Source organism: Myxocyprinus asiaticus, chromosome 13 (genome assembly GCF_019703515.2).
Source record: "Myxocyprinus asiaticus isolate MX2 ecotype Aquarium Trade chromosome 13, UBuf_Myxa_2, whole genome shotgun sequence".
NCBI classification, from domain to species: domain Eukaryota; kingdom Metazoa; phylum Chordata; class Actinopteri; order Cypriniformes; family Catostomidae; genus Myxocyprinus; species Myxocyprinus asiaticus.
In genome coordinates this window covers 44,275,925-44,414,833 of record NC_059356.1, presented here as the reverse complement: position 1 = coordinate 44,414,833, position 138,909 = coordinate 44,275,925, and the positions used below count along the sequence as shown (strand labels likewise).

Sequence of the window (138,909 nt, the reverse complement as noted above, 5' to 3'; positions counted from 1 at the left end):
AAACTTAATGTTAAGAGTCTTTAAAAAGAAAAAAAATCATTATTGAATTCTTGATTTTTTTCATACATCTATTTATTTATTGTAGAGATAAATATTGGAGAGTAAAAATAAGAACAGTATGTTAAACCTTTATCATTAGTAGAATAATTAATATAGACTGTAATTAATCATAGACTAATAGCTGATAAAGAGTCTTTAAAAAAATCTTTATTAGTACTTGGATTTAACTAATGTGTTTATTTATCGTTTATTTTTTTATTTTTTTTCATATATTTATTGCCTTTTTATTTTCAGCCAAATATTTATGCTTAAAAAATCAAAATAAATTTATATGCCTAGTGTTTAATAATGTGAAAATTGGGCCTGGGTAGTGTTGTGGAGTGTGGAAAATGTTTCTTCCCCTCTCTGTAAGAAAACTCTCAAAGTCAGGAGTTCCAGGTGTCAAATGTTAGAGTTTATTGAACATACCAGCAAACCTGAGATGTCAGCTGAGATCTGACTCTCTCCGTCAAAACCCTTAGTTCTTGTACAGTTTGTTATCTAGCATTACCTCATGCCTATGCCATGTTAATATCTTTTGTATCCAATGGATTCTGTTTCCCACCATTATTTCACAGAGCCTCTAACCTCTTTTCTATGGTGGGAACCTGGCTTTTAATTCAGAAATAACATTTTAAATTAATTTATCATGAAAGTATACATTCGGTTACTTTGATTATTGGTTGTGATACTTTTTAAATTTGCTGTACTTTCCCAGAGTTTTCTCATGACTCAGTACTATTGTTATGTGCTTACAGCTGAGGACACAAGAGTATTTCTTGCAACATTTCTGCTACAGCTTAGTGCACTGAGCGTTTCTTGTAACATCAGCACTTGTAGTCCTCATATTCCCTCTCCTGGGTCACACAAAGTCCACACTGCTAGTAACCTCATATGCCATCTCCTAAGTCACACACAAAGCTATTCTATATTAGTATTTTTCTACATTTTATATATAAAAATCTACTATATATTCCCTCCTTTGAGACTTATAAAAAGTCTCACCTTCTATCGCCATTTTCCCAGAGTGCAACCTCATAAGACAAGCTCCATAATTTCTTTCAAGTGACTAATATAAGTCACACATTCCTCTAACAATGCCTATACTTATAGAACCGCACTCCGGAGAAGCAACGAGACCAAACGTCTCCCTCCACATTTGGCTAGAAGGAAGTAAAAGATCTCTTCGCTCCCTAGCTAAGTTCTTTTCTGGAGGGTAACAGTAATCAAACTCTTGTATAAGCATGTATATGCAAAAGGTAGCCTTGCGTTATGTAGAGTACATCAGTGATTAGACTTATTTCAGTAGGTTAATAGATTACAGTGATTAGACAATAGTAGTAGATCAGCATCTGATATGTCCCATGGTGCCAGAGGAACTCACAGACAATTGGCTGGATTTATTGTTGTACATCGTTTTATGGTAATGTCTGGGTAAGTTAACAATGTTGAATATGTCAAACACCTGGCTTGCGTTAAAACAAATCTACCTTGCTCTAATAACTCTGTTACTTTGTGATGTGTATAAATTATCACTGGATAGCCCATTGTCACAGTGGAAGCTTTGTCATATGCAAAATACACTGCTGCAAGTCCTTGATAGCATGGCGGGTAGCCTTGTGCTACATTGTCCAACTTGGTATTATAATAAGCTAGTGGTTGCTTTTTTCTTCCACTACAGGTCTCCTGCATTAAGACTGCTGATGCATATCCATCTCTTCTATCTGCTACATATAAAAGGAATGGTTTATTATAGTCTGGGGTTGCTAACGCTGGAGCTGTCTGAAGTTCTTTCTTTAATGATTCGAAGGCTATCAATGCATCCATATCCCATGTTATTCGAGTTTGGAGCTTTTGATGCCCTCTCTGTTTCATCAGTGTTCTTAAGGGAGCATAGTCTTAATAGCATAGTTTTCTATCCAATCAGCACTAAAACCTGTCATGCCCAAAAAGGTCATCATTTGTCCCACTGTTTGTGGTTGGGGTGCTTTGCTTATACCTTCCAACTGGCTTGGTGATATAGCTTTAGTCTGATGTGCAATGCTTCGTCCTAAGTATTCAACCTGTGGTAGACAGTATTGAAGTTTCTTCTTTGAGACCTTATGGCCTCCTTCAGCTAATTTAGTGAGCACTTTAATTAAGTCTTGGTGGCATTGCTCTAATGTTGTTGAACAAATCAACAGATCATCTACATATTGTATCAATGTGCTATCCAATCTTAGATCTTCCAAATCAGCTTTCAAAACCTGATTGAACACATGTGGTGAATGTTTAAATCCCTGGGGTATTCTGGTGTATGTATATTGTTTACCTTGATAGGTAAATGCAAAAAGGTGCCTGCTTTCCTCTGCTAAAGGGATGCTGAAAAAAGCAGAGCACACGTCAATAATGGTAAAATAATTGGCAGCAGGAGGAACATTAATCAACAGCGTATGTGGATTTGGAACTTCTGCTGGCCAGTCTTCCGTTACCTCATTAACTGCTCTCAAATCATGCACTAAGCGCCATTTTGATTTATCTGTCTTAGCAACTGGCAATATGGGCGTGTTGCAATGACTTGCTGTTTCAATTAACACCCCTGCCTTATTCAATCCCTCAATTGTTTTTTCAATTCCTTCTACAGCTTCCTGTTTTAACGGATATTGTTGTTTTCTTGGTAGTTTTACTCCTGGTTTAAGTTTAATTCTAATTGGATTAGCAGATTTTACTAAGCCTACGTCTATATCATCTTGAGACCACAGTTCAGCAGGCACATGTTTTTTCCATTTCTAACATTAGTTCAACTGTTTTTGCATCTAATTTTTCTTTTTCTTTAGTAGTCACCACCACCCTTGGAATGCCTCCCATAGCAGTGTAAAACAGAATTCATAGGTATGTTTTATCTGCTGATTCAAAGATTAAAGGATTTTCTGTGGCTTCCCACTTTTTCTTTTCCACTCTTTTCATCATTGGTCCTAGATCTTTTGCCTGACTTCCCTTACTCATGTATAAGGTCATAGGGAGGTGATCTCTCTGTTTTTTCACTTTTATCATCTACTGGTCTTTTTGCCTGTCTCTCAGCTTTTATTAATTTTACTCCATGATTTTAAACAACTGCAATACTTCTTGTTCTTTTTCTTTCTTATCTTCCCTTTTTTGCTCTTGTTTTTTGGCTTTGTGATTTTTTATCAATGCTTCCATTTCTCTACACATAGCCACATCAAATGCTCCCTCTGCTTGCCATTTTGTGTTTAAGCTCTTTGTTCTTTTTTCCTATTTTTTAGACAGCTCCCTTATTGTGTCTCTACATATTGGATACATTGAGCACATCTGTTCTACTGGTGTTGATGTCATGGTTACTTGGTTTTATTATCACAGTATATTATATATTTTACTGTACCTCTCTAACCCCAGCTCGTATCTATTCTTAACTAGTCTTCACCAGGCTAGTCAGACGAGGATCACTAAAAGTATCTGACCCCTGACTTCCCCTGGGCTTTTGCTGGGTTGAGGACTTGTCACAGTTCCTAAAGTATTTTATTGGTCTTTCTCAGATATTTCAGAATAGCATTTATTTGTTTTCTGTTTAATGGTTTTACAGGCACCTCCTCTGCTTCTAACCAATGTGAATTGTTCTGCATCCAGATAATGTCTCCTCCTGTTTCCCAAGGTTTCTCACTGTCTGTGTCATATCAACTAATTTTCCCTTGACACAGAAAGGCCTTACACAGAGAGAAACTGCAAGCTAAGCTGTTTTCCATAGTTTCAGACTGCATCAGAGTAAATCAGAGTATTAAATCTATAAAAGAATGCTTAAATATGTAACACATCATTCATCTCCTCATACATATCTTTAGTGGAGGAATCATTTTCCTCCCAATTTGGTCTTTCTGTCCATCCAGGGTAATTGTCATTGTATTGCATTAGACCATTCACATTGAACAGTGTCATCTGTTTTGTTATAGCTTGGATCAAGAATGATTTGATCAATGGTACACACACAACAGAATAGTAGTATTCCTCTCACAAGAATTGTTGTTTCAATCATTATACCAATTTTAGCCAACGGTGCACCCTTATTTTTTAAACAATTCAATTTAAATGGTTATAAACAAACAAGACAAGCAATCTTAATCTTTAGTCACCACCATGTTTTTTTCCATTCTTCATTACTATTAAAATGTACATGAGTTCAATAAAAGTATAAGTAATAAATCATCTTCCAATCTAAATTAATTATCATACAAACATTGCCAGGTTTGTTTCATACATCTTTAATAAATCAGGCACTCCCTTGTCTGCAACGGCTCTCAAAACTTTACCCCAAAAACCCAATCTATAAATAATCTTCTACACAGGGTATGATCCCCTGATGGCACAGTGACAGAATGCTTGGTATTTAACACTGTGATAAGTTGTTTTCGTAAAGCGGTTATTAAAATAGAGTCGGGCTGAGTTGATCTCACAATTTTTCGGGCAGGTCTCTTCTAGACCTCCCTTTTGAAGCTTCTGACCTAAAAGCATTCATCCACTTCCTTAAACCCATATCAAACCTTTTTGGGCTGGTTTCCAGGGCAGTGATGTCCTGCCTTAAGTTGTCACCCTTTTTGCCATTGGAGAGTCTTACCTGTCATTGGGTCATCACCTCTTGCCACTGGTCTCAATACCACTCAGTCCTATTGGCCAATCCTTAATAATTTGGTATCAGTAAGTAGATATTTTCTTTTCAGAGAGTATCACCTGAGAACCGTCACAGCCAATGGAACCATCTACAACTGCTTAAATATGGAGACAGTTCAAAACATGGTTAAATTCACAAAGCATTATTCAAAATTCAACAATCTATTAAAATTGTCCAAATTAAAAGTGAAATAACAATGCTAAAATTGAACTCATTACAGATCACTAAATTCCATTCTGGTTGTATTTCTGCTACTTTAGCAAATGTCAAAAAAGATGGTGTGGTCATGGTGGGGACTAACATCAAAACAAAACAAAATAAAGGGTAGCCTCTGTCAAACTATTATAAAAAATTATACTTTCATGGATTAACTATGGCAAATAAAAAATAGTAGTAATAGAAAAAGACAAAGTGAGGATACTCTCTGGAAAATTTGGGGGAGTAACCAATCCAATAGGTGACTCTAACTTTGCCATCAGATTTGTAATATTTACTCTTCAACTCAATGAATCAGTGGTTAGATGCTGGATTTAAATTTAGACCCTCAGAACAATTTAGACATGGGTTTTGAACCCATTGATGGCAGTCTGGTTAGTCATATAAGACTGAAATCAACTTATCCAGAGAAATTTTAATCCACATTAGAAATGGCAAATCAGCAATGATTACCAGCAGTAATGAGAGCAGGAGGACCAAACAGATAATAGCCCACATCATTTTCAGTCTTCTTTTTCTCCGGATTTTCACCTGCAGTATTAGTAACTTCAATAAATCATCTGGCCCAGCCATCTGCAATGGTGAGAGACTAGTTCCAGAATGAGTCAGTGAAACAACATACACATAATGATGACAAAAGAAAGGGTAAAACAGTTAGTATCAAAAACACACACAGAATAGACTCATGAATATAAAGTTATTAACATTCATAATTGAGGAAGTTATGATGTTCAATTTAATCTTAATGTTTCTCCATGGGTTCCACTCGCCCCCAATGATAAATTTTTCCTTAGCATTATCAATCATTTTTTACAATCATATACATCAAAGATATTTCTTAATTCTTAAAATCAAAACTTCTAGCACAAATAACATTTTCCATTATATGCACTTTCAAAAGAAGAAAACTTCCGTTTTATTAGATATCAGAGCATCTGAGCAAAACTGTTTACAATGTTTGCTTAAGTCTTCCTCCTTATTGGAGGTTGAAACTTTATTTTCCACTTTATCTGGCATGATTGGTCACAGATCAAACCCAAGGAAAAAGCATCACAATGTTGGCAAGGCTGCCACACATAAAAAATCAGAAAACCAGGTATTAAGAGCACAACCTCAGTGGGTTGGAACTGCAGAGAACATGAAATGATCCAAATCATTTTTAAATTACCTTTCCTTTAATTTTAGTCTCAAAGGCAGCTTCTCAGTATACCCATGACAAACCACTGCCTACACTGTGCATATAAAACAAGAAAATATCTAATCTTAACTAAAAGAATGTACTATCTATTTTTTCTAAATTCGGGGCTCCCCTGTCCAAGTGGAGACATCAAGAGGGACGAGCTTTCCCATTCAAAGTCTGCAAACAATCATTTGCAGTACGGAGTATAACCCCTCCCGCTCAGTCTGCCTACAGAGCAGCATCTCACTCAGTCTCTCCATCAGACAGTCCCTAACAAAATAATAAACTCTATCTATCTTATTTTTGTTGGTTGATCAAGTTTACACCGACAAAGCTGCTACTCACATATAAATTTGCTCTCCAGATATACTCAAACACATTTCCACTGGAGTGTTTGCCATAATTATACCTTATTGTAATGTGACTACACTTATCTTCAATACAACTTTTGTTTAAAATCCAATTATTTAGTTGACTTTAGTTTAAAGTAATACACTGGACTCAAAACGAACTTTAATGTGATACGAACTTTAACTCTAAGCACAGATATACCACTTGCTCTTTCTCAGTTTAGTTAATCTTATATTATGCTGTCTTCATGGCATGAAAAGAACAGCCCAAGGCTGAATCTTATCCAGCCAGCTAAAAGACTTTTTGCTTTCACTCACACTTTTACAAACAGTCGCACTTCACAGTCACTTCACACACACTTTCAGACACAGACACAAACATTTCCACAAACACAGAAACTTTCACACTTTTTACAAACATAAGGCCTTTGTAAACACAGAGCTCTCAAAAATATAATAAAATCCTAAAACATAACTATGACTTTGTTCAGCCCCTACTTTCGCTCTCCTTCTCTCAGTCACATACACTCAATCCTGTACTCATTTACTCCCACTGTGGAAGAGAGAAACAGGTGCTTTTTCTTAACTTTATTTTAGTTTCTTTATTAATAATTGTGTTTCTTTATCTGGATCACACCGACTACAATTTGGATGATGTCCAAATAGTCGGCAAAGCACATATCTTGGAACGTTTGTAGTTCTTGGAATGATTTTTCTAACTTCTTTTCACAATTTTTCTCATTCATTTTATAACTATCAAATACTAGGCCTAATATCTCTGTTTCTCTACAGCACATTTCTCATGAGAAAAACAATTACATGGACACATATCAGTACATTCAACCATACATGCACAGCCTGATCTCACACACACACATACAGCATAACACATGGCAGCCAGCACAAGCACATCACAAATAATTTAAACACAGCACAGTCAACACAACCGTCATACAAAAGCAATGCACTCAATTCCACATCCAACTCAACACCACCAACAAATATACATTAATTCCACAGATAACACAGAACAGACAAGATGAACAACACAAAACTAACAGACCCCTCTTGGGTTTTCACGCATGAACACGCCTCTTGCGTGTCTGCCAATTCAGCCCTAAATGCAGCGCTATTTTGAGAACAAGGCCAACCATCCTTGTGGGCTCCCCGTTTCTCAGTCAGGTCAAAGGCCAACCATTCATGTGGGCTCCTTATCATTTACTGGTGTCACTGCATTCAGCATTATTCGCAGAATTCAAAACACACCTGCCCATGCATCCCACCCCTACCTAAGAGTGCAGTATCGCAGGACCTGCCCAAGCAGTCCACCCCTACCTAGGAGTGCGGTATCGCAGGATTTTCAAACTCGCACATTCAGACCTCTCAGTGGTGCTATATTGACAAGCAGTGCCAACCATCAAATTGTGGGCTTACGGCCTGTCTACCAGCTCAGGGGCCACTATCTATGCAGGCTCCCCCTCTTCACTGGCGCTCCCCTGAGAGCGGTATCTGCAGAGTTTGTGTGCACTTCAACTTATTTACAAGACATATTCACATTTGCATGCATAACTTTGAAACCTGGAACTCGGTTCGAGACCGGAAAGGTTTTGTTTAGAGTTACCACCCGGACCAAACCTTGCAACAGACCTCACAAAAACACCATTTAAGCAAAATTTGCTTACCTCAGGTGGCGCCAGTGAGTTTGTGCAATCAGTGCAAGTAAGTCCACAGTGGCTCCCCTTGGCCCTTGTGCCAGTCCCTTCGTGGATCGCCAGTTTTATGTTGTGGAGCGTGGAAAACGTTTCTTCCCCTCTCTGTAAGAAAACTCTCAAAGTCAGGAGTTCCAGGTGTCAAATGTTAGAGTTTATTGAACATACCAACAAACCCGAGATGTCAGCTGAGATCTGACTCTCTCTGTCAAAATCTTTGTTTTATTTCTGTATTGCCACATGTTTCTCTGTCTTTAGTCATACCCCGCCTCCTTATAGGCTTATTATTAGTTCATTTGCCTCACCTGTCCCCTGTTAGCCTCCTCGTGTGTGCTGTCCAGTACCAGTTTGTCTTGTGTGCTTGTGTATCCAGTTGGTCTTTAATGTTCCAGTTGGTCAAGTCTTGTTGGTCTGTTGGTCCTGTTTTTATCCCATCCCTACCTTGGTCCGGTTGGTCCTGTTTCCTGTTTCCCCTGCCCCAGCCTAGATTATATTTCCTTTGGGTTTTTTTCCCCCTTTCGGGGTAGTTTACATTTATTGTGTTTTCGTATAAAAAAAATTCCTTTATTTTTACTCTGAGCGTGGGTCCTGAGCCTCTCATTCTCTGCACATCCTGACATTAACAGCACACTACATCAGATCGTGGACGGAATCTAATCGCAAGTGATCCTCCCAATGCCCTACTCACTCCGAGGTGCAGAGCACTTAAAGTGGGTACTCTGAAAGGAACACGGCATTATTGTATGAATATGCCCTTCGTCTTGTGGAAGGGCCCATTCATTTTGTCACTTTCGTTTGGAACGAGCTTTCGAGTGGCATCCCCTCCCGCAGCAGTGCCCTTTGAGGGAGCAAAAATGTCATTTTGAATTCGCCCCGGAGCATCGAAGTGGCGTCACGGAGCATCAGCACTTTTTTTCAACCCAATCTCATGAAAAGTCATACATCATTTACGAGTTGTCTGTTTCGTATGGTCTCGCACGATGTTGTTCGCATAAACTCGTACAACTTCATCACGTGCAAATTCCCAGATGTCTAATGCGGAAGTCAGCATGAGTTCCGCGCACGAGGCGTTAAGGACATACTTATTAATATTATGCCCTTACCCAAACCCCTTATCTAAACCTAATCAATCAATCAGTAGAGTGTGTAAACATGATAGGAAGCTGTTGTGTGTGACAGAAGCAAGTAATTGTCACATCATTGGCTGTAGTGAAAGTCGTGGTGTGTGTGTGTTTCATGACTTTACAAGCTTTTTTCTCCAGGCCATTACTTGATATTAATTTAATATTTGAGTGAAATAATGTGTTGTTTTCTACTCATGAACTTTCCGATTTGCACAATGATTTGACCATATGTTTGAAAGTTTGTGTTGAGTAAATAATCATATTTCATAAGTCATGGAAACGGAAGACTTCTAAATCAAATCAAATCAAATCAAATCAAATCAAATCACTTTATTGTCACACAGCCATATACACAAGTGCAATGGTGTGTGAAATTCTTGGGTGCAGTTCCGATCAACATAGTAGTCGTGACAGTGATGAGACATATACCAATTTACAACAACATCAGATTAACACAGCACAATTTAAACATCTGATATACACATAATTACACTCAACTTAAAACATCAAATTAACACAAATTGTCAGCAAATTAAAAAGCACCTGGTAAGAGTTGGTTATATTGCTTGTATGCATTGTAAAGTTTTTCAAACGACACCAATTTTGTGTTATTGAGGCGAGTAGTTATTAATTATTTTGATGATTTCTTTATCATCACAGAACATCAAAAGTATGCCAAAATATGTTATTAAATAATATATTATTTAAGCGACTCAAGAGCATGCATACAGGCAACATGAATAATAAATAATATGTAACAAAATTTCGACACGTTTACATACTTTGAACTCATTTTTGATGCTACAATAATTTCATAAATACTTCAGAAAACAGATATTACATTGCATGCATTGCTTTTGTTTATTTATGAAACATATAATTTGCATTTTGGCTGTGTACTCACAGAACGACGCTGACACACCAATGCAGAACTATAAATGCAAACCAACACAGGTCAGATGAAAACACTGTCTGATTCAGGCAAAGCCAGTTTGGTTTTTTGTTTAAACTAATAGACTAATCACTATCAGAATACCAAGGTATTACAATTTTTGAACATGTGGGCTACCCATTCAAAATAATGGTGACGAGGTCAGAATGAAAGCAGCAGAGATAAATTGAGGGTGCAGAGTGATAAGACAATAAAAAGATTAGAGCCCTATAACAAAACAAAAAAGACACTGTGCTGTTACCAGGGTAATACCATAGTAATAAATGATATTCACATTTCATGATGCTGTCATAGTACTCCAAGATACTTCACAAATACCATGGTTTTACTATGACAAATGTCAAAAACATGAGATTATTACAGACCATGTCTGAAAAAAAAAAAAAAAAAAAAAAAAAAGTGTAAAATATGATGCTTTTTGTTAGAAATATAACAGAATAGGCTATTACAGTATTTGTCAAAAAGTAAATAATGGAAAAAATGATGTTTGTAATACAAGAAAAATGCTTAAATAATCAAAAAGCAAACAATTAGTCAAGTATATATGTGCTACTTTTTTAAAAAATAATTAAATAATAATAATAATAATAATAATAATAATAATAATAATAATAATAATATTTCCTTATTAATAGTGTCCCTGCTGAGGTCTGGTCACGCTGCTGATATATTCACATTACATTTATTTATTTATTTTTTGTTAAACATAAGCAGCTATACGAAAGGAAGCGCCACATAACGCTGAGATTTACAGCTATCGAAATGTGCTGAGAACACACTACTGCACATAACAGCGCAGTGAAATGCAAATGATATAATTTGATTACTGTGCCTACATTTGTCCTTTGTTTAGCAATTGTAAAAGCATTTATGACGGCTTTATCTGCATTGTGGATGCTGTATTGGTCATCTATATAAGGAATTGGGTGGATCAATCCATTACTATACTTTAAAGTAAAAACACTAATTCAGATCTTTTTGCATTGCAGTATTTTATTCCAGTTGTGTAGATTGCTGTATTGGAAACAATGGACAGCTATGAGGAATTCTGTGCTGATCTGAAGTACCTACAATTTAACATCATGACATCAAACTCCTCAATGTTCATAAAATTAACATTTAGCAGATACCCTCTTTTAACATTAACCATATTTTTCTTCTGGGAAAATGAACCAAAATATTGACTATTTCGAATATTGACTTTAATCAAACATTGAAGATTGAATCCTGATATCATAGGAATACCTTTTAAAGTAACTCAAATAACTTTTCACCCTGTAGTTCTTTAGAAAACCATCAAAAACCAACACACTGATCTGAAGATCCTATAATGAAACAACAAGAACTTTTCTCCAAAGAACTATATAGGCAACTTGTACATAACAAATGGCTCGTGATTTGAAGAGGGTGCTTTGCTGGACTTCAAAAACCATTGAAAAACCTTTAATAGGAGTAAGTGGAGAAAGCAAATGAGAAATGAGGTGGTGTGATTTAGTGGTGAAAGATTTGGGCTGGTAACTCAAAGTTTCTATGTTCAAACCCCAGAGAGAACCAATTCACAACCAATCAACAATGAGTCATCGAGTAAAGGGCGACTGTGCCAGTCAGATCTGCTGAAGAATTATCTAAAATAATACCAGGAATGTAGTAGCGGTTGAAAAATAGAAATAAGCAAGAAAGTAGTCAATTAGTAGACACTTTTATCCCACTTTTTTTGTTTAAGTTTAAGTGCCTTCCTCAAGGTACAGTAGTGATTTCCATTGGGAAACAGAGCCAACAACCTTCCGAATACCAGGTCTGAACTTGAACTACTACTACACCATCATTACATTGATCAGTTTTGGAGTTTTCATTGAGGAGAAAGTTTCCGCTCAGCTGTATGTGTCTATCCCTTAGATCAGACCTGGGCAACTTACGGACCGTGGGCCGGATCTGGCCCTCCACATGGCTTAATTTACGCAGCTCATTTATCCTAAAAGCGTTTTTTTTAATTTTCATTGGATATTTTAGTTATCTTGCATTGGGACCAAATGCGCCTCCACAAGCGTTTAACATGCTCAGAGTTGCCAGATAAGAAACGCAACACCCCCAATTTGAGATTTATACTTGCGCAAATTGAAATATATTCCACCTAATGTTATACTTATTTTGTGCAACCATGCACGTGATTGTGCTCTTTCTAGCTCTCGCTTTCCCCTTTGAAACAAACTTAGTGATCTTTAGTGCAATATTCTGCTCAAGGAAAAGTCTTGTACGGCCACTCTTTGTCCATTCTTGAGGCTGCTTGTGATGTTTGGTGCTACTAGTTTGTAGGTAAACCTTCTCAGTGATGAAATTAAATATAAAAGTAGATCTCGGCATCATTTTTTTCTCTCCTTTTCTCCCCAACTTGCAATGCTCAATTCCCAATGCGCTCTAGGTCCTCGTGGTGGCGTAGTGACTCACCTCAATCCGGGTGTTGGAGGACGAATCTCAGTTTCCTTCGCATCTGAGACTGTCAATCCACACATTTTAACACGTGGCTTGTTGAGCCCGTTACCACGGAAACATTATGCGTTTGGAGGCTCACGTTATTCTCCGCGGCAGCCACGCACAACTCACCACGCGCCCCACCGAGCGTGAGAACCACATTATAGCGACCACGAGGAGGTTAACCCAACGTGACTCTACCCACCCTAGCAACCAGGCCAATTGGTTGCTTAGGAGGCCTGACTGGAGTCACTCAGCATGCCCTGGATTCGAAATTGCGATTAGTCTGTGTTGAAATAAGTACTGTTTTAATTCATGTACCAGTACAGTATATGATTAATACCTTTTTTTGTCATGTGTCAGGGGTTTTCAAACTTATGGATGCCAGTGACCCCCAGAAATGATGATATCCATGCAAGGAACCCCCTTCCTAATATATAAGCAAAAATATTTCCTAAAATTTTTCAGTGTTAGAAAAATATGTGTTAAGTGTTCTTATGAAGATAACATGTTAGATTTAACATTGTCACTGTAGTAAAGCCAAAACAACTTAAAGGAAAAGTTCTGTTTCTCTCACACATCTATCATATCACTTCTGAAGACATGAATTAAACCCCTGGAAACATATGGATTACTTTTATGCTGCATTTATGTGATTTTTGGAGCTTCAAAGTTCTGGTCACCATTCACTTGCATTGTGAGGACCTACTAAGCTGAAATATTTTTCTAAAAACATTTTTTTGTGTTCTGCAGAAGAAAGAAAGTCATACACATCTAGGATGGCATGAGGGTGAGTAAATTATTCATTTTTGGGTGAACTATTCCTTTAAATTGAAATATTACCTGTAAAATATTATCTCCAAAAATATTTATTACATGTTAACAGTATATCTTTTTTCTTATCATCTTATTTTCACTATTAATGTATTTATACAGCGCTTTCACAACAAATATTGTTCAAAAGCAGCTTTACTCAGAATATGGCCTCGCAATCCCTAGTGAGAAAGCTAAAGGTGACAGCTAAAATATTTTTAGCTTTGGTTATATTATGGTTAAAAACTATATATACAGTATATATGAGATATATAGGTATAAATATATCTCATGGTTTCTAACCAGTTTATAAAGCACAATAATGTCAATTTTTTCCTTCTCATTTTTACACTTTTGCACTTTGCATTTACTGTTTTGTTTGTTTGTTTGTTTTTTGAACTGCCTTGTGGCCCTGTTTAAAAATAAATAAATAAATAAAATGCTGAATTGGCATAATATATACCAGGATGAATGACTGTATCCTTACTCTTTAAGATTTCCTTCTACCAGTTTGGATTTGCCCTCTCCCTCAATACAGGCTCCTGTTGTTTACATAAGAGGAAAAAATCAAAGCACAGGACAAACTTCTAGAAACAGGCAGAGCCAGGTAGTGTTTTATTTTAAATGCTTCATTTCATTGTGCTCTTGTCAGTGAATCTCTGTAGTGTAGTATGTGAACATCACTAAAGTTTACTCAGCTGTACAGGGACCAATGTAAAGAAAATATTGTTTAAATGTTACATTTATTTTCCTGTGCTCTTTCTGTTTGTAAATTGGTCCCTGTGGCATAATGTAAATGAGTTTTCTTCAGGTAATACAGAAGAGCAGCAGAGGGCACTGTGTCACCTCAGTGCGATCATTAAGGGTTTTCTGACCAGAAGACTGCTCAAAACTGACAAATGTTCCATATTCTCTGTCTCCATTTTTATTTTTTGCTTGGGAAAAGGGATCATTTGGTTTGTGTTTACAATTGCAGTCTTTTATTATTTCTCCTGTGGCATTTTTGAAAATGCAGTGGCTCTTCCCAATATTTTCCCCCTAAAGTAAATGTGTAGAAATGATTTTTGTTTCTACAAACTCTTCAAATTCAGACACTACTGTCCAATAGTGTTTCTATCCATTGTTTGTTTAATTGCAAACAAAATACATTTTGTGACATACAGGAAAAAGCTAAAAGCACGAAGGACAAGATGATTTTGTCTGCTGCCACCCAGAAATCTCTTGATAGAAAAAAAAAAACAGAGGTGAGTGGAGACATTTTAAGACATTAATAAATGAATGAATAAATAAATAGATGAAAAACTAACAAATGGATGAATGAACAAACAAATAAATGAAAAAAATACAAATGAATGAACGAATGAACAAACAAACGAATGAAAAAACAAATGAATAAACGAACAAACAAATGAATGATTGAACAAACAAATAAATTAACGAAAATAATGAGTGAATGAACAAAAAATCTATGAACGAATAAACATGAATGAATGAAAGAACCATCCACAAAATGAACGAACAAAAAAATGAACAAATAAATGAACAAACAAATGAATGAATGAATCAATGAAAAAACTAAAGAATGAATGAACAAGCAAATCAATAAATAAACTAACAAACAAAGGAATCAATGAACAAACAAACGAATGAACAAATTAAATAATTAATAATTGAAAGTACGAATGAATGAATGAACGAACAAATAAATGAATGAATCTAATGAATAAACAAATGAACATATGAATGAATGAACTAACAAATACGTGAGTGACTGAACAAACCAATAAAGAAATGAATGACTAAACAAACATATGAATTAATGAATTAAACAAACTAACAAAAAATGTAATGAATGAACGAACAAACACATGAATAAACAAATAAATAAATGAACAAACGAATGAATGAATAAATGAACAAAGTAATAAATAAATGAACAAAAAAATCAATGAATGTTTTAACAAAAAAATGAATGACTGAACAAACAAACAAATTAATGACTGAATTAACAAACATAAAAATATGAATGAACAAATAAAATAACAAAATATGAATAAATGAATGAACAAACACATGAATGAACACATAAATGAATGAACAAATGCATGAATGAACCTTCAAACAAATAAACAAACAATTGAATGAATAAACAAATTAATAAACGAACAAATTAATGAATGAACTAACAAATGAACGAACGTACAAATCAATGAATGAATGTATGAACATCATTGGTTCACTCACTGATCTGCTCCTCAATGTTCTTGTATCTCAGTAGACTAGGTGAATTTCCAGATCAGACCAGAAGACAAGAGTCCTCCTACAAAAAGGTGAAAATTATATACAAACGCTCAGAGACACAAGAAACTGCTTACAGAAAAACAGACTTTTTAATTCCTGCAGTTTCTACAATATGTACAGTACACATAGTGTATTTTATATTTGCTCAGATTTCCAGTATACTATGCAACAGACCTTAAGAACTGTATGTATTCTTATGTCTTGTGTTGAAGGATCCTGCAGCCCAGTCAGGGCCAGAACGCTCCAGTTTCACTCCAGAAGCTTCTGCGATGCGGGTCAGTACTTTACCTTTAACCGCTTTTGATCACACAATCTCCCCCTCCTACCATTTCCACTTTTCTTGTCTTGAAATTCAGTTCAATCTATGGTGGACACTAATTGCACTAAACAGTAATTGCAATAAAGCCTGCCAAAAGCGTCACCTGACATTTAAAATTGGATGACTTTATTTGTAAATGCATTTGGCAAGATCACATTTAGTCATTTTGTCACCTTAAGAGTTTTGGATCAAAATATCACTGTATTATATTGCGAAGAATTACTCTGTGCAAAAGAATCATTCCAACATGTTTTTAGCGATAATGCCGGCATCGCTATTACTATTATTGTTTATTTGAACAAATCCATAACCCAAAATATTAATGTTATATATACAATATATTAATATTTATTTATAAAGTTAGATTTTAAGTTGAATTTGAAGTATTGTGAAGTTAATTTAATAAGTTCTAAATGGAGTTAAAGGGACAGTTCACCCAAAAATTCTCTCATCATTTACTCACCCTCATGCCATCCCAGATGTGTATGACGTTCTTTCTTCTGCTGAACACAAATGAAGATTTTTTGAAGATTATTTCAGCTCCTGGTAACCAATTTGTTGAACCTTTAATGGTAACCAAAATGTTGAAGCTCCAAAAAGCACATAAAGGCAGCATAAAAGTAATACATACGACTCCATTGGTTAAATCCATGTCTTCCGTGAAACAGATCAATACTTAACTCCCTTTTTACTTTAAATTCTCCTCCTTGTCCAGTAGGTGGCAAAATGCTCGAATAATGTGAATCACCAAAAACACAAGAATGTGAAAGTGAAAGTAGAGATTTATAGTAAAAAAGACTTAAATATTGATCAGTTTCTCATATCATATCGCTTCTGAAGACAAGGATTGTACATCTGGATTACTTTTATGCTGCCTTTATATGCTTGGTGGAGCTTCAAAGTTTTGGTACCATTCACTTTCATTGTATGGACCTACAGAGCTGAGATACTCTTCTAAATATCTTCATTTGTGTTCAGCAGAAAACAAAAGATGGTGAGAAGGTTAATTTTAGGGGGAACTATCCCTTTAAATCAACTAAACTCATTTTTGATAACATCTAAAGTATTAATATTTCAGTGTGTGATGAACAATTTAAAAACGTGTTTCTTTCTATGTGTGCTCCATGAGTTACTCCAGAGGAGAGAGTTCAGCATTCTGAAAGACTGAAGAAACAGCATTCACTTGATTAACCTGACTGCAGTCATGAACTGAACGCTTCCAAGACAGAGCCCAACCGGAAACAAAACTATACTGTGAATCTTTGCCTAGTCACTAATTCAGAAACAGGGACATTGGGAAGTTCCTAACAGACAACACTGGATAAACATACTTTCCCTGGATGCCACTTCATGGAATCATAATCACAATATATTGATGATATCTGGTCCTACCTGTTGGAGGCTTCAAATTAGATTGATTAATTGTGCTCTTTGTATAATATTTGACTACATTTACATTTATGCATTTGGCAGACGCTTTTATCCAAAGCGTCTTGTAGTGCATTCAAGGTATACATTTTTTAAAAATCAGTTTGTGTGTTTTCTTAGAAATCGAACCCATGACCCTGGTGTTGCTAGCACCAGTTGAGCTTCAGGGACCCTTATATTTATAAATATACACTACCGGTCAAAAGTTTTAAAACACTTACTCATTCTTTATTATTTGTTTTTCACTTTTAGTATAATAGTAAAGTCATCAAAACTATGGAATAACATAAATGGAACTATGGGAATTATGTTGTGACTAAACAAAAAAAACTGTGTTATATTTGAGCATCTTCAAAGTAGTCACCCTTTGTCTAGAATTTGCAGACATGTACTCTTGACATTTTCTCAAACAACTTCTTGAGGTATCACCCTGGGATGCTTTTTAAACAGTACTGAAGGAGTTCCCATCTGTGTTGGGCACTTATTGGCTGCTTTTCTTTATTATTTGGTCCAAGTCATCCATTTCAAAAACTTGTTTTATTATTAAATTTTAGTTTTATAATGAAATAAATTAATACGGTGGCACAATTATATTTTTGCCTACAAAACTAATTTCAAACATTTAAGCATACGCCTTCAGATCAAAAGATTTATAAGATCATGAGAAACACTTCGGTCAAGTGTTTCAAAACTTTTGACTGGTAGTGTATGTCAAGATATAATTCTACAGTATGTGTAAACGTATAATTATTCCAAAAGATTCCTCAGAGGTTCTTGTATTGTAACAAATTCGGCATCACAGGTGTAAACTGTTCAATGATACCACTTTAAATCAGTCCTTCTATACTTCAAAAGTGTGCTTTGTAGATATTTCATAGATTTACTGTAGTTTTTTCAATGTGAAAATACTTTCTACTATCCCAGTTTAATGTGCAGAGACAACTACATGTAAGCCATTTGTAAATCAATTTCTGGCTCAACCAGTACTGTTGAGTTTGGGACGGGACTACCTGTTTGTACGAGCAATGGAAGATACAGATACAATGAAGTATCTGTATTCAGCCACAAAGAATAAAGGGATTGTTTTTGAATGACAACTGAATATGTACAGTACAGTGTTGTTTGTAATTAGAACCAGTGTGGCTTGACTCTTTCTACTGCTTATAACTAGCCAGGAACTAAAAACGCAATATTTTTCATTACTGTTCATTCTGAGCAGAAACTGTATTTTTTCGTTCTGGTTTCGGTGTTCCGCAGCCTCCTTTCCAAGTAGTAACTGGTTAGAATAAAATGAAAGAACGGTCAATAACGTTCTTTTCTACAATGACAGTACTCTGTGCTAAGGATGGGTGGTATACCAGTTGCAGTGTTACCAGATCTCTCAAGAAAAAGGAAAAACAAGCTCAAAATAACGCACTTGCCTCAACCAAAATAAGTGAAAATAAGCAATTCAGTTTTTTCCCCATGTGGGCGAATAATCAGCATAGAAATCATAACAAGCGAAGTATACTGCAGCTGATAGAAAATAACGTCTTTTCAGTAAGTGCATTCTTAATATTAAAGATATCCTCAAAAATATATATATAAAAAATAATAATTCAAAAATACATCTGGCCATATTAAATCAATTAATAGCCAAATTTGCTCTCTCCTACATGCATGCACATACTGCTTGGTTAGTTTGTTAGTTTAGTTTGACTAAACGGCATCTTATGCAGGCCGATTTATTTTATTATAAACATTTTATAATTATTTTATTATTTTAATGTAATCATTTGTTTTAATAACAGATCTGCTTCTCGGTCAGAACCCGGCAGCATCACATCTGTATTAATGCATCATATCTAACAATAATTCAGTGAAGACTTACTGACAGCTGAGAAATGTTCTTTTTTACCTCAACATTTTTCCTTTTATCTGCATTAACCGTGCTTGTATATGTAGTAATTATATTTGGTTGTCTAAAAGGTCTTCAGGATGTCACGGAAGGCTTCATCCACAACGTGCATTAAGCAATGTTGGGTGTAATGCATTACTAAGTATTTCATTACTGTAATTAAATTACTTTTTCATTGAAAAAATTAAAGTAGGGGATTACTCAATTTTTAAGTAATTTAATTACAGTTACTTCTGATGTAATTGTGTTAAATACCGTAAAGACTATAGAACAATTCTATATAAAACAAAAGTGAATTTAAAATCGAAATTTAACATCTAATGTTAAAATGTATGTTTTCTAATGTAACGCTGCCCCTTTAAATTCTTTGGCCAGTTCATGAATAATTCATTTGATTTTATGTGATTTATTTGAAAGGATTAAAAGAACAGTTTCATGTCTATCCTTGTATTTTTCATCTGGTCGAGGTTGATCAGGGTTTTAGATGGTAATTAGTAATAATAAGTAATGTGATTACTTCTCAGACAGAGTAATTAGTATAGTAATCTAATTACACTGTAGAAGATGTAATTAGTAGTTTGTAATTAATTACTTTTTTTTAGAGTAACTTACCCAACACTGATCATTTGTTTGACGTGAAACAAGATAAATACACAATCACTGCACGCCTAACACAACTTTTCTAAAGCCTGAGGAATATGGAATGTGAAAATATACAAGAAAATATACAAGAAATCATTCGCACATTCACAAAGAGACATTACACACCACGTCCCGTCAGATCTTTGATCTGTCCTAATATTAATCATCGCAGTTGTACTGTAGTTAAAATCAATTATAAAACACATTTTCAACTTCAGGGTCTGTGTGATGTCTTATGTGCCAACAGCAGCTGATGGGTAATCGGATCTTATTAGAGCATTAAATCCTGGCCGTTACCTGACCCACCACATTACCAATCTAATTGCCTACTAACTATTTCTCATTTTCAGCTCAATTTTAAGGCAGCGCTCATAGGAAACTCTTCTTTTCTGCTGTCTGAGGGGTGTCTAACTCAGTTCCTGGAGGGCCACAGCCCTGCAGAGTTTCGCTCCAGCCTTGCACTAACACGCCTTGTAATCTTCAAGCACTCCTAAAGACCTTAATTATCTGCTTCAGGTGTGTTTAATTAGGGTTAGAGCTAAACTCTGCTGGACTGTGGCCCTCCAGGAACAGAGTTTGACACCTTCATCTATTTTTGATTTGTCAGCGTATTTCCAGTTTTGACATCGTGAGTGCATGTGACGTCACAGCAAAGAGCGCATGCATGAGCCTGTGTGCAGTGCGCATGAGTGAGGCTGAGAGGAACAAGAGGGCATATATATATATATATATATATATATATATATATATATATATATATATATATATATATATACACACACACACACACACACACACACACACAAGGGCTAACAAGATGACGAGGAACACCTGTGGTACAATTATTAGGGCAATGGGAGGGAAAAATAGGAATGACGTCACAATTTTTGGGCAACAGGAAATGGTGTAATCCTGAATATTTACTGTGATAAACCATTTAGACTTTGGTTACATGAAAAAGAATTATCAGTACATAGATAACTGGTTACCAACATTTAAAAATACTGTTTTCACTCCGGAACAATTTAAAAGGACTTTTTGGTTGCATTCTGCAAATAATTTTGTTCGTTTTCGTTCCTTGGAACGTGTTTAGTCCATATAAATTGCACTAAAATGATATTAGTTATGTGAGGTTCTAGTATAACTTGACTTGTGTACTTTTTATTTAAACTAAGAAGCCTTTACCTCATTTTGTTGTTGTTGTTAAAAAGCATCAGCCAAGAACACTAATGTAAATGTGAAATAAAATAAGAAAAATAAATAAACAAAAACTACACTTTTGGTTGACATGTTGAAGCAAGTTTATTTCATAAACAATTGGGTATGAAATTAATTAAAATGTCAACTTCAAATTGAAAAGGCACATTTCAATCAATTATACTGAAGAAAAAAAAAACAGTATATATATATATATATATATATATATATATATGAAATATTATTTAATTATATAAAACTTCCCTTAAGTCAATGAGACAACTGATTAAATAAACTGCTAATTTGTCTGTTTGTATCTGCATAAAACATAGTAAACCAACAGTATTAAGTCTAACTTTCTCATAGTGTGAATTTTGAAGAGTCTCGTAATGAGTGAATGTGTTGGAGGAGCTTATTGCAGTACTCAGGGCTGCACTGTTTTTCTCTCACAGCCTCCGTTTGCTGTTTTAAGAGTTCACAATCAACTTCACAGGCCATTTTCAGAACCTCTGTGAGAGAGAAAGAGAGAGAGAGAGAGAGAGAGAGAGAGAGAGAGAAGAGAGAGAGAGAGAGAGAGAGAGAGAGAGAAAAGAGCTGTTTACATTTGGTCAATTGGTAAATATGTTGCAGTTTCATAATATAAAGTAGAGCATGATGGCAGATTTTTCATGAATATGTTTACAGACACTTAGTGAAGTACAACGAACTGGTCTTTTGTTGCACTTTTGTGATGTTCATTACTAAAAAAAGAATCAATAGTTTCACCTTTCCGAAAAAACTTTCAAAGTCACCATTAGAACAACTAAAAACCCCGCACAAAGCTCAGCTGTGTTCTTTCAGTGGTCGTGTCTTTGTGGGGATTTGGTGTTATCCCGATTTGTTTGGTTGGAGATTTACTTTTATCTTTTGCTTTATACGTTTGTAAGTGCACGAGAAAACAACGTTTTCTTTGTGTGGAGATATGAGTGAATTTCCTCAGTAATTTAAGCATAATGCTGTTATTACAAGCTTAACCCATGGAATGAGGGATTATGGAAAGTGTGGCATTATAATGGACATTAATCACATCTCACATCCGAGCAGAATGACAAATAAAGAAAGTCCAGAAGAGAAAAAGAGGAAAAAACTGAAGAATAGAAACACAGAGAGGTGTGTTGAATGGTGTGGTGGGCAAATTGTAAAGTTCCTTTTTTGGAGTGCAATCTGTTGAAGTTTGCAATCTAAATTGTATTTTAGGCACCCCGATCGCAGTTAGAAAATCTTAAAACTTAAAGACAACAACAACAAAAGCATCTGTTGCCACTAGGTGTCTGCGTACTTCAACAGAAAATTACTATAACACATTGACACATGACTATGAGGAGGTGTTGACAGCTCATGACCCCTCTGGCAGCAGGCCAGTAGCAGACGAGTGTGTGATGGATAGAGTGTAAAACCGCAGGATAAATGAGGCTCTTTGAAGTGAAGAACGGAGAGATCAGTGAAGTGAACTGTAGATGAGTGCTACATCATTAACAGACATCTGAATCACTTCCTTCTGCAGCAGGAAGAGATTTATCTTACATCACAACAGTGTCAACACACATATAACCGTCATGAGTCAAGATCCATGTCAAGATTAAAGGAATAGTTCACCCAAAAATCACAGTTCTGTCATTATTTACTTACCCTCATGTTGTTCCAAACCTATATGATGTTATTGTTTTTATTGTGGAATGCAAAAGGAGAAATTTTAAAGAATCTTTAAGCAGGTATTAACCATATAAAGTTAATACTAACATCTGTTTTTAAAGGAAGCTAAAACTCATACTTAGTTGCGTTATAAAGAATAACGATTTCTGTTTTTTTTCTCTAGGGAATTATTAAAGAGGAAAGTGCACCTCTTCAGGTTACACTTGTCAGCGAATTACTGTTTATAGCTCGCAAATGTATACTGAACACTTGGGTAAAGAATAAACCTCCTACGGTAGAATCATTGGTATAATGAGATTTCCAAAATTTTGCCATTTGGATGTCTAAGTGCAGCTATTCTTTCGTCTAAAGCCAAACAATAGGGTTGTGTGAGGAATAGATGGAAATTTAAACCGTTATTCAGTGAAAAGCTGTCAAATTTGATATTCTATTCTGTATTTTTGCATGCCTGTGTTCAGTTACAACATGCACAAGAGCCAATTGTGTTTGACGTCAATGGCCAAGGCATTTATTTTTATTTGAACATGGACACAAAAATTGGATTTGAGAGCTGGGATGATTATAAGTGAATATTGATTTAAATTTAATTTCACAGAAAAGATTACGAGCATACTGGTTTAAAATCTCTATGAATCGATACCTTACCATGGTAGAGGGGTTTGGGTGCCTCAATGAGCCCAGAAGCTATGTTGTCTGAGGCAATTGCCCCTGGTAGAGTCACCCAAGGCAAATTGGTCCTGGGTGAGAGGACAGACTAAGAGCGATTCAAAGGACACTATGAGTTTCAAAAACAAGGAACCAGAAACCTCGCTCGGAATAGGGAAACTGGGGCCCCGCCCTGGAACCAGGCCTGGGGAGGGAGCTCGTCAGTGAGCATCTGGTGGTCGGGCCTTCACCCATGAGGCCTGGCCAGGCACAGCCCAAAGGAGCAACGTTGGACCACCCAGCCATGGACCCACCACCCACGGCAGGAGACATAAGGGTCCGATGCAGTGTAGATCGGGCAGCAGTTAATGGCAGGGACCTTGGCGGTCCTAGGGATCCTAGGTTACCGAAGTTGGCTCTTGGAACATGGAACGTAACCTCACTGGTAGCGAAGTACCGACTAGATATAGTCGGGCTTTCCTCCACACACAGCTTGGGCTCTGGAACCAAACTCCAGGAGAGGGGCTGGACTCTTTCTTACTCTGGAGTTGCCCCAGGGGTGAGGCGTCAGGCAGGCGTGGGCTTTCTTATAGCCCCACAGCTTGGCGTTTGTATGCTGGGGCTCACCCCGGTGAACGAGCGGGTCGCCTCTATGAGGCTCCGTATTGAAGGTCGGACTGTGACTGTTGTTTGTGCTTATGCGCCAAACACCAGTTCAGAGTATCCGTCCTTCTTGGAATCCTTGGGTGGGGTGTTGGAAGGCACTCCGGTTGCAGACTATGTTGTTCTTCTGGGGGACTTCAACGCCCATGTGGTGGACACCAGTGGTAAAAGGGGCAGTCAAGCTGAAGGAGGAGGCCTTCCAAGCTTGGTTAGCTTGTGGAACTCCTGAGGCAGCTGACGGGTACAGGCAGGCCAGCGGTACACTGCTCGTCTAGTTGCTGAAACAAAAACTCGGGCATGGGAGGAGTTTGGAGAGGCCATGGAAAGAGACTTCCAGTCAGCCTCGAAGAGGTTCTGGCAAACCGTTACACGACCATGCTGCTGCTGACCTCAACTGGGGATATAGTTGGCCGATGGAAAGAACACTTCGAGGACCTCCTGAACCCCGCCGACACGCCTTCTGGGGAGGTAGCAGAGTCAGAGGACTCTGAGGAGGACTCGCCCATCACGGTTCTTGAGGTCACTGATGTAGTCAATGAACTCCTCGGTAGCAGGGCTCCAGGGGTGGATGAGATTCACCCAGAATATCTGAAGGCTCTGAATTTTGTTGGGCTGTCTTTGTTGACACACCTTTTCAGCATTGCGTGGAAGGGGGGTACGGTACCCTTGGATTGGCAAACTGGGGTGGTGGCCCCCATTTTTATGAAAGGGGACAGGAGGATGTGCTCCAACTTTAGGGGATCACACTCCTCAGCCTCCCTGGAAAGGAGGGTTCGGCTGGTGGTTGAACAATGCGGATTCCGTCCTGGGCGTGGAACACTGGACCAAGGCCCTGTCCCAATACCACCACTTGCGGTTTTGGTCTTGCCTACTTACCCACTTGTCTTACGTATTTCTGGTGTTTGGCCACTAGTGTGCAAGTAGACGTGAAGACTGTGAGTGTGTGGATGACTTTTGATTGCACGTTGGGACACTCGTAGACTTAAAGATGTTGGTGCTGGTTGCGACAGCTGTTTTTGTATTTTCACTCTGCTAAAGACTGATCTTTTTTGGAAGCGGTGACTGTTATAGCCTACTTAAAATAATAAATAACTGAAAATTTTACCCATCTTTTCATTTATTAATACACTACTGGTTGTTGGATTTGATTTGTGCTGTAGAAAAAATTAAGTAAAATATTTTATTATGTTTTTATTGTGTGAAAATAATTGTAAAAGTTAATTATTTTTACTCATTTTGATTTTCAATCTTTTGCACATTAAAAAATGTTTAACTGTAAAATTGCGTCATCCATAACTTCTGTAAAATATGAAATATAAGCAATTTCTTTCTACTTTGTTTCTCAATACACTGCATAAAACTTTATAAAAAAATAAAAACTTGTCATTTATATAAGACGACCAAAGACTGCTTTACACAACTTATCAGTATGTGGTTTCATACAACAAATAAAAAGCATTAAATCATATAGTTTAAATACATAAAGATGAGAAAGAAACCGTGGTAGTAGGTAATAATTTTTTAATTAAAAAAAAAACATTTACTAGACCGCATAGTGTATGCCACACTGGCTGATAAATGACCAAAATGACCAGCAGTATTAGGCAAGAACAAACAAAATAAGGTGATTACTGGATGAGAAGTATAACAAAGAGGTATATAAATATTCACATAAATAATATTTTGTAATTATGATGCTGATATTGTCATCCCAAACACATTATATAATGTTGAATACTTTCGTTTATACTAAAATAAATATATGCTTCACTATCTGATTATAATAAATAACTTATGTTGAAAAGCTTCCCTTGACGTCATCATGGCGAAAATAAACCAATCGCTCGGGAAGGCGTGGTGTGGCTCCTGATCGTGATGAACTCTGGGATACACTTAGCCTGAAAGACCTCTCCAAAGTTCTATTCGCGCTAGTGTGGATTTAGTGTGGGTTAAGTGCACTGAGCTTTGGCATGTTTTAGACATGGGACAGTCTTAACACCTACTTCCTGTCGTGTGCATGCGCACTCAAGTGGCCAAGACCGCAAGTGTGGTTATTGGGACAGGGCCCAAATTTTTACCCTCTCGAAAATACTGGAGGGATCATGGGAGTTTGCCAAACCAGTCTACATGTGTTTTGTGGACTTGGAAAAGGCATACGAACGTGTCCCGAATTCTGTGTGGGGTGCTTCGGGAGTATGAGGTATCGGGCTCGCTGCTACGAGCCATACAGTCCCTTTATGACCAGAGCAAGAGTTTGGTTTGCATTGCCAGCAGTAAGTCAAACTCGTTCCCAGTGAATGTTGGATTCCGCCAGGTTGCCCCTTTTCACCGGTTCTGTTCATAATTTTTATGGTCAGAATTTCTAGGCGCAGCCGAGGGGCGGAGGGCTGCATCCCTGCTTTTTGCAGACGATGTGGTCCTGTTGGCTTCATCTGGTAGTGCTCTCCAGTGTTTATTGGGACAGTTTGCAGCTGAGTGTGAAGCAGCGGGAATGAGGATCAGCACCTCCCAGTCCGAGTCCATGGTCCTCTGCTGGAAAAGAGTAGAGTGTCCTCTTCAGGTTGGAGATGAGTGGCTGCCCAAGGTGGAGGAGTTGAAGTATCTCGGGGTCTTATTCACGAGTGATGAGAGAATGGAGCGTGAGATCGACAGATGGATCGGTGAAGCGTCAGCAGTTATGCAGGCATTGTACCAGTCAGTCGTGGTGAAGAAAGAGCTGAGTCTGAAGGCAAGGCTATCGATTTACCAGTCAATCTACGTTCCTACCCTCACCTATGGTCATGAGCTTTGGGTAGTGACCGAAAGGATGAGATCGCGGATACAAGCGGCGGAAATGAGCTTCCTATCAAAACATTGCTCCGATTCTTTGACTGGCCCGTCCAGCCCAACAGCGCAACACTGACTCGACCAATGGCATTAGTTTGGGACTATTTCTTTGTACAACCAATGGAAATCTGTTTAAAAACAGCGATTATTTTTGCAATTACATTTAGTGAAACAAGTGCCGCAGAAATTACAAACTTCAGCATTAATGATTTTGCCATAGAGTTTATGTGTGTGCAATTACTCGCTCTGATGAAAAGTCGCCCCGTGCAGCAGTGCTAACAGACAGCTGAGAGCAGCGATCCTGACAGCCGTGGCAGAATGACCCGAGCGCTACACCAGATTAGGCAACAACAAATCCTGCAGAACCATCTCCATGTATTCACCAAATCTCCTACAGGGAGAGAAAGACAAAGACTTTAAAAAAGTGATTTCTTTGATTATTCAACCAAAAAATTTAAATTCTCTCATCATTTACTCACCATCATGTCATTCCAAACCTGTATGACTTTCTAATGTGCAACACAAAAGGAGATGTTTTAATGGATATTGCGGACTGTGTTTTCAATATTTTAAAGCTTAAAAAAGCACCAAAAAGTATCATAAAAGCAGTCTATGCAATTCAAGCGTCATATTCCAAGTCTTCTGAAGACACATGCTAGGTTTTGGCATGAAAAAACAAAACAAAACAAAACACGAAACGTAAGTGATATTTCAGTGATAATCTTGACATCAACTGCGCAATAATCACAGTGGCACGCGTGTTCATGTGAGAACTTGGGTTATCACTAAACGTTACATTTCGTATTTTTTCTCATTGTATGCCTTCAAAAGACTTGGAATATGATGCATAAAATGCATAGACTGCCTTTATGATAGTTTTGGGTCCTATCCTAACTATCAACAGCCACTGTATTCAAAAGGCGGACCACAATATTCTGTTGTGTTCAGCACAAGAAAGTCATTCATTTGTGTTGGAAACACCATGAAGCTTTTATGAAATAATAATTTTTTTTAGGTCATTTTTGGCAACTATTCCTTAAAGGGAAAATCTCTCATTATTTACATACCCTCATGCCATCCCAGAAGTGCATGCCTTTCTTTCCTTAGCAGAACACAAATGCAGGTTTTTAGAAGAATATCTCAGCTCTTTCAGAAGTTTCTCAGAAATTTCATTTTTGGGTGAACTATCCCTTTAAGGTTATGATTAGTCGGTAATAATCATATAGTATGCAATTACAAACAACTGAAGTATAGTGGTATGTCTTCATTTCAATAGCTAGTTAAACATGTGTGTGGCTTTGTCTGTTCTTTCTCTTATTCAATTTGCAAATCAAAGACCTACAGGTTTTTAAAGGTTTACAGTATGACATGCCACATTAAAAGAAGGGGATTTTTACTACACTCCTGTAAGGTACTACCTTGACAATTTACTATGCTCTCTTTGAAATACAGATACTTGAAGTATTTACAGTGGCATATCAGGCATCACAAAGGTTCTCCAAGTTCTAAGATCAACTGAAAATGCATTATTCATTATCTAAATCATTCTTATCGCCTTATCACTATGGTTCTTTGGAACAATAATAATTGCATGTGTGATGTACAGCTATATCAATTACTGTACACTGGCTATTTCCTATGTGCCGACAGTAACTCTAAAGGAGCAAATTGCACACATATCACATTGTTTGTGTAGTCAAAATGACCCACACAATAACAACATTGTGTTTATGGTATCTGTTAATATGATCAAGTGTGTGTGAAAAACTGACCCCTGTGAGTCAAGTGTGTTGCTGGAGTCCAGCAGTAGTTTAGACATCATGGTGAAGATGTGAAGCCTCAACTCAGGGTCTCGACTGGGTTCAACACAGAGGCATCAGGCCTGGCAGAAACTCGCCCTCCACTGGACCTGAAAGAAAACACTCACACAAATCAGATCAAATTAAGTGTTGAGATCACTTTCGGAAAAGCTACTTTGAAACCATAAGCCGCAAGCTACTCAAAATTTAAAGTACAGCACGCTACCCTTTAAAAAAAAAAAAAAAGTAAATTTTAACACTACCTTCTCCCAGAGCTTTCAAGCTACAGCCACCAAACTTGGCACAGACCTTCAGACTGTTCTGGAATATTGTACTATGTCTTTTCTAACTGATAGGACTTCAAAAACAATAGAAAATCGGGGGCCTGGGCAGCTCAGCGAGTAAAGACGCTAACTACCACCCCTGGAGTCGCGTGTTCGAATCCTGGGCTTGCTGAGTGACTCCAGCCAGGTCTCCTAAGCAACCAAATTGGCCCGGTTGCTAGGGAGGGTAGAGTCACATGGGGTAACCTCCTTGTGGTCGCTATAATGTGGTTCGCTCTCGGTGGGGCGCGTGGTGAGTTGTGCGTGGATGCCGCAGATAATAGAGTGAAGCCTCCACACGCACTATGTCTCTGCGTTAACGCGCTCAACAAGCCACATAATGAGATGCGTGGGTTGACGGTCACAGACGCGTTGGCAACTGGGATTCTTCCTCGTCCACCACGAGGACTTAGAGCGCATTGGGAATTGGGCATTCCAAATTGGGGAGAAAAAGGGGAGAAAAAAAACAACAAAAAACAATAGAAAATCTAAAAATAAAATCCCATAGACATTAACGGAATGTTCAAACGGGCCAACGGAATGCTCATTCATTTAAACTCCAATGTTCAAACGGGCCAACGGAATGCTCGTTAATTCAAATTCCAACCGTAAAAAAAAAGTTCAAATGTAAACAAACCCACAAAAGGCCTTTGATATGCTTTAAGTTGCTCTCTCTTGCTTTCTCTCTCTCTCTATGTATCTGATAGTTTATCTGACTTTCTTTGTGACAGTCTGTCTGAGTATTTATCTAGCTAGCTAGCTGGCTGTTTGTCTTACTGAAATGTCTGTGTATAACCATCAAACTTAAAACTTTTAAAACTAGTTTAAACTTACAGACAAGGCTTTGCCAAGCCAACATCATTGTTTGTCTTGACAAACTTCACCTAACTAGTTCAATTCTATTATTGTGTGTGACCTGTGTGATTGGTGTCACTCAAAGCCCCACATAAATAAACACCTCCACTCTCACCTGACTGGACAGCGATGATCTCCAATTGTGTTTTCTGAATGGAGTAACTGGTCCAAGTGTGTTGTGAATCAGACAACCACTGCAACAGATCCGCCATGTGCTGTCTGTACAACTCACACACTCCACTGAGAGCCTGAGCTTCACACAAACATCTCACACACTCTTCTACCTGAGAGACAGAGAAAACAATATTGTTCATATGCATGTGTTCTAGAGCTAAAATGGTGTGAAAATGTGTGGGACAGCTGCCAAGTGTTCGGTGTGTGGATTTTACCTTGTTGTGCTGTTCCTGCTGTGATGCAAGACTCTGAACTGACACCAGAAGCTTCAGTAACTTTAGACTGATGACATTACAGTCCACCTGACACACTGACAGCACAGCATCCACACACACCAACAATTGATCCACATACAGTACCTGACACAGAGAAAAAACATTTTACACATTTTACATCTTTAAAAAACTTGTTTAATTTTAGTTACGTCCATTATTTGACCTCAGAAGGCAGTCCAAAACAATGAGTTTTTCTTGCCAACAGTTATTTCTATGTTACTGTCCTAACATACTGCATTCTTACAGCTAAACACTCTCTCTTTCCATTGAATGATCACATGTCTAGACAAAGTGTCGTTCATAATCATTCAGAGCAACAAGATGATCATGACAGTGTTTTTCTGTTCAGTGTCTCTGTTGGTTTTGATTAAGTAAAAGTAACAATAATGTTTGTATTGTTACTGTTATTTCAAAATTAGTATTTGCTGAATTGAAGCAACTTGTGCTTGATTTAAATGTTGAATATGACTAATACGTGTATCTAATGTGATACAACATGTTTATCTCTCAATCATCATTCTATTCTACTCATGCCCATCTATAAAAATAATAATAATGAATAAATAAACAAAACACCAGAGCTTTAGAAATACTGAAATATATTTTTTATAAGATATATTTAAAGTGTGAACTGATATTTATAGGTATTTTTGTATATGCAGCCTGCTCTGTCATTTTAAAAACCTCACTGTTTTACATTACAAACTATTATGATGTCATTATGAGACCCAGCAAAAAAAATAAAAAATAAAATAAAAATAATACCAATAAAAACAAAAATACAATTAAATTTTTTTAAATGTCAATATACGGTTTGGTGAATAAACAGCTGTGAATATATATATATATATATTATTTATATTGTATTTGATGTACTGAATTGTAATGTCTTACATTTCTATAGACTAGGGAGAGGAAGTTGTCATGGCCAAACTTCTCTGAAAAATCTCTGAAAAGCCCAGGGTGTCCTCTTAAGATACCCCAAGATTTACTACTGTGGCATGTATGGGCTAAGAGAAACTTAGATAACAAAAGTCCTGTGTCTTAGGATGATAATGATCTTTAAAGCCTGATGTGTCAAATATGATAAAACATTAAAAAAAAAAAATGTAAAAAAAAAATTATATATATAATTTTTTTTATTTTTTAGATTTTGTTTATAGACTATAGATTACAGCTCAATTTAAAAAAAAAAAAAAAAAGAATTTTTCTGACTATGATTTCATATTTCAGGCTTTATAGGGTTAAATACATCTGACACAAAGGCATAGTTATGCTGACGATAAATCTTGCTGTACATAGATAATATTAAAAATAATGCGCAAATGTTTGGTTTGATGACAAAGTAGACAAAGTTCTCTTGGACCAGGAACACATGATTAAATTTTTCCCAATTCATAATGGTCATCCAAAGATCTCCTTGTATGTCACTTTATGAGCTAATTTCCAGATAGGACTAAAGCATGTCTAGGGCTGTCAGCGCAGTTAAGGAGTTATTGTCAGGCCTGACAGCTGCTTTAAACTGACTGTCCTAAATATTTCTCTCTGACTCTCCTTGTCTATAAACAAGCTCCTGTTTCCACAATGACCCCTCGGCAGAAGACAGTCTCATCCAGCCCGTCTCCAGCTCTTCCTTTCCAGGACAGAGGTGAGCAGGTCACAGCTTCCAGCTATGACATGAGCTCACAGGTATGCACGAACACACGGCTGAGAACATTTATGCATGTCAAAAGAGCGCAACAGTCTGGTTCTGGAAGTGTTCAGAATCCCATCCCAATCTCCACAAAAAAAATAAAAAATTAACAACTATTTATGAACTTTTAAAGACAGACCTACTTTGAGCTCTGAGGTTGTTAATCGATGATACATCAGTCCGTGTTATTTCAATGTACATTTTTAAAAGACGTGAAATAGCAGAATTACTGGTGAAAAACTACACTACTTGGAATCCTGAAGGGAAACGATCCACCAATCAGACAATCGTGGTGAACAAAGCACGGCAAAAGAGATTTGCAGTGCCAGCCCACTTCCATGATGCACTGTAAATTACGCAATCGAGTTGGTCTCCTAACACTCTCAAACTATTTATATGTGTGCATATGTGTGAATATTTTGCAATAAAAGTCAAATATATTATTTCTATACTTATAATCAACAACATTAAATTAAAGGGATAGTTCACCCAAACATGAAAATTCTCTTATCATTTACTCACCCTCATGCCATCCCAGATGTGTATGACTTTCTAATCATACACATTTAATGTGGAAGCGATACAATATGTTGGTGAGAAACAGAACAAAATTGAAGTCCTGTTTTACTCTAAATTTCCACTTTAACTTTCACTTTCAGATGTGAAAGTGAAAGTGGAGATTTAGAGTTAAAAAAGGACCTACATTTAGATTTTTATTTTTTTATTTTTCACCCACACCTATTATATTGCTTCAGAAGATATGGATTTAACCACTGGAGTCTTATGGATTACTTCTTTGTTTCCTTTATGTGACTTTTGGAGCTTCAAAGTTTTGATCACCATTCACTTGCATTGTATGGACCAACAGATTGGAGATATTCTTCTAAAAATCTTTGTTTGTGTTCTACAGAAGAAAGAAAGTCATACGGATGGCATGAGGGTGAGTAAATGATGAGAGAATTTTCATTTTTGGGTGAACTATCCCTTTAATATCTTTATATTTTTCCATTGTTTTTTGCAATGATTCTTGGGATTGTAGTTCATTCCCTCATTAAAGTCGTTTCGTACACAGTCTTGTACCTTTGTGTTTTTGTCCGATTTTCCGAATACTTTTTGCTTCAAATCAAAGTTTGTAAAATTTTGATTTTCTTCAGAGCTGGCTGGTTTGGTTCATGGTTTAAAACTCTTTTATTAAGCATTTTAGAAAATCCCTATGGAAAATTTGTTATGAAAAATATACTTCAGAAATGAACTCTAGGCTAGAGTTCAGACAATTCAGAAGCTATCTTCATCTGTAGATCAGAACCTTTACATTTTCCTTTCTTTAAACACCTGTTTATCTCTAAGATTTACATTGCTTATGGGCTCAGCATAGCAACATTTAAAACAGAACGCACAGAGCAGGTGCATCTTTTTTCCATGTCCCAAAGGCATCACAAAGCTGTCCTGTGTCAGAACCACTTCATACACACATCACGCAAATGCACTTCTTCTATAAAAGACACACAACATCTAAATTATGCTAATCTCTGTCTAACATACGTATCTTCAAAAGAAGAATACAGGCTTATAAATTATTATTTCCAACCCTTCTTCCAACACAACACTTTGTTCTGATGATTTTGAACACCAGAGAGTTGAAAGTGTTCTGACACCATTAACATCAAAGAACAGTCTGATATCAGAGCTTAACAGTACAGGAAACACAAGAGCATCTGTCTGTCAGCCTGCCCACGCCTCGGTTCTCTACTGGAAAACAGGATTTTTCTTGTTCTTTTGAAATATAAAAAATATAAAGAAATAGGTGTTTGATGTACTATGTAGACTAGAGGACGATCGATAGTGGAGTTTGCAGATACCGATAACTAAGGTGGTGGAAAAGGCTGATAACTGATTAATCAGCCAATATGTTTTGAAAATCGGTTTATTGAATGTTAAAAAACTCTCTTAGCTTTTCCTGACTATGATGGGCACAGCCATAGAGGCTACAAGAGTCCAATATATATATAATCCAGGATGCAGTCTGGGATAAAATCCCAACATTATGCAGAAGAAAATGAAGATTTGGAGCATAATGAGGCACTATGAACAAGCCTGAAATAGATTTACTTATTTCGGGACTCTTATTTTGAAATGACACAGACTTGGCTCTGTTATAGTGCTCTATTAAAGTATTTACCAAAATAAGCTTTTTATAACCTATATATTCTCCAGATTAAGGATTTTTTATTTACTGTATATATATATAATAGATGAGTTTTTTTTTTATAATTATTCACAAGGTATGTGCTGAAGGGGCAGATTTCCATATAGTCACATTTTTTTCATGCCCCTGCTTCAGTTTATAACACTTGATTTATCTAATTAAAATAAACACATTTGCATTGAAGGATAAAAATATGGATGATGAATATTGTGATTAAGTGATTGTTTTTATTTCACCTCTAGAGGCCGCTGTTATAATGTAGAACTAAGTTGGTCGCCAAGGTGTTCGTTGGCCACAGAGGAACACGGAGAAATAATAATAATAAAAATGGCTTGATTTTTGCCTATAACCGATAGTTACAAAAAGCAACTACTGAAACAGATTAATCTGTAAAACCGATATATCAGTATAGACCATTTAAAAAATTTAAACAAAAACAAAGGAATTAGAATGGTCCGAACGAATTTCTGGATCATTTCAACAAAGTCTCTTTTTCAAGGTACAGTTGAAGTCAGAAGTTTACATACACCTTAGCCAAATACACAATTTTCACAATTCCTGACATTTAATCATAGAAAACATTTCCTGTCTTAGGTCAGTTAGGATCACTAATTTATTTTAAGCATGTGAAATGTCAGAAAAATAGAATTATTTATTTCAGCTTTTATTTCTTTCATCACATTCCCAGTGGGTCAGAAGTTTACATACACTTTGTTAGTATTTGGTAGCATTACCTTTAAATTGTTTAACTTGGGTCAAACGTTTTGGGTAGCCTTCCACAAGCTTCTCACAATAAGTTGCTGGAATTTTGGCCCATTCCTCCAGACAGAACTGGTGTAACTGAGTCAGGATTGTAGGACTCCTTGCTCGCACATGCTTGTTTAGTTCTGCCCGCAAAGTTTCTATCAGATTGAGGTCAGGGCTTTGTGATGGCCACTCCAATACCTTGACTTTGTTGTCCTTAAGCCATTTTGCCACAACTTTGGAGGTATGATTGGGGTCATTGTCCATTTGGAAGACCCATTTGCGACCAAGCTTTAACTTCATGGCTGATGTCTTGAGATGCTGATCCATGGGAGGGGCATGTCGTTCCGTCACAACTGGTATAATAAATTGTGCGTCTTTTACTCAGATTATGCTCAGATCCGTTGAACGTCGGCTGCCGTTGGGCGTTCCAATTTCTCCTATTCATTTTAATAGTCACTGTTTTGACAAGCAGGAAATGTCACTTGACGTCTCCAACGAACAGTCCTTGAAATGGTCTAAACCTCTAACGTAGACACACTCTAAAATTCACAACATAAAGTTCCCTAGTCCACACCATTTCTGAAAATTAAACTGGAAAACAAAAATAGTTTGGTCTGCCCTGATGAAAGACACCTGTATGCCGAGGTTAGCCAATCACAACAGATGCCCTTCATAAATACTGTAGGAGTCTTATAAGTGACAAAATAAAGGCAGAATTTTCATATTTGGGTGAACTATCCCTTGAAATATTTAATCGCTCTTCTCAGATCTCTATGGGCAGTCAGAGGCCTTGCTACATCTTTGACAGACTGCTTGACTATGAACAGTTTCTCTAGTTGGAATGTGCTCTTTCAATCTGTTTGTTACTATCTCTGAGCCAATGCTTTTGAAAAGCACATTATTTAAAAGGTAGGAAAACTTCTGGTGGGTGGATGAGAGAGAGATTGTGAGAGGCTGAAGTGAAGCCAAAAATGGGACAAGGACAGCTGGACCAAACCGAATCGGAGCACAGAATAAACGGGGTGTTGCAGGACTGTTGCAGACATGGGGGGTCAGGGTGGAATTAGTCATTTTCTTCAGTGATTTTTATTACACTACAGAGGAAATTCCTGCAAAGCCCACATGGGTAGCAACTTGGCTCAAAGTAGCTGGTAAACTCAGAAAATAGAGTATTATTTTTTATATCAAAGCGAGCCGAATGTGGGATGAAAGGAAACAAGGGTTAGACTCTTGGGTCTGGGTGGGATTTTTCCACACGGTCTGAGCGAAGCGTCAGAGATGTGTTCTGACACATCTGAAACATGAGCATGTGTGTGTGTGTTTGTGAAGGGCTGGAAATATGTAATAAAAGACCTACTTTCACAAAACTTATTTAAAAAATGTATATGATAATAGAACATTGCTGCCACAATGCTTGGGTTTTTATGGTGGTTGCCAAGACGCTGCTATGCGGTCCCTAAGGTGTTCTGAATGTATTATAGCATGTTGCAACGCAGTTGCTTTGGTATTCTGGGTGCTTGCTGGGACTTTGTTAGGGGTTACTAACTGACCCAAGTCAAAAAAGTCCACCCCGAAGTCTCTATGATATTCTGGGGGCGTATTACAGAAAATTTCCTATCTTAAGTCTTATGTTAAGATCTGATCAGTTAAGCTAAGATTTTTCACAAACTCATATTACAGAAGCAAATCCTAACTGTATTCAAGATAGGATAATGCATTTAGGAAATATTACTCTGTAATAGCTTTTGTCCTAAATGAGATCCTAATTGCCATAGTAACCAAGCAGATAAGATTCTAAAAGTTAGGATCTTTCTGTAATACACCACCTGGTCCAAAAATATGGCTCGGGTCCCTCTTTCAATGCAATTTTTTTGCTCAATTTATCATCCAACAGGCTAAAATTGTGAGTCTGATTGCTTAGAAAAGTAATAGCACACTTCTCCTCAACAAGCAACTTGATTTGAGATATAATTTATTACTGTAGCACAAGCGTTGGAGATAAAACCCTAACCCTTAATAACAACAGTAGTAATAGTGATTTTTGCCCAAGCTGATGACAGTGGCAGCAGTTACTTTTAATCCAAATAGGAAGAACAATAGTGTGGAATGTGGAAATTTATTAAAAAGAAAAAAACGGAATTATCACATTGATATAAGTATTCCGACCCTTAACTCAGCACTTAGTTGAAGCACCTTTGGCAGCGATTATAGCCTCAAGTCTTTTTGAATATGATGTCATTATCTGTCATTCTTCTCTGCAGATCCTCTCAAGCTCTGTCAGGTCGGATGGGGACCGATGGTGGACAGCCATTTTCAGGTCTCTCCAGAGATGTTTGATTGGGTTCAAGGCTGGGCCACTCAAGGACATTCACAGAGTTGTCCCAAAGCCACTCTTGCGTTGTCTTGGCTGTGTGCTTAGGGTCATTAGAGATCCTGAGCGCTTCTGGACCATTAAGGATTTCTCTGTATTTTGCTGCGTTCAGCTTTCCTTCAATCCTGACCAGTCCCCAGTCCCTGCCGCTGAAATACACCCCCACAGCATGATGCTACCATCACCATGCTTCACCACTGGGTTGGTATTGCGCAGGTGATGAGCGGTGCCTGGCTTCCTCCAGACATGATGCTTGGAACTGATACCAAACTGTTCAATCTTCATTTCATCAGACCAGAGAATCTTGTTTCTCACAGTCTGATACTCCTTTAGGTACTTTTTTTGTGTCTTGCACTGAGGAGAGGCTTCTGTCTGGCCACTCTGCCATAAAGCCCAGATTGGTGGAGTGTTGCAGTGATGGTTGTCTTTCTGCAAGTTTCTCCCATCTCCACACATGATCTCTGGAGCTCAACCAGAGTGACCATCTGGTTCTTGTTCACCTCTTTTACCAAGGCCCTTCTCCCCCGATTGCTCAATTTATCCAGGCGGCCAGCTTTAGGAAGAATCCTGGTTGTTCCAAACTTCTTCCATTTAAGAATTATGAAGGGAGGCCACTGTGCTCCTGGGAACCTTCAACGCAGCTGACATTTTTTTGTAGCCTTCCCCAGATCTGTGCCTCGACACAATCCTGTCTCTGAGTGCTGAAGGCAGTTCATTTGAACTCATGGATTGGTTTTTGCTCTGATATGCATTTTCAGCTGTGAGACCTTAAATAGACAGGTGTGTGCCTTTCCAATTCATGTCCAATCAACTGAATTTGCCACAGGTGGACTCCAATCAAAGTGTAGAAACATCTCAAAGATGATCCAGAGAAATAGGATGCATCTAGGATTTTATTCATTTTGGACTCTTGTAACCCTTATGTCTATTCCCATCGATTTGAAAAACTATCGGCCAATTAATCGGTTATTAGCGTTTTCCATAATATTAGTTATCAGTATCAGCAAAATCCACTATCGGTCAACCTCTATACTTTCACATATTTAATAAAAGTGTTTATTGAAAGCGTTAATTCAGTGCGATTAATTACACAAAATATAACACGTTACAAAAATAACACATTTAATCATCATAATAAAAATGTTCCTACCAACAGAGCATTCAAGCATGATCTGTACAGGTGACGCGCAGCTGTGCAGACAACAAACAGAGGAGCTTTAAAATACAAAAAATACTATTGACAGAGCTCAACAGAATGCAGGGTTTTTGAAACACACTTTTAAAATTTCAAACGACATATAACTTGTAACAGATGGAACACAAGACCGCGTCCTGTGAGAAGATCTCACAGAAGTCTACCTCAAACAAATCGATGAACTCTATTGTAAAATGGACTGTTGTGGACTGTAGGGCACTGACAGGCTCATGTTCAATGATATGAAATTAAAAATATATAGATAGAACATGATGTAGACTTCTAAAGCCACTTTCTGTATTGCTTTATCATGTGTTACTCATCTGCAACAATAATGTAATGTCTGAATTTTTTATACACAGTATATTATTATATATTGAATAATCTTTATTTGGGGGCCTTTTTCAGCTAATTTTGATATGCGATTAATTCAATTTATTAATTGGCATATCATGTATTTAATTTAATTTAAAAATTATCGATTGACAGCCCTAAAATTAACCCATTACAGTGCATATTCACCATTCAAGCGTGGCTCACACTATACAGAAATGTCAAAGTCACACTTCTCACCTGTTGGAACCCCTGACAGACTACAGGGTGTGCGAGTGTATCTCCAATCTGCACCAGATGGGGGCGTAGTGCTTCCCTTGAGCTCCTCCTCAACACGGCCCCCAGAACCAGGAGAGGAGCCCAGGGAGTCTTCGACATGAAGCAGGAGTAACTTGAGGTAAACCTCTGGACTGACAAACGCTCCCAAGAGCTTTGCCGACTCCAAACACTTCCAGAGGGAGGGAAAGTGAAGAAAGCCATTTACACAAATATTTTAGCTTTCTGAAAGATGCATTCCCGAGTTATGGATTTTAACCTTTTACCTTTTCATTAAAATGTCATTATTTCAATTTGAAGAAATGCTATGTGACCTCACTTTAACAACATTCAAAACAGTACTTGGCTGATCTATTACCTGTGTTCTGACGTCATTTTCAGGATCCGTGCAGGCGTGGTACAGCATGTTGAGCAGCGACTGCAGGTGTTGTGTACAATGATCTTCAGCATGCGCAGAAGCACCCGCAATAACTGGCCGGTCTTCACTCGTTTCTCCACAAACCAGTCACCAATGTCCTGGCTAATTGCAGGAAGCAGCTTAGACAGGTTCCTTACCACCAGCTCTCTGCAGCCCAGCCCGGGACGCTCACCTGGCAGAGAGAAATTAATTGAAATTCATATTATAGCATCTAGCATACTAGATCCTTTCTTGTTACACACAGAGATACTTGATCAGATCTTTTGCACTTTATTCTCAGAGATCAAACTCTGTTGGGATGGGGTATTTGTGTGCCTCAGAGTTTTAGTATCTAATGTGCACTATGTTGATGACATGAATATCAGTAAAAATGGTCAGACTCACCTCTAGATGTGTAGAGAGCAGGTGCAGGCAGGACAAAGTCCATCTTATCTTTCAGATCATCCTCATTCTCCTTCTCCCATTGAGCTCCAACCTGCTTCCATAAGTCCTCAGCAAGAGATCTGGACAAACGAATCATCCAGAATCCCAAAAATGTGTACAACCAAACTAGACATAAACAAACAAATAAATCAATATATATTAAAGGTACACTCTAGATTTTGGGCTCTGTATCGACATTTGTGGTTAAAATACGCAACTGCGAGTTACTTGCAGTATGACATTGTTGTGTTTTATTTAAAAATTTGTTGAGTGAGTAGGTTGCATATCTGCCACGTACTTTCTTTTCTTTGCTTACAGACATGATGTAAATGCGAAAAGACGAATGACGGAAGCCCAAAATGTTCCATGAAATTGAACCAGACAGCTCTGAATGTAAAATCGTTATTGCAGGTGTCACCGGTAATACTCGACCCGCCCAGAGCGGGATTCGAACCGGCGATCCCCGGCATGGGAGTCAGACGCGCTAGCAAGGAGGCTATAAAAGCCATGGCCTCTAGCCTCTGTCACTAGTGCGTCTCTTAAGGCCAGGAGAGTGAGGTTTACACACTGCACAGCTATCACATACCAGCTGGATACCGTAACACCCACCCACGTAAACCTCACTCCCATCTGGGTCACGGCACCACTGTAACCAGTCTTGCTCAACTCACTCCTAAGCGGGATTCGAACCGGCTACAGCCGGCATGGGAGGCAGGCATGCTAATGTGGAGGCTATAGGCTACAGCCCCTAGCCTCGGTCGCTAATGCGTCTCTTAAGGCCAGGGGAGTGAGGTTTACACACACTACACAGCTATCACATACCAGCTGACCCCGTTACACTCAGCCCCCTTAACCTCAATCCCATCTGGGTCACGGCACCAGTGTCACTGGTCCTACTCAACTCGATTCGAACCGGCGATCCCCAGCATGGGAGTCGGACATGCTAGCAAGGAGGATATAAAAGCCATGGCTCCAGCTTTAGTCGCTAGACCGTCTCTTGAGGCCAGGAGAGTGAGGTTTACAGACTGCGATGTTATTACGTACTAGTTGTTACCATTACACCAGCTTATGGTAGTGAAGTATATTTTATGAACTTGTTCGATATTGGAATTTCATTCATTTATAACGAGAAATGTAATGAGCAATCCTCTGTAGTGTACCTTTAAAAATTAAACCTAACTAAAGAAAACATTAACTAGGGTTCAGTCTTATCTAGTATTTTCATTAAAAATGGCAAGTAATTAACATATAGGTGTTCCCTTTTTTCAGGGGCTTTGCCAAATGGCTTTTAATTAAAGGAATGTTCAGTGTTGGTTACAGTAAAACACTTACAATGGAAGTGAATGGGGACAGTCCATAAACATCAAAATACACATGATTTCATATGTATAGCCACAAGACATAAACATTATATGTCTTAACGTGATTTTAGTGTGATAAAGTCAATCACAGGGTTTAAGGCATTTTGTCATCATGACACTGAAGTTGTAATATTAGATCTAACTTTACACAAATAAGGTTAGTAAGCAATTTTATTACACTAAAATCATGATAACACGAATAATGTTTACGTCTTGTGGCTATACTTTTGTAACAATGTGTATTTTAACATTTATGGACTGGCTTAATTTACTTCCACTGTAAGTGCATTACTGGAACTGCAATTTTTGCTTTAAAATAATAACAATTTCAAATGGCTACAGCACCGATTGGAGATGCCTAAATTCCACTAGAGCTTGCAGCTTGGAACAGCACATTATGTGAGGCAGCTTGTGTGTTTTTACCTGATTTCAGGAATGTCATCAGTGAGGCTGCTCAGCAGCAGTGGGACGAGTTTGTGGAATTAGGAATATCCGTCTGGCAGATGGAGAAGCCAATTACCCACAACTACTGAAACAGACTTCCTCACCTGAACAGAACAGCACAAAACAATTAACAATCCCATAACAATAAAAAAAAACACCCATGTGCCTTATAAATGTTAGAACTGTGTGTATATTATTCTATATTCAGCAGAAGAGCGAAAAGTACAGAAAAAATGTAAACTAATGTAATAGATGAAGCAGTTTCTTCACCTATGAATCAATCAAGAACCTTCATTTAGTTTACTTATTTTGTTTTTATAGATTTTTCCATAAATCAAGGCAGAGCAGCTGCCAGCTCACCCATGGCGAGTCGTCAAACATTTTCTGTGCCAAGTGGGACAAAACATCATCCACGTTCTTTCCTGTGCTGTACTGTATGACCGCACCGATGGCCTGTGTGGATGAAACTCTCACGTTAGAGTGCTGGTGTGAGACAGTCTGCAACAGGGGCTTCAGAAGAGTCTCCGCCTGCAGATGAAAATGTTCTGGACAAAAACAAACAAACAGATCAAATATCTAGGTAGAAGTTACAGGTAAAGAAATATTAAAGGAAACTTGTACAGCACCATTCTATGACTGTCCAATCAGATGATTGACTGATTGATTATTTCAACATCCTCCTTATAATTCATTTAATTTAATAATTTCATTTAGTGATATTAGAGAGGGATCCACACTTAGTATAATTAAATCCTATATTAAAACGTTTTGCTTCAGAAAAGCTTTTAACTGATTGACAGTTAGACAGACAGATATATAGACAGATATACATACAGACAGATAAATAGGCTGACAGATAAACAAACAGACAGACATATAGACAGACAGACAGATAGACCAACAGATCGATAGACAGACAGACAGACAGACAGATCAACAGCCAGACATATAGATAGACAGACAGACAGACAGACAAACAAACAAACATACAGACAGACAGACAGATAAACAGATAGACAGAACAACAGCTCATTAGTTTAACAGACAGTCAGACAGACAGACAGTCAGACAGATAGAACAACAGATCGATAGACAGACAGACAGAACAACAGCTCGATAGACAGACAGACAGATAGACAGTCAGACAGATAGAACAACAGATCAATAGACAGACAGACAGATCAACAGACAGACATATAGATAGATAGACAGACAGACAGACAGATAGAACAACAGATCGATAGACAGACACAAAGATCAACAGTCAGACATATAGATAGACAGACAGATAAACAAACAGACAAACATATAGACAGACAGACAGATAGATAGACAGATAGACCAACAGATCGACAGACAGACAGACCAACAGCCAGGCATATAGATAGACAGACAGACAGATAAACAAACATACAGACAGATTGTCAGATAGACAGAACAACGGCTCGATAGATTAACAGACAGTCAGACAGACAGTCAGACAGATAGAACAACAGATCGATAGACAGACAGACAGATAGAACAATAGATCTATAGACAGACAGACAGATAGACAGTCAGACAGATAGAACAACAGATCAATAGACAGACAGACAGATCAACAGACAGACATATAGATTGATAGACAGACAGACAGATAGATAGACAGACAGATAGAACAACAGATCGACTGACAGACAGAAAGATCAACAGTCAGACATATAGACAGACAGACAGATAGACCAACAGACAGACAGATAGACCAACAGATCGATAGACAGATAGACAGACAGACAGACCAACAGATCAACAGCCAGGCATATAGACAGACAGACAGACAGATTGTCAGACAGACAGAACAACGGCTCGATAGATTAACAGACAGTCAGACAGATAGACAGTCAGACAGATAGAAAAACAGATCGATAGACAGACAGACAGATAGATCGACAGACAGATCAACAGACAGACATATAGATAGATAGACAGACAGACATATAGACAGACAGACAGATAAACAAACAGACAGACAGATAGACAGACAGATCGATAGACAGATAGACCAACAGATTGATAGACAGACAGACCAACAGATCAACAGCCAGGCATATAGATAGACATACAGACAGATTGTCAGATAGACAGAACAACGGCTCGATAGATTAACAGACAGTCAGACAGACAGTCAGACAGATAGAACAACAGATCGATAGACAGACAGACAGATAGAACAATAGATCTATAGACAGACAGACAGATAGACAGTCAGACAGATAGAACAACAGATCAATAGACAGACAGACAGATCAACAGACAGACATATAGATTGATAGACATATCAGCAGTGATTTCACCAAATATCCGAAACCTCCTGCAGCGCGCCGCTGGACAGATTCTGCTCGACGGTTACTCTTTTAATCGCAACTAAAGCTCGTCTTCTTGCGCTTTTGTTGTCCTCGTTTAAACAGTTTAAGTGTCGGGCAACAGATTTTAAAACATCCAACTGGCGGTCGCCATTGCTTCTACACACGTGTGTTGTTGTTGTTGCTGTGGTTGGAGACTGGATGTCACCAGTCACCCTGCACTCTGACCCCAGCCTAGCTGGGATATGTGAAAAAGAAGAATTTCACTGTATATGTGCAAAATGTATAATGTGTGATAAATAAAGAAAATTATTATTAATTATTAATTATTATTAATTATCATGGCGACTGTTGCTACTACGACCGTATATTACGACAGGCCAGATCGCTTTACGGCTGATGTATGTTCTAAATAGTGAAACTTTTTTAGAGTTCTTTAAAAGCCTAGATTTTTCCCAAACTACAAAAAGTAGCTAGGGATTTCCTTAAACAAAGAAAAATACATACAATAGACTAAAGGCCTTGTCATTTCATAAACGTCTTAAAAGCAGGTGCATATATCCATTTACAGTTTTAAAAACTTTTGTGTCAGGCTATGAAGATGTCCAATAGAAAAAAGAAGAACAATAGAAAAAAGAGGCAACAGGTTGGTAAATTTGCACTTGTAAAATATTTAACCCTTTAATGCATACCTCGGGTCTTTAGTGTCCTGGAACATCATTCCACCCTTTTTACCAAATTCCTTTTTTTTTTTTTTTTTTTTTTGGAGTAATGCCCACACCTCTTTAGTCACTCTTTAGTATTCCTCAACCTTTCTCTTCTGAAAAGTGTAACAAAATAAAAAAGGAAAAATTTGTATTAAAAAGTGTATAGGGCCATTAAAGACCTGAGATATGTAATAGTGTTGCTTTTTTCGTGCTTTTGTGCTTTTTATGATTATTTATATCAATATAAGTTTACTATCACAGGATATATGTGTCTTTGTTTATTGCAAGACAAATGAGTACTATATTCATACAAATGACTACTATATCACCTTGATTTTCTGTGTGACAATGGTGAATTATCAGTATTCCACCTGCGTGCTCACATACATATTTTACATGTTATTTTTTTTTTACTCAAGGTGGCGCTGTTGTTTCAGTGATTGGCTTGATTTACATTTGACATTGCTATTTGATGAAGAAGCAACATGGAAGTAAACTATATCAAGTGTAACAGTATATGATTTGGTTTTGTCTCAGGAGTGCGCAACTGAAAGTCTGTAATTTGTGTGTCAATTTAGACTCAAAAGGTGCCTGAGAAAGTACACATGTGTAGCTTATGTGTAGTTTATGTGTTATGTGTAGTTCAATATGTGTTTGACAGTTGCGTCTCATGAAATTTCAGTGTTGAAGTAATGAATCCTGTTCTATATTTGTTGCATCATCTCTTTGATGTATGAAAAATAAAACATCAAAATATTTCAGAATATATTCTATTCTATTATTTTCTAATTGTCTTGAAAATGTTTTGAAAACTTGAATCTGGGCATTTTGTAGATAGACCTTATTCAAAGTAGCACCATCTTTTATTTTTAACATGAATGAAAACAAGGCTGTGAGGGATAGATTTACCGTCTCTTTAATGGTATGCATGGTGTAAAGCTGTATAAAGCTCCTACATCCCATCTGATTTTCCACAAATCATGATGTCTGGAGTTTTTTGTCTTCTGAATGTTTTTGGAAAGATGTTTTTTCAATGTTTTGTCCACGGGACAATCCAAAAACACAAAATTACAATACACCCGATTGAAGAGACGTCAATCCCTCACAGACTCGTTGTTATTCCTGTCAAGATTTAAAGATGGCACAGCTAAGGTCTATTTGTGATATATATGCTGGGTTGCTAAAGATCCGAGGTGTGTAATAATGCTTGGTGAAATACCCATGCATTTAAGGGTTAAATCATATAACTATATAGTCAGTGATGTGCATTTTCAACAATCCTATATATATATATATATATATATATATATATATATATATATATAGTGGCCAAAAGTTTGGAATAATGTACAGATTTTGCTGTTTCAAAAGGAAATTGGTAATTTAATTCACCAAAGTGGCATTCAACTGATCACAAAGTATAGTCAGGACATTACTGATGTAAAAAAACAGCACCATCACTATTTGAAAAAAGTCATTTTTGATCAAATCTACACAGGCCCCATTTCCAGCAGCCATCACTCCAACACCTTATCCTTGAGTAATCATGCTAAATTGCTGATGTGGTACTAGAAAATCACTTGCCATTATATCAAACACAGTTTAAAGCTGTTTGGTTCATTAAATGAAGATTAACATTGTCTTTGTGTTTGTTTTTGAGTTGCCACAGTATGCAATAGACTGGCATGTCTTAAGGTCAATATTAGGTCAAAAATGGCAAAAAAGAAACAGCTTTCTCTAGAAACTCGTCAGTCAATCATTGTTTTGAGGAATGAAGGCTATTCAGTGCTTGAAATTGCCAAAAAACTGAAGATTTCATCCAAAGGTGAACACTACAGTCTTCAAAGACAAAGGACAACTGGCTCTAATAGGACAGAAAGAGATGTGGAAGGCCAGATGTACAACTAAACAAGAGGATAAGTACATCAGAGTCTCTAGTTTGAGAAATAGACGCCTCACATGTCCTCAGCTGACAGCTTCATTGAATTCTACCCGCTCAACACCAGTTTCATGTTCAACAGTAAAGAGAAGACTCAGGGGTGCAGGACTTATGGGAAGGATTGCAAAGAAAAAGCCACTTTTGAAACAGAAAATCAAAAAGAAAAGGTTAGAGTGGGCAAAGAAACACAGACATTGGACAACAGATAATTGGAAAAGAGTGTTATGGATCTTAACCACATTGAGCTTTTGTGGGATCAGCTAGACTGTAAGGTGCGTGAGAAGTGCCCGGCAAGACAGACACATCTATGGCAAGTGCTACAGGAAGTGTGGGGTGAAATGTCACCTGAGTATCTGGACAAACTGACAGCTGGAATACCAAGGATCTGCAAAGCTGTCATTGCTGCACATGGAGGAATTTTTTATGAGAAATCTTTGAAGTAGTTTAATTTTTTTCAAATTATAATAGTAATTTTTCACATTATTAATGTCCTGACTATACATTGTGATCAGTTGAATGTCACTTTGGTGAATGAAAGTACCAATTTCTTTCCATAAGAGTAAAATATGTACATTATTCCAAACTTTTGGCCACCAGTGTGTATGTATGTATGTATATATATATATATATATATATATATATATATATATATATATATATATATATATATATATATATATATATATGACATTTTCAGAATTGAAATCAATATAAGCTACTTAGAAAAAAAAGAAAAATAAAGTTAATCATAAATCTACAGTAGGTACTTTGCGCCAAAACCTCTTAGTATTATGACAATACTAGAAAAAAAAAAAAAAAAAAAGAAAAAGAATAGTCATAGGCCTATATCATGATTTTTGACTGTCCACTCATTTTATACATTATTCAAGCGGTTTAATTTCCAAAAACGTTTGTGTATTAGACAGTATGCATAACCTATCCCCGTTGCAATGGCAGAACACATGAATATTTCAAGAGAAAATCTGCGTATGATCACACATTCATGCATTTTTGATGTTTGTTTCCATAACAACTACGCATTAAACTCTGACATAGGCGTAGCATCCATATTAATGCATTCCAGCAACAAAACACTCTGTGTATAGAGAGGTCAAATCAGTTATAGTTGATCTTACAGCACGTGAAAGCACGCTGGCTGACGCACAAACCCACAATGACGCTCATAGGCTGCACGCGAGAATGATAAAAAAAATATAAACAACTCTAAAATAAAACACACGCAGCAAAATAAAAAATAAATAAATAAATAAATACAATAAAATAAATAAATAAAATAAACAGGCTATATTTTATTCGATAAAACTTGTATTTTAACACAGGTTAATAGGGAGACGGATTGACGTCATAGCGCTCGCGAGCAGCAGGACCAAACAAGCGGCAACATCCCTGAGCGCGTGCCCAGCATCTCCGTCAAATAACGGTAAGATAATCCGTCATTACACATTATCAGATATATGACTGTTTTTACGCACTATATACGGACATATGTGATCGTTTAGATATTAGTAGCATACAAGTGGTTTGATCTTGAATGAATAGCCTAATATAAAATAAAGGCGTAAACAGGTGACGACAGAGAATGATGCTCGTGCGCGTCCTTCATTTTTCACGATTGATTTTTCGCGATTTTGTGAATGTAAAGGTCAAGGTTGTGGATTGAATCCTGTTCTGTCGATGTTTTTTGGATGTTTGATGCGAATGCATGCGGAAGTGAGTTGTAATAATGTAACAGATAGAAGATTGGCCGATGGGATCACTATGATATAGTCATACAGTAATGTGTAGTATGGAAGATTGCGAGTAGGATATTGTATTACATTATATGTAATAAACATATAATACAGCATATGGGCTATGTGCATTTAATAGGCAGCATACAGTATATGGCAGTGTGTGCTCTATATTTGTAATTAGATGGGTAGATTGATAGATAAAATATAAAGAATGTGCATTTTAATAGTCACTTAATAGAAAAGCTGACTTTATTTAAAGATACACAGACTCAGGGGCGTAGAAAACAGGGGGGATGGAGGGGGGGGGGGACCCCCTCAAAGTTCAAGCCAAATCTATGCCCTTGTACAGACTTAAGAAAGCATATCTCTCCTCATTGTAACCCCCCTCCCGTGCTCTTTTCTCCTGTAGCAGTGATAAAAGATAAGATGGCCACCTCCTCCTCGTCCAATCTTGAAGAAGACGAAAGTCTAAAAGGCTGCGAGGTTTTTGTGCAGAGACACAACATACAGCAGATCCTGAAAGAGTGCATCGTCAACCTGTGCATCGCCAAGCCCGAGCGGCCCATGAAGTTCCTGCGGGAACACTTTGAGAAGCTGGAGAAGGTGCGTTACTCTGGTTATATTGGTTATGCTTTTAAATTTGTATGGGATGTGAATTTGGATCAGAAAGGGTGATGGTTTGGGGTCTTGGCTGCTGGCGCTAAGGATGTTGCTTTATTCTCTTGGAACCAAAGAGGCTGGAAATGGAGAGTTATTGAGATCACAACCATCCCCTTTGGCTTGGCACTTAACCTATGTTTGCTCCAGAGGGATTGTTCCTGTTATGAATGTACTGTACATTGCTTTGGAAAAAAGTGTCTGCTGTGAATACACTGTGGTATAATGGTAATGACTGCATTCAAAGTCATTCATTAGAAGTCCATTTTCAAACTGTCAGTGCATGAGGGTTGATACTGAAGTTGATGCTTTTTACTTATTGACTATTTATTAGCTTCATTATTGACAAGTGCACCTCAATAGCTGGAAGGAATAAGAATTATTAGCCTAGAACTAATTGCAGGATGCAGTGAGATAACATAAAGACTCTTCTTAAAGGGATAAACCACCCAAAAGTGAAAATATGACTGAACATTCAAAACTGTAGATTCAAAAGAACCAGTTCATTAGAGTCATTAGTTCAGGAGTCAGACTACACTGGTCACGCTGTATCATTTTGATTCACTAAAAAGATCAGGTTCTTAAGAGTCATTTGTTTGGGAATCAGACTACACAATTCCTGCCTGCTGTAAATTCAAAAGAACTGGTTCATTAGAGTCAATCGTTCAGGAATCGGAATACACTGGATGCACCATATGTTTCTGATTCACTAAAAAGATCCGGCTCATAAGATTCATTTGTTTAGAAATCGAACTACACTGGATGAGCCATATGTTTTTGATTCACTAAAAAGTTCTGGCTCTTAAGAGTCATTTGTCTGGGAAACAGACTACACAAGTTGCACCATATGTTGCCTGCTGTAAATTCAAAAGAACTGGTTCATTAGAGTCATTTGTTCAGGCATCGGACTACACTGGATGCGGCAGATGTTTTTGATTCACTAAAAAGATCTGGGCCAAAAGAGTCATTTGTTTAGAAATTGGACTACACTGGATGCGCCATATCTTTCTGATTTGCTAAAAAGTTCAGGCTTATAAGAGTAATTTGTTTGGGAATCGGACTACACAAGTCACACTGTATGTTGCTTGCTGTAAATTCAAAAGAACTGGTTCATTAGAGTCATTTGTTCAGGAATTGGACTACACTGGATGTACCAGATGTTTCTGATTCACTCAAAATATCCAGCTCATAAGAGTCATTTGTTTGGGAATTGGACTACACTAGTCGCACTATACTGTATGTTGCTTGCTGTAGATTCAAAAGAACCATTTCCGGGGCACCACTTTTAGCCCACACCTCAGCTAAACTTCGGATGACATTAAAATGTGTGCTTCTGGCGGCTTATATTAAATGTATAGTCCTGGTAAGGACGTGCATATATTCCCGAGAAGAGGAGAGGTGCAGACTCAAGCCGGTGGCAATCACCCTCATATTTACCTTCCTGTATCCCATCCTTGCTAGATATAGGGAGGAATGGGGATCAGCATCAGCTTCCCCAGAAGCAAGCCGAGAGCAAAGCGCTTTGAGTGTCATGTGCTCTACATGAACACAATCGATCTCAACGAGATCCAGAAGTGATCTGGATACTGAAGTGATCATCGCTATGCCCTATTCTCTTTGAAGACTTAACTATCCTGAAAGCTTTGGAGGGCTAAATAGTGTGGGGTTTAAAAATAAGTGTCATTCGGAACTCACTTTTTAAGTCATTTTCAATGGAAATTCTGTCTGAAGCGATCTTACTGCATGACTATCATAATTGTTCTCCCTTCAAAGTGCCCTTCAGTGGGTGATTAATGCCGTTTGGAACACAGGGCCAGTCTCTCTCTGTACCGGCGTGGAAGCAGATTTGAATGTGTTTAGTTTGATTACGCCAAAATTCAAACTGGGTAAGGTGCCAGTTTTTCACAGATTTTTATATACTGTAGATATGACTGACTATTTATTTAGAATAGAATGGAATGGAATATACTTTAAATTTCCCCATGGAGACAATAAAGTAAATTCCATTGCATTCCATTCCAAATAACTAGTCAGTCACAGTGATTTTGCCAATCTTGGAAGCTGGTCTGGTACAAATTGGGTATACAACACAATCTGCATATTGACTGTGGAATGTTGTTGTGATGACATCACAACAAGCCAGTTTGCGCTTCAAAAGTGGTTCCGGCGCCGGTGAACCAGCTCAGTAGAGTAATTCATTCAGGAATCGGACTACACTGGATGCTCTGTTTGTTTTTGCTTAAAAAAGAAAACGGCTCAAAAGAGTAATTTTTTGGGGGGGAATCTGACTACTCTGAACACACTATGTTTTTGATTCACTAAAAAGAACCAGTTCATAAGAGTCATTTGTTTGGGAATCAGACTACGCTGGTTGCTCTGTGTGTTGCGTGCAAAAGATTCATGAGAATTGGTTCATTAGTTTCATTTGTTTGGGAATCAGACTACACTAGTCACGTTGTATGTTTTTGATTTACTAAAAAGAATCAGTTCATAAGAGTATTTAAGTGGACTATACTGTTAGTGCTGTATGTTGTGTGCTGTAGAGTAAACAAACAAAAAAAATGTTCATAAGAGTCATTTGTTTGGGAATCGGACTACAGTGGTAGTGCTGTATGTTGCGCGCTGTAGATTTAGTAGAGCTGCTGCTGAATTGCCCTGCAGAAAACACTGTCCGAGAATTTTAGTGGTGTTCCATCCGCATCGCCTTGACGTAAAATTGCACATTGGGGAACCGAAAGTCTTAAAAATCATACAGTTTCGCTATTTTTTTAAATAATTTTTTTACTAATGCTTCTCGGTTTTCACCCCTATATAGCATTAAAGTCTATTTGACAAACTAGAATCAAAATAAAATTCTAACTATTCCCAGCTGTCTGGTGCTTTTTGATGTTTTGATGTTGTTGCACAAGATTCTCAGATAACATGTAGAGATACTGTGAACGTCACAGCAGTCATTTGTTTTGCTTGAGGTGCCAGTAACATGTGATCATGTGTCCAGAAACAACAGGCTTTTCATACATCCAGATGCTTGGGTTTTTGTTTGGAATGGGATATACAGTATATTGAGCTACTGTTGGTTTAGGTAGAGCATCACACAGACGATGGGATTGTGTTTTCATAAGACGTGATTAGATGAGGTGATACACAACACAAGGAACATCTGTCCTCGTCTCCTCCTCATGATGTGTTCAAAGATAGCATGTATTTGTAGGTTATTTAGTGTCAAAGTAGACATCTGATTGACCCGCTGGGCTTGGAATGTTTGCTGACCCAGTTGCAGTTCAGTCTTGGATTGGTTTTAATAACACACTGAACTACACACACTACACTTATTCTTTCTCTATCTCAGTTTGTGTAACTCTTTCTGTATGTCAAATCAGACAAAAATCCATTGTGTGCTAAAATGCACACCTAACCCTGTGTTTGTTTTCCATTCTTAATGTGTGTGTGTGTTTGTGAATGTAAACTGTGCCGGATTAAGTCTTTATGTAGGGAAATCTGTGGTGGATCTCCTCCATTTATATTCTGTGAATATCTGTCAGCATCAGGTTTCCTCAGCACATTAGTGAGCGAGATGGATCTTAATTGGCATATCGTCTCGTGTGTTCTGATTTCACAGGTGTATTACACTCTTTATATGTTATTTCACACACAGACCTGTGTTGATAGCTGTCTGTGTGTGTGCCATGTCACCAGCTGTTCCTTTGCATGTGTCTGCCTTCACTTTGGTATCTGTGCTTTGGAATATTTCTGAGGGAGCCATTTATGCCATTTTATCTTTATGTCCAAGGATGAAAAAAAAAGAAAAAATAACTGTGGAATTAACAGACTGATATTAGTGCCTTTATTTTGTCGTACAACTAACAGATTTCCTTTTTTTTCCTCGCTTTTTTTTATATGAACATCACATTAAAACTGGCTTATACATTTTTTACCATGCCTTTATCATTTATTTTTGGTAGGGATGCACTGATATGAACACTTTTGGCCAATATTGATACAGATTAAAAAACAAACAAACTATAGGCCGATACCAATATTTTGCCACCTTATTTTGTCATCAGATAATTACTGTTTTACTTAGGAATGCTTAAAAAATTAATGAAGAGGAACAAAAGCCTTTTTACTGTTTTCGATATCTCAGAAGTCAAAGTCTGCTGGTTTCAAAGCGTTTTGGATGATTTCCCTCATCGGGTAGCCTGTAGGTTAGTGCCGCTTTCAGAACTGTCACGTCTGTTTATATCACGTCATTTTTCCCCCGTATTAATGTGAGAACGAGAAAGAATAAAATTAACATTATACTACATATTAACATTTTTTAATTTTTTTATATCATATTAAATATTAAATTGAACAACATGTTCTTAGGAGTGTCAGCTGTTCTTAATATTGTGGCTATTATTATTTTTGAAATATACATTTTGATTTTCAAAGTGTGTCACTAATTTATTATAAGTGAACCATCAGTTTTCATATCTGTTGCTAATTACATATATGCCGATGGTTTAAATTTGGTCAATAATTGGCCGATAAATATCGGCAGTGCGTACCTAATTTAATGTACTTTTCAAGTGCCTTTTATGTAAAGATTTTATTGTTGTAGCCTTGTCCCAAATTTACAATAGTTTAATAGTCCATTATAAAAAACAAAACAAATCTTTATATTATTAAAATTAATATAATCTAAACAAAGAGTGAAACAAACACAAACCAATTCAATGTTTATTGTGTGAAATTTATATATAAAAATATAATGTTTAAAAATGCTGACTGTCCCGCAGTTGTGGCGTTATTTTTTAAGTTAGTGTACTTGATACTGAAGTCAACAAAATTGCCAGTGAAGATTGTATTTGAGATTTAATATGAGAAAATTGATGTTTGAAGAAAACAAATTAAAATCAAGGTAAATATCACTTTTAATCAGAAGATTTTTATTGGGCGTCATTTCAAATCACACTGCAGTTTTGCTAAATTGCAAAAAGTGTGAAAATATGATTTAATGATAAGTTTTCAGGTTAAACATAATGTTACCTATGAAATTACTGTAGTCGTAGCAAGGCACTGGATTTTTATTTATTTATTTTTCTGGGGGATTTTTCACCCAATTTGGAATGTCCAATTCCCAGTGCACTTTTAAGTCCTCATGGTGGCGTAGTGATTCGCCTCAGTCCGGGTGGCGGAGGATGAATCTCAGTTGCCTCCGCGTCTGAGACCATCAACCGGCGCATCTTATCATGTGGCTTGTTGAGCGCGTTGCCACGGAGACATAGCGCGTGTGGAGGCTTCACGCCATCCACTACGACATCCGCGCTCAACTCACCACGCGCCCCACTGAGAACGAACCACATTATAGTGACCACGAGGAGGTTACCCCATGTGACTCTACCCTCCCTAGCAACCGGGCCAATTTGGTTGCTTAGGAGACCTGGCTGGAGTCACTCAGCACGCCCTGGGTTTCAAACTAGCGAACCAGCGTCTTTTACCACTGAGCTACCCAGGCCCCCCCAGCACTGGAGTTTTATAAAAAAAAAAAAAATGGTAAAATGACGATTATTCTACCACCGTCTTTTTCTCCACAGAATTCAATTAAACACAATACAGAATTTGAGAATTTAAAAAAAGGTGAAAAGCACTTTGTTTAGCACTATATCTAGCTCTAGCACTGTAGCATCTGTTAACCACAGCATTGGAGTTCCAGAAATAAAAATGCAACTTCTCATTTAGAGAAAATGATAACATATAAACCTTTCAAGAAACACCTCGCATGATCTCAGACATGGTTAAATGATGCTATATGCTTCTGTAGATCCCCTACCTCAATGTGCTAACTTTTATAAATATGGTGTTTCATTGCCGAATTCCCGGTGAGGTACTACACTACCCACAATGCTAAAGTGAGATCCACCAATGAGGGAAGTCGCCATTCGCGCAACAAGCAAGGTTGTGGTGCTGTGTTTTTGCAGGCTAGTGGAGGCTAGCTAGGTAGTGTTAGCTAGCTACTCACATACTTGTTAATAAAGGATGTTGTAGTTTTAATGCATAAAAAAGTACATTTAAAAGACACAAAACCCCACACTGATTCCATTACGTCATTCTGAATGTTTAATAGAGCTGTTGTTTTTTTCCCCACAGATTTGCAGACTTTTTGCTTTGAATCAAAGTTTGTAAAGCTTTGATTCATATCAGAGCTGGTTTGTTTGGTTCAAAGCCTAGAACTCTTTATTGATTTTTTTTCAATGCCTATGAAGAAGCTGGATGGAAAACATACCAAGATCACTGACAAAGTAGCCGTCACTGTTGCTGTCTATTTTCATTTTGATACGTTAAGTTGGCAAAGCTAATTGACCCAGAATACAGTAGACAAAGTCCAAACTGCATGTGTCCCAGTCACAAAAGCTGCAAGAATATTTTATGTTTCTACTGCTTAATGATCAGGAACATTGTTATTTAGAATTTCTGTTGTTCTGTTATTCATTTATAAATGTATAGTACAGTAAGACATGTGGCACCCTTTCTGACTAGCACACATCCTGTTGTAACACACACACTAATTTGTGCTATGGCATGCAGCTTCATTGTTCTCTGCTCTCTTTCAGACTGCAGTCTTTCTGTCTCGCTGTTTCTCTCACGATCTCACTGAAATCTCAGTGTTGTGTCTGCTGTGTCTGAGAGTAGGTTTCAGTCTTTTAGATGCATTAAGTTTGTGGCTCTATTTGTGACAATTTCAGGATAGTAATGGCAATATCGTACAGGTTCCTGAATACTGAGTGACCCATGTTATGGGACTAACAACCCAACCATTCTTTAGATGGACACCACCCATATAATGTTTTTAATGCATGTTTAATCACACCTATGATTCACTTCCTCTCTCTACAGGAAGAATGCAAGCAGATCATGGCCCGTCAGAAGTCCAACTCGCAATCGGATTCTCATGATGATGAAGTTTCTCCTCCTCCTCCAAACCCGGTGGTGAAGGCCCGGCGCCGGAGAGGTGGAGTCAGTGCTGAGGTCTACACGGAGGAGGATGCAGTCAGCTATGTCAGAAAGGTTAGAAACACACGCATACCGTATGAAACACATATATGAGCACTGGATTTTATTGTTAGGACAGATTAAATTAGCGTTGTTTTCCTTGTTTTAATATTTCTCATATGCACAGTACAGATAGATTTGCATACCATCTGAACTATAGGCCTATAGTATGCGAGAATGTGAGGCATTTTTAAATAAAGTAAATTAAAATATGAAAGGAATGTATTTGGCCACATCTTAATGCATTCATGCGAATGTAAACAGTATTCAACGAAGGGGCATGTGATATTAAGACATATTTTTAATGTTATACCAAGTCCCAATACTGGAGTACAGTTTTACTACATATTAAAAAGTATACAATTTCCCATCACCAGTGAAATATATACTTTTAGTGCATAATAGAAGTAAGCTAAGTAGGATGCAGCCTCAGTCCTGAGAAAATTGGGACCAAGATTTGTTTTGTTTTTTCTCAAGTCAACATGTAACGTTCACAACCCATAATCTGGCATATTTCTGAGTGAAACAGTATCTTCAAAAAGAAAGTGGGAATTGATTGGAATCCTTTAAAAGTGGTCTCTGTATGATAGCTACAGAGGCAAAACAAGCTTTTTTGTTCTTCTTTGAAATAACTATGTAACTATGGTAACATTTTAAAAATAAAGTCACATTTGTTAAAGGAATAGTTCACTCAAAAATGAAAATGCTTTTATCATTTAATCACCCTCATGCCATCCCAAATGTGTATGACTTTCTTTCTTCTGCTGAACACAAAGACGATTTTTAGAAGAATATCTCAGCTCTGTAGGTCCATACAATGCAAGTGAATTGGGTCCAGAACTTTGAAGCTAAAAAAGCACATAAAGGCAGCATAAAAGTAATCCATACGACTCCAGTGGTTTAATCCATGTCTTCAGAAACGATATGATAGGTGTGGGTGAGAAACAGATCAATATTTAAGTCCTTCTTTTACTATCAGTATCCACTTTAACTTTCACATTCTTCTTCTTTTGTTTTTGGCGATTCTTTGTGTATATCGCCACCTACTGGGTAGGGAGAAGAATTTATAGTAAAAAAGGACATAATATTGTTCTGTTTCTCACCCACACCTGTCATATTGCTTCTGAAGATATGGATTAAAACACTGGAGTCGTATGGATTACATTTATGCTGCCTTTATGTGCTTTTTTGAGCTTCAAAGTTTTGATCACCATTCACTTGCATTGAATGGACCTACAGAGCTGAGATATTCTTCTAAAAATCAGCATTTTATTTTGTTTGCGTTCAGCAGAAGAAATAAAGTCACAAACATCTGGGATGGGACGTGGGTGAGTAAATGATGAGAGATTTTTCATTTTTGGGTGAACTATCCCTTTAACCTTAGTTAGCGACATTAGTTAACATGAAGTAACAATGAACAATAATTTTACACCATTTATTAATCTTGGTTAATGTTAATTGCAACATGTACTAATATTTTTTATTTTTTTATTATAAGTTATATGTTCTAACATTAGTTACTACGTTAAGAATGTACATTAACTAACAATAAACTATTATATTTAAAACAATTCTGTAAGAATATATTGTTCATTGTTAGTTAATGATACCCAATGCATTTACTAATGTTAACAAATGTAACCTTATTATAAAGTACTACCGAAACTATTTTGATTTCATGTTGTCTTTAAAAACCATAATTAGATATTATTTTGCCAAAGGTTCAGAAAGCCAGGAAAACCTAACATTTTTGTTGTTTGCTTATTGTACCATATATAACAGCAAATACACGCTCTGTATTTTTGGGCATGTCTTAACTTATTGTGCATTGGTACAAAATTTGCAGGTCATTCCAAAGGACTACAAGACAATGACGGCCCTGGCCAAAGCCATCTCTAAGAATGTGCTTTTTGCCCACCTGGATGACAACGAGAGAAGGTAAATGCACTCGATCTGTGGTTGTTTAGAGGTACTAAAACCTTCATATCATATTTCTCATTTTGATGACTTTCTTAAAAATGTAATTGTGTTTGCAACACAAGCTTACCCCTGTTAGACTGTGTGGGTTTGTGCTTGTGGTGAAGTGAGGGTGCAAGTCGTGTCAGTGGGGCTTTTGAGTAGCCGCTGTATTTGCTCTGTTTCTCTCATCACTATGGCAACCCAGAACAAAATAAAAGAGGAGGCATTGTGTGTGACTGGAGTGGAAAGTGTTACTTGGATTGTTTCATTTTGGCTTTCGAGTCTGGGAGATGCCACAAACCCTAAACAACACTTAGGGGAAAAAGCCTCTCCCAGTCTACGAGGAATTTCACTCAGGTTGCTCCATCTTTGTGTGCGGAATATAGTTTCACTGCTGAGGAGAATCCATTATCCATACAGATCCACCATGAAGGGAACAAACTCTCAGCTTTCTGCTGTTAAACACTCTACGAGAACACACGGAACGCCCCAAACACTGAAACGACCCGAAACATGGAGCGATTCTGTCCTGTGCTCAGCTGGGCATTCACCACACTTATTGTCGTCAGTATCTTGCCAGGGATTGCAGATGCATGTTATCCTGTTTTAAAGGGATAGTCTTCCTTTACTCACCCTCAGGTCATTCCAAACCCAAGTGACTTTCTTTATTCTGTGGAACACAAAAGTATATGATTCAGTCAGCCTCAGTCACCATTCACTTTTATTGTATGGAAAGTCATAGAAATTCCCACCACTGTATCATTTACAGAACATCTCATTCTGTATTGTGTTTAAAAGAACACTGAGGTGGATATGAAGATGACAGAAATAGCATTTTAACATCTTTGAAATAAAATACCAGACTCATTTGACTTGCTAATTTCATAGCTATCATTTTATGTATCCTAAATACTCATTTTATTTATTTGACAATTTTTTCACAATTTGGCAAAATTACAGCAGGATTGGAATAACGTTGGAGGTAGGCAGAACAGGAGCAGACAAAACAATGTAGAACCCAAGTGCAGTTTATTACTAAAAATGTGAAAGTGACTATGACTGTTACATTCACACAATACTTTACAAAGGACAATGGCAAACATGAGGGCTTAAATACACAGACTAGGGTTAACAAGATAACAAAACAACCAATGACAAGTGTGAACTAATAACAAGATAACCAATGAAATAACAGAACTGATAACAAGATAACAAGACAATAAAAACATGAACCAATGAAAAGACAAGACTAATGAAACCAAAGACCAAAACACATGAAACATGAGGGTAACAGGAAACCACATGACTAAGACACATGACCAGACCAGACCAGAAAAAAAAAAAAATCAAAATAAAAGACGACATCAAAACACAAACAAAAATCACATATAAATGTGACAGATGCCCCATAAAAATATTTAGCTCACAAGAGATATTTAGTTTGATTTTTCTTTATTTTCTTGAAACATCACTTGTGTTATTTCCTCTCAAGCATGCTCTTCACTGACACTTTTGTCCACTTGGTTAACAAGTACACTAATACTTTGAAAAACAAACAAAAAAACAACGTTATTATGAGAAACATTGTTTGGTGTGGTGGAAATGACGGCACAACTCTGAGACAGTCGTAATTGTTTAAATAAATCACAGAAATCATTTTCATACAACAAATATTGAAATGGGTTTTTTTTATTTCACTCTGTGGTTAGATTATCATAGTTTTAAACATGTAATAATTTAAATTAATAATTTTGAAAGTCTGGGTCTGGAACAAGGCTAAATATAAAAGGCATTTGAAAAGTTAATCTTAATGTGATTTTATATGTGTGTGTGTATATATATATATATATACACACACGTATATAGCATGTATAACTATAGCTATAGCATATATATAAGCGTCTGGCACCAACAATCATGTCATGGTCCAAATCACTGAGATCACATTTTTTCCCCATTCTGATGGTTGACGTGAACATTAACTGAAGCTCCTGACCTGTATCTGCATGATTTTATCACTGCACTGCTGCCACATGATTGACTGATTAGATAATCGCATGGATGATTGTTGGTGCCAGGTGGGCTGGTTTGAGTATTTCTGTAACTGTTGATCTCCTGGGATTTTCACACACAAAAGTCTCTAGAATTTAATCTGAATGGTGCCAAAAACAAAAAACATCCAGTGAGCGGCAGTTCTGTGGATGGAAATGCCTTGTTGATGAGAGAGGTCAACAGAGAATGGCCAGACTGGTTCAAACTGACAAAGTCTACGGTAACTCAGATAACAACTCTGTACAATTGTGGTGAGAAGAATATCATCTCAGAATACTATGCTGAGATGTGGGTTGGCGCTGTTTTGGCGTCATGATGGGGACCTACTTAATATTAGGCAGGTGGTTTTAATGCTGTTGCTGATCGGTGTATAAAAAAAGCTGATATTGGTTCGTTTTAATAAAAATCAACCCCTGGGACATGGAATTGTCAGAAGTGGAAGAAACACTCATATGTCATTTTTAATCTGTGTATATTATATTATAGTAAGCAGATCAGAATTACAAGAAAATTTTGTTGGAATAAAAACTGAAATAAACAGAGGTTTATGATGAAGTATACTCTATGTTCAGATATACAACAAAAGATTTTAGTGTTTACCCCACTTCCAAAATCCCAATGTAAGCCCTGGATATGTTGGCTAGCTTTTTTTTTCATGCTTTTGAATGCTCTAGAAAGCTCTTCATATTTATGACTCAGATTTGTTGAGAACATTAATGTTGTTTCCATGGTTACAGAATCTTCAGCCTCCAGCGACAGCCATGCAAAATGTCCAAATAACTGCCTTTGTCTGTGATATTGTCAAAGCTGAAGGGGTTTGACGTGGCCACACTGAGATGATTTTAGTTGAATATGACTCTGCAGTACCTATATGGTAAATGACAATATAATGATGTTATGTTACATTATATACAGCAATGTAAGCAAGGCTCTCAATCACCATTCACCTTTATTGAATGGAAAAAAAGGAAAATTTGGTGTGGTCTCCCATTCACAGCTATTGAAGTTTACCCTGCAATTGTTTATTTCTGCTTCCCAAAACCCGAAGGTGTGAAAAAGGTCCATTGCCTACGCCCTAGCCAACGAATAGTGAAATGCTAAAAAAACAACAACACTCTGAATACATTAGCAGCTGCACATCAATGCTTTGGCAACCATTCCAAAATGTGATATGGCTGCATCTCTGCTATTTGTATAAGCGTGATGGATTCCAAAGTGAATGCCATTGTTATTTTACATACAAACACAACCTGAACATTCAAAACCTATTTTCCATTTCTTCTTGCATCCTAACACTGTCCCATCTGTGCCTCAAACTCCCTCTCTCTTGCCACTGGGGCCCTGCTACATCTCAAACAATGAAGCATTGTGTTCTAATTAAAAACACACACACACAATACCAGCAATCAGTAGTAACAAGTGCTTGAGCTGCAATGAGCCTTTTAACTGAGCGACTAAATGCAGAGGGGTTGTCCATCAATTTATGGGCGTTCAATCAATTATGGGGGCCAATCAATGACACAGAGATGGGAATTTCATAAAAAATGACAAAAGATAAAAAAAAAAAAAAATCTAAAGAAACACAAAGTGCTGAACATTTCAGTAGGCAAACTGAATAAACTAGTGAGAGTTTTACTCTCTAGAAACTCACAGGACTGAAAATGGCCAAACTTGAAGAAATATCCTTTTATGTTCATTTCAACAGACGTTCTGTTGTGGCCATGCTCAAATTTCATAAAGTATATGCTAAAAGGGGACAGATAAGCCTTACGGCAAAGAATAGCTTAGCATTTTCCATTCGCTATGTTAAATAAAGTTTTCTTTATATGACATCTTACCCACATTCAATAAAATAAACATGAAGAAAAATTGAAATCACAAAAAAGAAAAACGGAATTAGTTTGAAGCACATGGTTGTATCAGGTGCCACTAAATGTAGCAATAGGCATTGCTCCAAAACGCAATGCAATTATAAATCATAAAAGCATTGTTAGATTTGATTTTAAACTGTTTCAGTGGAGGGTTAATGTCTCGTGATAAGTCAGAGTAGCTTTATCGTATCCAAACACATCTGTTCAGCACCCATTTATAATGTTAACCTGCTCTTAGCATAATGGCTATCTGGTTTCTTGGCCATAGCTGATATAAACTTCACGCTGTGATTGGAAGGAACAGCTGTTTTGTGCACCTGCAGTCCAGACAGTACTATTAAAAATGACCTTTAAAGTAGACAGTCAAGCTTTTGTAATGCTAGCTAATGTGGCGATGGAGTTTCGAGTGTGGTTCATGTCAGAAGAAAGGTGGATATGGTAGAAATGTGTTGAATTTAAAGAATAATTCACTTAAAAATTATCATTCTTTCATCATTTATTCACCCTCATGTCATTCCTAACACATCTGACTTTCTTTCTTGTGCGTAGCTCAAATTTCGTGTTGTTTCTCAACAAGACTGTGTGATAAAATGGTGGGGGGGATTGGGGTGGGGTGGTATAATAGGGTTCAAAACAGTGTTACTATGAATGCAAACTTTAATACAGTGAAAAGGACACTCTATTAGCATAACATAAATATATATAAATAAATAACAATTTCCAACATACTTTTGAATGTCCAAGTACTAAAATAAAATATTTGATGCCATGAGTGTACCTTCATTTACTATTACTATTATTTTGAATGGCCATGGAAAATGAAGCATGTGATAACAATTTTATCTGGTCACAAAAGTAGTCCGTTAATTTACCTGATGAACTTTCACCTTTTGCTGACCCTTTATGCTTCACAGAGCTAATGTGTGCTTCTAAATCACTTGCACCTTTATTAGCAACTGACACATAAGTGCCAGCTTTACATGTCATACCTTCTGCTTCCCACGGATCTCGACCTGGACAAAAGCATGGGAATTTTTTGTGCAAATCTTTTGTAAATTTGCACTTTCGTTTGGGCATTATTTCCACTCAGCTGTCATTTGTTGCTGGTGTCAAGCAACTGTTTGATGCCAAACACAACAGCGCTTCGCGCGTTCGCGGAGAGATTGACAGGAAGGAATTTGGCCAATAGTTGCTGCAAGCCTCTTATAATTGACCAATTGGTGTGCGAAAAGGCGGGACTTACAAAGAGGGGTCAAAGCAATGCAAATATGCACGCACACACAATGAAGTATTAGACCAGATGCACATCATAATGCAACTAAAGCCGAATTCCGGACGTTTTCGCAAATGTAGAAATCCCGGCCGGACGGTTTTTTAAGGTCCGAAAAAGAGGACATGTCCGGGAAAAAGAGGACGTATGGTCACCCTAAATAAAACCACTTACTAACGTTTTCTGTGTAAAGTTGTAGCCAATTTTACAACTTCGTTGCCATGAGGATCTAATGTCAACAAACCCTTAAACGGCTGTGAAAATGATGATTAAAACAACCTTATAGCTCAAATAATACATGAGTTTTAATAGGAGAATTAATGTAAGTGCTTTTATAAAATTAAAAGTTTCACAAGTCTGCCTTTAAACCCTCCAAAAATTGGCCCCATTCACTTCTATTGTAAGTGCCTCATTGTAACCTCGATGTTTTTGTTTTTTTTAGAGGAGATACGAGTCGAAATGATTTTTTGTGGTAATCAACATTATAACCCCTTAATATTCCCTTAAAGTGAGGCATTATCCACTGCCATAGTATTGAAAAGACATACTGCAATATTCATTGAAACATCTCCTTTTGTGTTCTGCATAAGAAAGAAAGTCATACTGGTTTGGAACAACATTAGGGTGAATAAATGATGACTTTATTTACATTTTTGGGTGAACCACACATTTCATTTCATGTATCTTATGACTTTGGTTGGGAAACAGTTGAACGCTCAGATCCAAGTTCCTCCAGCATCTCTTAAAAGAGATACACTTATACTATTTTCAGTTCTTGGTGGATCGTTGGTACTTGTGCTCGGCCTTATAGTTACATATTGTACTAGCACTAAATTACTGAAGAACTTCTAAAGGTATTCATAATATATGACCAAAGATTTTTCCACTTCATGCTATGATTACAGAGATTACAATGATTTATTTAGCCTAAGCCATCAAATCGCTGCATAAATCTGCACATGCCAACTTGCCCAACAAGCACATGTTCAGCGTAGGATTGTCAATGAAATTCTTGCAGCAGTCAACACTTACCAAATAAATGGGCATTAAATATTTGAGTCTAAATGATTTTATTATGTGAGAAGAAAGTCTGTAGAGCGATATGAGAAACATGAAACTCAATGTCTTGATTGACCAATTAGAGTCAAGTATTCCAAAGAGCCCTTTAATAATAATATTATAAACACAAGGTGTTCTGCAATATCAGATTTTGTTAAATATATTTGTACCAGAATTTATCCCTCTTTCTATGGGAAAACTGTTAAGTGCTGTTCTGATGCAGAAAGATTTAGTTAATCCAGCGCTAATGTGTGTTGCATGTATGTCCTTGCGTTCACATTACATCAGCCATGCAGCTGGAGTAATCCACCAATTAAGCACTAAGCACCCTTTTGACCTTTGACCTTTGAACCTTGACCCAGCAGCCTCTGCCCTTTGCTCCTGTAGCCTAGTGCTGATGGACAGTGAACATCTTTGGAAAGCACAACGTGCAACGGATCAGAAATAAACTGAATTAAATGACCGTTTCTGAATCCGATGTGCTCTGTTTTTCTTTTTTAAATAGCACAGAGTGCGGGCCACCTGATAGGCCACACACGCAGCAGAGGTCTTGTAAGGTGGGTTTATTTTCACCAGGTCTGTTTTAGGCAGGGGAAGTTGCAGATGATGTAAATCACAGCTTCAGATTGTACTGTAATGGAGGACACCTTTGATACTTCTATGTTACCTAAAATCTGTTCAAAAACTCCAACACCAGGTGGATGTCCATTTACGTTAGAGATGTGCTCCAATGATGCCTTAGGACACAACAGAAAGATGGTAAAAGCAACTTTTGAGTCATTTAGTAGTATAACCCATGCACCCATTATTAAACAATATTATTTAAATGATAGTCCACTCAGCCATCTGCCCAGAATTCTGCAGATAGTTCCACAGATTTCCACACTAACCCATAATAAATATCGCTAGTTAGAATGAAATGATTAATGATACTTAGAAAATAAACAAAACATTTATTTCACTCAATACTGGAAATTGAAGACTCAGTGGTCACAGACCTTGCAGTCACATTGTCCGCCCTGTAAGAGGCGCTATTTCTCCAGTTCAGATGTCCATGACTGATGATTATCAACAATCGTTAGGGGCCAACAGCAGAGTAGACAAATTGTCACTGTAAGTTTGTGACATTATATAAAGACAACTCTAGTTGTCAGCGCTCCATTATTTGAAGCTGCTCTGTTGTTGCGAGTTAGTAAACGCTGGCCTCGGATCTGTGACGTTAGGTTTGAAATGGATCGAATCTGGGAGGTACTTGACAGCTTCAGCGTAGGTGTGTTTGTTCTGCAGCGGCGATGTGCAAATACACACACTCTCTCACCAGGAAGAAGAAGGAAATGTTGCTGGCTAATGAATAGCTTTAATTGACTTGGTTTGAGGATGTTTGTCTGGGCAGTTGTACAGCTGTGCTTGTTCCGTGTGTGTGTGTGTGTGTGTGTGTGTGTTAGTTTGTGTGCAGTGTTGGGGAATAACTACTGTAACTAACATTAGTGATGCTACAAACTTAACTACACAGTTATATACCTGGAGCTGATTAAAGCTATTAAAATAGTGTACCATATTTAACTCATACTGTATCTATTAGCCTGCTTAATGGGCAAAATGAACCGATCTGTTAGGCTACCTCACAAATATAACATAAAGTATAACTTAAGACTCGGGCACTGACATAACCTACACTTACAGTGTGTGTTTTAAAGAAGGACGTTATTGTCCTTTGTTTTTTTCTGCAGTACATGTCATGCAATCCTGCCAGCCATTCAAGAGATGCCAATGAATAAGGAAAGATGACGGTGATGGCCGGTGCATGCAAGGGTTGTTTTGGCTCACATAGCTTGTCTGTGTTTGGCTGGATCGTCGCTCAATCAGCCCAAAGTAATGAATCACAGAGAATTCAGAAACATACTGTATATAAAACCACGCTTTTGTTTTGCAGTCGTTTCAATAGCTTGAAATCTGAGCACAAAAAGTGCGGGGGACAGAATCACTCTTTTTAAAGAGTGCGGGGGTCGTCAACCCCCCCCCGCAGCTGCGACGCCCCTGGGTAAAGGTATAGTTCACCCAAAATGAAAATTCTCTCATCGTTTACTCACCCTCATGCCATCCCAGATGTGTATGACTTTCTTTCTTCAGCAGAACACAAACGAAGATTTTTTGAAGAATTTCTCAGCTCTGTTGGTCCATACAATGCAAATGAATGGTGACCAGACCTTTGTAGCTCCAAAAAGCACATGAATGAAACATAGAAGTAATCCATAAGCCTCCAGTGGCTTAATCCATGTCTTCAGAAGCAATATAATAGGTGTGGTTGAGAAATAGATCAAAATTTGAGCAATTTTTACTTTAAATCTCCACTTTCACTTTTACATCTGAAAGTCACATGTGATATCTGTTTAGATTCAGTTTCACATCTGAAAGTGAAAGTTAAAGTGGAGATTTAGAGTAAAAATGACTTAAATATTGTTCTGTTTCTCACCCACACCTATTATATTGCTTCTGAAGATATGGATTTAACCACTGGAGTCTTATGGATTACTTTTATGTTTCCTTTATGTGATTTTTGGGGCTACAAAGGTCTGATCACCATTCACTTGTATTTTATGGACCTACAGAGCTGAAATATACTTCTAAAAATCCTCTTTATCACATACACCATACACATCTGGGATGGCATGTGGGTGAGTAAATGATGAGAGAATTTTCATTTTGGGTGAACTATCCCTTTAAAATATTTTATTTGAAGTATTTTGTTAAATGCTGCTAATTATCACTGTTTTTGACTCAGTATAATATCAGTCTGTTTTCTAGTTATGTTACCTGTAAACAAAAATATATATTCAATTAAATGTTGTCACCTAAATTTAGATCTTTGTTTTGTTTAAATATATTATTACAGATTTATTGAAAAGACATTGTCCCCTTAAATAACTTTATTATAGTAAGCTACTTTTTCTTGTGTGTGTGTGTGTGTGTGTGTATTGATGCATTGAAGGTTGTCACCATCTGGAAGTTTCTTCCACTCTCGCAACTTTCCGTGCAAAATTACTGTGGATGATTTACTCTGCTAAGTGTTACGTGTGGTTTAAGGTGCAGTTGTAAAGTGTGCGTCTGTGTGTGGTCAATATTTAGCATAGCTTTGTGTTATCACAAAGGGAGTTTCTGGTAATGAGGTCAGTCGCTACATGAAACAGCTCTCTCTCTCTCCATTGCTGAACTACTCATCCAAATCACTGCTCTTTTCCTGTACATTCACTTCTGTCCTTTTCCCAACCCATTTATTCCTCACTCATTTATGCAGATCCAGAGTGTGTAATGGGCTGTTTTGCCTGTCTGGACCCCCTGACCTGACCCATGTGACCACCCACTCATTCTATACTGCCCTTCTAGAATTTACTCAAACTGTATCAGGTATCATTGCTGTTTTCAGATAGAATTAAGTTTAAATTGACATTTGTGTTTAGGCATCTTTTATTTTAGGCATTTATTAGGTATCATTATTTACATTTCACACAATCATAGAGAATTATCACACAGCCAAATTATTAATCCTGTGACAAACCATTTTAAGTTTGTTAATACTGTAAAACAAGGTTCCATGTTTCAGTATCCAACACAATAACAAGAGTACTCTGTACAAACAACGTCTGTTGTGAAAAGCGCTACAGAAAATAAAATAAGTAGAGCCAATGATACGAAGTTAGAGCATGACATGTACCCAGAAGTATTACCATACATAAGTTTTACCATAATATGTAGTCATAGACCAATATATTGGCTAGGTCAATAATTTTTTTTCCCCTGATTTCCTGAACAGAGAGTCATGATCTTTATTTGAACAATCCCGATATTGATTCTTAAAACCAGAAGTTTAATCTTTTACACTATGCCAGGGGTGCTCAGTAAAACACACTTCAAAACTGTGAAAATGCCATGAGGCATTAATGTAAACACAGTAATTTATGTCAAAAGTGAGCGTAAACAATGAGACAAAAACAGATTTGACTGAAAATATCAGACTTGAGGTGTAAATACAGCCTAATGGACTTGCTGCTGTCTAGTATGTCATTAACAATAATCAAACAACAATAAAAAGAAAATGAGAAAAACCACGCACTGCTCTTGGTTGGATAACATTTGTAGCTTTACAGTATTCATGTATTATAAACATACAACGAAGACCAGTAATTTAAAGGAATAGTTCACCCGAAAATGATAATTCTCTCATCATTTACTCACCCTTATGCCATCTCAAACATGACTTTGTTCTGCGGAACACAAACGAATATATTTTATGGAGATATGATGTGAATGTTCGTACAATGCAAGTCAATGGGGCCAAAAAAGGACATAAAGGCAGCACAAAGTTAATCCATATGACTCGTGGTTTAATCCGTAATTACGTTTGGTTTTGAGTGAGAACAGACAAATATGCAGTTTCCTTGGTGCGATCATGATTTGAAGCTTGATTACATTTCTATCAGGAAGACTCACAGACTTGAGTGAAATTTAAAATGACATTTATTTGATGAATATAAAACAGAAATGTAATGTCTCTCTTTGGCGTAAATCCCATCTGGTGGTCCGAAGAAGTTGTACTCGGAACCGTCATATCCTGCTGGAGATAGGAGGCAGGGGCGAGGAGCCTACCCCCGTGAAGGACGGGACTCAACTTGTGGTGGTGGGGTGGTGGAGGTTGCCGTGTTAGCACACTGAAACAGCAATATGATAGATTGTGAGCAGACTTATAAAGCATTGGCTTACATGTGATTGGCTAGGAGTTACCTAGCTAATGGTACAATGATGTACAGCTGCTAGTCTTCCCACTAGAACTATGCTGCGCTTGCATTTCCTCGCATACAGGAAGTATCGCCAAATTTCTTTCATATGTAAGCAAAATTGACATTATAACTGAAATATACCAACATTAATAAGAATCTAATTGAAATCAAATTGAATTGAGAGCTTGTGAAGCGATACCCAGCCCTAATTAATTAGCTGATATTTGGCCATTATAAAAATGACAGCTGCCTCACTTACGCACATTTGAACTCTTTCAGTGCTAACTGAAGCATTGAAAAACTGATGTCAGTTAACTGTTTTTGTGTGCATGTGTTGATATGTATTTAAAGGTGCAATATGTAATATATTTACTGTATTAAAGGATAAAATGATCATAACATGTTATCAGAGATTTAGGAAACATACTGGCTTCTCCGAAAACAATGCTACAGACGGTATATTCTACTTTGAAATGTCCCGGGCCAGAATATTTGTTTGTGTTTTGGCCTGTGTGATCTCGCCCACTGCCCATTTCCCAATAGTATTTTGACACCCCGGGTTGCCAGATTTGAAACAAGTTAGCGGGCAAACACAGCACGCTGCAGCCATGGAAGCCAGCAATGCATCTAGCTGACATTGACAGAGTTATAAAAAATCGACATGAGCTGGTTTATAATTTTGCAAACAATACAAACATTGCAAACATATACATTAGCTGATCAACTTACAGTGTAAGGCTCATCGCTTGCCATTGTCAGTTTGCTCGTTCCTGTTGCGTGTCCTCAACCTGGCAACCCGCGTGAGCTTCGAGTCTGGGGAGGAGGGGGCAGGGGAAACAACTCTCTCCAATATTTTGAATTTGGACTGCAGTACCCATTTTAAACGCTTGATGTCAATGTTACATATTGCTCCTTTAAGGCTTGCATGAAAGTAAATCACAATCTGCCTGGACACTACATCATTTCTTGTCAGTGTGTGCCATAGACATGCAACTGTGGTTCACCCTCTGAATTCCTGTTATTCACTAGTGCTGGGATCTATTTTCTGCCGGCTCTCGGTTTCAGTTAGTGGAATTCCAGCATTTTTAGATGTCTTTTCCTTTCCTCTTGTACTGTGAGCAGTGTAAACAGCTTTTCCCATTAACCCCGGACAGAGGGGTGAGCTATTTGTGTTGAGCTCTCCGCTTCAGACACATCACTCTGTTCCTCTACTGCACAGAGTGAGATAAAACATTCCAAGTGAGGCAGTGTGTCTGTATTGCTTTCAATTCTTTTTTTTTACTGCTTTTATTGCCTGTGTGAGTGTGCATAGGTGAGTCGATCTGTCTTATGATGTGGGAACATGAAAAAGACAGAGCTCTGCAACACTTCTGCTGTTGTTTTTCTGTGTAGTTCAAGAATAAGTCCTTATTTTAAGGCACTTGTACCACCCGAAAGAAAGAGAGAGGTGTAATATAGCTAAGAAAAATAGGGAATTGAATAAATTGGGGTGGTGTTGCTTAGTGATGTGAGTTGGTAGCTCATATGTTGCAGGTTTAAACCCAAGAAGGGACTGTTAATGAGCTAAAACCATTGGACCCAAAATGGGCATTATTAGAACACACCAGTAATTGTCTTTGTGGATCTTTTTACTTGCTAATCATAGTATTAAAGGTGAAGTGTGTAATTTCTCACTGTTTTCAAACAGGTTTCTCAACATTCTCAACATGTCTAACATTGAACGGCCAAACAGAGAGTCCTGCTCCAAACAAACACCACTTGTTGAGTCAATATTCCTGTGTCGGTCTAATAAGACAGCTGAATTTCAGTTCTTACTGCTAAGACAATGCTTAACATGCATTTTTACCATTGTACATCTCTTTCTCTTTTTTCTCTGGTCTCTGCTTGGCTTCCTCTTGTTGTTCTTCGGTCTTTCCTCCCTCTAAAACATTCCTGCATTCTTTCTTTTTCCTTAGTTGTTTTTTTCTCCACGTGTGTGGTGTTTTTTTGTTTGTTTGTGTGTCTGTTTGTGTGTAGGGTGTGTTTGCTGCATTGTACCTCATTGTAAGGTTAGATTTGTGTGTTTGTGCTGGTACTGTATATGTGTCTGTATGTGATTGCTTTTATTGATAATAATGACAGAAAGAAGAGGTTACTGGTTTAATTTGGGTGATTTCATTTGGATAATTTAATTAGAAGTGTTGGTTTAATTAGAATGCCCTTTGATGGAAGAAAGGAGAAGGTATATGTAGATGTGTATTCATTTAATACATTTTAAAAGGGCAATATTCTACACTTTTGTAGCATTTTATTTTCTTGTAAGTCAACTTATAGTGTAATTCAAGGTTTCTTGCACCAAAATAGAGCTATTTTTCTTAGCTCTTTAGAAAAACAGGCTGTTTTGCAACTGTACCAGACTTATATATGTAAATAACCTGTGTTATGATTGGCTAACCACCATATGCAGGTACATTTCACACTATCATTCATTAGGGTGGGCTAAGCTGTTGAATAGATAGGGCAGTCTGGTTCCGGAAAGTTTAAATCCCATTTTTTTTTTTTATGTTATTTATTTAGATTTTTAAATGTAAATTATAAACCGTTAAAGACAGACATACCCTGAGGTTTTTTTGATGGTAAATGCTTAAGTTGAAGCCATCAGTCCGTGTTATTTCAAATGCATTTTTAAAAATCGTGTAAAATAGCATAACTACACTGCCCATGATCCTGAAGGGAAACAATCCACCAATCAGAGAATCGCGGCCAACAAAGTGCACCAAAAGAGCTCTGCAGCGACCACGCCCACTCCCATGACACACTGTGAATGACGTAATCCAGTCAATCTCCTTACACTCTCAAACTAATTATGCATTTGCATATACTGAATCTGAACAATTTGCAATATAATTTAAATATGTTGTTTCTATACTTATAATCTTAACTTTAAATTAACAGTTTTATATTTTTCCATCTTTTTTTAAATTATTTTATAACATCACTGGCAGTGCTTCATGGGATTGTAGTTTATTCCCTCATGAAAGATGTTAAGTACTTGTACCTTTTCAATTACGTTTCTGCTTCAAATTAAAGTTTGTAATGTTGTGATTCACCTCGGAGCTGGTTGGTTTGGTTCATGTAATAAAACTCTTTTATGAAGGATTTAATGAAATCCCTATGGGAAAAAATGAATGGGAAAAATACTTCCACAACCAAGACAGCTGAAAAAGTGGGTAGGCATAGTTGCGCTCTATTGGCGTTGATATTATATATGAGCGGCCATTTGTTAATAAGTTCAGTTGTGACATCATAATGTGACGAATTCTGAATAACCCATTTTTGCAGCTTAGTTTTGATAAACTGTCAAGGTGGACTGAGAGAGAGCATCACTATATGAATGTTTTCAGTATGTTAACATAGTACTCTGTTATTTCTAAAGAGCATGAAAAATCCTGTTGTCCATGATAAGGCTTATTTTTGAGGCTGATGTCATTGCATTACGTTACAGTCATCTCTGAAATTGGCAGCATTCTGGTATTTATTTGAGCTTTATTCCTTTGGCTGGAATTCGGTTTGGATGTACTGTTATTTAAATCCATCCATCATTGAAAACAGACTGGCAGGCAGACAGATAGACAAACAGACAAATAGACTAGACAGACAGACTGCAGATTTAGAGCTCAGACAAACAGATATATCCCTTAGGAAAAGGTTTGTCCAAAACAGCTGCAAAATTACACACAGAATGCATAAAAATACTTAGCTCCTCGCCCATTAAAGATGAGGTTTCTCTGCTGCGTAGCAACCGTCTGCAGCGTGCATAAACACAAATCTGCACATTTGCTCCTCTGATTGATAAGAGCAGTGTTTAGATATGTTTATGCTAGCGGTGTGTGTTTCTCCACTCAGCCCCACAGTGATATTGACACTGATACAGTGAGATCGTGATAACCCACTGCAATGTTGTTAATGACAGTTTATCAGTCTGACTTTGTCCCTTTCCTTTATGTCACAGATGCCATCGGTTGTGAAACCAGGTCAGTGCTTCGTAAACACATTCGCGTAGTTACTCGACGGTTTGACATGTACATTTTGACCATGAATTAGTGAACAACATTTAAACTATTTGATTGATTTGAGTGACTCACTCACAAGTTCCCACTACACTGACATACCATCTACTTTGTGACTGTGATTTTGTCAAGTAGGGCATCTTTTGTTGGTCCGGGAACAACATTTTGTCCAAACCGTATTCATAACCCTAACCAATAACTACCCCTAAAACCAGAAGGAAATGATAGGTTTGTAAAAATATAGTTGCAGGGCCGTTGTTTGGATGTTGCTCCAAGAACACGTCCTACTTGGCAAATCACGGTAAGCCCATCCAGTCTACACAGCCAGACGTGTCAAAACTAGAATGTTCCTATTATAATCAAATTGCTGACGGGGTGTAAGCAATTGCTTATTGCCGAATTGCCAGTGCGAATGCAAAGAGATGCTGCCACAGTTTGGACATTTCTCTCTAGTTCCATTTTCTTAAATATTAGCGTATATATCCTCAGTGAGGATGCAAACATCTGTAAACAGCTATCCACATTCAACAGCTGTTTTTAGTATGTGTGAGCCATCTCAGTGCCAGCACAGAGTCTGCTTTATGCCACTTGTAAAAGTACACAGGTGTGTGACTGAGAGCATGACTCTGTCATCTTTTTAACAACGAATGTGTGGAAGCCTCCACACGCACAAGAAACATGCCTCTAAAGCAAACACCCTCAGGACACTCTGAATCAGATGACCTAAAACAGACGTTCCTTGTTTTCTCTTGTAACTTCACTGATTATAAAATTTCTTTGCCATTAAAGCTTGACATTAGGGTTGCCACCTGTCCCGCAAAATACAGAATCGTCCCATTTTTAAAGATGAAAATTCCCGATTTGTCCCGTATTTTAAGCTGGTCAGATAGCATCATTGCAAAATGACTTTCTTCTGTGGAACACAAAAGAAAAAAGTATTATATAAAATAATATTTTGTAAAACATTACAGAAATGATTTGAGGGTCAATAAATGATGACAGAATTTTTTATTTTGGGTGAACTGGTGAACTAACCCTTCAACAGGGCATCTTGTCATTCAACTCATCTCTGTGGGCCATGAAGGGGACATAAAGAGTGACAGAACTAAACAAGTGAACAGGACATTGGGCCCCGACCTAACATCCTTTAATCCATTAAAGAGACAAAGAGGACCAAGTGCTTTCTCTCTCTCTCATTCTCTCTCCTCATCTAATTTCCTTTTTCATCTCTCATTCTTTACCTCAACTGCCCTTAAACACACTTTCTAATGGCTTTTACCATCTAACTGCTGCTGTGCTAAAAGAGTTTGTTCCTTTGCGTTCAGCTGTGTTTTTCTCTCAAAGTTTTATAATAAAGGGCAGGCTCAGGCTTGTAAACAAAATCAACGATGTTTGCGCTTTTAACACTTTCCCTTTGAATGTGCGAGAATCAATTAAAGAAGACAAGAATGGAAAAGGTGGTGATTTAGGAGCCTCATTAGATGTGTGGTCACAAGTATGCACATGAAAACAATTATTTGCAAACCACTGTGTTGATGCTCAGTGTCATCACCACGTGTCTTTTTAGGATGTTCTGCTCTATATCTTTAGCAAAATAGAAATAGCTATCACAAATAGACAACTAATATTATATGTAATTGCTGTATAATGTTGTTCTCTATATATTATATAGTATTATATACTGTAAATTATAAAGTATCAAATCATACTCTTCTTAAGTGTAACTTGGCTGATGGTGTAATTAGTTGACTTCAGTGCCATTAGTGTGTTATGTACCCATTTTTTCTTCACTAAAGGTGGAGCTTAGATTTCTGTGCCACAATACAGAATTACAAAAGGACAATGTTTTCAAACAGGTTTCTTAAAGACTCCCCCCGTCTGCCATTGGTTGGAAAAACACGCCCACTGACTAGTCCACTGTCGTTATGCATGTTGCACACAAAAATGGCAAGAGCTAGCTGGCACAATTTTCGGGAGTCAGGTGCACAGTTGTTATCAGTCCACTGGGAAAATTCTATTTCCCAGGGCTTTTACAATGAGCTCTTCCAAGGAACCCAAGGAATATATAAGGACTACTGTATGTATGTATATATATATATATATATATATATATATATATATATATATATATATATATATATATATATATACTGTATTACAATTGCAATTATTATAATGTAGTTTTCATATATATATGATTTTCATATATATGATTTTACATTCTATCAATTTGTCATGATATAAAATATGATATAGTGAAATTGCATTTTTAATAATGATACAAGCTTGTCACTGTTTGAAATTTCATACACATTTTAACAAAATATTCCCAAGGTTAGAACCTAATAATGAAAATAGAGTTAATGATTATATTATAAAAATAATAATTTAAGTGCTACTATGTCAAAAATACTATGCAAAAAAACAAAAAACAAACACTTTTTACCAAAACCCTTGCATAGATGCGGCATGAGCCTTTTTGTTAAATTATTTAATATTGTAACATGTTCTGTTGTGTCTGTGTCTTTGAAATCTTATTTTGAAATGTAGTTTTGGTCTTTTGTTGTAGTTCGGTTTTTGGTTCCTTCCCTGATTGTATCCCAGCTGCGCCTTGTTACCTTGTTAGTCCTTGTGTATTTAAGCCATCTTGTTTGCTGTGTTCCTTGTCGAGTTTTATGTTTGTAACATCACATCCTAGTCTGTCTGTATTCTTAGTCAGGTCTAGTTTTAGTCATAGTCATAGTTGTGTCTTTCGTTCTAGTTCTAGTTCTTATTTCTGTTTTGTTTTCACTTTGGATGTCTAAATAAAGCTGCACTTGGGTTCTTCATCTTGTCATCGTCTTGCTCCTGTCTTCAGCCTGCCTGAAACGTTACAGAAAACTCGACTGACAATGATGAACCCAGCAGTTGCGCTTTTCTGTCTTCGCCAGAGAAACCGTCCCCTGGAGAGGTATGTAATGGACTTCTGTGGGCTTTGTCATTTGGTGGGCTTTCGTTAAATTTCACTAAAGGACTTTTTTCATGGAGGTTTGGATGAGCCTTTATATTCGTTTTTGCTGGGAAGAGCTATAGATATGAATCTGACAGAATATATTGACTGTGCACTTCGACCGAGTGGTTTGGCCTTTACATCCGCCCTGGTCTCCGGGCCCTCCGCCGGCTCCGCCCTGGTCTCCTGGTCCACTCTGGTCTCCGGGCCCTCCGCCCTGGTCTCCGGGCCCTCTGCCGGCTCAGCCCTGGTCTCCTGGTCCACCAAAGACCGATCTAACAGCTCCATGAGCAAATGTTTACAGTTGAATGAGCGCAGCGCACATTAACGAGTAGTAGCACAGTTGTTTTTCCCTCATCCGTGCAATGTATGATTAGAAATAATGTTTTTTTCTTTTTGATCACCACCTGACTGCAGATAACAGAAAGGATGACATGAAAACGGCGTGCCTGGGCCTCTTCTTTGGACACAAATGCACGGAACGAAGCAAAAGGAAACTTTAACTTGTATAATGTATATGACATGCTTGTACAAATATTTATTGTACACATTCTCAATTTCAAATCTACAAGCTCTTGAGTTTTGCAACACTTTTACCTCCTTACAGACATCAAACAGGAGCATTACTGGTAGACACCACGAAGACTCAAAGCATGTGGAGGCTCATGCTACTCTCTGCGATTCATGCACAACTTACCACGCGCCACAGAGCGAGAACTACTAATCACGACCACGAGGAGGTTACCCCATGTGACTCTACCCTCCCTAGCAACCGGGCCAATTTGGTTGCTTAGGAGACCTGGCTGGAATCACTCAGCACGCCCTGGATTCGAACTCACGACTCCAGGGCTGGTAGTCAGTGTCAGTACTCTCTGAGCTACCCAGGCCCCTGAATCCAGCTTCTTAATTGCTGGCTTCTTATTCAGTAAAAGGATTGCAACACTTAAATTCTTCATCAACACAACACAAAGCATCATAAAAACCAACACATAAAATCGGAATATTTACTATATATTTTAGTTGCTTAGCACAAAATTTGGTCGCATATACGAGTGATTTACTCGAGCAATGTAGAGGGCTGTTTGATGGTCAAAAGTGGACCTGCAATGTGGACCAGACTTGATGGTCAGAAGTGGACTAGACTGTTGATGGTTTGATGAATTCAAAAAGTTTGAAAGCTAATCAGTCAGTGATTTATTCACAGCAGTGAACATCACTCAGCCCATCAGATTGTGGTTTTTGGATGTGAATTGTGAAAACTCTGCTCAGGCTTTCTCCAGAAGGTCGCATTCTACTTGTCCTTAATGGTGACTTAAAACTCCTCATTGACACATCTCATATTCTTCCATTTATCCCACCCCAAATCTGCTGTGTCTCAGAAGGTGGAAACATCCACCCCCTTACAATCTCTCTAAACCCCCAACATGAGTTTTATAAAAATTTTACTCGAACTCACCAACTTGTCTTCCTCCCACCCTTTCATGGACAGGTTCAGACGAAACCCTTGTTGCCTCTCATATTCCTTTCTGTCTCAGTTCTTAATTCCTTCCCCTGCTCAAATGATCGGCTTAGACCAGCATGAATTTCATGCTGGTTTATTCTGGTTAGTGCTGGTCTAGCCAAGTGTATCTCAATCCTGATCCTGAAGCAAATTTTGTATGTCTCATTTATCAAACACACCTGATTCTACCGATTAGTTCATCAGGAGAAACTCCATGAGCAGAATTGACTACTTTGTTGTCATGGTGACGTTATGCCAGTAAACCCTATAATCTGGTGAGCGCCATAACGGCAGAAAATCCATGATTTTATAACACTAAAATTATCTTAACATGTGTAATGTTTTCGTCTTGTGTCAAAACGTTTGACACAGTGTGTATTTTAACGTTTATGAACTGGCCCCACTGACTTCCAGTGCAAGTGCCATAAGGCCAAAGTATACTTTGGTTTTCCGAGTACCCTCTAAAATGAGAAAATACCACCACTTATCACCAGCTACCTTCTTAACCTATTTCCTTCTCCCTTCTCCCGATGCTTTGCTTCTATCATCAATAGCACCTTGTGGCATCACTTGTGTGATCAGTCATCCTGGTTCATTTATCAGCTACATACAACTAGAGGTAGACCGTTATATCGGTTTTACCGATTAATTGGTTCCTATAGTTGCTTTTTGGAATTATCTTTATTGGCAAAAATGTGTGCCGATAGTTTTTTTCATAATTTCTTCATTTCAAAATAAGAGTCTCCGGTGTATTTCGGGCTTGTTTATACTTAGAAGTCCCATGTTATGCACCAAATCTTAATTATTTCTGGTTATTTTAGGGATTTTGGTTGAACAATAAACTGCATCTGAGGTTTTATTCATTTAGGACTCTTTGTCTGTGCCCATCATAGTAAGGAAAGAATAAGATTTATTTTTATTTTTTTTATAACATTTCTAAAAATAGATTTTAAAAACTATCGGCCGATTAATCGGTTATCAGCCTTTCCCACCACCTTGGTTATCGGTATCAGCAAAATCCACTATCAGTCTACATACAATGCCGTTCTAACCACGGGAGATTTTGCTGCAGCCCACATCTCCAGGGAGGCATCATTGTCTCCCATAGCAGTCATTCTTGTAACACCGCATGTTGTGAATAGGTTTAAATGCCGGGGAATACCCACAATCAAACTGAAGAGAGCTTTCGTGTAAGTGGTGGGACTTTCTAAACAAACATCCTTACACTCAGTACACATCTAAAACAAATGGAAAACCAAGTGCTTTTAACTGAGGACCACCTACCAGACACTCCATTATTTGTACTCGTGACTGGAATATGAGCTTCAATGCCTTTAATCATTGTGTTACTGTTTCTTCTGAAGTATATTACTTGCAACTACTTTTATATTCACAGCATGAATATGAATTTAATGGAACTCATTTAAGAGGAATAATTCAAAGCACAAAAATGGAAAACCTGTCATTATTTCCTTAACTTCATATCATTTCAATCCCATACAACTCACACATTCCTCTCACACAGACTAACAGATGTGTCCGATATTTACTCACCCAGCCTTCAAACACAACATGAACATAAACACAACCACAGGGACATTGTCAACACAACAGCAGCATTAGTGAATAAACACTGTTTACAGCCGGCAGCAGTAACCGGAGATGTGTTTTGTGGGAATAGAGTCAGAGGTCATGTGTAGTGACAGACACAGCGGTGGCGATGAAACGCAAAGAATGGAAGTGCATTATTAGGGTCATAAACTTGTAACATTTACAACACTCTTTGTTGTAAGCACGGTTGTGTGACTTTGTTTCTTTTGAAGGGTGTGCCACATGCAGAACAGAATATGAGCATTCATTATCAGTTTTTCATTTTTGTACATTAAACTGTATGCTGAATGGACGTGTGTAAAAATGGTCTATATGACAGGAAGGGTATGATACAGTAGCATTGACCGGGTCATGTAGCGTTTGATCTCCATGACAACAGCATGTACTTGCCGCTTGTCTTTTCAGTAATAAAGATGACACAAATTTTACTGTTCAAGTGAACTCTGGGTGTCTTTTTGTGTGTTTGAGAAATCCTAATCATTAAGAGAGATTAATCTAATGTTTCTATCTTTTGTCCAGTGACATATTTGATGCCATGTTTCCGGTCACTCATATTGCCGGGGAGACCGTAATCCAGCAAGGTATGGATAAACAAGAAGTTTGATATTATATACACACACACACACACACACACACACACACACACACACACATGCAGCACACATACCTTTAAATAAGGACATACCATAGACTTTTATTGCTATTAAAACAAGCCTGTTTTAGGACCATTAAAAATGTGTATTTTGACTTTATTGTCATGACAATTAATTACATTTTCTGTAAAAATGACTGCAATGTGGAAAAAAATACTGTAATACAGTAAGTCATTCTGTCTGGACACATTAATTTATTATTATTGTTTGTAATTATTATTAAAATCAGCATAAATTAAATTTATTACAACAAATGCAACTCTATTGTGCACAATTAAAATGTACAAATATTCTTTACAATTTAAATAAATCATAAAATGAGAATTTAAAGTCTTAAAGAATTTTAAGATTTAAATTTTTTTTTTTTTTTTTTTTTTTTTGCATTTCAGCAGGCTACTTGGAGTCAAGGGAGGAGTTCGCCCAAAATGAAAATTCTCTCATCATTTACTCACCCTCATGCATTCCCAGATGTGTATGACTTTCTTTCTTCAGCAGAACACATTTGAAGAAAAAAAGAAAAATATCTCAGCTCAGTAGGTCCTTAAAATGCAAGTAGATGGTGATCAGACCATTTGAAGCTCCAAAAATCACAGACAGTCAGCATAAACCTCATCCATACGACTCCAGCGGATAAATGAATGTCTTCTAAAGTGATATGATGCTTTTTCTAACTATAAAGCATCGCTTCCGATCAGCAGCAGTATGCGCGTGTGACGTAATTGTGTTGGCATTTTAATTCGAGAACTGACGCATGTGCGACACACCCAGAGGAACAGCGCTGTTTACTAGGGAGTAGGAGGAATGCTGTACAGAAACTTCATTGGTTTTGGTTTAGATCTGTATTTGTATCTGTATGTTTTTCACAATGGTGTGTTTGTGTGCTTATCCTGGATGTCTCAATCGAGAGAAGAATGTAAGATTATGTCCGTAACAACGCAAATACATCACACGAGAGACCGCGTGAAATCTGCCTTCTCGTGAATGCGCATACTACTGCTGACCGGAAGCAAGGATTTACTATAAAAGAAGTACTTATATACTGATCTTTTTCACACCAAAAGCAATTGTGACTCTTTAGAAGACATTAATATAACCACTGGAGTCGTATGGATGACGTTTATGCTGACTGTCTGTGTTTTTTTTTATTGTTTTTTTTTTTTTGGAGCTTCAAAAGTCTGATCACCATCTACTTGCATTTTAAGGACCTACTGAGCTGAGATATTTTTTTTAAATTTTTCTTCATTTGTGTTCTGCAGAAGAAAGAAAGTCACCCTCGTGCCATCCCAGGTGTGTATGAGTCAATGATGAGAGAATTTTCATTTTTGGGTGAACTATCCCTTTAATTGTCCTGAGTGGAGAAATAATAATTAGGCCTCAAGAGTCAGCTAACATTTGCAAATATAGTGGCAATACTTTGTCACGCCTGAATACATGTCACATACTAAACACGTCAAGTACAGTTAAAAGGAAATATTAATGACACCAAATGTACAAATATGATTTTAGTGCAAGTTTACATTAATTAATGTAAGAAGGAAAGTTGCCCAATGTCTTTTTTTTATTTTTTTATGCGTATATATTTCAAACAATGAGTGCTAGTTCTAGATGTTTGTTCAACTGCAAAAGCGGCTTACATTTTCTCTGTGCAATGCAGATCTTGAACCTGAGTTTCGATGCATTTATCTAACATGGGCAGATTGCCCATAAAAGTAAAACTTGGAATGTGCAGAGTTGTGTGCGTGTACGTGTGTACAGTATGTGTGAACTTCTGTTCTTGTCAAATATTTGACTGCACTCTGTTACACAAGGATCGGCTGGCCAAAAAACAGAAACTTCAGAGGAGAGGTGATAAAAGACAGGAAGACAGGAACAATACTAAGAAAAATGAGCTGTATAGAGAGAGAGAGAGAGAGAGAGAGAGAGAGAGAAGGGGGGGTGGGGGGGTTGAGGTAAGAGAGGGAGAGGGCACGAGCAATCGGTGAGTGTGTTAAGATAAATTGCATGTGTGATTTACGAGCGTTTGCTGCGTTTGGTGTTAATCGGCCCCCGTGAACCCGCGTAACCCGGGAGCGCACTGATCACATCAGTCTTTTAACTCTTCAGCACACACAAACACACACACTTGCTACCAGAACCCCAAACACCAACTTAAACACACTCTTACACATCAAAGCCCCTGTGAACCTACAGAATCACTTCATGTAACAGCCCTTAACTTGGAAATCAGAGCTCCTGGTTTCTGGCACACCCAACTGTCTATTAAACTCTCAAATGGGCTGTAGAGGATGAAGTCTGGGAATAATTTAGATGTCACTGCCCTGGGAGGTGCTGAAGTTTTTAAAGTGGTGTGCCATCTTTTATCTTTGATATGTGCGGCTATGTGTGTTCTTGGGAAATGGGGAGTCAGAAAGAGATGGAATCTGGGAAAGAGATAATTTCTCTATCTTTTTCTGCCTTTCTAACCTGAATTTAAAGATCCCATGAAATCAAAAGGGAAACTTTATGACTTTTAGTCCATGTCTGTTAGCTTTGAGGCCATCTACAGTATATGCTAGAGTACTCCTAAATGTTGACATAAGTAACTTTTAGCAGAAATACTCAAAACTCAAGTTGCACTCATTTAGCATGAATTTTCCTCCCCCTAATAACATCTGCCACTGACTAGCAATATCAAGTAATCTTATCTAGTAAACTAAAGCCGATTTGCTAAAACAAAGGGATGAGCACTTTAGTATGTCCCACTCAAACTTCCCGTTACAACAGGATATACATCGACACCGTACTTAAAACTGCACTTATCAAGCCATTTCATGGATTCTTGAAGAAAAATGGATGACAACTAAACAATTGTCCTTGTTGATAGATAAAACACATTTTTGATTCTCATATGTTTAAGCAAATTAAGTAAATAATTTGTGCAAAATAAGTTTTTTTTTTTTTTTTTAATATCATAATTGACCATTGACAAAGTCCCTTTCAAAGCAAGTCAGTCCACTCGGCGACCATCTCTGGAATGCTCTGGGCAGGCTGGGAAGCTATTTTCAAGTAAACAAGTGGCATAAAAGTACAGTTCCTATCTACTTAAATAGAGAAATCTCCAAAACGGTTGGTCAAAAGTACGATCAAAGAACATATTTTTAAATCAGCAGTAAAATCTGACAACAATGCTATCATAAATTGTGCTTCTTTAGCTCATGCTAAAAAACTACATTTTTTCAGGCTGGTCTATAATTTATAATTATTTATCACACATACACAGTGAAATCCTTTTTTTCCACATATCCAGCCAAGCTGGGGTCAGAGTGCAGGGTCAGCCATGATACAGCACCCCTGGAACAGATAGGGTCAAGGGCCTTGCTCAAGGGCCCAACAGTGGCATCTTGGCAGTACTGGGGTTTGAACCCCCAACCTTCTAATCAGTAACCCAGAGCCTTAACCACTGAGCCACCACCAAGCTAATGTGGATGTGTGTTCTCGAGTTGACTGACAGGCGATGTCTGTATATAAAGGTTATCTGTAAGGCCGGGTGTACACGGTGCGAGTTCTGACACTTGGGAGGTCGTGAGTCCTTGCACACGTTACGAGTCAGTTTATCTGAAAATCGTACAGATGCAGTGGTACACGACACGACTTTATGACTTGGTGAATTCCGAAGTAATTCGTGCTATTTATCATTATAAAACATAAAGCCAGAGGAGGAGATTTTAATTCCTTGTGGCTGTAATAGTTTGCGATTTTATAAATAAAAAGAAGACTGGTATGGCCAGGGGCCACGTTAACTGAAAACTCTTCATCGTTTACACTTTTTTTTATTTTTTTTTTTTTATTTTTTTTTTTTAAAACATCGACTGATAATTATCCCCAATGCTGTCGGATATTTGACAGATCGAATTTTGAGAGGAGTCTGTCTGATTTCATGACTGTATACATCAATCATTACGCCAGTGTGTTACTGCCAGTTATTGCATGAAAATAAAGCACACAAAAAGTACAAGATTAAAAAGAAAATATGCACACCGTTTCTGCCAATTATACTTGGAATTATTCTAAGTGCAAACATGACGTTTAGAGAAGAGTTTTTTTTTTTTAGTGGAGTACCTGTATAATTGTACCTCAGATGTGCTTGCTTCTCATCTGTCATTGCATGTTGACATCAGACTTGCTGAAGAAGATCCGTGAGGTCTTGTCCATGTGAATGCGCTTTAAAGTCATACACATAGTCGGCAAAGTTTTAAAATTTAGTTTTAGCACAGCGGTTGATTGACAGATATAACTTTCACCTTTGAAGCCTTGGTTTCACCAGACTCGTGCTTGGAGTCCAAAAAAATCTGTCATATATCCACTATCTTGTGTATATACTATTATATAATGGATGCTAGATGCCCCTGAATGTAGTCCTAGAACTGAAATGAATACAAGTGTGACGGATAAAAATAGACAATGATGGAAATTGTACTACTCGGCCTGTCAGAATGATAAAGATTTTTTTCTAGTGCAACCTCTAGGTATAGCAAAGGATTTGTTTGAAGAGCAGAGAACAGTATGGCCTTTCTGTCAAATCCTTCTCATTACAAATGTGTAAAATCTTCATGAACACTCAGATTATATTGTGCGAGTGGTGAAGCCTTCTCCTGATTGGTCAATTTCACGTAGATCACCAAATTGGCTTGTTCAACCGCACACACCTCACAAATTCAATCCGACAGTACAAACATTTTTTAGATTTTTTTTTTTTTTTATCCTCTTTTCTCCCAATTTGGAATACCCAACTCCCACTTCTTAGTAGGTCCTCGTGGTGGCTTGGTTACTCACCGCAAGTTACAAGTCTCTGTTGCCTCCGCTTCTGAAACAGTCAATCCGCACAGCTTATCATGTGGCTTGCTGTGCATGACACTGCGGAGACTCACAGCATGTGGAGGCTCATGCTAAACTCCGTGATCCATGCACAACTTACCATGCGCCCCATTGAGAGCGAGAACCACTAATCGCGACCACAAGGAGGTTACCCCATGTGACTCTACTCTTCCTAGCAACTGGGCCAATTTGGTTGCTTAGGAGACCTGGCTGGAGATTTTTAGACATGTTTAAAAATTATTGGGAGGTCGCAAGTAGGGATGTTAATAGTCGATTAATCATCGTTAATAATTTTATCGATAAAGCTTATCGATCATCGTTTAATTAATTTCAGGACAAACGTGTTCCTTAACCATGCCAGTAGACTTTGATAAGGCTGTCTATACAGTCTTCCGCCACTAGAGGGTGCTTGCACCTTGCATTTCATGTCTTGTCAGCGTCAGAGAAGAGCGGCATAAGATGAAGGGCTCAATTTAATCAGTATTGGAGCGTTTCTCTATAAATGAACATTATTTTTTCTGCATTCACTGTGATAGTGTGTTAAAGTACAACATGAAAATAAACACAGTTGATCTGCTGGTCTCCTTGTTTCATCCCAACCCTACAATTAGGTCTGTGCACATTGCGTTCATTCGTTCTTCGTTTCGAAATTAAAATACAAAAAATTAAATTATGCTTTGAATTACATTTTTTTCATTTCAAAAGCAATAGAAAAATAGCTTGTTTTTTGATTCTTCGTTTTGTTTCAAAAATAAGAGCAAGAAATTTGCTAATTTTTCATGTTTATTGCTCATGTGTATATAAAATAAATATTCGGCTGAACTAAGAATATTTTAAGAGGACAATGCCAATACCTTCATTTTTTAAGTGTAATAATTTAAATTAAATTTAAACAGTAGGCTACATGCACATATTATTTGGAGTCCGCCACGTGCGTTTTGTGGTATTACGTTAACAATTAATCGATTCATTGATCTTTAATTTCCACGATGATCGATAATGAAAAATGTCTGAAAGTTGACATCCCTTTGTCGCAAGCTGCTCGTAAGCTGCTCGGCTCTGCTCATGATTCCTCTCACATGATGCGACCCGTGACCACATGAGCACCAACGATTTCCTGTCTTCTCCCGACAGGAAAAATCAGTCAGGAGCTCGCATCACAGCCGAAAATCGGAGACTTGTGTCTCTGCAGAACAAAAATGTGCGTTTTCCAATCAGGATGGGCGTTTTTCAACCTCTTTACACGATTTGCCTACTATACTGAGATTCTCTACTTTCATTGGATAGTTGTAAAACGCCCATCCCAGTTTAAAAACGGCCACAGATTGGGAAACGCCCATTATTGTTCCGCAAAGACCTATACTTTGAAAATCGTACCATGTACTCCCGGCCTAAGCGGGACTTTTCTACATCCTTTGGCCGCTCCAATTTCTCCCTTTAATATCAGTGGTCCATCTCATCAGCTCCCCTGCTCTCTAGATATCAGTATTGATATCTGCCATTGCAAAACCCATATCGGTTGACTGATTATGTAGCTTGACAAACTTTATTTTATGTAGATTTTCACAACTCAGTACCAAAACAAGAAAGAGGGCATTTTAACTGAGGTTTTGTCACTAAAGTCAGTTGATCAAACTAAACTCATGATGGTTTATTTTCTTTCTCTATTTCAGGTGATGAAGGAGACAACTTTTATGTGATTGATCAGGGGGAAGTTGACGTGAGTTCAGTATTTCATACCTATAGTCAATCATTAAAGACAACATGAAATTAAACTATTTACAGTACTTTCTTAATATACGCCCCTGGTCTTATTGTGTACATTAATCAGTGCATGTTTTTCTAAAAGGAAAAATGAAATTGATTAATCTATATTAACAAGTTCACCAGTTAAGCAAGCATAAATTGGAAAATAGGATTTTTCAGAATTTCTAAAATATCTGACCATTTGAACAAAGTGCCCCACTGTTCTGTGTTATCAGATATACAGGTGGGTGTACAGTATGTGATCAAATCTTATCCACTGTCCTTTTTTAACACTACAAAAATCTGGAACACTGACTGTGGGCTCTGTTTTACCTTCCTAGAGAACACAGATAAAGTTCAAGTGAACTGTTAGATACACAAAGAACCCTTTTCACTCTTATTGTTTTAAAGAGAATACAAGAAGTGTTAAAAAAGCTTTTCTTTGTAAGTGCTTCAGTTTTATTCAGAATTTTCTTTAATCGTCCTGAGTGTTTTCCTATTTCCTTGTTGGTTCTATAGTAAATAGGATCAGATCAGGCCAATTAGCTTTCACTCTGGGCAGAGCTAGAAGCAGAATGATGAGCAAAATGTCCTGTCATACGTCACTAGCCATGTTGTGGCTGGTTAGAAAAAAAAAAAATACAGAGTTACAGCTTTTAGGGCTAAGTTGCTGAAAACCGAATATGTAAATGTAGGTGATCAAATGCTAATGAGCTCATGGTTGTGATGTCAATACCATGACGAATTTTGAGAAGTAGTTTTTATTTTAAATTTTATTTTCAAAAGGGCAAGGAAAACTGTTTTCCATTATATTACCCCTTTAACTGAACTTACACACCATCTTTGTATTCATTATATTATCAACAGTCTTGTGTGTCCTCAGTCTGCGGTCAGAGATCTGGTGACTGCAACAGTATATCAGTGGTAATATTTCTCCACTGCTCTGGAAGATCTCTGAGGGCAGGTCGAGTCAGCACTGGGTCAGTGCCACATCAGATTGCTGCGTATGAAGCTCTTGAGTCAAAGCTAGCGTGCTGAGACCAGCAGAGCACTCGAGAACAGAGCGCGACTCACTCAGTACACCCTACCAGTGCTGGTCGGACACATGCACAAAATGCATATTCTCAGACATATAGTGAGTTTGCCCATTTTGTGTATGTGTGCAAGCTGGGCTTCATAAACCCCCCAAATATACACAAACATGCTGGAATGTGAAGATGTGTCTTGAATGTGGCGGGAATGTCTCTCATTAGCAGAAAGTATAAATCTACTGTGACATTGGAGCACATCTGACTGTGTACTATCGCAGAGCGCGTTTAAATTTGGAATTCATTAACACGCAAACACTTGCTCGTCAAGAAAACAGTGCTTAAAATAGCGCTTTTCACAACACACATCGTTTTAAACCAGCTTTACAGAAAATTATGCTGTAACAAAATATTATGCTATTAAAGTCCTCATTGTGTGGTTATAATGAATAACGAGATTAAAAAGCATGCCTAAAAAATTATAGTCTGAAGGCCCCCAGTGGGCAAGCCAAAGGCGACTGTGGCAAGGAACACAAAACTCCATAAGATGTAGATAATGTAGAAAAATAACCTTGGGGAAAAACAGCAGGAATACAATGCCAATATTAGTTATCTATTTGTAATACAAGTCTTGTTTTTAGTAGGTAAAGGTAGAGTGGATGTCAGTGGCCAATGTTTAAACTAAAGGGTTTTGTATGAACTATAATGATTAAGTGTCTATGAATTCCATACCAAATTGTTTGCAGAAGTGCACATACATGCAATGTCCATTTATTTGGCTGATTAAAGCTTTAGTTGGTATTAATTTATTGTCTATGTATTCTATTATAAGAGAGTCTCAGTCAGTCCTATGACCAAGATGATGCTGGGTGAGGTCAGTGAGGTGCACCTCGTAGTCTGGCTGGAAGCTTGGTGGTTCATTTTGTTGGGGACCATCCTAAGCCCGTGGTGCAGGCAGTGGACAGTAAAGTATCCCAGATCATACTGTTAGAGTTGGTAGCAGTTCATCCTCTTTGAAGTCCATCGTAGAGGTCTAAAATGCAGTCAGTGGTCATCAAAGCCTCACTTTCTGTCTGGTTGGCACAGGCTGCAATTAGTAGTCATCACTCAGAAACACACATAGCAGTGGGAGTAGGACATGGGCCTAGACTGAAGCTGGATCTGGCAGACTCTGGTAGGAATGTTTCAGGTTCAATACTAGTTAAGCTATATCGACAACATTTGTGGCGTAATGTTGATTACCACAAATTATTTTGACTTGTCCCTTCTTTTCTTAAAGTAAAACTCTGTGGGCCTGGGTAGCTAAGCAAGCAAAGACGCTGCCTACCACACCTGGAGTCGCAAGTTCGAATCCAGGGCGTGCTGAGTGATTCCAGTCAGGCTTCCTAAGCAACCAGTTGGCCCAGTTGCTAGGGTGGGTAGAGTCACGTTGGGGTAACCTCCTCATGCTTGCTATAATGTGGTTCTCGCTCTCAGTGGGGCACATGGTGAGTTGTGCGTGGATGCCGCAGAGAATAGCGTGAGCCTCCACAAGCGCTAGTTCTCCATGGTAACATGCTCAACAAGCCACGTGATAAGATGCGCGGATTGACTCTCTCAGACGTGGAGGCAACTGAGATTTGTCCTCCGCCACCCAGATTGAGGCGAGTCACTACGCCACCACGAGGACTTAGAGCGCATTGGGAATTGGGCATGCCAAATTTGGGTGAAAAGGGAGGGAAAAAAAGTACGAATCTTGGTTACAGTGAGGCACTTACATTGGAAGTGAATGGGGGCCAATCTGTAAACGTTAAAATACTCACTGTTTCAAAAGAATAGCCACAAGACGTAAACAAAATGCATGTTAACATGATTTTAGTGTTTATAAAATCACTTACTAACCTTTTCTGTGTAAAGTTATATCTAGGGATAACCATTGATAACCAAATTTCACAGACCACCTCTCAAAGACAGCAAGATCATGTAGATTTACACTCTACAATATCAGGAAAATAAGGCCCTTCATCTTTGAACATGCCACACAATTTCTTGTTCAGTCAGTTGTCATAATTAGGCTGGATTACTGTAACACTCTCATTGCAGGCCTCCCTGCATGCGCAATTTGGCCCCTACAAATGATCCAAGTCATGTCAAGTCATTTTTATTTGTATAGCGCTTTTCACAACATGTATCGTTTCAAAGCAGCTTTACAGAAAATCATGCATTAACAGAAAATTAAACTGTAATATCTGTAAAGTCTTAAAGTCATCAGTGTGTAGTTTGATTATATATGATTGTAAATTGTGTTTAAAAATAAATAATTTAATAATAGTTGCATTCAGAGCCACAGTGTGCAAGCCGAAGGCGACTGTGGCAAGGAACACAAAACTCCATAAGATGTTGATTAATGGAGAAAAATCATCTTAGGAGAAACCAGGCTCACTGTGGGGACAGTTCCCCTCTGGCTAAACAGCATGAATATAATGCCAATATTAGTTATTTATGTGCAGTGCAAGTCGTGATTTAAAATTTGTAAACTAATTAAGTGTTAAGGGTCAGTGTTTAAACAAAGATTTTGTATGAACTGTAAGATTAATGATTAATGTCTTAGAAGTCCATCCTGGATTAACTGCAGAAGTTCACATAGATGCACTGTCCTTTGTTAGTTGGCTGATGAGGGCTTTTGTTGGCAATTAATTGATAGTCTATGTATTCCATTATAAGAGTGTAGTCCATCATTAGACCGAGGTGATGTAGGCAGAGATCAATGACGTGCATCGCAGTGCAACCGGCAGGTCATTTCAGTGAGGTTAGGTGGGGTCTATCCTAAGTCCAAGGTTCAGGCAGTAGCATATGAAGTATCCCATGTCTTATGGTTGGAGTTCATCCTCTGATGTCCATCGTAATAGACTGAAGTGATGTCTGGCTGGCACCGGCTGCATTTAGTTGTCATCACTCAGAGACACGTAGCCGTGGAGTTCCAACACGAAGCAGGAATGGAGCTGGATCTGGCCGGCTCTGGTGACCTCAGGATATGAATCCCCTGGAAACAAATAGAATAATATTAGCTTAGATGCCATTAAATTTTTTGCAAATGTATAGATCATGATAAATGTTTTTGGTTCCGGCAGACCTAACTAAAGTAGCCTAATTGTGAGCTGATGGATAAACAATGCAGAATGCAGCAGCACGTTTGGTCTTTAATGAATCAAAGAGAGCGCATGTTACACCACTCCTTGTTTCTCTTCACTGGCTGCTGGTTGATGCACATATCAAATGAAAGGCTGTGATGCTGGCATACAGAACAGACACTGGGTCTGCTCCAGAGTACCTAAAATCATTTCTGCAGAGCTGCGTTCCCACCAGAAGCCTGTGGTCGGCTAATGAGCGGCGCCTTGTTGTACCAACACAAAGAGGCACCAAAACATTTTCCCAGACTTTCGGTTTCATCACACCATGTTGGTGGAATGACTTTCCTAAGCAGACTCACTCTCTGTCTTCAAAAAACTGCTAAAAACACATCTTTTCCATGAGCACCACACCATTCGTTCATAAGAAAAAAAGACATTATTTTATTCTATATATTATATATATTCTTGTTGTACTCTAATCTGTCTTGGATAATATTATTCTGAAACTTTGTAATGCAGCACTTTTCGTACCACTGTCTCCTTAAGATGAATCGCTTATGATGTATTATTCCTCTTTTGTAAGTCGCTTTGGATAAAAGCATCTGCTAAATGAATAAATGTAATTGTAAATGTTATATCTTATTTTACTGTTCGTTACCATGACGACGTAATGCCGGAAACCCTAAAATGACAGTAAAAACGTGATTTAAACAACTTTTAAATCTCAGATAATACACAAGTTTCAAAGAATAATTAATGTAAGTGCTTTATAAAAATTATAAGCTCCACATTTCTGTGTTTTAAAACATCCAAAAATTTGCCCTATTCACTTCTATTGTAAGTGGCTCACTTTAACATCAATTTTTGCTGTTTTTAAAGAAAAGGCGGGACAGAAGGTAATCAACATTATGCCACAAATGCTGTCGATTGAGCTATTGACCCCGGAGTATTCACATATAACAATGTTTCGAAAGTATAATCACCTAGTAGTCACTTACGGCATACTAGAAACCACATAACAATGCATTAAGCCCTCAGAACGTTTTAGCAACTGCATACTGTAGCAATGCAATGCAATTGCCAATTATTTGCAAACTGTTTTACATCTGTAATGTAATGTACAGTATGTCTGAGTGAAATAGGATATTCAATAAGAAAAAATATTGGGCTGGACCTGATTTATCCATTGGAAACTGGGTAGCTCATGAGAAGTTGGTGCTGACTTTTAAACTGGAGTTGAGCAAACACACCCCTAAGCAAATATTTGAGCGGAACGACAACTTACTCCACTCCGCTCACATGCTCTAAAGAATACCGATAATGAATACCGATCCAATAGCCCATTTGGCCTGTGTGATGTTGGCAGAAAAGGAGTGTCGTTTCATTATTATAGAAGATTTGTTTTATTTGGAATAACGTTCATCGATGAATCAGCCTGATCTCACAATGAAATCGGAAAGAGTAGGATGACATTTCTTTAGCTAAAAGTTTCGGAGGGCGTATAAGCGCGTATAAGCGCGTGTCAGCGCCATTTATGTCCAGGAGAGGTCACCAAAAGCTAGTTGTGAAGTGAGTTCCTTTCAGCTATACAGGATGTAATACAGTGAAGAGGAATGCATATTTTATGGACTGTACACTACAACCCAAACCTAACCATTAGTGCAGTAAAAATGAAATGTTAGGGGGAAAAGTGCAACAGCCGAATCACGCTCGTCACTGATTAAGCAAACACGGTCACTTCCTGGTTTCAGTGTGGATACAAACCCGGGTCTCTCACGCTGCTGACGCAATGTGCTGCTAGTCAAGCCACGTGGGAAGGTGAACGCATTGAAACTGATGCAAAAATGTCTGGTGAGAAATGTCACAAGTCAGTGATTCGGCATACTTTCGCCAATCCTAGGGTACCAGAACTTTCGAAAACTGCATGCCAACTTCCCGTGTGATCATGTTGGATGTATCATGCACAAAACGAACAGCAAAGTGCATTAAGAAAGTAAATAGGTTCAATTTTGATTTCATGTTGACTTGAAGTCCAAAACAAACCCAAATATTCAGACAGAAAGCTTACTAGCAACAACATATCAATACCATATTAAAAGCACAATCTCTCACCTGAGTTGATATGTTGGCCTCATCTGCTCATGGGCTGTGACCCAAACCTGTTCCAGTGGCCAGTCTGGAGAGCATAGATACCTGTGGAATGTGTTTCGGATGGCTGGCAGAATGCCTGGCCCGGGCACGACAGAAGATGAGTGCTTATTTCTGCCCCATGTGTTCGCATTTTTTAATCACCTCTCATAAAATCAACAAGTGGATTGTGTGTCGGCATGTGAAACCACACCAGCCTTTGTACAAAATGAGAAAGAGGCTCTTTGTGTGTGGCTGTTAAAAAAAACATACAGCGACACACACACACGCTGATTGAGTGAGATATTCTTGGTCTACCTCAGTAGCATCTTGTGGTTATGCCAGAATGAAAGATGAAACAGCAGAGAGAGTCTCAAGGTGGACATATTATCTGATTCCTCTTGAGAAACCGTAGAGGAATCAGACCAGTTTAGGAAGATAGAAGGAATATGAATGCCCTTGACTGTCAAGATGAAATGAGAATTTAAACAATCCTTAAAGATAACATGAAAACAGTATTGGCCCTATTTACTTTCATAATAAATGTCCCTGGTCTTATTATGGTCTTATGCACATTGTCTAAAGACAAAACGTGTTTGTTTTCATAATTTTCATCTAAATGTAATAAGATGAATCCTACGAAACCTGTCAAGAATATGTCCATGGCATATTTCACCTCAAAATTAAAAGCAACAAATAAATTATATTTTGCATAAAGAAAATGAAACCTGTTTTTGCACCATTAATATATTTTTGTTACTTAAATGAGAAAATACAATTATATATTTTTATTTATTTGTTTTTTCTTTAAAAAAAACAAATATATATTATTATTAGTCTTTGTTAATTTAATGCAATGAAATGATATGTAATGTTTTGTTACTATAATGCAAAAACAATTATTTATTATTGTTAATTGTTATATGAATTAAAAAATAATTATATGCAGTGCATACGTGTGTGTATATGTATGTGTTTGTGTATATGTATGTGTGTGTGTGTATGTGTGTATATATATATATATATATATATATATATATATATATATATATATATATATATATATATATATATATATATATAATCAGTTGTGCTCAAAAGTTTGCATACCCTTGGAGAATTGGTAATATAGGTACCATTTTTAAAGAAAACATGAGTGAGCAGGCAAAACACATTTCTGTTATTTCTTATGGGATTCATATTCAACTGTAGGTTATAACAGAATAACACAATCATAAAACAAAACATGGCAACAAAGAAAAAAATGAAATGACCCCTGTTCAAAAGTCTGCATACCCTTCGTTCTTAATACTGTGTATTGCCCCCTTTAGCATCAATGACAGCGTGCAGTCTTTTGTAATAGTTGTCTATGAGGCCCCAAATTCTTACAGGTGGTATAGCTGCCCATTCGTCTTGGCAAAATGCCTCCAAGTCATGCAATGTCTTTGGTCGTCTTGCATGAACCGCATGTTTGAGATCTACCCAGAGTGGCTCGATGATATTAAGGTCAGGAGACTGTGATGGCCACTCCAGAACTTCACCTTTTTCTGCTGTAACCACTGGAGGGTCAACTTGGCCTTGTGCTTAGGGTCATTGTCGTGCTGGGAAAGTCCAAGAGCATCCCATGCGCAGCTTTCGAGCAGAAGAATGCAAATTGTCTGCCAGTATTTTCTGATAACATGCTGCATTCATCTCGCCATCAATTTTCACAAGATTCCCCGTGCCTTTAGAGCTCACACCCCCCCCCAAAACAGTAGTGAGCCACCACCATGCTTCACAGTGGGTATGGTATTCTTTTCACTATAGGCCTTGTTGACCCCTCTCCAAACATAGTGCTCGTGGATGTGACCATAAAGCTCTATTTTGGTCTCGTCACTCCAAATGACAGTGTGCTAGAAGCTGTGAGGCGTGTCAAGGTGTTGTCAGGCATATTGTAACCGGGCTTTTTTGTGGCATAGGCACAGTAAAGGCTTCTTTCTGGCAACTTGACCATGCAGCTCATTTTTGCTCAAGTATCGTCGTATTGTGCTCCTTGAAACAACCACACCATCTTTTTCTCCTGAGGTTACCTGCGGGTTTTTCTTTGTATCCCGAACAATTCTTCTGGCAGTTGTGGCTGAAATCTTTCTTGGTCTACCTGACCTTGGCTTGGTATCAAGAGATCCCTTAACTTTTAATAAGTGATTGAACAGTACTGACTGGCATTTTCAAGACTTTGGATATCTTTTTATATCCTTTTCCATCTTTATAAAGTTCCATTACCTTGTTACGCAGGTCTTTTGACAGTTCTTTTCTGCTCCCCATGGCTCAGTATCTAGCCTGCTCAGTGCATCCACATGAGAGCTAACAAACTCATTGACAATTTATACACAGACACTAATTGCAATTTAAAAAGTGTCACCTTGTGTGTCTGTAACAAGGCCAAACATTCAAGGGTATGTAAACTTTTGATCAGGGCCATTTGGGTGATTTCTGTTATCATTATGATTTAAAAAGGAGCCAGACAACTATATGATAATAAATGGCTGCATATGATCACTATCCTTAAAAGACAGTGTTTTTTTTTGGTTTGTTTTTTTTGCATGATCAGTCATATTTTTAAAATCAATGCCAAAATTTCACAGTTTCTGCCAGGGTATGCACACTTTTGACCACAACTAATATATATATAACACTGATCAGCCACAACATTAAAACCACTGACAGGTGAAGTGAATAACATTAATTATATCATTACAATGGCACCTGTCAAGGGGTCAGATATATTAGGCAGCAAGTGAACAGTCAGTTCTTGAATTTCATGTGTTGGAAGTAGGACAAATGGGCAAGTGTAAGGATCTGAGTGACTTTGACAAGGACAACCGGTGAACTGGCAACAGGGTCATGGGTGCCCAAGGCTCATTGTGCGTGGGGAGCGAAGGCTAGCCCGTCTGGTCCGATCCCACAGAAGAGCTACTGGAGCACAAATTGCTGAAAAACTTAATGCTGGCCATGATAGAAAGGTGTTGTAACACACAGTGCATCGCTGCTTGCTGCATATGGGGCTGTGTAGCTACAGATCGGTCAAAGTGCCCATGCTGACCCCTGTCCACTGCCGAAAGTGCCTACAATGGGCACTTGAGTGTCAGAACTTGACCATGGAGCAGTGGAAGAAGGTGGCCTGGTCAGATGAATCATGTTTTCTTTTAGATCATGTAGACTGCTGGGTGCATGTGTGTCAATTACCTGGGGAAGAGATGGCAGCAGGATGGGAAGAAGGTAAGGCTGTCTTAGGTCAGTTAGGATCATAACTTTACTTTAAGAATGTCAACTGTCAGAATAATAGTAGAGAATGATTTATTTCAGCTTTTCTTTCATCACATTCCCAGTGGGTCAGAAGTTCACATACAATTTGTTAGTATTTGGTAGCATTGTCTTTAAATTGTTTAACTTGAGTCAAACATTTTGGGTAGCCTTCAACAAGCTTCTCACAATGAGTTGCTGGAATTTTGTCCCATTCCTCCAGACAGAACTGGTGTATCTGAGTCAGGTTTGTAGGCCTCCTTGCTCGCACATGCTTTTTCAGTTCTGCCCACAAATGTTCTATCGGATTGGTCAGGGCTTTGTGATGGCCACTCCAATACCTTGACTTTGTTGTCCTTAAGCCATTTTGCCACGACATTGGAGGTACAGTATGCTTGGGGTCATTGTCCATTTAGAAGACCCATTTGTGACCGCAATTTAACTTCATGGCTGATGTCTTGAGATGTTGCTTGAATATATACACATAATTTTCCTTCCTAATGATGCCATCTATTTTGTGAAGTGCACCAGTTGCTCCTGCAGCAAAGCACCCCCACAACATGATGCTGCCACCCCCATGCTTCATGGTTGGGATGGTGTTCTTCGACTTGCAAGCCTCACCCTTTTTCCTCCAAACATAACGATGGTCATTATGGCCAAAAAGTTAAATGTTTATTTCATCAGACCAGAGGAAATTTCTCCAAAAAGTATGATCTTTGTCCCCATGTGCACTTGCAAACTGTAGTCTGGCTTTTTCGTGGCGGTTTTGGAGCAGAGGCTTCTTCCTTGCTGTACAGCCTTTCAGGTTTTACTGTGGATCTAGACACTTGTCTACCTCCAGCATCTTCACAAGGTCCTTTGCTGATGTTCTGTGATTTATTGGCAATTTTCAGACTAAACTACGTTCAACTCTAGGACACAAAATGCGTCTCCTTCCTGAGCGGTATGATTGCTGCGTGGTCCCATGGTGTTTATACTTGTGTACCATTATTTGTACAGATGAATGTGGTACCTTCAGGCATTTGGAAATTGCTCCCAAGGATGAACCAGATTTGTGGAGGTCCACAATTATTTTCTGAAGTCTTGGCTGATTTATTTTGATTTTACCATGATGTCAAGCAAAGAGACACTGAGTTTAATGGTAGGCCTTAAAATACATCCACAGGTACACCTCCAGTTCAGTACACCTCTTATCAGAAGCTAATTGTCTAATTGTCTAAAGGCTTGACACCTTTTTCTGGAATTTTCCAAGCTGCTTAAAGGCACAGTTCACTTAATGTATGTAAACTTCTGACCCACTGGATTTGTGATATTGTCAATTAAAAGTGAAACAATCTGTCGGTAAACAATTGTTTGAAAAATTACTTGTGTCATGCACAAAGAAGATGTCCTAAACGACTTGCCAAACTATAGTTTGCTAATATTAAATCAGTGGAGTTTTAATGACTTCAACCTAAGTGTATGTAAATTTCTTCAACAACTGTATATACAGTACTGTGCAAAAGTTTTAGGCACTAAAGATGTTTTACAAAAACCTTTGTCATAAGATGATTATTTATATCTTCAGCTTTAGTGTGTCAATAGGAAAAATACATTTTAGACTCCCAAACATTACTTTTGCAAATAGTAAAGATTAGAATAGAAGAACAGGTCGCTCTGCGAGAGATGACATTGCCCCCACAAAGCCCCCCACTGAACATCGAGTCAGTCTGAGATTACATATAGAGACAGAAGCAACTGAGACAACCTAAACAGATAGAAGAACTGTGGTGAATTCTCCAAGAAGCTTGGAACATCCTATCTGCCAACAACCAAGAAAAACTGTGTCCAGGTGTATCTAGGAGAATTGGGGCTGTTTAAAAGGCAAAGGTAGTCACACCGAATATTGATTTAGATTTTTATGTTTACTGGACTTTGTATGATGTTAATTGATAAATGAAAACTAATTATGGCATTATTTTTGAAGACATCCTCACTATGCAATATCACTCTGCAGTGCTATATATTTGTTACTTCAATGTAAAAAAGCAGTGATATATTATTACATTTTTTTTTTGTTACTTTAATGCCAAAAAGCAGTGATATATTTTGGATTTATTTTTTATTACTTTAGTGCGAAAAACAAACAAATATATATATAAATTATTTTGTTACTTTAATGGGGAAAGCAATTATTTATTATTTGGTAAATTAATTGTAAAGTATTTTTATTTATACCACATTATGGTAGTATTTTTTTACTGAATTAAGTTAAGGCTGACTTAGATTATATAAATGATAATAACTATTTAATTACTATTTATTTCTGTAGTACAATAAAGAGAATTTGGTGGGAAATGCGCTTAATTGGCATTAAAATAATGACAGAATGCAAAACATTAATGGTCTTAAAAAATAGGCTTTAAAATAAACAGTACGTGCAATATATATGTTTTTTTTTATTATTATTATTTTTTTTTTTATTAACTATATCCAGACATTTCTTCTTGAGATTCACCACAATAATTTCTCCACCTCTGAAGCAACTTTTTTCAGTTTGCTGAAAACAAGGCCACATGGGTAGGGAAAAATTATTTAAACCAATAATGTCAAAGCCTAACATGTTTTACCCATGTCCACAATTCAGTCAAATCCTGATGTCTCGCCCTACATTATTTATAGCTTCACTTGTAAATATGTCACATTACAGCAGCTAAATGCATTGCGAAAGTAATTTCATGTTGTCTTTAATAAAACATAGAAGTGATGTATTAAAATGTATTTAAGAAACAACAGCATTATGTTATGGTCATTTTTTTTCTCACTCTCCTCAGGTGTATGTTAACAGTGAATGGGTGACCAGTATTGGAGAGGGTGGCAGTTTTGGAGAGTTGGCTCTGATATACGGTACTCCACGAGCTGCTACAGTTAAAGCCAAGACTGACCTAAAACTGTGGGGCATAGACAGAGACAGCTACCGGCGCATCCTCATGGTATAAACACTCTCACACTCTCACATTACATGCCTAAACTGACCACCAACCACGCATATACATTTTTTGTTCAAACTATGCAGTAAATATTAATAGTTGACTCATTGGCTCAACTCATTTGAATGTTTGACTTGTATATTAGCGCTGCCGCTGTAGTAGGCACTGTGCTTTTAGTTTTATTGGTATTCTTATTGGAATCGACTTCCAAATGTAATCACTGCATTCTTTCCCTGAGAGCAGAGCACATTTCTTAACAATCAATACATGCACATTTCACGTCATAAAAAGTTATTTTACACTCACCAGAAATATATTCTGCAGGCAGAAAAAGTGTTATATGTAGCTTAATTAAATTACGATTAAATATGGGGTGAGATATTCTTCAAAGCCTTGAAATTAAATGGATATTTCAGGCAAAAATTACAATTCTGTCAATATTTTGTTACCCTCTTGTTATTATGAACCTGTATGACTTTCTTTCTTCACTGGAACATAAAAGGACATCCTCTTTTCAAATAGGAAAAAAAGGCAGCATAAAAGTCTTGTAAAGCCAAACGATATGTGTGGAACAGACCAAAAGTAATTTTTCGATGAAAATCCTCTCCCCCTTAGCTCTGAAATCGTAGTCGTATTCAAATACGACACCAATACGTGCCAAATTCGAACGCATTGTGCCAAGTTTACTTAATGGTTTCTTGCACAAAATGACCATTTGGCTTCAGAAAACTTTAAATAAAGCTTGCAAGTTTTATGGACTACTTTATGATACTTATATTGTGCTTTTTTTTTTGTTGTTGTCATTTTTGGAGCTTGATAGAGTCAGTCCCCGTTAATTTTTATTTGAAAATATTCAAAGAAATTGACTGTCAGGCTGTCTCTTTGTTTATCTTTCTTTATTGGTGTGGTCTTCTCTTTCTTATGCAAACACGCATATATAATGCAAACTTACTCTGAAACGTGCACATACACACATGCACACACAGTTCTGAGAGAAGGGAGACAGACTGTCACAGTTCAGCTATGCTGAGCTGCTCCTAATTAAGGCAATAAATTATTTGCTTGTGTGTGTGACTGCAGTCAATTTAAGATGTCAGTTATTCATAAAGCTGTATAAAATGTGTTATATTCCATGTCCAAAGCAGTGTCTGGAGCCTATTTAGTCTGTATCTTTATCCACATGTATCTCATCTAGAGTTTCAGAAGAGATCTCAACAATGTCTCAAATTGTGGTCAAATGTGCCGAGATACAGAAGTCTGCATTCGAAAATCAGAGTCATACATTTCTCACCAAATTTGTCCAAATTATCTGAGTTATGCTATCCAGGGGTGCATTTCCCATACAACACTGTTACTCACGACTTAACCACCACAGTACAATGCATTGTTGGAGAAATAAACTAACTATTCACAACTGTTTCCTGCAGCCCTAGTAACTATGTCGCACATCCATCATTCGAACTGTGTTGGTTCAACAACATAGAGATGTCGTTAATGGTGTTAGGCAGGGGCTGGAGTAATGACTTCCACGAATATTAAATAATAAAAGCTCATTTACACATACACTAGAAAGCCGTTTAATGCGAGAAAGCTGCTGAAGACAGGAAAGAGGCATACACTGTGTAGTGTGACAGATAGCCTGCATTCGCTGCAATAGATGGGTTTTAGACTTCGGGGTACCCCCGACGCACTTGAGCACATACACACATGCGCACTCTTCAAAAACATGTAAACGGCGTAGGAGGCCTGGGTAGCTCAGCGATAATTGACGCTGACTACCACCCCTGGAGTAGCGAGATCGAATCCAGGGCGTGCTGAGTGACTCCAGCCAGGTCTCTTAAGCAAACAAATTGGCCTGGTTGCTAAGGAGATTAGAGTCACATGGAGTAACCTCCTTGTGGTCGCGATTAGGGGTTCTCGCTCTCAATGGGGTAAGTTTTGCGTGGATCGCAGAGAGTAGCATGAGCCTCCACATGCTGTGAGTCTCCGTGGTGTCGTGCACAGCGAGCCACATGATAAGATGTGCGGACTGACAGTCTCCGAAGCAGAGGCAACTGAGACTTGTCCTCCGCCATCTGGATTGAGGTGAGTAACCGCGCCACCACAAGGACCTACTAAAGTAGTGGGAATTGGGCATTCCAACATTGGGAGAAAAGGGGATAAAAAAATTAAATAAAAAAAAAACCATGTAAACGGCACTTACGCATAAACATAAGCACATGACAAAAAACGTGTGATTCTTAACTAATCCGTTAAGCCTGACCAACACTGATCAGAACGCTGTAGATCATGATGTCACCCCTTACTTCTTGACTGGAGGGCAACTGAGATGTCATGATGTTTTTTTTGTATCTTCTCAAACACGAGAGGTGGAGAGGTCACTGACCTCGTAAGAGGGAAGCTCTTCACGGTCGGTCAGTCAGGGGCTGAACATTTATGTATAGTATGTATAATTGACTCGGATTTGCAGGAAGTTTATTTAATAAAGTTAGGCTGTCTTTTGCTCAGAGGTTGCTCTTTCAAATTTCACTGAGTTATGTTTCCAGTATAAACTTTGTCTCAGATGTTTCTCCTAAAATTCCTTATAGGAGATAAAGAGACACAAATTGATGATCAATTGTGGACCTAGAGTAAGAATAAAGAGTTGATAACATTAACGGATGCAGTTAATATAGCTTAGCTTATAATTTGGTTTTAGAAGAATTTGGTGAGAAATATTCATATTGAAATCTGTTACTTTAGGTTGCAAACTTGAGTATCATGGCAAATTTGAGCATGTGAGATCACTAGGGGATTTTGTTTTGATTTGAGTGTCAGAGAGAGACAGAACTGAAAAAAGACAAGACTAGGAACAAAGGAGAAGGAAGCCAAAACTTTCCTTTAATCTGAATGTTTTTACTGTTTCTTGAGCCATGTTTGAGGAAAGTCCCCTGGCTTTGTTCTCAGTGCCCTGTTTCTTATTCTTATACCATGAAGTCTGATAAGGGGGCAGAAGTTTCTGCTACAGTACCTGAAGCATGTCCTCCACATGTCTTTTAACTGTTGCATCAATGTTTTATTCAGGGGAGCACGTTGAGGAAAAGGAAGATGTACGAAGAGTTTCTCAGTAAGGTGTCTATACTTGGTAAGTGATAAAGAACTTTACTAGAGTTCTATCAAAAGATACTTCACCATGCTGAGATGCATTAGATGCACCCATGTACTGACGAAAATGTTTGTTGATTAAAGTTTATTTATTTTGTTAACTATTAAGAACACGGGATGAAACAGGCTCATCATGACGATAATCAAACGGTTTTAGTTCAAACATACCGTTGATGAAAATATGACTTGTTGATTTCATTATTGTCAGCTACAATATGCTATTTTTGCAGACTAAAATGAAATGCCATTTTAGTCAGAGTAAAATTCTCTAAATTGAATGAATATGACATGATGAAATATTGACTAAATTAAAAGGACATTTTCTTCAAAAGACAAAAATTATGGCCAAAATAAAAAAAACTGTGAAAATGAACACTGGTATGCGTATGCTCAGCCTCATTCATTCTTGTGGAAATTGTCGCATTCATGCAAGCATCTCATTCATGAGACATGAGCAGAACGAATTTCTGTGCAAACTGTTTCGTAAAACCATTCTTAAGTAAATGCTCACATCATTCGAGCACTTCACTCATGAAGCAAGTGCACAACGTAGAAAAGCAACCTACGCAAGAATGGTTTTTACGAACAGTTTACACAGAAATTTGTTCTGCTCTTTTTCATAAATGAAGCTCACTGAATGTAAATCATTTCTAGAAATAACTTCTAGATGCTTTGCACACTGTTAAAAATGCATCCTTGCAATTAGGACCAAAAAGACCTGATGTAACCTGAAAAACTGTAAGTTCCACAAAGAACTCTTTATTTTAACGCTCCTTAAATAAAAACATGATTTGCTGGTGCCTTAAGAACCCAGAATCCAATAAACTGATCTGAAGAATATATAATGCACCATCAAGAACTTCTGGAATCTCCCCAAGAACTGAAGATCTCTGTGCAGGGAAAAATTATTTTCATAAGAAGAGAATCAAACCATATAACCTAAGATGCTGCAGAAAACGTTATTTTAAAGAGTTTAGCTCTTGATTGACAGACACCGCTGCTGCACGCAGTGCTGATACCACCCTGACTTGCATTCCAGCAGTTTTGTTTGATGAGAGAGACAAAGAGGGGAGAGGAAAGGACCTTAGGATGGTCAGTTTGGCAGTGACCCCTCGTCCTTCAGCACCCTGAGGTCACTCGTCGCTCTAAATGGGGTTATTAAATGCCTGAACAAACACTCTTCCTATCGGTTTCATCTGTTTTTCTTTCACTCTGTGTTCTCCGTTTCACAGCCCTGTCACTGCCTGTCTTCAAACACCCACCTCTCTCGCTCATCAAACCTCTTTTCTTTGCTCATCTTCTTGCCTTTGAGGGGGGCATGTTTTTGTTTGTTTTAGATTTTTACGATTGTTGTGAAATCGGTTAGAATTCCTTCACAAAGTTTTCTGAGGTTTTCACACTTTAAGAGCATGGCTTGCTTGTGCAAAAACTTTCACAATGACAATCACAATGTTTTGTTATGTTGGGTTTGCAGGTAGGAATTTTTAGGTACCTAACAATTCGATTCACATTCCGCTTCTCAAATTATAACATTTTTCAGGTACAGCAAATGGTTAAAATATGTGTTACGTTATATTGTGTTAAGTTGCATTATGTTGTGTTGTGTTACCTTGCAAATTAAAGTTGCTTTTTGCAAGATTGCAAATTAAAGTGGCTTTTATTCTAAATTTTGTGTAAAGATTTTGCACCAAAGCTATACTAAATTATATGCTCTAACCTGCCACTAGAAATATATTGATGAGGACAGTGTTGTTTGCACAGTGTTGGCGCACCACAGTATATACTGCTGCACATGCGCCTTACATGTCGTTATGTTTTGTCCTGCATATGCTTTTTATTAGGCAGAATTATTAATAATTACAATTTATTAAAATCGCAATTGTTTTTTTAATTGGCCCAAAATGTTTCAGAAAGAATCGTGATGTTCAGTTAATTGAATTAGTTACATTACATTGTTGCAGTGTTGTATTGTTTTAATGTTATGTTACGTTTTATTGTGTTACGTTACATTGTGTTACCTCCCATTGCATTACATTGCTTTACATAACGTTGGGCTATGTTGCATAACGTTGCGTTGCATTACATTGCTTTACATAACGTTGGGCTATGTTGCATAACGTTGCGTTGCATTACATTGCTTTACATAACGTTGGGCTATGTTGCATTACGTTGCGTTGCATTACGTTGCGTTGCATTACGTTGCGTTGCATTACGTTGCGTTGCATTATGTTGCGATACATTTTATTACGTTTTGTTACGTTGCATTACATTGTGTTATGTTGCATTGTGTGATATTACATTGTTTGTTTGAGGTTACCTTGTGTGATGGTACACTGATGTAACATTGTGTGATGTTTGTTTTTACATTTGTCATGTTACGTTCGTCATTTTATGTTCGACAAGTTACGTTTCATTGTGTTACGTTTCATTGTGTTACGTTTCATTGTGTTACGTTGAGTTTCGTTGCATTACGATTCGAAATGTTATGTTACTTTGCATTGTGTTACAATATCTCAGAAGAGGACAGTGTTAACAGACACAACCATACACACTTTTTTTTTTTTACTAGTTGAGACATGCAATGTTGATTTTCTCTCGATGCCGGCTTATGTTACATCTGAAGCAGGTGGACGTCAGCCCAGGCATGAGGATGTCTTAGCCAGCCTGATAAAGTGACCATTAGTCTGGGGCATGCAGACAGCCTGGCCCCAATGCACATACACAAACACACACCTAAGCCATGCACACACACACACACACACACACTGTCTCCTTCCAACTATTCAGATGCTAACATTATAATGTTATCTGATAGAGTGATAATCAGCTGCTGTTTTTCTCTGTCCTGCATTCTAATGTGATGGGATGATGGTAAATGAAGATAGACAGAGCAAACAGTAAAGGTGAATCCCCACAGAGGCGTTCGTTATTATTTACAGCTGGAGAACGGAGTGGGCGGTGCTTGAGTCCAGCAGGTTTAGTGTCTTCATGTTCATGTGTGGTACGCCTGTGTGATGGATGCTGGAAGGTGGGAACAGTTTCTGGAATGTGGCGGGTCTTGAATGATGGCTTTGGCGGTTTCTCTTCTCACAGCCACGGCTTCAGAATATGTAGTGGTGAAGTGCATGAGCACAAGGATGTACTTTTGGCAGTTTGTTTCTTGATAAACATTTTGTCTGAGGAAGAACTAATCTCTGGATTTGCAGAAGTTTGCCTCGAAGAAGACATCAAATTTTTAAAAGATATTCAGAGCTTTGTTGAAGGCACTTAGAAGTAGGGTTGGGAATCTTTAGGCAGATCTTTGGGTCATTCGAAGATGGTGCGATCATAACGGTATCCAGCTGATACGTGATAGCTGTGCAATGTGTAAACCTCACACTCCTGGCCTTAAGAGACGCACTAGCAATGAGGTTAGAGGCCGTGGCTTTTATAGCCCCATTGTTAGCGCATCTGCCTCCATGCTAGGGATTGCCGGTTTGAATCCCGCTTGGAGTGGGTCGCACCAGCAACACTAATACAAATTCCTGATGCATATTAAATTTGGCTGTAACCTGTATGTATAATGTTGTGTCCTTCATAATTTTTTTCAATAAACAGAATCATTAATATTTAAATTCTGATTATGAATTTTGTGGATTGATAAAAAAAATGAGAAAAGCATAGCATCACTGTATCGATTTTCCCATCACCCCTACTTAGTAGCAAGTAAACAGGATGTCCTCAAGCTCAACTGTACATTCTGTTTTGTCAAAGTTCAAGTTCTTCTCTAGCTGTCCAATTAGTGTCTCAAGGTCCACTGAGACAGAAAGACAAGAGCTTCATAAATAAGAATCTTCTTGTTGATGTGTCTTTAAGTGTCTTATTCCTCAACGTCCATCACACGTGTCTTGCAGAATCTCTTGATAAGTGGGAGAGGTTGACCGTGGCTGATGCCCTGGAGCCTGTACAGTTTGAAGATGGAGAGAAGATCGTAGTGCAAGGAGAACCAGGAGATGACTTCTTCATTATAACAGAGGTGCGTATAGCAATCAATCATCTCAGGGGTTGTATCTATTGAAGAACAACCTTCAACAATAACTGGCTTTTGAGGACCTGTTCTTCCTTGGTTCCTTGAAAAAGTCCTTGCAAGGTTCCTCAGGGTGTTTTCCATGCAACTTGTGTTTGCTCTTGGGGGTTTGAGCCTGACACTTGCTAAGGGTGCCCACACATACCAGAGTTTACGTTACATCAGAGAACCGTTGGAATCCGTTGATTTCATTTGGAATGACGCATCACGATGGAGTGGATGGAGTGATGCTCCATCATGCAACCAAAAGTTGAGAACATTCTAACTTTTGCCGAATTCTGACATACGCATCCATTGACCAATGAGAATTTCAGACAGATATGTCTAGTTGTACTTGTGGAAACCCAATTTGCTGTATTACCTATTGATTTCAGACTTACCTGGTTCTTTCCAAACTCTCAAAACGGATTTTACACACTCCGACCTATCAAGTGCTCGGTCAGAACTTTCTCTAGTGTGTAAGCACTGCTTTCGACATATCCCATTGTTAAAAGTACAAAAATTTAGCTGACATTCTCACTCAGCTGTCAACAGAACAGAACACATTTAAGAGTTTGAAACCCCTTGCAGAGCTGATTCAGCATTCTTCTCATTCTCTGCCAGATCTTTGAACAATATTTTGATTAACTCCACATTTATAAAGTTGATATAGTCAGGGGGGTTCTTTTCCCCTCTGAGTCTGTCCTTTTGTGTTCTTTCTCATATTTTCACAGTCTCTCTTTTGTTGTAATGCTCTCCTCAACACCCTCCACGAATGTTGTTGAACTAATATCCAAAGGTTGTTGAGTGATTCAGTGCTCTTAACCTTAATATGGCTGCCACTTGGTCCCAGCCTGTGCTCACATGATCTACCTGTCTATATTGCTATTGTCTAGACAACCATTGCTATTACTATTGCTCATATGTAGAGTTAGGTATTTGTCATTGGTGAACAATGGAAGGAGATGTGTTCCAGTGTTGAATAGGTGTAGGAAACCTGCTGCTGTGTCCAGGTGTGTGTGAGTTACTTAGACATACTAAAAAAGAAACACTTGCAAATCTGGTGTCTGAAGGTAAAGTGTCATAGGGAAACTATTCTACTTTCATCTGTTCTGTTTGTTCAGTTCTGCTTGATTTATTGTCTAATCTATAGTTCTATTCAGTCTTTTCAGTTCTATTCTCTTCTGTTGGATTTGTTTAGTTCTAATCTTTTCTCTTCTGTTGTGTTCTATTGTATGTTCATTTTTATTCAATTCAAATTGTTATGATCTATTCTATTGTAACTATTTGTTTAGTCTTGTTCTTTTCTGTTCTATTCTATTCTATTGTCTACCATTAGTTAATCTCCCTTCTATTCTATTCTATTATTCGTTAAGCTTCTTTCTGTTCATATTTTTCAGGTTTATTCTATTATTGTTTCTTTTCTTTCTTTTCTTTTCCATAACTTCAGCTCCATTCTATTTAAACTATGTGTCTCTATTCAATTCTGTTCTATTATTTTCTGTTGTATACCAATAGTTCAACTCCATTCTAATCATGTTATTCTGTTGTATTGTATTGTATTCTATTCTATACAATTAGTTCAGCTCCATTCTATTCATATTATTCAGTAATATTCTGTTATTTTCTGTTGTATGCCATTAGTTCTGCTACATTCTAATAATGTTATTCTATTCTATTCTATTCTATTGTAAACCATTAGTTCAGCTCCATCCTGTTAATATTTTTCAGTTCTATTGTACTATGTTTGTAGAACAGCTTCACAACAGGCAGGAAGGAGAACACAGGGATCAGGTTTTTCCTGGCACATGTAGGACTTTTAATAGGCCACTTCGGTGCTTTACAACTTCACAAACTCATCAGCTTCACAGGCACGTAGGCATTTAACACATCAGCTTCATAAACATAACAGGTTAAACGTAACAGCTTCAGGAGCACTGTGGCCTTTGTGCCAGACTCTCTCACCCTCTCTGCTGGTGGTGTGGCTGCTTATATGCCGCTCTCCCCATGCTCACTGGAATTAAGAGACAGGTGTTACACATAATCTAGCTCAGGTGCAAGCGCTCTTACCGCTTTCTCTTTCTCCGGACGGACGCTCGACCATGCCCCCGCTGCCACAGTGTTCTATTCTATTATATTCTATTCTATCGTACGTTGTATGCCAGTAGTTTAGCTCCACTCTATTCATATTATTCAGTTCTGTTATATTCTATTTTATTCTATTCTGTTCTATTCTATTTAATGGATGACTTTTGTTCAGCTCCATTTAGTTAGTTTCACTCTATTATATTTAAATGAAATGAAATGAAGTATATTCTGTTCATCGTCTAGAAGAGACTCTGTTCTGTTGTATTTGAGTTCAATTCTCTCCTGTTCTGTTTTGTTCTGTTCTATTCTATCCTTTTGTTCTGTTTTCTTTTCTCTTCATTCCATCCCATTTTGCATTTCTGTCCTCTTCTGTTCATTTGGATCAAGAAAGAGCAGAGGCACAGTTAAAAAGAAATGAATTGGACTTTTGCATAAGACATCGGTCTGTCTCTCTTCATCTGCCTCTGCCTGATTCCCAGAGCGGGGTGGCCAGCGGTTCAGTGCTGGAATGTAAGCTACAGACTTTCACACAGGGTCAGGCCCAGACTCTAGATCCAGGCGAGGGAACCAGAGAAGGGTTTACACACACAGTGACACACAGAGGCTTGGGAATAAACACTGCCTGCTCCAGGGGAGCTGTGTGTCATTGTTAAGTCACATCTCTTAGTTGTTAGTTGTTTGTCTAAACAGATACTGTCCTTGTAGCTCTCTTTTTCTTCCTCTTTGTATGGCTTGGGACATTTTATGATTTCACACATACACCCTACAAGTCTAATTACACATTAAACATGACCAATAGAAGGCATATATTGACATAGAGCTTGATTTTCTCAGCTTACATGTTTGCACTTATGTAACATTCCTATAAATCATTCACCTATATAAAGCATTGTGGTGGTGAGTTTTGCACAGGCAAACACCACTCACATTTTCGAAAGATTATCTAGTTAGTGATGCTTGCTATGATAAACATGTATTTCACAATTTTAGATGAAAAAAGGTGAATGTAAATTAAAACCAAATAAAGAAAGGAAAGATTTGTTTTTTAATTTCCTAATAGCCGTTTAAGTGCTCTGTTTGTATGCTGTGTAATCCGTCAGTATTTAGGACTAAAGCCAATACATTTACCAACGCAAGTTCAGTCATATGAGAATTCATTCTTAAATTGCCTTACTAACACATTCTGGCAATTTACACCAATCCTACAAGAGAAATAAAGAAAAACACTTATTACTCTCCGTATCTGTACTCTCACAGGTTAACATATTCAATCCCTACTCCATTTGGCACACATTTGTTACTTGTTAGGTTGTGTCAGTGCAACATGTTTTTGCGTGTCACACAATAACTGATTTCACAGTGGATAACTTTCCATCTTAATTTGTGCCATGGTTAATATGATGATCCGTGATATGGCATGATACCATGACAGCTGCTATCAGAGTCTCTTAAACGTCTATAATGTGTGAGAATGGAGGACCAATTAGACATCTCTGCTGTGTCATACATCTGCTGGAACTTAACAAATTTTTTGCATTTTGAGTGTTTGTGCTTCCTCCCCTCATTCTGTTATATTGTACTCTATTTGTTAGAGATGTGCGCAACGACTAATTTGACTTTCGTTTAAACGGAAGTTTTATAACCGACTAGTCGACTAGTCTAAAAAGAAACCAACCTTCAGAAAACAGTAAAAAAAAAAATGATTTATGCAACCTATTTAAAATAATTAATCTATTCCAAATCCGATGCTAAATTCCACTGAAAAGGGGCATTCATCTGTGACGTGCTCGTCTTGAATTATGATCATTGTACATTAAATATAGAACATGACATGCATTCACTGAATCAATGTTAGCAAATATTTAACAGACATATTTATTGAAAACAATTGAATGAATAGTGCAGGATCAATGGAACAACCATTAAAAGCCTGTTCTAAGCGGAAATGAAAAAAGTAAAAGTAAAAGTTACTTAACATATTAAAACAGTCAGGACATTGTTGAAAATAATTAACAGGTAAGCCAGATCTATGAGAGAGAAAAGAAATGCGCTGAAAAGTTGCGTGTATTTCACGACGTGCAGTCGTGCATTAGCCATTGATCTAATATGACAGCTGTTCGGTAAAGAACGTTAACCAATAACAGTTAAAAGTAGCTATAGGTTAGAAAAAATAGGCCTGTGATGTAGCCTGCAATAAACCTAATGTATTCTAAACATGACGTGCACACAGAATCAAAGATAAGTGAAAATAGCCTCCTTAATCAGCAGATTAAAAAAAATGGCATACCTAGTCTAAAACAGTTATTTTCTAGGCTCAAAAGCATAATTTTTTGATGAGTAAAATTAACTCGTCGACATGGTCTGGTGAAAGACGGGACTTGACTCACCTGTCCTGCGCTTGAAAAAGCCTGCTTAGCGGAAAATGCACAGATGCACAGATGTAAAGAAGACTCAAATGTGAAAACATCCTTAGTGACTTTCAAACATTTGGAAAGCCGATTCCCACACCACCGAAGTGATTTCATAACTACTTTGCTGAGTTTGCTTGTCTAGTGAGAGGACATTTTCCTGCGTGCGCCGCGAGAGAGAGGGAAGATGCACGCGCAGCCTGAGGTGAAATGAAACTTTGTATGTATCTGCTCCAGATGTCCTCTTTTTTTTTTATTTATTTTTTTTATAATATTTGTATTATTAATTCTATTTAAAATATGTAACATTAATATGACAGTAATTTAAGTGCAGCCTCTGTAAAAATATAAAGCCAAACGTAAATGTGTAAAAATTATTATCAGTTTAATGGGGGGAAATATCAACCGACTAGTAATTCCAGTGTCGACTAGCAGCATCAGAACCGACTAGTCTCGCACATCCCTACTATTTGTCCAGTTCTATGTTCTGTTTGTTGTAAATTATTCTGTTCTTTGTATTTGTTCAGCACTGTTCTGTTCTATTCTATTCTGTTCTTTCAGTTCTATTCTGTTCTGTACTATTTGTTCAGTTCTATTCTATTCGTCTAATTTTATGTTCAGTTCAGTTTTGTTCTGTTTGTTCAATTTTAGTCTATCCTTAATATTTGTTCAGTTCTGTTCTATTATTTCTATTCTATGCTGTTCTGTTCTATTCTATTTTATTTGTTCACTTCTATTCTGTTCTTTACTATTTGGTCAGTTCTATTTTATTCTTGTCTGTTTTTCTGTTCTATTTTATTTGTACAGTTCTATTAAGTTCTCTTTGTTCTACTTTATTCTTCTTAATATTTGTTCAGTTCTGTTGTATTATTATTCTTTTTTTTATTATTATTATTTTTTTTTGTTCTGTTCTGTATATCACTTCTATTCTGTCCTAAACTCAGTTCAGTTGCCTGTTTTTCTGTTCTATTTTCTGTTTCTGTTCTGTTTTCTTTTATTCTATTCTTAATATTTGTTCAGTTCTGTTCTATTCATTCTATTCCATTCTATTCCATTCTATTCTATTACATTTTTTCAGTTCTATTATGTTCTTGTCTGTTTCACTGTTCTGTACTGTTCTATTTAAGTTCTATGGTTTTCTTGTCTATTTTTTACTTTTCCAATATATTCCACCCTATACTATTTGTTCACCTTCATTCTTTTCTATATTATTTGTTCAGTTCTGTTCTTGTCTATTTTTCTGTCTGCTCCATTCCATTCTGTTTTATTGTACTTGTTCAATTCTATTATGTTCTTGTCTATTTTTCTGTTCTATACTATTCTATTTGGTTCAGTTCTATTATGTTCTGTTCTATTGTATTTGTTCAGTTCTCTTCAATCATTTTCTATTATAATTTCTTCTGTTCGATTCTCTGATTTGTTAGAACAGAACTATCTTAATATGTTAATTTATTTTTACAGTATTTTCTGTTTTATTATTTACATTTTTCAGTTCTGATCTTTTCTATTTAATTTTGTTTGTTTTATTGTGCATTTTGTTTTATTTTATTTTTTTTATATCCTGTTCATCTCTCCCCAATTTAATTTCTGTCCTAGTCTGGGTCAAGACAGAGTAAATAGATAAAGAATGAACTATCATGTGTGAAAGTCCATCAGAGATCTTTACACCATACATCCACTGAACTTGGCAAATTCTTTGCATTGGATTGTTTGTGTTTTCTCTCTCCCCAGGCACAAATCATATTTACTGAATGTGTTAAACAGGTTTTCCCACTGAGGCTGAAACAATTTGTTGCCCATTGTGAGAATTTTTATTTGATACTAATGTAAAAACAACAGCCTCAGGGCATCCCCATGATGTCATACCCCTGGAGATCACGTCTCCAGTCAAGATCCTGCACATACCAGAACGCTGATCCACCAGAGTCACACCAGAACATTAAAAGCTTAAAACTGAGCTTAAGAACTTCTTTTCAAGAAAAAAGAAACAAATGTGAAATCTGTCATTATGTACCACATAATTATAGGCAGTCATTGCACATTCAAATCGGTACAAGATGAAAGCCAGCCCTGGCATATTAAAAATGCAATGTTCTTACTTGTCTCCACATTTCTCACAGGGTTAGGTCTTTTCCACATTAAATTCTTTATTAAAAGGACTGTGCTGCTGTTTTGAGAACTTTCCAGATTGACTGTGTGGAGTTACGAGCCAGTTTAAGGCCTTTAACAGAGAAATAAAGATACTTTATACTATATAATAAAGAAAGCTCTGATAAAGTGTGCTTACAATCTTTACCTGTATGAATATGCTGTTTGGCAAGCATCACTACTATTGTTCATACATAGGGTTAGGGATTTGAACAAACCCCTATCTCTAAGTATTAAACTTTGGCATGTTTTGCTGTTTTGACTTAAACTAGTAAACAACCACCCAAAACACCTTACCAACCACATACCAACACGAAGAAATGCCCTGGCAACCACACTGAATACCCTAGTTGGCTAATCAGTCATTTGTAATGGATGAGATATAAAATTGTATGTATGGTGTGAGAGAGATAGAAATAACATGAGAAGAAATTAAAAGTCCTAGTGACACCAACCCATGAAAAGGTACAAAAATATGCATGCCTAAACATACACACACATCAATGCAAAAAAAAAAGGGAGGAGAAATGGATGGGAGGACACATTAGTATTTATGCATCAAGGTTAATTAGATAGCATGGTACTCAACCAGATCAATCAGTGAACTCTGGCTGACCTTTAAGGCAACTAGCCTAAAAGAGACTTTGAGGAGGAGTCCAATCCTCCCAGTGGCCATCAACAGACTTTAGAGAACATGAGTAAACAGCAATCCAAACATCTCAGTTCACCAAAATCCTCCGCATCTCAGGTGCCCAATTCAGCTTGATGCCATCTGGCAATATTGTTGGCCTGTATGCATGAGTTACCTTAACTAGATGCTTGACAGAACAGGAATGTTTTTGTTGTAGATTTAAATATTGGCAGCATGTCTGATTCTTCATATTGGCAATAAGGCAATTCCACAGCTGTGGAGATCTGTAAAATAATGCTCTTCCATCAGCAGATGTTCTTACAGTGCTCAGAAGTGACAAGAATGTGTTTTAAGGGAGGCTCAGAAGGCAGCAGGGTATCAGGAGTTATTTAAGGTAGTCAGGTAGTCTAACCACTAGTATTACAGAGCTGTACTGTATATGTGGCACTGTAGTCTATATCAGATTTTTAAATTTCCAGATGAAAGTATGAGTGGTGCTTGCTCATGCAAAAGCCACTTTTACAATATTAGTGTTCTTTGTTTGGTTTCTAATGTTTTCTTAGTGGGTTTTAACTTGTTGCTATAGTATGTGGTTGCTGGGGTGTTCTAGGTGGTTGCTAGGTGATTGCTAACTGGCCAAAATAAAAAAACTCCCATGTCTTTTTGATATTCTGGTGCCTAGGTGTAGCTCTGGTCCCTCCCTTAATTCGTATTATTTTATTTTATTTTATTATTTTTATTTGAAGTCCCATTGTTCAGAAAGAAATAGCACACCTCTTCTCAACAAGCCACATGATAGCCACATGATTTTAGGTGTCATTGAGGAGTTATGCACCATAATTTAATACTTAGGGTTAGGGGTTGTTCAAATCTCTAACCCTATGTATGAGCCATAGTATTGGGTAGTTGTAGGCATTTTAGTTTATAACAATAATTATTAAGCAAGTGTTTACAGGTTGCCAGAATCGCAAATGTTCCTGCCCTAATGAGAACTCCTACTACAGGTTCCTGTATTATATTGTATTATAAGTAGACATAATGAGAAATAGACAACTAGCAAAGCATTACAGTAGTCCAGTCTAGAGGTGATGAATGCACACAATACTTTCTCTGCATCATTAAAATAACAGATTTCTTGACTTAGGGTGCATCTCATCTCGCCCCCTAGCTTCCTATGTTATGAATCTGTATTTTGAAAACGAGTTTGGGCACTGGCAAAGGTGTTCATCCACTGAGCATTGGAACACTTATGACTCAATCACATGCGACACCATAACAAGGTTGCACATTGTGCATTTTCATGTTATTATGAAAGATATAAAATTACATAAAAAAAGAAATAAAAATACAAAAGAGTTTATTTTTAACCTTCTTCTAAAAACTCAAATATAAAAAAAAATCCTTATCATGCACATTATGAATGAAAGATACCACAAACAACTTTTCTTTTAAAGAGAAAGCTTTTAAAGCTTTGACTTGACTTTTTTGACATGAATGACTTCAGAAGACATAAAGATGTTTCTGGTAAGGGAACATAGTGTGCAACGATGCTCTCTGGTTTTTGGGGAATTTTTAGGGAGCCAGAGTTTCAGTGCAGTGTAACAATTTTGAGATTGGGACAGCCCTAGAAATGAACGGCCTGTGTGGGAGTGCCTTGGAGTGCCCTGACTACTGAACCTGGGAGCTGATTAAGATGCACACGTGGTGATATTTGGCTGATTAACAAAGTAAGCAGTTCTGCATAAAAGTGTCTGCCCACTTTTTTAGCTGTCTTGGTTCCAGAAATATTTTTTTCCATTCATCTTTTTCATAGGGATTTCATAAAATCCTTCATAAAAGAATTCTAAGACATGTACCAAACCAACCAGCTTTACAAACTTTGATTTGAAGCAAAAAAGTACTTGAAAATCGGACAAAAAGACAAAGGTTGTGTACTTAGTGTCTTCAGTGGGGGAATTAACTACAATCCCATGAAGCATTGCAAATGGGATTGCAAATGGCACAGTTTATTTGCTGTGATTCTCTGCTTGGTGGATCATTTCCCTTTGGGATCAGTGTATTTCTTCACCAGGAATTCCACTATTAAACAACTTTTTTTTTTTAAATGTGAAAAAACGTGGCCTGATTGCTTCAACAGAAGCATATACCATTGAATATCAACCTCGGTTCTCACGATATGTCTGACTTAAAGGTTTATAAGTTATCATTGATAATCAATGTACCTGTGGAGAAATTGAATGAGATATGTTTCTCTGGATCCAGACTGTTGCACTCTATTACTGATAGGCATGTCAAAAGCCTCAAAATCAGCTGTAATGCCAAAATCTTTGATAAGTCTCAGGGTTCCAACGGTCTTGTAGTTATGAATAGTTGTGTCTCATCAGTGTAGCAGTTGAAGTTAACATTGTGTTTACAACGATACAAGTAAAAACCCTACACCAAACCTTTGATGGACGCCATCCTTGACCCTTGATTTTTATACTTGACCTGTGATTTTCAAGTCTTCCCAGGATGTCAATGGGGTCAACTGTGTGTTGAAAGCTCCAAAGAGATCCAGTAGTACTACAAGTGAGATACAGCCATGGACAGTGAACAGTGATATGTTAGTGATTACTTTGCCTAGTGCTATATCAGTTCATGGCAACAGTGGATTAGCACTAGTTCAAGCCATATGTGAGCATCCGCTAACAGTTTGTGAGTGTCGACAAGTCATTTGAGAACAAACAGGTCAGGTCTGGTATCCCTTATGGCTCTGTTTTAGGTCCCATTTCCCTCCCTGAGTTAACCTAATCTATAAGCAAGATGTTGACTACTACTCAGACTATGCCAGTAATTGGCGTAACATGGCATAATTGTTAAGATCATACAGCCCAAATACCTATATTTTACACTTACTCCCATAAAAATATATTGAAATAAAATGGATAAGCATTGTACACAATCATAAGATTGAAGTGGGCCCTGACAACCTTATTCTTGGTATACTACCTCCATTAATAAATTACCGCAAGAGACTTTCAGACTAAAAGCAAATTACAAGGACAAATCAGAGTCCACATGAATGCAAGAATGAAGTGGAGAGAAATAATATCAAGGATGAATATGAGGATGGAGTGCAAAGAAATATATTGGATGGGGAGATCAATAACATACAGTATTAGATGAAGAACCTAAAACTTAAACAAAAATGGGAACTGCTTAAAGAATTGGTAATTCATAAATTATTATGATTATTTCTCTGACTTTTCTGGTTAAGTGGTTAAAAGGAAATGTTTAGCAATTATACTGCCCTACAAAGGCAAAACGCAAAATTGAGTTATGACTGAAATCAGGTCTCTTAGACTGTGATCTGTCCTGTGACAGAAGAGTTTGTCTCATATGCTAAGAATGGACTCAAGATGGCGCCGAGTATGGCTGCTGCATTGCGAGCTCCTAAACAACATTCTAGTTTTTTTTGTTGTTTTGTTTACAATTCTTATGTTTTTTGTCTTGGATGTTGTCTGACTTATTGTCTATGACAGACAAACACTTTTGGACATTGGTTCTGCAATTACACACCATAAACTGGACTTCAAATTCCTCAATGCCGACCCGCTGTTTACAAACACGCCAGCGGAGCCCTTTGTCTGGGCTGCCCGGCCGCGGAAACAGAGGAAAAAGGGGAAACAGAGCTGGCGTTCTCATCAGAGTAAGACGTCATGCAAATCGACCCCTGCTACCCAGTATTCTACTGGCAAATGTTTAGTCTCTGGACAACAAGCTCTGCGAGCTGAGAGCGTGGATCTATTTCCAACGAGAGACGAGGGACTGCTGTATTATCTGCCTTACAGAAACATGGATGTCTGCGGAGATTCCAAACTCAGCCATCAAACTGGCGGGGTTCTCCGTGCACCGAGCGGACAGAGCAAACGACCTCTCAGGTAAAAGCAGAGGTGGTGGTGTATGTTTTATGATCAACAAATCCTGGTGTGATCAGAGGAACATACATTTTATCAAGTCTTTCTGCTCTCCTGATCTGGAATTTCTCATGCTTCTGTGTCGACCATTCTGGCTACCGAGGTAATTCACAGCGGTCATTATCACAGCTATGTACATCCCTCCACAAGCCGACACAGACCGGACACACAAGGAACTGTATGGGATTATAAGCAAGCAGGAAACCACGCACCCTGAGGCCGCGTTCATTGTGACCGGGGACTTTAACAAAGCCAATCTCAAATCAGTCGCACCAAAATACCACCAACACATCAGTTTTAACACACGAGGGGACCGGGTTTTGGACCATTGCTACTCTCCCTTCCGGGATGGCTACAAATCCCTCCCACACCCACCATTTGGCAAATCAGACCACTCTTCCATTCTGCTTCTGCCCGCTTACAGGCTGAAACTGAAACAGGAAGCACCCACCCTCAGAACGATCCAGTGCTGGTCAGACCAATCAGACTCTACGTTACAAGACTGTTTTGATCACGCGGACTGGGAGATGTTCTGGTCCGCCTCTGATGACGACATCGAGGTTTACTCTGATAGTGTAACGTGTTTCATCAGAAAGTGCGTAGAGGATATTGTTCCGTCCAAAACAATACGGATCTTGACATCTCCTCATCACTGACCCTCAACACTGGAGCCCCACAGGGCTGTGTTCTCAGCCCACTCCTGTACTCCCTGTACACACATGACTGTGTGGCAACACACAGCTCCAATACCATCATTAAGTTTGCTGATGATACGACGGTGGTAGGTCTGATCACTGACAATGATGAAACAGCCTACAGAGAGGAGGTGCACGCTCTGACATGCTGGTGTCAGGAGTACAAATTCTCCCTCAACATCAGTAAGACAAAGGAGCTTGTGGTGGACTTCAGGAGAAGAGAAAGAGAACACAGCCCCATCACCATCAATGGAGCACCAGTGGGGAGAGTCAGCAGCTTCAAGTTCCTGGGTGTCCACATCACTGAGGAACTCAGATGGTCTGTCCACACTGAGGCCGTTGTGAAGAAGGCTCATCAGCACCTCTTCTTCCTAAGATGGCTGAGGAAGTTTGAAATGAACTGCCACATCCTCACACGGTTCTACACCAGCACTGTAGAGAGCATCCTGACTGGCTGCATCTACGCCTGGTATGGCAATAGCACCACCCACAACCACAAAGCCTTGCAAAGGGTGGTGCGAACTGCCAGACACATCATCGGAGGTGAGCTTTCCTCCCTCCAGGACATATATACCAGGCGGTGTGTGAAAAAAGCACGGAGGATCATCAGAGACTCCAGCCACCCGAGCTATGGGCTGCTCTCACTGCAACCATCAGGCAGACGGTATCGCAGCATCAGGACCCGCACCAGCTGACTTCATGACAGCTTCTTCCCCCAAGCAATTTGAAGTTTATTGTAAATTGGTATATGTCTCATCACTGTCATGACTGCTATGTTGCTCGGAACTGCACCCAAGAATTTCACACACTATTGCACATGTGTATATGGTTGTGTGACAAAAGTGATTTGATTTGATTTTGATTTGATTCAGAGAAAACGTGATGTAAAAATGCATTAACAACAAAATCCAAATCAAAATAATTCAAGCCATTTTTCTCAGTTTCAGTGTTGGTGTAGTTATTGAGTTTGGCATTTGTAGGGTAGTAAACAGTACTGATACTTTTACCAGTGAAACTAAACATGTGTAAAGTAATTTATATTCAGTCATTATATACAGGAATTTAGATTGATGGATGGATGGATGGATGGATAGATGGATGGAAAGTAATGCCATGTCAGCACCAAAAGATTTTTTTGTGGCAAAACCAGAGTAGTTTAAAGCACAATTACAAAAGACAACAAACTATCACAGCACTGTAAAAAGATGTAAATAAAAGAGATGTAAGAAGACAGCATCTCTCAGCAACACCGAACTTACAACAGGAGAAACAGAAGCACGCGTCACGCAAAACAATACTGGATCCAGCCATTGTCACAAATGTTACCATCAGCTAATATTGGCTGGGATGGTGTTTTACAATTTAGTTCCAGTATTTTGATAATACAAGCTGTGCAATTTTGGGGAGTTGAGATGGAAGGAGAGGGAGACATTTTATGGGTGGGAGAACCGGAGCTGGGGAAGAGGGAGCCTGTGGTACATTAAAAGAAGCCACATGGTCACTGCTAAAGACACTACCAGACGTCTTTATGGGCAATAAAAAACCTATGCATTGCGCAGAAATATATCTTATTACCATTGTTGCACACGTGATGTCTCTGACTCTGGTTTGCAGCAGCTGCTTCTTGAGTGTCGTTGCTTTCAGTCAATGACAAAAATAGAAAAATACTACAAATTTCTGGTGCTATTTTGTGATTGGTTGGGCAGTCTACAGCCCACCCTCAATGTTTGCAAAACACAACCCACCCCCAAATTGCTTTTAACCAATGAACAAATCGTAAAAAAAAAAGATATATTTTATTTAATACTGTGTTTGCGAAATGTTTGGTTGGTTGGGCAAAATTCATGTTTGGGTGAGCTCAGCCCACCCCTTCCCATGCCTACATCTGGCCCAGTGCTGAAGGCAAGTTCCCTGACATCATAGCTGTAATATTTAGTGCTGCTCTCAATCAGAATCAGCTTTATTGCCATGTATGCTTACACATACAAGGAATTTGTCTTGGTGACTGAAGCTTCCATTGCACAAACAATAGACAAAAATAAAAAGTAAGCAAGGGGTGTATTGGCAGAAGAGGTGTGGTATGTTGGATAAATATAGACTAAGCTGTGTATTGCACATTAATTGTTGCTCACTGGGGCAATTTTAACTGTTCATGAGATGGATAGCCTGAAGGAAAAAATTGTTCCTGTGCCTGACGGTTCTGGTGCTCTGTAGTGCCGGCCAGAAGGCAACAGTTCAAAGAGGTAGTGGGCTGGGTGAGTGGGGTTCATAGTGATTTTTCCAGCCTTTTTCCTCACACTGGAAGTGTACAGTTCTTGAAGGGAGGGCAGGAGGCAACCAGTAATCCTCTCAGCAGTCCGAACTGTCTTTTGTAGTCTTCTGATATCCGATGTCATAGTTGCACCAAACCAGACAGTTACTGAAGAGCAGAGGACAGACTCAGTGACTGCTGAGTAGAACTGTATCAGCAGCTCCTGTGGCATATTGAACTTCCTCAGCTGACGAAGGAAGTACAACCTCTGCTGGACCTTTTTCACAATGGAGCCAATGTGGGTCTCCCACAAAAAGGATCCTTGCATATGTCCCTGGTCTGTCCAGATGTTGCAGGATATGATGCAATCCCATGTTGACTGCATCATCCACAGACCTGTTTGCTCGATAAGCAAATTGAAGGGGATCTAGAAAGGGTCCTGTGATGTCCTTCAGGTGGGCCAACCCTAGTCTCTCAAATGACTTCATGACCACAGACGTCAGGGCGACGGGTCTGTAGTCATTAAATCCTGTGATTCTGGGTTTCTTTGGGACAGGAATGATGATTGAGCATTTGAAGCAGCATGGGACTTCACACTGCTCCAGTGATCTATTGAAGATCTGTGTGAAGATGGGAGCCAGCTGGTTAGCACAGGATTTTAGACAAGTGGATGAAACACTATCTGGGCCCCGTGCTTTCCTTGTCTTTTGTTTTCGGAAGACATGGTACACCTCTTCTTCACAGATCTTAAGTGCAGGTTGAGTAGCAGGAGGGGGGTTGTAGGAGGTGTTTGTGTGACGTGAAGGTCAGAGCAGGTCAGAGCGGGTGTGGGGTGTGAGATTGGGCCTTTCAGATCTACAGTAGAACACATTCAATTTGTCAGCCAGTTGTTTGTTTGCTACAGTGTTGGGGGATGGTGTCTTGAAGTTAGTAAAGTCTTTCAGGCCACTTCAAACTGATGCAAGGTCATTAGCTGAAAACTTGTTTTTCATCTTATCAGAATAGTTTCTTTTAGCCACTCTGATATCTTTATTCAGTGCGTTCCTGGCCTGATTGTACAAGACTTTATCCCACCTCTGTAAGCATCCTCTTTGGCCTGACAAAGCTGCCTGCGTTCTGCTGTATACCATGGTTTGTCATTGTATGTTAAATAAGTCCTAGTAGGAATGCACATATCCTCACAGAAACTGATATATGATGTAACAGTATCTGTGAGCTCATCTGGATTGGTGTCTGCAGCCTCAAATACACTCCAATCAGTGCAGTCAAAGCAGGCTTGTAGTTCCAGCTCTGCTTCATTGGTCCATAACTTTACAGTCTTTACTACAGGTGTATCAGATTGTAGTTTCTACCTGTAGGTTAGAAGAAGATGAATCAGACAATGATCAGAGAGTCCCAAAGCTGCTCTAGGGAGTGATATGCATCCTTTATTGTTGTGTAGCAAAGATCCAGTATATTTCTGTCTATGGTTGAGCATGTAATGTGTTGTTTGTATTTGGGCAGTTCACGTGTGAGGTTTGCTTTGTTAAAATCCCCAAAAATAATAATAACTGAGTCCGGGTATTGTTGTTCCGTGTCTGTGATTTGATCAGCCAGCTGTTGCAGCGCTGCGTTCACGCACATGTGTGGCCAGATATAAACACTCACCAAAATAAATGAGGAAAACTCCCATGGCAAGTAGTACGGCTTACAGTTAATAAAGAGCGCTTCCAAATTAGGACAGCACATGTTCTTTAACGTTGTTACATCTGTACACCAACTTTCATTGATGTAAAAGCATGTTCCACCGCCTCTCGTTTTACACGTTAAATTCGCGATGCGATCCACTCTGAACAGCTGAAACCTGGCAGATGTAACACGCTGTCCGGAATGGCTTCACTCAGCCAGGTTTCTGTGAAGCACAAGGCAGCAGAGTTTAAAAAGTCTTTGTTTTTACGGGTGAGGAGATGTAGTCCGTCCCTTTTATTAGGAAGAGAGCTAGATGAAAACTTGGCAGCACTGTTCGAAAGCCTGACCAGCGCGCCAGCTCGTTTCCCTCACCTGCGTCTCTTGAACAACAAGTTAAGAAATTATTATGGAAATTTATTTTTGTATAGTATTAACAACAACAACTATCAGCTAACAGAGCTGCACACAGCACAGTAAGTGCAGCGAGCAGCATGTGCAGACTATTTATTTATTTATTTAAATCGCAGCCTTTGCTTGTCATATATCGCGATTTCGATTTTATTTCGATTAATCGTTTAGCCTTAGCGCAATATTTTTAATATTCAAATGAAGATTACACTTTTTTTTATACAAACAAATCCAATTTTGTGGTTATTTGTCTTTAAAATATTTTGTATGTTTTGGGACCTTATAGTATTCTAATTATTGTTTCACTTGTTTATCTTGCTCTGTTGCAGTCTTTAGTTTGTACTGATTTACTCCTATTGTGTTTGTTTTTATGAATTCTGTAATACGACTATGAATAGAGAAGCCCTGACTTCTCTGTCATCCTTTACTGTTGTATTATGGGTAGTGTTAGTGTAGTGTTAGCGTATTTGTCCTTGATGTGACAAATGTGATGAAACTTTGTGTGCGTGTGCTTAGTTTTCTTTTTAAAAGTGTTTGAGTGGTTGGATTGCCCTCTGGGGCGCTTCATACAGTGGAACTCAGTAAGTGTTGAAAAATCTCAACACTGACAGGCCCAGGTGTGTGTGGCACTGTGCGTATGTGTGCCTGTCATTTTGTCATGGTATGTTTGTGTGTGTGTGTTTTGCAAGCCCTTGAAGCAGCATGAGGAGTTGTGTAAATCCTGCACACCTGCAGGCATATAAAGCAAAGAATCTCTCGGAAAATAATGCTTCTGACATGTCTCAAACTCTGCGACACCGTGAGCTATGATTTTCTCTCTCTTCTCCTTCCTTTTTTATTTGATTGTTTCGCCATGTTAAAGAAATAGTTCCCACCAACATGAAAATTCTGTCATTACTTGCTCACCATTTATTTACTCATGTCATTGCAAATGCGTATGCTTTAATTTTTTCAATGGAAAACAAAAGTAGACATTTTTTACAAATATTTACACAGATCAGAACATCAGTTCATTGTGACCACGCCTGTCAAGACACGGACATGAAAGAACCAATGCGTTTTGGTGTCAATGACGCTGACGTGCCATTTTTGAATTTGGAAGCGAATGCAGACGAGAATATTACAAATTAAAAAATGTTAATTTTTGGGTGAACTTTAAACCTGCCTCTAACCTTCTCTGTCTCTCTTTTCCCAGGGTACAGCGTCTGTCCTGCAACGTCGCTCTGATAATGAGGAATATGTTGAAGTGGGCCGTCTGGGTCCATCAGATTACTTTGGTGAGCGTGTGAAGGATCGCACTGGCTGCAGTGCCATGTCAGAGTCTTGTAAATAACAGAACAGAAGTGTGTGTGCCAGACAGGAAGAGTAGCTTTCCTAACAGGTGGCAGGTCGTCATGTGCAGGGCATGCAGAATGTAGATCTGTGTGCTTGTTTACCGTCACTGTGGTTTAGACTGCTGCACCACAGACACACTCATTTAGATCATACCACTAGATAGTGTGTATAGTGATATTTACATTATGTAGAGAGCAACTGCTTTGTATTATAAAAGTATAATTTGAAAGCTTTGTGTTTAGCTTATCAGCATACAACGAAGACTTTGCGAATTAAAAAGGGAGAGACATACTCTACGCAATACGTGAATGCAGACACTTCTAGCTACGCAAGCTTGATTTTGTGCGTCATTGCATGTTTGCATTGCATTCTCAACATGCCACAAGGGGCACTATAGTGAGATTAGTGCTGTTTGCTTCTACAGTCAGTCAACTAGCTCAAGTCATGGTGGAGCAACAGTTTGAAAAAAATATTGCAGAGCAAGTAAGTTAAAATTAATATATTGATAGCAACTTACCTGAGTAATAACACATTCTGTTTAATAGCACAGAATTGTAAAGGCAACTCTTTCGCACTCTTTCGCACTGATGTTTGTTACTGCCACTGTAACACAAGAAAACACATTATGTATGTTCAGCCGGACCGCACGTTGTCAATGCATCGGTCAAGCTCTCACATCTACGTAGGCGTACTTTTCGTAAAGTATGTTTTGTGGCGTAGCAGATGACTGCTTAAAGATGAAGTGTGTCATTTTAAAACCGTAATCATTTTGTCAAGTCAGTTAGCTAACCTGAAGTGTGTTTTCTCTTTGAAGGTGAGATAGCCCTGCTACTGAACAGACCTCGTGCAGCTACAGTCGTTGCCAGGGGTCCGCTCAAGTGTGTGAAGCTGGACCGGCCCCGTTTCGAGCGCGTTCTCGGCCCCTGCTCTGAGATCCTCAAGAGGAACATCCAGAGATATAACAGCTTCATTTCTCTTACAGTCTAACTCGATCAACTGACGTGTGTGGAGAGGTTTAAGACCTCCGTCAGGTGACTCGGGTGCCTGGTTGCATAAAACAACTTATGACGTAATTCTTCAGTTTTGCTTAAAGGGATAGTTCACCCTAAATTTAAAACTCTTGTCATTATTTACTCACCCTCAGGGGCTTGGAACAACATTGGTGAAGTATCCCTTTAAACTGTTAGCTTAAGTATAGTTGAGTTTCTTTGAATGGGGTCACCTCCGTTTATTAAAAATATACAGTTATAAAGTTATTTTATGTAGCCAAGTGCTTAACCTTTCTGCTTTTTATCCTTATGTGATTTCTTTTTTTATGTGCACTTTGAATCGAGCCTATGCTGTCACAAAGCTTTCTTTCTGCAGATAAAGGGAGGAAATGATGTACCCAAACAGACTGATATGAAACCATCCTAATGTGGCATGTGTTGAATCACACGTAATGCATGCAGACCAGAAATTTTGTACACTTGTCATTCAAATTCAGCATATACGACTATTCGAATGATCGAAGAGGATGGTGATATTACAGATGGCACAAGTAAAATATGTTTACATTGTGGAGAGAGTGGTTTTAGCTTTTTTGCCTTTTAGCTGTTCGTTTAGTTTGCAATTCAGGTTGTAATCCAGCATGGGTCAGCTTGCAGATTTGTCACTCTGTTTGGGTGAATTTCACAAAACCTGGCAAGAACATGTCCGGGGTTATATTTAACCCCAGAATCAAAAGAAAGAAATAAGAATATATATTTTGTTTATAAAAATGAAGTCTGTTTTTAGGGCCATTAAGATTTTTTGCATTGTGAGATTCTTTTCTTGACAATAAAGCACATTTAACCACCTAATATCTCACCATAATACAATAAAAAAATAAATCATTCTCTTTAAAAATGACAACGATATATGTGTGTGTGTATATATATATATATAGGTGCATATATATATATATATATATATATATATATATATATATATATATATATTATGCCCTTTTCTCCCAATATGGAATGCCCAATTCCCACTACTTAACAGGTTCTCGTTGTGGCGTGGTTACTCACCTCAATCTGGGTGGTGGAGTTGCCTTCGCTTCTGAGACAGTCAATCCGTGCATCTTATCATGTGGCGGAGACTCCCAGCACATGGAGGCTCATGCTACTCTCTGCGATCCACGCACAACTCACCACGCGCCCCATTGAGAGTGAGAACCACTAATCGCGACCACGAGGAGGTTACCCCATGTGACTGTACCCTCCCTAGCAACCGGGCCAATTTGGTTGCTTAGGAGACCTGGCTGGAGTCACTCAGCACACCCTGTATTCGAACTCGCGACTCCAGGGGTGGTAGTTAGCATCTTTAGTCACTGAGATACCCAGGCCTCAATGATATATTATTTAAATGGTTAAGTATCTATACATCATGGTAGTATTTGTTGTACTGCCTTTAATGTATGCTGATTTAAATAAAAATCATTGTATTACAGTAACTTTTTACTGTGAATCTAGTGAAAATCACCATTGAGAGAATCTATTGAGAAGCTAATGAGAAGTACCATTGATAAAAATGGGAATTACCAGAAAACACAAAAAGTAAAACCTCATTCATTTAAATTATTAATTTTTAAAATCATTTTTAACCTGGATTTTCTTTTAATCAGATATAATGTATAATTTTTTTATTTTTTTGTTTTTATTTTGGAGTGAAATGTGACCGGGATATGTTTATGTGAGATTTACCCATTTACTGAAAATAAATTGTTGCTGTTTTGTAGTTACATTTTCTTCTTGGCTGTTCCATCACCCTTAAGCTTTTTTTTTTACTTTTTTTTTTTACGCTGCACTTCTACCGCTGGAATTAATGGGAAGGGGGTTTGTTACATTTTAAAACACAAGTTTTAATAAAGAATGGCCATAAAAGGGGGTTTTATGGGATTCTCGCTCAAGTCTGATGTGTTGAGAGTTTATTTGAAAATGTGTGCTGTTCCGTTTTTTTTGGAGTTGTATTACACACAAATGCACATACACACACTCTTACATGCAGAGGCCATAATGTGTTTACTTTAGTAGGTACTATAATGGATATGTTCCAAAATGTAATTAAATAAAAATAATTAAAAAAACAGCTGTATCTAGCGAGCTGCCTACCTAGACAGCATTTTTAGGCATCATAGACATTTGAAATGTTTAAATTCACCTATGATGCACAAAAATGCCATCTAGGTAGACAGCTCACAAGTTTTGGAGAAACAGCCATTGTTGGTTTCTTGTTATTTAAAGAGAGGGTGGGTTTTTGCAGTTTAGTTTTTAAAAGGAGTGTTTTTGAGTGTATCTGAATGAATCTGGGAGATTGTGCATGCTTTGCTTCAGGGTTTTACGAAATGAAACACACACACAATGAACTTTACACTCATCCTGTCATTCTAATCTTCTGGCCAATAAAGAAAAGCTTCTGAACACCATTAAAAGCCTTGTAGCTATTTCCAGCATCTGTTTGTCTATTGAAATCTGCCTTTTGATCTTTTCTACATCACCTTATCATTCTTCCTGTCAGTTTGACTCTCGTTCACTCCGGATCTCTTTCTCTCTCCTTCTCTCTGTTTCTCTCTCTCTTCTTACTTGTACTGCCAGTCATATGTCAGCTTGTATTGTCAGAGGAAGATTAAACTCTAGAGCTTTGCGCTTTGACACATTCCATCTGATCTTAACAACACTAAATCAACTGGGGAATGTTCTCAAGACTGCCACTCAACCCCTTCAAACACACTCAAGTACACTGGAATATAAAGGCTTCAGACTGAATTGATGACCTTTTGTACAAGATCTACTAATGAAGCTTTTATTTATTTAGTTTTACTAGTGAAGTCTTTTATTTATTTTGCATGCATTAGGTTTGACATTTTTTAAGGTTTGAAGTTTCTTTTTTACTAATGAATGCAATATACATTTTAATAATGATTTTTTTTCTCTTTAATTTTATTGATTTAGCCTTAATTGTTTTTTTTAATTTTTTAATTTTTTATATTGAAACTAGTTTGTTTTTTACATTATTATCTAAAGGTTTGAATCTTCTATTTTTTTTTTCTTATAAAGATTTTTGATTTTACTAATTGAAGCTTTAGTTTTTTCATTCTTTAAAGTTTGAAATATATATTTTGATATTTCTACTAATGAAGCTTCAATTTGTTTTTAATTATTTAAAGGTTTGAATCATCTATTTTTATATTTTTACTAATTAAACTTTAATTTTACTAACTGAAGCTTTAGTTTATTCATTTACAGGTTTGAATCTTATTATTTGAATTCCTATTTTTTAGTGATGAAAGCTGTTTAATTATGAAGCATTATTCTATTTTTTATATTTGTACAAATCTTAGCTTTTTAATTTAATATATGAAGCTTTTAATTTTGCATGTTTAAAATATGAATTTACAAATTAATTTTATTTTTTACTATTAAAGCTTGTTTTATTTAACTGTAATGAAGCTTTGAAGGTTTGAACTTGTCTGTTTTTAGTGTTTTTTTGCATACTATAAAGGTTTACGTTTTCCTTTTGTCTTTTTTATTTATTTATTTATTTTACTAATGAAGCTTTTACATTTACATTTTTTTCTAATGAAGCTTTTCAAGCTTTTTTAAGATTACTTGAATGATTATTATTATTATTCATGTTTCTATCTGTCATTTGTGCTTAACAATCTAATGTTCTTTTCTAGTGTTCTTGCATGCATTTACAGTCAGCTGATTTGGAACAGATTTGCTACTGGAGATTTGCTAGACTCCATTGCCACCGACCCGCCATTACCGCCCCACCCCGTCATGAATCATTTAACAGATTTTCCCCAAACCATTACTGTGAGAACACTTTGATATCCAAGCTTTAAATTTAACAGTTTAAAGTGCTGTGAGTTATCTTGTCATGTTTGTGGCCTGAGCTTAGCCTTGACTAACTGTGGTATCACTTCATGAACTGCATCCACATTACAGTTAAATCTGGACCCACTCAGGTCAAGGGCCCTCCTGTGAAGTGTGCTGCCAGCTCTAATGAGACGGCAGCAATGAACGGATTGGAATCAGAGGAAAGGAGGAGCAGAGGTCAATCAGGAGAGCAGTAGATCAGGTCAGGAGATCACAATTTGTCTCAGTGGGTTCTGGATAATGGAATTCCACAAAGATTCAAAGGAGCAAACGGAAGTAAAGCAATGATCTGATAACAGTTCAAACAGTATTCCAACTTCTGATTTAGTAAAATTCAACCGGAACTAACAGCGTTGAAGATAGGAACTCCATGCAGATTTTTTGGAAACTATACTAGTTAGATGGTCAATGCGATTAACTATGTACAGTATTCCAACATTGCCACATACAGTGATTACAATGTACTGTTGATAAAAGTACAGTACTATGGACTGTTGTGTAGGGAAATTAAGAATGCTTGCACTCTTCCCACTGGTTTAGATGTAGAATTGCAATGCCAATGCAGAAGTAAACATTCAAATGCTTTTTGTTTAATTATTTTTCTTGTTTTGTTAGCTAAAGTGAACATAGCACATATTGAGCATTAATTATTATACATAATTCCCACAGGTCCTCAGGCACTTAGGGGATTAACTTTGATGTATTACATTATCCAACGCAGAACATTTGAAGCTTAGGAGAGACTGGGTAGGTCAAGCTTACTTCTTCTATTCACAGAATAAAAGAGGTATTGTCATTCTTATAAATAAGAACCTCCCTTTTATTCTGGAACACGAAGAAACAGATCCCGAGGGGAGATTCATTCTGATTACAGGCTTGATCCTTAAACAACACATAACTATTCTTAATGTCAATGCACCGAATTATGAGTCACCCGATTTTATATCACGGATGATTTTTAATGTTTAACCATCATTGTAAAGGCTTGGGTTTTTTGGCTGGCGACTTTAATTGCATAGTGAGTGCTTCTCTGGATAAATTCTCCTCTGCAAACATATCAAATCCCCGGTCATCCAATGTTCTTAATGATTTATGCACAGACACTGGCTTGATAGATATATGGTGACAGATGAATCCTAAAGTGAGAGACTGTATGTTCTACTCACACCCCCATAATTCATATTCTAGGCTTGACAATTTTTTTTTATCCCTAAACACTTTTTACATGCAGTTCAGGCCTGTCGTATTGACTCTTATCGTTTTATCGGACCACGCTTCAGTACATTTGCATATTGATCCAGCTTTCAGCATCCCTAGAACTTCAAACTGTAGGTTCAATATGTCTCTTCTGAATAGTGACCCTTTTTGAGCTTTTGTTCTGGACAGTCTATCACAATTTTGGATTGACAATAGAGATTCTCCAGTGTCTTCTGCTTTGATATGGGATGCGGCTAAAGCCACACTACGTGGGCATCTTATCTCTTACACTTCCCACCTGAAGAGAGCTCAAGAGAGCAATAGGGAAAACCTCGAAATAGAAGTTACTAGGTTAGAGCAAATACATAAGCAATCTCCCACAGTCCCAAATCTAAAAGTGTTGGTGAATGCAAGGACCAAACTGAATATGGATCACACTTGTCACATTCAAAAGCTATTGCTTTTTACCAAACAGAAATATTATGAATTTGGTAACAAGTCCAGTCGCTTACTTGCTCATGAATTGAAGATTCAGAATAACGATTGTTCTATTAATATGATAAGGAATGTGGATGGTGACATTTCAAGTGACCCACTGATTATTAATAATACATTTAGATATTTTTATAAATCTCTTTATAGCTCAGAGAAGACGGACTCAAACATTGACGCTTATCTAAATGATATTTCATTGCCTAATATTGCTGAGGAGGACCACTCTAGCTTAAATGCACCATTTACAACAGAGGAAGTCTGGGCTGCGATTCAGGCCATGCCGAAAGGGAAATGTCCGGGCCCAGATGGCTTTCCGCTAGAATTTTTTAAAAGGTTCTGGCCGAAAATCCATCCACTTCTTATGCCTGCTATTAATAATATTTGGAAAGGTGTTATTTCACATTCTTGGAGATATGCTTCTGTTAGCCTGCTTTTGAAAAAAGACAAAAATTCTTTGGAGTCTTCGTCTTACAGGCCCATCAGCCTTCTTAATGTGGACTACAAGATAGTTGCAAAAGTACTGGCCCACAGACTTGAAACAGTGCTTCCTAAAATTATAAATCCAGACCAGGCAGGCTTTGTGAAATCCAGGTATGCATGGATAATGTACGTTGTGCTCTTAACGCCATACACTACTTCAACACTCATAAAAACCCAGCAATGATTATATCTTTGGATGCCGAAAAGGCTTTTGACCGTGTGGAATGGTCTTTTTTGTTTCAGTTGTTGGAGAAATTTGGGCTAGGTTCTAATTTTATTAGTGTGATTAAAAACCTTTACGCAGATCCAATAGCCAATGTCAATACGAATAGCCTGATGTCTGAGGGATTTCCAGTGCATAGAGGTTGTAGACAAGGGTGCCCTTTATCACCCTTATTGTTTACATTATTCATTGAGCCTTTGGCCGAAGCCATCAGGACTGACCCCGATATAAATGGGATCACAGTGGATGGAAAAAAGCATGTAATCTCCTTGTTTACAGACGATGTTCTTTTGAAACCCGCAATTATCTATCCCGGCAGTTTTTAATTCTTTAGCTTCATTTAGTGCTGTGTCGGGTTATAAAATTAGTTTGGGAAAATCTGTTACCATGTCTTTTAATATTCCCTGCAATCTGTCTATACAATCCCCTTTTCAGGTTTCGGAGAGAGGTCTTAGATATCTGGGTATTTTTATCACTCCTGATTTAAATAAATTATTTGAGACCAATTATTCCCCTCTAATTAAAAAAATTAAAAACGATTTGAAAAAGTGGACTTTTTGCCGACTTCCCTTCTCGGGAGAGTCAACGTTATAAAAATTAATATTCTTCCTCGAGTAAACTATTTATTTCAGAATCTTCCATGTTATTTGACCCCAGCCTTTTTTTTAAATCACTGAACTCACACATATCTCATTATATCTGGAATAATAAGCAGAGTTAGATTCTTTAAACTCAGTAAACCAAAAGATTTGGGAGGTATTTCCTTGCCTAACTTACAAATTTACTCTTGGTCAGCTCAACTCAAAATGGATCAGGAATAGGCAGGATACTTTATGGATTGACCTTGAATCTCTAGCTTGTTACCCTAGAAGACTTGAGTCCCTCCCCTTTATCAACAATATAGATCAAATAAATTCTCTTAATGATAATGTAAATGTTTATAATACATTACTGGCTTGGAGGGATGTGAGAAAATATTTAAATATTCCTCTGGTTATCTCTGCTCGGTCTCCCTTGGCATTGAATCCTGATTTTCCGACACAGATTAGGAGTATTGGCTTGATGGAGTGGAATTCCAAGGGTTTGTCAGATTTCTCAGGCTTGATGATTTCTGAATCCCTAAAGTCATTTGAGCAAGTTAGAGTTTAACATTTCTTCTACTGATTTTTTTGAAATTGATCAGAATTGGAAGAAGCTATAATCTCAGCCAAACTAGGTTTTATGCTCTATTGTTGTATTGTGATTCTTCAGTTTACAATTCTCTGAAGCCGTTATGGGAACGGGATCTGGGGGTAACATTCAGTTTCGCAGATTGGACTAAGATTTGTTATGGAATTTTTCCAAAATGCACTTCAATTTCTATTCATGAACAAAATGTTAAATTTTTTCATAGGATTTATTTCACATCTGTTCGCCTCCATACAATGTTCCCTAGTTGCTCAAATCTTTGTTTCAAATGCAAAACATACAAGGGTAAATTTTTCCATTTATTTTGGTCATGTGATCACATCCAGCCATTCTGGAAGGAGGTTCATTCTGTGATCCACGAGATAACCGGTAAACGGTTCATTTCATCCCCTTCATTTTATTTGTTGAACCACACTTCTGAAAGCTATTTTGATGCAGACACCAAGTCTCTATTAACAATCCTTCTATTTCTGGCTAAAAAATTTTTTTATTGTGGTGGGCTGCACCCCAGGTTCCCACAGCAGCCATGTGGATATCACAGATATCTGCCTTTTTCCCATTGGAGAAACTAACTCATGACCTCAATCATAAATATGACAAATTCTAGAGACTCTGGAAGCCTTTGCATTCTTTCTTACAGAGACTCTATTTGCTTGTCTCAGGAAGGCTATGGCTTTTGTTTCTATGCAATCTTTGCAGGAAGAGATGTATATATACATATAATTTAACTTATTTGTTATATATTTCAGTGCTTTTTGCTTGTTTGTCCATTTGTTCGTTGTTGTTATTGTATGTGTTTGTTAAATTTGAAAATGAATAAATAAATAAATAAATAAAAATCATTTATTTATTTCCTGATCGAAGACATGGTGTGTCCATTAAATAAGAGAAGCAAAAGCGACAGAAAGATCAGATCTTAATGCTTTTTTGTCTTCCCATTTTGCTCTGCAAGTTAGCTTTTATAATTTCTGAAGTATGTTTGTATAACTCCTATATTTTTCTTTCCTAAAGTTCGGAAAGTAAGTTGCATATGGAAGTCTCACAGGTGCTCTGGATCGCTTGCAGTGTTGAGACCAGATATGTGTGGAAGAGCATACAACTATACTTGCACCAATTTAGCAGTATGCATACTAATTTCATACACATTTTGCTGTATTTTTGCAGTATGTTTACTGTGCATAGTATGCAAATTTTCTGTATGCATGGAATACCTTGCTAAACATTTACACTTTCTGTGTGTGCAGGTAAGTTGGGCCACTTTTTGACATTGAAAGAATATTCCAGGTTCAAAACAAGTTAAACTCAGAAGACAGAATTTCTCAAAATGATAACTTGACACTACTTGCTGAATTAAATATGAAATATAGCGAGGTCATGTGTTTTTCATTGCAAAATGCGTACTGTTTAATATACTGGTGCAATTTTTTAAAATAGTATGCAGTATATACTGCGTAGTACGCAAGTATTCCATTCCAAACGTAGCTGTGATGTTAAGTAGACATGCACTTCAATAGCACTGAGTGCTATTGACACACTTTAATCTCATCTCAGTCAAGGATGGAAGAGTCTCTTGGGTGTCATTAACCAATAAAGAGCACTCAGACAATTTAGTGTGGTAACACAAGGATGAGAAATGAACAGTCTATTATTACTGCATCTAAATGCCTCTTCAATTCACTGATCGATGACTCTTTGTCTTCCATCACATTTGAACTTTACTTGAGGTCACGAGATAATTCTGACCCCAGGGGGCTTATGTGATTTGTGGTATGCAGGATGGATAATACATGTGACAGTGCTGAGTGATGCCACTTAGATGCAATCACTTCACATTAAAACATGAAATAATCTGATTTTTGCAACTACCTATAATGCATGCACCTTTTTAGTAGGATTATCTCAAATGAAGAGCCTGGTTTTTCTGTAAACTTGAACAGAAACAAGGTTCAAGTGGAGAGATCTCTTTTAAGCTTAGGGAAGGACAACAAACACATTTTCTTTTCAATATCGTGTAATGTTGACAATTTGATGTGGTTAAACAGCATCATACAGTAGATTAGACTAACAAAAGTCATTTTAAGGCTCAGGTAGGAAAACTGCACAAAGTTTATCCTCCATGATCATACAGTATTTGTTTTCATGTACACTTGTAGACTTCTCCAACTTTCAGAAACAGAGTTGCAGTCTTGATCTTATGGTCTCAGACCTCTCTCTGGGTGGGATTCAAAACTTAAAGTCTTCATCTGGATCTGGGTCTCGACTTAAAAGTCTCACACTGGACTGCAGTCAATTTCCGAAATATTTAATGTAATCACCAACACATTGAATGTAGAGACTGTGCACACTATGCTCAACATTCTAGAGAATTTTCAAGAAATCCATCACTCTGAATGACTATTTGTGTACAAAAGCGGCTCAGTGTTTGAAATTACTGCAACAATAAATTCATAACTACATTGCATTAAGACAAACCACCAGCTAGATAGATAGTCAGATAAACCGATGGAAGGAAAAGTTGGACAGATGTTAGATAGATAGATAGATGGATAGATGGATGGAAAAGATAGATGATGGATGGATGGATGCTCCTGTATCTTATTCAGTAGACCTTCATCCTAGCAGATGTGAACATGTTAACCAAATGCTATCAAACTTACTTTTCACCAATACGTTTAAAAATACATTGCAGGATCTCTTTCTCTCTCTCTCTGACTCATTAATTCCTCCACCACTTCTGGACCTGTCGCTTTATTGTTTTCATATAACAGTAAAGCGCCAAATGGCTCTAATTTTCTTTTAAAAGCTGGCGGCCAGCCTGTGGCTTCCAGAGGAGCTGGAGGGGATTTAACAATATTTCACAAATACCTCGATGTGTGTGAACAGCTATTGTAGATCGCTTGCAATGGGTGTGGCAGAATTTAATACAGCTGTTTGTAATTGTTAGTGTCTGTTTTGGAGTGTTGGCTGTATACTGATAAAAATTTAGCGCAAGATCAAGTGATAGGGAGGGCAGTTACATATCCACTGCATCAAAATTTATATTTGAATACACTCTCAGAAACTAGGACCCAACCAACCACTGCTTTGTATACAAGTCTGTATATGTCTATATAATAAAATATTCTTACTGTTCACTTATGTCTTCTAGAAGTTTATTTTATATATAATTTATATGTTTCCATACTTATTCTGTTTTTAAAGTGTAACATTTAAAAGTGTTAATTTTCACGTACAGTACAAACGAAAAGTCATGCGACAGGCCCTGAAACCGAACAAGAATCTATTTGGGCATGACTGTTTTTGCGCAGTACCACATACAGTAAAGATTTTTATTATTTTATTTTATTTTAATTTATTTAAATGTACCTCTACCGGCATATTTTTGTCTGTCATCCTTTGTTTTCCTTTTGCAATTTTGTATATGTGAAACAGCCATGCCAATAGAGTACTTCTAAAATAGAAAAATAAATAAATAAATGTTTTTATTAAAAGTTTAAAACTAAACACCCTTTCTCTTAGATTTCCTTTTAGCTCAAGAAGTTAGCTCAAGAATATGCCATTGCTATTGAGGGCAATTATGCATACTTTTTAATGTAAATTGTTAGTGTATCTCACTGAAGTTTCAAACTAAACACATTTTCCTTTTGGTTTCCCCACAGATTTCTCTATTCAATAATCCCTTGTTTTTTCTGATTCCTCAACCCTCCGGGCACAGCGCTGTCAGGGCTGCAGGTTGAGCTCAAATGAAATTCCAGGATCACCTGCTTATCCTCTTCCTCCCTCGTTTTCTGCTTTACCTCCATCAGTTGTCCTCCAAAACAAACGACCAGAGTGATGAGGTGAAAGCCGAATTTGACATGCCAATTGCCGTAATCAAGAGCTTAGGGCTTTATTAGAAATCTGCAGACAGCTTACACTCTTTCAAACAGCCAATCAGCTCCCTGTGAGCACAGAGAAAAGATTGTTGTTCTCTTTTCATACTCTTTTTCACTGCTAAATGCATCTACAACATCTTCGACCATTCATACGCATGGAGCAAAGAAACTGTGTTTTAAAATATGTGGATGGATCTTAAACAGAGGTCAGACACTGACAATATTTAGCCTCTGGCAGGGTCAAGTTCAGACCACCACGGTGTGGTAAGACCCTTGTCTTCCTCTTTCTCCTTTCCCACATTCCATGCCGCTCTCACACGTTATGAAGTTGAGCATATGATAGGCAGCAGAGCAGCGGCAATTATGCTGCCACACCCCCTCCCCTGAATTCCCTGCTTCCTTGCTTTTTAAAGAGGGAAAATAAAAGGAGCAATGTTTTACAACAAATCTGTTTGAGGACTGCGTGTTCAGGCCAGTCCATAGAGTTCGCGGATGTGAATTCATTGCCATGTGGCGGACGCTGTCCGACACATCCAATGCAACTTGGTTCTTCTTACTGAGTTGTAGGAAAGTGAGTGCTGGTGGACCAGCATAGCTGTGCTTTTCACCAACCAAGATTAGTTGGTGTAATAGGTGGACCAGCACAGTCTCTTTGGTGCAGCATTGTTGACTAAGGAAGTCTGGTTGGTTAAGCTGTTGAAGAATCAAGATGAGGACACCACCACAACAGAATCTCAAGCTGGGGATCATTATCCAAAACACAACATATGGGACCTGCACCATCACTTTGAGTCACTTTGTCCCAGAAACACAATTTGATTTTTATGCACGAAAGTAAAAAGGAAAGTCTCAGCCAACTCAATCTCAGGAGAATTTGTAAGAATAGTACGAGATGGCGAATTCGTAAGAAATCATATGAATTGTTTTGTACAAAAAACATACGACTTATACACCAACCAATCACATACGTTCCCCATGTGTCCTTGTGGACCCCAGAGTTTGTTTCTTTCTTGTTAAATTAAACGTGTAGAGGCAAAGGTAAACCTAACAATAAAGTGTAACACCTTTCCCAGACCCTAAACCTAACCATTATATTAATGAAAAAGCCCTGTTGTGTTAGATGGACGAAAGACAAACTTTCGTGTTTTGAACGTGATTTTGTAGAACTGTTCCTAATTTTAAGATTGAACCCAGTCCCCATACCTAAACCTAACCATAAATTGTAGCCCCTCACCCAGACCCTAAACATAACCATGAGAGTAATGTAAAAAGCCCTGTTGTGAACGAAGAAAGAAAGAGGCACTTCAATGTTTCGAATGCACGTTTGTGATATTTTTCCTAATTTTGACCACTAACCCAAACCCCATACCTACACCTAACCATAAAGTGCAACCCCTTACCCAAACCCTAAACATAACCTTGAAGGTAATGTAAAAATCTCAGCTGTGCACAAAGGAAGAAGGCAAAAGTTTTGGGTTCTGAGCATTTGTTCATGATACATTTAATAAATTTAACCCCTAACCCAAACCCCATACCTAAACCTAACCATAAATTTGAACCTGTGACCTTGACTGTAATTGATAAATACGTGTTGTGTAGGATACGGTGGAAAAAAAAGGAAATATGAGGGTCTTGAAGGAGACTAGAGAAGCGTGTGTGATTGGTTGGTATTGATTTCTTATGAATTCACCATCTCGTACTATTCTTACAAATTCTAATGAGACTGTGTTGTCTTTGCATTTAAATGATTCATCTTCATACATTCATCTTGGCAAAGGTTTGGAGTAGAAACATAACACTTTGCATTTACTTTGGTATATAAAAGTCAAAATAATGGAGCAGGTCACATATCCTGGTGACCAGCTACACAGATATTTTCAGCAGGGTTATTGCTGAGTATTCGAGCATTTGCAGACTTCTAAGACTAACTGGCATTATAGAAAGTATCCTGTACATAGTGTGACGGAACGACACGCCCCTCCCATGGATCATCGTCGCCTCAGCTCTTCAGAGGGCCATTCTTCAGCCAGGCCCACAACTGGAGTGGGCAGAGGGGAGAGAGGAGGGGCGCAGTGACTTTTACCCATTTGGCAGCACATGATGGGGTTCACCTGAACATAATTAAGAGCCTCATCACCGCTGGCTTTAAAACCCAAGTGTGCTTCTCCTCGGGAGACCGGTCTCTAGTCCAGGAGTGGAGCGGGGAGGGTCCAGTGCGTATTAGATACATCACTGGACCTGCATCTCAGACCCCCAGTGTCCTGAAAATATATGCTACCTATCAGGATGAGCTGCCAATGCTAAAATTGCATAGTTTTAAGATTAGTGGTAGGGTTAGGACTTAGTATAGCCTCACACCATATCACACTACATGATAGATATGCTGGTAGCACATCCTGTTTTTAACACTTTT

At 37.8% G+C, this 138,909-nt stretch overlaps 1 protein-coding gene, 1 long non-coding RNA gene and 1 pseudogene across 2 annotated transcripts; 2 read left to right on the top strand and 1 right to left on the bottom strand.

Moving 5' to 3' along the window:
- The first annotated feature begins 14,049 nt into the window (after positions 1-14,049).
- Positions 14,050-18,634, top strand: LOC127450294 (uncharacterized). The gene is made up of 5 exons (XR_007898940.1): positions 14,050-14,119; positions 14,676-14,756; positions 15,788-15,842; positions 16,026-16,088; positions 17,271-18,634. It is a non-coding gene; the product is annotated as an uncharacterized LOC127450294 (long non-coding RNA).
- Positions 18,635-27,359: 8,725 nt separating this feature from the next.
- On the bottom strand, positions 27,360-45,994 carry LOC127450995 (dynein axonemal assembly factor 5-like; annotated as a pseudogene).
- Positions 45,995-48,384: 2,390 nt separating this feature from the next.
- LOC127450256 (cAMP-dependent protein kinase type I-beta regulatory subunit-like) lies at positions 48,385-127,763 on the top strand. The gene is made up of 11 exons (XM_051714209.1): positions 48,385-48,444; positions 49,167-49,360; positions 56,294-56,464; positions 58,296-58,387; positions 80,105-80,166; positions 86,766-86,812; positions 99,199-99,357; positions 102,418-102,478; positions 106,392-106,513; positions 123,992-124,073; positions 124,946-127,763. Exons 2-11 carry the CDS (start codon positions 49,184-49,186, stop codon positions 125,116-125,118), a joined length of 1,146 nt encoding a protein of 381 aa, XP_051570169.1. The 5' UTR covers positions 48,385-48,444; positions 49,167-49,183; the 3' UTR covers positions 125,119-127,763.
- Positions 127,764-138,909: the final 11,146 nt, after the last annotated feature.

Excerpts from the sequence above, each read along its gene's own strand:
- LOC127450256 (XM_051714209.1), top strand. The coding sequence starts at position 49,184 with ATGGCCACCTCCTCCTCGTCCAATCTTGAAGAAGACGAAAGTCTAAAA. Across the intron at positions 56,465-58,295 it reads CAGTCAGCTATGTCAGAAAG|GTCATTCCAAAGGACTACAA; the intron begins GTTAGAAACACA and ends CAAAATTTGCAG. Across the intron at positions 124,074-124,945 it reads GGGTCCATCAGATTACTTTG|GTGAGATAGCCCTGCTACTG; the intron begins GTGAGCGTGTGA and ends TTCTCTTTGAAG.